General features: G+C 48.8%; 8 protein-coding genes and 1 long non-coding RNA gene across 14 annotated transcripts; 8 read left to right on the plus strand and 1 right to left on the minus strand.

The window, feature by feature from the left end:
• Window positions 1–308: 308 nt before the first annotated feature.
• Window positions 309–2,086, plus strand: Spem2 (SPEM family member 2). Of its 2 annotated transcripts, none has more exons than XM_052194228.1 (3): window positions 309–446; window positions 602–659; window positions 759–2,086. In XM_052194228.1, exons 1-3 carry the CDS (start codon window positions 309–311, stop codon window positions 2,084–2,086), a joined length of 1,524 nt encoding a protein of 507 aa, XP_052050188.1. The 2 variants fall into 2 exon arrangements, with proteins under 2 accessions (XP_052050188.1, XP_052050189.1); XM_052194229.1 differs by having other exon boundaries at window positions 762–2,086.
• A 974-nt stretch (window positions 2,087–3,060) lies between these two features.
• On the plus strand, window positions 3,061–7,251 carry Spem3 (SPEM family member 3). The gene is made up of 3 exons (XM_052193924.1): window positions 3,061–3,198; window positions 3,512–3,569; window positions 3,716–7,251. The coding sequence occupies exons 1-3, from the start codon at window positions 3,061–3,063 to the stop codon at window positions 7,249–7,251; spliced, it is 3,732 nt and encodes a 1,243-aa protein (XP_052049884.1).
• Window positions 7,252–13,414: 6,163 nt separating this feature from the next.
• Window positions 13,415–15,458, plus strand: Tmem102 (transmembrane protein 102). The gene is made up of 2 exons (XM_052195554.1): window positions 13,415–14,043; window positions 14,143–15,458. Exons 1-2 carry the CDS (start codon window positions 13,830–13,832, stop codon window positions 15,456–15,458), a joined length of 1,530 nt encoding a protein of 509 aa, XP_052051514.1. The 5' UTR covers window positions 13,415–13,829.
• Window positions 15,459–16,142: 684 nt separating this feature from the next.
• Window positions 16,143–22,914, plus strand: Fgf11 (fibroblast growth factor 11). Of its 2 annotated transcripts, none has more exons than XM_052196736.1 (5): window positions 16,143–17,636; window positions 19,306–19,416; window positions 19,604–19,707; window positions 20,263–20,461; window positions 20,731–22,914. In XM_052196736.1, the coding sequence occupies exons 1-5, from the start codon at window positions 17,444–17,446 to the stop codon at window positions 20,799–20,801; spliced, it is 678 nt and encodes a 225-aa protein (XP_052052696.1). In that variant the 5' UTR covers window positions 16,143–17,443; the 3' UTR covers window positions 20,802–22,914. The 2 variants fall into 2 exon arrangements, with proteins under 2 accessions (XP_052052696.1, XP_052052697.1); XM_052196737.1 differs by having other exon boundaries at window positions 20,347–20,461.
• Window positions 22,915–23,066: 152 nt separating this feature from the next.
• Window positions 23,067–35,386, plus strand: Chrnb1 (cholinergic receptor nicotinic beta 1 subunit). 2 transcript variants are annotated; one of them, XM_052194213.1, is made up of 11 exons: window positions 23,067–23,172; window positions 23,259–23,398; window positions 23,955–23,999; window positions 24,620–24,729; window positions 24,883–24,991; window positions 25,259–25,406; window positions 25,923–26,132; window positions 32,568–32,791; window positions 33,746–33,918; window positions 34,220–34,367; window positions 34,658–35,386. In XM_052194213.1, the coding sequence occupies exons 1-11, from the start codon at window positions 23,115–23,117 to the stop codon at window positions 34,796–34,798; spliced, it is 1,506 nt and encodes a 501-aa protein (XP_052050173.1). In that variant the 5' UTR covers window positions 23,067–23,114; the 3' UTR covers window positions 34,799–35,386. The 2 variants fall into 2 exon arrangements, with proteins under 2 accessions (XP_052050173.1, XP_052050174.1); XM_052194214.1 differs by lacking the exon at window positions 23,259–23,398 and having other exon boundaries at window positions 23,095–23,172.
• A 2,100-nt stretch (window positions 35,387–37,486) lies between these two features.
• Zbtb4 (zinc finger and BTB domain containing 4) lies at window positions 37,487–59,914 on the minus strand. Of its 3 annotated transcripts, none has more exons than XM_052194210.1 (4): window positions 58,131–59,914; window positions 44,056–44,122; window positions 42,628–43,643; window positions 37,487–41,926 (listed from the first exon to the last, which is right to left on the minus strand). In XM_052194210.1, exons 3-4 carry the CDS (start codon window positions 43,632–43,634, stop codon window positions 39,976–39,978), a joined length of 2,958 nt encoding a protein of 985 aa, XP_052050170.1. In that variant the 5' UTR covers window positions 43,635–43,643; window positions 44,056–44,122; window positions 58,131–59,914; the 3' UTR covers window positions 37,487–39,975. The 3 variants fall into 3 exon arrangements, with proteins under 3 accessions (XP_052050170.1, XP_052050169.1, XP_052050172.1); XM_052194209.1 differs by lacking the exon at window positions 58,131–59,914 and adding an exon at window positions 53,540–53,680; XM_052194212.1 differs by lacking the exon at window positions 58,131–59,914 and adding an exon at window positions 53,000–53,120.
• Window positions 41,910–44,501, plus strand: LOC127693387 (uncharacterized). The gene is made up of 2 exons (XR_007979690.1): window positions 41,910–42,527; window positions 44,129–44,501. It is a non-coding gene; the product is annotated as an uncharacterized LOC127693387 (long non-coding RNA).
• Window positions 57,404–58,958, plus strand: Slc35g6 (solute carrier family 35 member G6). The gene is made up of 2 exons (XM_052194215.1): window positions 57,404–57,472; window positions 57,942–58,958. The coding sequence occupies exons 1-2, from the start codon at window positions 57,404–57,406 to the stop codon at window positions 58,956–58,958; spliced, it is 1,086 nt and encodes a 361-aa protein (XP_052050175.1).
• Window positions 59,915–60,425: 511 nt separating the features above from the next.
• On the plus strand, window positions 60,426–84,460 carry Polr2a (RNA polymerase II subunit A). The gene is made up of 29 exons (XM_052194030.1): window positions 60,426–60,948; window positions 68,837–68,969; window positions 69,397–69,533; window positions 69,631–69,804; window positions 69,942–70,223; window positions 70,487–70,648; window positions 70,773–70,993; window positions 71,212–71,344; window positions 71,804–71,928; window positions 72,041–72,251; window positions 72,612–72,821; window positions 72,900–73,068; window positions 73,203–73,297; window positions 73,426–73,629; window positions 73,965–74,187; window positions 74,323–74,506; window positions 74,865–75,036; window positions 75,131–75,236; window positions 75,665–75,870; window positions 77,786–78,010; window positions 78,139–78,385; window positions 78,802–78,902; window positions 80,849–80,953; window positions 81,036–81,218; window positions 81,410–81,613; window positions 82,124–82,310; window positions 82,439–82,552; window positions 82,658–82,807; window positions 82,893–84,460. Exons 1-29 carry the CDS (start codon window positions 60,856–60,858, stop codon window positions 84,047–84,049), a joined length of 5,913 nt encoding a protein of 1,970 aa, XP_052049990.1. The 5' UTR covers window positions 60,426–60,855; the 3' UTR covers window positions 84,050–84,460.
• Window positions 84,461–104,373: the final 19,913 nt, after the last annotated feature.

Raw genomic sequence — 104,373 nt, forward strand, 5'->3', positions numbered from 1 at the left:
GAATTCTTTATGGATATTTTGACCCTGTGAAGATGGTCTCATGACAGTAGCTACCATACTTTCTGACCAGGAGCCAGATGTGAGGTTAAGACCAAGAAGACTGTCAAGTACCCGAGGGCCATGTTCTATCAAATGGAAGTCAAAAGAGCGAATAAAAGTTCTTCTACCTCTGCATTATGATGCTAACCTCCCTCATTATGACCTGGCTCTCTCCCCCAGAGAGTAAGCATCTCTCCGTAGTGGCATGAAAACAGTGTGGGTTGGGCTGGGTGGGGGGGTGGCCCAGGTGGCCTTAGGACCCCCCCACCATGGAAAACCAGCTGTGGCAGAGCACCCTGGGGTACTGCAATCAATACCAAGAAAACTCCCAGGACGCTGAGGACATACTATTCCTGCTGCTGGGCCTCATTATTCTGGTCAACATCAGCATCAATGTGACAACTATGGTCAGTGATTACTGTGAATCACCCATAGGAATGCAGAAGGCGCTAGAGAAAAGCCAGCTACAAGCTTGCTTCCCTTGGAGAAACGGGTGGGGCTGTTGGGAACGGGGATGGTGTGAGAAAGCTGTTCTTCACTCTCATCTTCCCACCACCTCCAGGTGTGGCATGGGCTCCAGAACGCCATAGACAAGATGATCTGTTGGATGAATCAGAAAAGTAAGTATGCTTACCAGTGTCACACATGCACACCCCGATCCTAAAAAACCAGAAGCACCGTGTTCCTAACCCTGAACTCTCTTGGCTCTTGCCTCTTAGCAGAAGAAGTCCAGGTTACCGAGTGTCCCCCCAAAGAGCCCCAACCAGCTAACATCCAGGATGTCCACATCCACTGTAGCCTGGACCCTGTCCAAGTGAAGATGGCCCAACCCACACAGTGTTCCTCTTCCTCTTCCCACTACTTCCGCAAGCGCTCTAATGACAGGCGCAGCCGCAGGCGCTACCGCTACCAACAGGGCAACCTTCAAATCCGCACAAGCAGCCAGCCACGGGGCTGCCTCAGCCATCAGCAGAGACTTCGGAACAACAGGCAATTCTCCCGTAGCTACCCACCCTTTCGTAAACAACCTCAAAGCCACAAGATGTCACAGATGAGGCCAATGCCCTTTTTTGACCTGGAAGACCGGGATTCCCTTCTGGAGGGCAATCGGTCCTGTCCGCATACCAAGCAACCCCGCAGGAGCTGGGGTGGTTTGTGTAAGCCAGTACGTCTGGCCTCCAATGTGGGGCTGTGGGGTCGCCAGGGTGGGATCCTCGCCAGCCTCCCGTTACCTTCCCTCTACCTGTCGCCAGAACTGCGCCGCTTGCCTAAGCGAGTAGAGGCCAAATCAGAACTGAGGCTACAGGGCTTCGGCGGCCATTATTCCCAGTCTCGGATTTGGGGTAATGTGGAAACTGAGCAGTGGGCCTCGTCACCACCTCCTCCACGCCGGCTGCTTCCTAACCCTTCCTGGGTCACTGTGGGTTATAGCCCTTTCCCTTCAGGGGGCCACATACCTTATGATGCTAGGGATCAGTGGCGGCGTGGCACAGAAGGCTGTGAACCACCACCTGCCTTTGTATCCAGGAACCCCAGGCCAGAGGCCCAAGGCTACCGAGACCACAGCACGTCCCAGGCCCACCGGCAGAGCTTCCCTAGCTATACCCACACGCAACCTAACCACAGTCCACCACAATCCATGGGACACGTGGGTTACAGCTCCCGGGAATCTCACGAAGTCCGCAGGCGGGCCCCTGACTGGATTGAGGTTTTCCCCTCTCGCCATCCTCTCACCACCTCTACCTCCCTCACGGCATTGGGTGAGGCGTCATACCAAAGGGCCCCAACTGCCAGCTCGGGCCTGATGATCCCTCACTCCTCCCAGCGCTTGGCAGAAGTCCAGATTTCTGATCCAACCCCACCTCCAACCACCTTTGTTCCACTCAGTCGGAATCCAGGTGGCAATGCCAGCTACCAGGTGTATGACAGCCTGGAGCTGAAGAGGCAGGTGCAGGAAAACAGAGGACGGGCCAGCTCACTGCCACCACCTTCCACCTCAGCTTCAAGGCCCTCTCTGCACAGAAGCCGGACAGGGAAACTTAACTGAGCACCGGGTGAATGTGAACAGGTGAACAGTGGTGCAAGGCGTGGAGAAAGGAATAAAGAGAAAGAGTCCCGAAAACTGTTGTCTGTTGTTTGGATGCGCTCCTGTCACTGACCTGGGATTCTTGAAATGAGAAACCATTCTTCTCAGCTTGATGCTCCCGTTGCCAGGGGGGACCATGTTCCTGCTAGCAGGACCCGGGTGGTCCTGTATGAAAAGTCTCACCAGCTCTAAACTGCAGATCGGAGGTTTCAGTGCACCCACCTTATCTCCGTTCTTGTTCCCAAAGGGTCTCAGCTCTGCTCAAGAACCTCTGAGGTCAGGGCTTGGAGAGGTGGCTCAGTCATTGAACACTTGCTGCTTTTGCAGAAGACCTGGGTGCAGCTGCCAGCACCCATGTGGTGACTTAGAACCATTTGAAACTCCAGCTCCAGAGGACCTGATGTCCTCTCCTGACCTCCATACGTGGCACACATACATGCAGGCAACATACTCATATACATAAAATAAAATAAATTCAGGGGAAAAAAAAAAAACAAAACAAAAACCAAAAAAACGAGGTCAGAGAGCAGGCAGACAAAAGCCCGAGGCTCAGTGTGGAAGTCTAAGGGTCTAGATCCCAGCCAAGTCTCTGAGGTCAGGGGCTTCCCGGTCTTAGGAGAAATCAAGGGGTGAAAGATTCTGGGTTTTCAACTTCCCAAGTAAGGCGTGTTTGAGTTGAGTGAATCAGAGCATCGTGGGGGCTGGAGGCAGGGGGATGGCTGAAAAAAGCGAGGGGTGCTGGCCTGTAGCCTTAGGTTACTCAGACCTGGTCCCCAGGGCACTTCCTCCTGGGACCACCTTCTCCACAGGCTCATTGTGATCCCAATTGCCTGCTCCATTATGACTCAATCCTCTTCCCCTCCCCCACTAGGGGGCGGGCCTGTTTTCTAGTCTGTGGGGGCCATGGGGCCCAGGTAGGCCTGGGACCCCAGGTCATGGGTGAACGAATCTACCACGGAGCCCATTCCTGTTCTGGCACCAACTTCAGGAAATGCCAGGATTTAGGAGATTCAATTCTTCTGATTCTGGGCACCTTCATCTTGCTCAACGTGGGAATCAATGTGGTGACTCTGGTCAGGGCAGGATCTGGGCACAGGGTAGAGGGGCTCAGGAGTTGTTTGCTTTTTTGTTTTGTTTTGTTTTGATTTTTTTTGAGTCAAAAGTCTCACTAGGAGACTCAGGGCGGGCGAGTCTTAAGATCTCCCTGCCTCAGTCTCCCGAGAGCTGTAATTATAGGCATATGCTACCAGGCTGAGCCTAAGCTCTGGGGTGTAGCTCTGGGGTGGCCAAGGGGCTAAAGCAGGGGGCAGCTGGGATGTGGCAAGATGAACACAGACCTCCAGGGCTCACCCTACCTCTGGGCTCTCCTTTCTCTGCTCCCCTCAGCTCTGGAAGCATCTGAAGGGCTCTTTGAGGATTCTTTTCCATCACTATTTCCCCAAAGGTAAGTGGTCCTCTGGGGATTACTTGTCTCCTTTGTCCCAGTCCCATTCCCACCCTGGCAGCCTGTCCTTTCTCATCCTGCTTACCCTGCAGACAAGCAACCCATTGGTCTAAACTGCCGACCCGTGTGCATGTGTTGTACTGCAGATACCAAGAACCTGTATTCAAGAATCCCTGCCCGATTCCACCACCGTCCCAGTTTCCTACCAGGGCATGTCAATCACCTTGACTCTTGGATACCAGACACAAATGATGAGAACATTTCTAGGTGCTGCTGGATGCCACCCCAGTGTGGGCATGGCAGAGTGCCCACGGAAGCCCCATGGGAACTGTGGAAAGAAGGGCTGGTGGGAGCTGGAGAAGCCCCTCAGGCCACAGCCATGAAGACTCAAGCACCTTCCTTTGCCAGGCCAGAGGTTTCTCCCCAGATTCCAAAGATAAGCAAGCTGAACATGGGTCCACCCTCTTCACCCCAAGCCAACAAGACTAAGGCACCAGTTGACAGTCCATCCCATGCTCCGGCCCAGGCTCTAACTTATACCTCAACCAACACCCATGAGCACCCCTCCACCCAGTCCCAGACTCAGACCTCGGAGCACTCTGAATTCAGGGCACAGGGTGTCAAGCATACCTTAGCCCATGCACCGCCATCCCGTGAATCAGACTTTGTCCCAGCCCTCAGTGAAGTCCCCAAACCAGTCAAGGCTCCATCTCCAACCTCATCCCGTCAACCAGCCCCCACCCCACCCTATCCCCCCATCCAGTCCCCAAATCATAGTCAATCCCATGCCTTGGGTCAGGCCAAGTCCCGTACCCTGCCCTCTAGTCCACTCCAGGTTCCAGCCCCAACCCCAGCCCAGGGTTTAGCCCACAGCCCTAAGCGAAACTCAGTCCGCACATCACGACAACCCCCAACCAAGTCTCCCACATATGCTTCCTACCAATCCCAAGTCCACAATCCAGTCCGAATCCCAGTACAGACCTTGACCCACTCCCAAGGTGATGTCCCTAAAGAAACATCTCAAGTCTTAGCACATGCCCCACGCCATTCTCCAATTCATTTATATGCCCGTACCTCAGTGCCCACCCCAACCTCTGCCCCAGCTCCTGCCCCAACCTTTACCCCAGCCACTTGTGTTCTGGCCCCTGTCCCAACCTGTGCCCCAGCCCCTGCCCTAGCACTGTCCATGACCATGACTACTCCAGCACCTGCTCAAGTTCCGACCACCACCTCTACCCCTATCCTATCTGCTGTTCCTTCTATGGTGGCTACTTTTGGCCCCAACTTTTCCACTGGCCATATGGTCTATGACGCCCGAAGGGTGAAGCAGAACACCTTCCCTAAACCCAGCTCCCAGGACTCGAGGTATTTCAGGAAGGACTTGAACATCCTCTCCAGACCCCAAGAGGTGACGGGCCTGGTGAATTCTGGTTCTGCTGAGCAAACACCAAAGCAGCATGGTGGAGACAGTGCTGAGCCTCCTTCAGGGCCTAGGCTGGGCTACCTGGAGTTGGGGAACATGGAATGGAAGATCTCAGAGAATGCCAAAGATAAGTTCTCCCAGCCCAAGACCTTCCCTTACAGCAACACTCATCCTTGCTGTTCTGAGAGGAAAACTGAGGCAGCCCAGGCTCCGCTGTACCACCAGTACCTGGTCTATGCCCAGGATGCTATGCCCTCGAAACCCTGCCTTCACTCTCCCAGCACTACTCAGAGCACACTGCCCACTGTCCCTCCACCATGTACTCTCTCTCTGCCGCTTGTGTCTCCCAGAACATTTGCTGTGTCTCAGTCTAACCATCAGAAGCTTTCCAATTTGACTCAAGCCCCCTCCTTTCTCTCAACTCCCAATTCTCCTCAGACGGCCTCCTCTTCGCACTTCTCTATCCCTTCTCAGTTCTCCACCATTTCTCAGTCCTTAATCCAACCTCCAAACCCTGAGAATCAAAACCTTAACCAAGGCCCTGGCCTTCAAAAGACTCCATCCCTTGCCAAGGATTCTGGTGTTCCCAAGAATACAGGCCTTACACAAGATATAGGACTCCGGAAAAACCCAAGCCTTAACCCAAATCCAGGACTCCAGAAAAACCCAGGCCTTACCGAAGATCCAGGCATCCACAAGAACCCAAGCCTTACCCCAAATCCAGGATTCCAGAAGAACCCAGGTCTTACCCAAGATCCAGGCCTCCACAAGAACCCAGGGCTTACCCTGACCCCAGGCGTCAACAAGAACTTGGGTTTCTACAAGTTTCCAAACCATACTCAAGATCTTTACCTCTGCATGACTCCAAACAGTTCTCAAGATTCTTGCCTTCAAAAGAATCTAGATATCCCTCAGGATTCTGGCCTAAGGAGTCCAGCTGCCATCCAAGATGCCAGCATTCTTAGCAATCATCCAGCCTTAGGTGCTGCTTCTGGCCAGAGGACTTTGAGCTTTATGCAAGACTCTCTGGTCTACAGGAATGCTCCATTAAACCAAGATACTGTAATCAACAAAAATAAAGACCCCTCCCTAGCGACCAACTATAAGAGGCCAGACCCCTGTCAAGATTCTGGAGGTAATAATGTCACAGAAAATGTACAACATCCAGAAGTCTGCAGGAATGTAGGCCTTACCCAAGACTCTAGACCACAGAAGAACCGGCACCATACAGAAGATTCTGAAGTTAACAAAAGCTCAGAGCTTACCCAGGAATCTGGTCCCCATAAGAGCCTAGGTCTTGCCCAAACTTCTTGCCTCCATAAGAGCTCAGGTCTCACACAAGACTCAGGAGACTACAAGAATCTAGGCCTTATCCAAGATTCTGGAATCTGTAGAGGCCCAGATCTTATCCAAGACTCTGACTCCTACAAGAGTAGTAGCCTTGTCAATGCCACTGAAACCGAAAAAAGATCCGACCTTAACCAAGATGTCAGCATTTACAGTTCAGAACATAGCCAAAGCTCTAACCTTCAGGAAAGCCCAACAACTGAGCAAGATCCCTGTCCTCATCAGGATCCAGCACTTGGCCGGGGCTCCAGCTTCAAGCCTCCAGGCCTTACCCAGCAAGCTAGCCCCTGCAAGGACTCAGGCCTTATCCTAGACCCTGGCCTCGCCAAAAGGCTAAGCTATGTTCCAGAATCTGTGGGTACAGATTCTACCCAAATCTCGGGCTCACTTCAGTCAGTAATGCTAACACCTTCCCCAGTGAAACCCTTTGTATGTAAGATGGCTTCTCAAAAGGACAATACGGAGCAACACTTACCCTGGACCTCTGTCCCCGTCAATCAAAACTCCTGCCCTTCCAAGGCCCAAGTGATCTCTGCGGACCTGAAAACTTTTTCAGAGGTTCCTGTACTGATTGAACTACAGTCCCCCTCCCGGCGGTTAGACAGCCAAGACTGGGTATACCACCCCGTAGATACAGGTCCTCCAGCTTGCCAGAAGTATCGCCAGATGTCGATGCCTCCCAAAATCAACTGGAAGCCCCATTGCCCTGGACCAGGCACCCGGTCAGGTCATGTGGTCTTTGACTCCCGCCAGAAACCATTAGTAACTGGCAGAGAAAAGTGCGAAGCTCTATCTTCCAGGCGCTTCCGTCAAGAGACACCCAGAAACTCTGAGGAGACCCAGAAGGAGTGGGGATATCAAAATGTGCTGAGGACCTTCAACAAAGAGGGGACAAATACGCGTCGGGAATAAAGAGGCGAGAGAAGCATTCTGTGGCTGGTCGAGGCTCTCCACCCCAGCACTACCACCAATATTGACTAGCTCCCCATCTTAAACAGACACAGAATTAACACATTCCTATCGTCCTCCACAACTCCATAGCCAGGCTCAAGAGCTGATTTTCAGGGGGAAAAATACTAACCACTAGCCAAATGTGACTATTAAAATGTCAATTAAAATTTAAAATTCTCACAAGTGTTGTGTTGCACACGTAAATCCCAGCACTTGGCGAGTGGAGGTAGGAGGATCAGGAGTTTGAAGAAATCCTTTGCTACCTAATGAGTCCTAGCCCTCCTCAGGTGGCTCACAGCTGTCTGTAACTTCAGTCCTAGGGGACCTAACGCCATCTTCTGGCCTATGTGAGCACTGCACACATGTAGAAACCACTCACACATAAATAATAAATTAAGCTAGGCATGGTGGTGAATGTCTTCAATCCCAGCACTAAGAAGTCAGAGAGGCAGGTGGATCTCTGTGGGTTTGAGACTAGTCTGGTCTACATAATTTCTAGGATAAGGTTACACAGAGATAGAGCCTATCCCCCCCCAAAAAAAAAGAAAGAAAGAAAGAGAAAAAGAAAAAGAAAAAAAAAGAAAAAGAAAAAGAAAAACTGAGCCCCACCAGTTACTGTTTCTGGTAGGAATCAAAGATCATGTGATCTGTTTGGATACCTGGTTCTGGGAAGTGGGGCCTCTAGGTTGTACGATCAGAGTGTGGGACCTAGGCCAGGCGATTCGTATTTTGAGCCCAGACAGAACTACATGGCAAAAGCCTGTCTCTAAAAGACAAAAATCAACTTTTTTTTTTTTTTTTTGGTTTTTTGAGACAGGGTTTCTCTGTGTAGTCCTGGCTGTCCTGGAACTCACTCTGTAGACAGGCTGGCCTCGAACTCAGAAATCCACCTGCTTCTGCCTCCCAAGTGCTGGGATTAAAGGCGTGTGCCACCACTGCCCAGCTGACAAAATCAACTTAACAGTTGACTTTTTAAAAAAAATTTTATTTTTATATTTATTTATTTTTTATTTTTTCAAGACAGGGTTTCTCTGTGTAGCCCTAAATGTGCTGGAACTTTGTAGATCAGGCTGGCCTCGAACTCAGAAATCCGCCTGCCTCTACCTCCCAAGTGCTGGGATTACAGGCATGTGCCACCATGCCCAGCCTCCTTTTTTTTTTTTTTTTAACAGAAGGAGGGAGTTGAGATTCTCTAATGTTGTAGCTCAGGCTGTCCTATGACGACAAGTCCATCAAAGATCATGTGATCTGTCTGGATACCTGGTCCTGGGCTGTGGGGCCTCTAGGTTGATTTGTGAGGCATACACATCGAGGACACTTTGGCAGGCTGAAGGAACTGTGTTTATAGGTACAGACTGGCCTCACATTAGAGGCAACCCTCTGCTGCCCCAGCTTCTTGATTTAAGGATTATAGGGAAAGAGCCACCACACCTAAGGTATCTCCGCTCATTCTTTTCTTTAAAGACTGGATGTGGTAGTGCATGTTTGCAACCTCAGAATTCGGGAGGTAGAGACAGAAGACGGAGCTCAAGGCCAACCTCGAATACCTAGGAAGGTCAAGGACAGCCTGACCTGTATGATACCCTGTTTTAATACAAAGGAGAGGGGTCTGGTGAGACTGCTCAGAAGGCAGGGATGCTTGCTGCAGCCCTGAGGTGAGTCTGATCTCAGGATTAAGAGGCAATTGCTGCAAGGGGTCCTTTGTGGTCTGGGTATACAGATGTGCATGTGCACGTGCACAAAGTGAAAATATAATTAGAAAAAAAGGAAAGCTGGGTGGTGGCACACCCCTTCAATCCCAGCACTCTGGAGGAAGAGAGAGATCGCCAAATTCAAGGCCAGCCTGATACACATAGAGAAATCCAGGACAGCCAGGACTACACGGAGAAACCCTGTCTTGAAAAGCAAAACAAGCCGGGCGGTGGTGGCGCACGCCTGTAATCCCAGCACTCTGGGAGGCAGAGGCAGGCAGATTTCTGAGTTTACAGAGTGGTTTCAGCCTGGTTTACAGAGTGAGTTCCAGGACAGACAGGGCTACACAGACAGACTCTGTCTCAAAAAAACAAAAAAAAAAGGAAAAAAAAAAAAAAAGGAAAAAAAAAAGAAAAAAGAACGTTCCTGACATTTTCATTAATTTTTTTGCTTTTTTATTGAGACAGGGTTTCTTTGTGTAGCCCTGGCTGTCCTAGACTAGGGTGGCTTCAAACACAGAGATCTGCCTGTCTCTGCCTCCCAAATACTGGGACTAAAGAAAGGCCTGAGCCATCACTGCCTGGGTAGTCCCAGTATTTTCAAGGCTCTCAGAAAAAACAGAGAACATTGTTGATTTTTTAGAGTGGTTCAGACAGATATGTACAAGTACCCTATGCCTGGTACTCCGAACTGTGAGCCCAGCCTTCATGGGCTGCAGAGTGAGTGACTCAGTAGAGAAGGCCGGCTGCCCTTGCAGAGGACCCAGGTTCTGTCCCCAAAACACACACACACACACATACACACACACACATACACACACAAACACACATACACAGACACACACACACACACACACACACACACACCATCATCTAACCACCATCTATAACTCCAATCCTAGGGGATTTGAGGCCATCTCCTGGTTCTAAGACCTCCAGGCACACGTGCAGGCAAAACACTCATACACAAAAATAAACTAAAGGCCGGGAGGTGGTAGTGCACACCTTTAATCCCAGCACTTGGGAGGCAGAGGCAGGTGGATTTCTGAGTTTGAGGCCAGCCTGGTCTACAGAGTGAGTTCCAGGACAGCCAGGGCTACACAGAGAAACCCTGTCTCGGAAAACAAAAAACAATAACAAAAAACAAAACAATAAAAAAAACTGGGAAAAAAAAAACCCCAGAAAAACCTGTCTTCACTTCTCTCGATCTGGCCTGGGGTCACAGATATTTAAACCAGTGTTCCTGCTTCTCTGTCCCCCCTCATGAATGATGGGGTATCCCTTTGGCACTGACTGGAAACCCCTCAGATCTGGGCTTCCCAGGTGAGCTCTGGTTCCAGGAGTTTATCTATTGACTTCACTGTATCCGGATTTTGGGACAGGGTCTCTCTTTAGGCTGGGCTCACCTGGAACTCTGCATCCAAGGTGTGTCTCTGGTTCATTAAAGTAATCATCCTGCCTCAGCTGCCCAAGGGCTAGGATTATGAGTTTGAGCCATCTCACTCCCACAAACCTCTAGTTTTCCACCAGGTCCTTTATCTAGCCTGAGAATGGAAGAGAGATCAGAAGCAGATGGAGTCTATAAAGGCCTGGCCTGGGGATAGGTGGCTGGTCTGGGAGCTCACTTCATGTTTAGGAGCTCACTGTCTATCGTGTTCTCAGTCCCATCAGTGTCTGTGCTATATTCTGACCCCTTATTCTGGTTTCTGGTAGCATAGGTTACTGCACGTAATTTCCTGCCCTAGTTTTTGTGGCCTGACCTAACCTAGCTGGGAGTTTCCTCTGGACTTTCAATTTAGTCCTAATAGCTTCTGTGTACATGTAACTTTGAATTCCCAAGTGGTTTTCCTGTCACGATTCTGCATGTCTGACGTGAGCATCGCTGGCTATTCTTCCTTCTAAGATTCAGATGTCTCTTTCCATGTTAGCTCTGTATTCCTGCCTTAGTATTACGACCATTGACTCCAGGAAGATGCTTTCCAGTCAGTCCCCTGCCTCAACTCTGACCTTGGAAAACTCACATGCACTATTCCTTTTTTAAATTTTTATATTTTATTTTATTTTATTTATTTTATTTTATTTTTAGATGAGGTCTCACTATGCAGCCCTTGCTACCTGGAACTCTTTGTACAGACCAGGCCAGCCTTGAGCTCACAGAGAGTGGCCTGCCTCTGTACCCGAAGCACTAAGATTAAAAGCCATACTCAGCTTTTTCCTTCTTTTAAAAGAGTCAAAGGATTGGAGAGATGGCTCAGCAGTTGAGCACTGGCTGCTCTTCCAGAGGACCTGAGTTCAATTCCCAGCAATTACATGGCGGCTCAAAACCATCTGTAATGGGATCTAATGCCCTCTTCTGGCATACAAGTATATATGAAGATAGAGTACCCATATACATAAAATAAAAGAAATCTTAAAAAATATAAATCAAAGTTGTCCAGTTGTTCTACCTCCTAAGCCCAGTGCAACATTTCCAAGCCATAGCCTCTCTAAAATGATCAGAGGCCTTTAATTCCTGGGAGGCAGAGGCAGGTGGATCTCTGTGAGTTCAAAGCTAGCCTCCCTGATATACATAGTGAGTTGCATGGCTACACTGTGAGGCCCTATCTTAGGTTAGATAAAACTGAAAATGAAGTCAGAATTTCCTTTAAAAAGCCTTATCTAGAGCCGGGTGGTGGTGGTGCATGCCTGTAATCCTAGCATTTGGGAGGCAGAGGCAGGCGGATTTCTGAGTTTGAGGCCAGCCTGGTCTACAGAGTGAGTTCCAGGACAACCAGGGCTACACAGAGAAACCCTGTCTCAGGAAAAAAACAAAAAAACAAAAAACAAAAAAAATCCAAAAACAAAAACAATAAAAAGCCTCATCTAGCCCACAGAGAAGGTGGCTCAAGAATTTTTTCCAGCACTAGAAGCAACTGAGCCGCGCCCCCCCACCCCGCAGGAGGCCCAGAAAAATCTTCAAAGCCAACCACCCCATGGATGCTGAAGTTACTAAGGCCAAGCTTCTGGGGTTCAGCTCTGCTCTCCTGGACAATGTGGATCCCAACCCTGAGAACTTTATGGGTGCTGGAATCATCCAGACAAAAGCTCTGTAGGTGGGGTGTCTGCTTAGGCCGGAGCCCAATGCCCAGGCCCAAATGTACCGCCAAACCCTGCGCACCAGCAAAGAACCTATCTCCCATCACCTGTGTGAGCTGCTGGCCCAGCAGTTCTGAGCCCTGGACTTGCCTTGGGATATGGCCAGTGCCAGGCAGCCCTGGGATGAGGCAGCTGTGGTGGAGGGGGGCAGCGAGGGGACCTCCAGTGGCGACAGCAAAGACCCCAGGGTAGGGGCATGCCTGGGAGCTTCCTCTGGCCTTTTGTATTTTATTTTTGTTCATCTGCTGCTGTTTACATTCTAGGGGGGTCAAGGGAAGCACCCCCCTTCCCTTGTCCCCTGAAGCACAGAGGGGAGAGGGGCCACGGAAGTAGGTATCTCCTCCCTTCCCCACTACTTTTCCCCCCTCCCCTTTCCCCATCCAGGGGCCATGTATTATTGAGAGCGAATAGAGACGCTAATATTACCCCCCCCCCAAAGCCTCATCTGAGAGACCGTGGAGCCTCAAACATGGAATAGAGGTTATATTCATTATTTACTGTTTAGATTCAACCGATTATCCTTCAATTCCAAGGAGTGTTTGTGTCGGACTGATTAGACAGGGTAATATACTGTCTACAGCTGGGAGTAGCAGCTCAAACCTGTAACTTCCCTCATTTCCTCGAACCTGTAACTTCCCTCATCACTGAGGAAGCTGAAGAAGGAAGCTTGCTGTGAGTTCAGGGTCAGTCTATGCTACACGGTGATTCCAGGCCAGCCTGGGCTACATAGCAAGACTTTGTATAAAAGATACTGTATGCAGGGCAGTGGTGGCGCACTCCTGTAATCCCAGAACTCTGGGAGGCAGAGGCAGAGGCAGGTGGATTTCTGAGTTTGAGGCCAGCCTGGTCTACAGAGTGAGTTCCAGGACAGCCAGGGCTATACAGAGAAACCCTATCTCGAAAAACAACAACAACAACAACAAAAAGATACTGTATGCCTTTAATCTCAGGGCTCAGGAGGTGGCGTCAGGCTGAACTGTTTGAGTGGCAGTCTGGTATACATAGCAAGTTCCAAGCCACCCGGAGCTACAGAGGGAGACCCAGTCTCAAATAACTAAATAAACCGAAGTGATCAAAAGGAAGGAAAAAGAAACTACAGCTTCCAGTAGGCACTACTTTGTAACAAAGGAAAGGGAATATAGGTACCACTGCACCTGTATCATGTATACAAACTACAACTCCCAGGGTAGCAACATCTCAGCAGGGTGAGAGGCGTGACTGAACTCTCACAGGAGGCGGGAACCTTTCCGGAGCCACCCAGACAGCTTCCAGAAAAGGGCGTGGCCATGTGACCACCAGGAAGTTACCTGTAGAATCTTTTATGTTGCTCTCTGTCCACCTTGGCAGCCACCCCTTCATTGCAAAGCCGCGGACCAATAAGCCCTTAAAAAGAGGTAAAGAGAGGTGGGCAAAAACTCGTGGCAAAGATTGGCTATTGTATTCCCAGGAGGGACCAAATAGCTTTTTTTTTTTTAACCTGCTGAGTCAGGTGAACCGACTCTCTGTGGGGCAACCTGCTTAGAAAAAAAAACGAAGGAAATGGTCGTTTGCTCATTCTGAAGACTAAACACAGATCATATCATCTGCAAGACCCACTTGTGGGTCACGGTCTGTAACCCTTACTCCGCCTCAGAGGGCGGGGAAAATTGGAGAATTTGGGGGCCCGCAAAAGAAAGGCCTGCCAAGGCTAACTGCAGGAACCGATAGACAACCATGGCTTCCACCGTCTGGGGGGGTGCCCCCTGGTGGGGCCCACCGCCCCCAGCCCCAGCCCGGCCTCTCACAGACATAGACTTCTGCTCCGGCGCCCAGCTGCAGGAGCTCACTCAGCTGATTCAGGAGCTGGGTGTTCAAGAGAGCTGGAGTGAAGGGCCCAGGCCTGGAGCTGATCTTCTCCGAGCCAAGGATTTTGTCTTCTCTCTACTTGGTAAGTAATTATCAACCGTGGGACTTTGCAAACCCCAGCCTCGCCATTTTCTGCCCCGGCTTTGAACCATGAAACCTTCACGACTCTTTCTCTTCTTAGGCCTAGTTCACCGCCAGGACCCTCGTTTTCCACCCCAGGCAGAACTCTTGCTGCTTCGCGGTGGGATTCGCGAAGGTTCCCTAGATTTAGGGCACGCCCCCTTAGGGCCCTACTCCCGGGGACCTCATTATGATGCCGCCTTTACACTCCTTGTGCCTGTGTTTTCTCTGGATGGCACTGGGCCCGAGCTGCTACTGGATCTGGAATCCTGTTCTGCATGGCTCCGCCTTCCAGAACTGATGCGCGGAATTTTGGTCCGGGAGGCCTGGCAGGATTGCCTAGGACCTCCTGTCCCAGGAGAAAGTGATATGACTCACCAAACCCATAGCAAAGAGAGTCCCACCGACCGAGAAAACTCTGTAGATAAGTCACGTGATTATGTCCCTGAACCTGAGCCACACATGTCTTCGCAAAAATCATCTAGTGACCTTTCAGGGTCCCAATCGTCTTATAATGACATCGCCAATCTTGGAACTCCTGAACCTTTGGAAATACCGAGTAGTGACGCCTTGGAAGCCGACGAAAGCCCAGTACCAAAGCCGTCGGAGGCTCCAGAGGCATGGCCCACATTATGCCCGACCCAAGTAACTTCATGGTTCTTTGTTAAGTTGGCTGAGGTTGCTGAGTCCCTGATCCCGGTCCCAGGAGCCCCACGGCTAGTTCATGCAGCTCGCCACGCGGGTGTCACCACGGTCCTCCTGGCAACTCCAGAGCCCCCACGCCACCTCCTGCTCTTCGACTTGGTCCCGGTGGTGACCGTGACGGGCTGGCCCGACAGGGCTCGGAGCCATTCGTGGGCGGGTCCACTGGTCTCTGAATCGGCCTCTTTCTACCTAGTGCCCGGCAGCCTCCCGGAGCAGCAGGGCGCCTCTGGATGGCAGTTGTGCTTCGCCCGCCAGGAGCTGGCGCTCAAAGCGCGCATCCCCGCGCCGCTGCTTCAGGCACACGCGGCGGCCCAGGCGCTGCTGCGCCCACTGGTGGCGGGGACCCGAGCGGCTGCGCCCTACCTCCTGCGGACCTTGCTCTACTGGGCGTGCGAGCGGCTCCCAGCGCTCTACCTGGCGCGGCCCGAAAATGCAGGCGCTTGTTGCCTTGGGCTACTGGATGAGCTGAGCCGAGTGCTAGAGGCCGGGGCGCTGCCTCATTATTTTTTGAGCGGCCGAATGCTCCGCGTGGGAGACGGCTCCGCTGCTCTGCGCGGGGCATTGATCCAGCTCCGCGGGGACCCTGCACAGGCCTTGCGTGAGGCTGTGGAGGAAGCCAAGGTGGCCCGCAAAGGGGGCGGTTTAGCGGGCGTAGGGGGCGGGACCCATTAATAAAAATTCTACTCCTAAGGGAATGGAGAGTGTTTCCTTTGGCAAGAGGGTCATGGAGGAGACTGCTGCCCCCACGCAGACAGACAGTGTATGCTTGGGTCCAAAGTCTCTTTTCTAAAAGGTTTCCCCGGTATTCTGCCCTGCGTGAGGCCCAAGTTCTCTAAATCTAGCTGGCGCCCCTTCTAACCCGGTACTGCCTTCCGGAACCTCTCTCCCCGATTCTTTGAGTCTACAGAGAACGGGAGGAATGTATTTACTGACAAAATGCGGGAAGGAACTGGTTTTTGGAAACCTAGTTCTGATCAGTTTGGTTCATACCAAAGCAGAGATAGTAAGTCCGGATCACAGCCCAGACTGGATGGCACAGCCGCCCGTTTCTCCTCTTTCCCCCCAACTCTCCTCATCCATTTCTGTCCTCACTTCCATCCCAAGCGGTAGTGTTCCTTTTCATTTTCTCTCTGTGGGCTATTCCATCTACCCCCTGTTCCGAGCCCCGCCATATCAGGCTCCCGTGTCTCGTCTTCTCCGAACCCCGAGACTTGCAGGCCTTGTCTCTACTCCGCCAGTCTCGGTGACAGTCCCCACTTAGAGCTTCCATGGAACCCCAGGGTTCCGCCCGCCCAGCTTCTCCGCGTCTCCGCCCCCTGCCCCGCCCCCGGGCCGGCTCGCAGAGGAGGGGGAGCCTCTGTCGCCGCCGCCGCCGCCTCAGCTTCCCACAGCCGCTGCCGCTGCCGCTGCCTCCGCCGCTCTGCCTGGTCCAACCTCCAGGCCCAGTGCTCTGACTTTGCCGAACCGAGGCGCTCTGCAGAGACATCCTTACTCCTTCCTGGGGGTCCGGGACGCTTAGGCCGACGTTGGGGGGAAACCTCCGCTTGCGGGTGACAGGGAGGGAGGAGCCTGGAGCTGGAGCTCGCGGCACCCGTCGCCCGGATCAACAGGACAGGACAGGTTGAGGGGCGTCGGGGAAAGGAAGGGGTGTTATAGCAGTCCCAGGGAGGATGAGAAAGCCCTGGCACAGGAAGCTCTGATGCGCTCTGACTTAAGGGCCTGTTCACGTTTGAGGAGTGCTGACAACGTGGGTGCACTCCTCTCTTGGGGGCCTTGTTAGGTTGGAGGGTGTGGGATCTAAGCAGTGCCAGTTGTTCCTCGGGAAATTTAAGGGGCAACTAGAAAACAAACAGAAACGACTAATGCTCCTTTTTTCGGGGCGACAGAGGGTCCTCCAGACAACCACCTGGTGTCTGCACTAGAAAGGGCTGATTTGGAGGTGACTTCAAAAGGAGCGGAGGGTGGCAAGGTGAGGGCATGGTCTCAGCAGCTGGAACTCTGTGGCACTAGAAATGGGGGTGACAATGAGAAAAAGCATTATCCGGCCAGAGGGTCTGGGAACCCCTGCTCACTGAACCTAGACAGCCTGGGATTAAGTCATATTTGCTGGGGGGGAGCATTTGAAGAAAGCGGGAGAGTCACTCCATTTGGAGTAGAGCAAAGGAAAAAAACAGAGCTGGCCTCCTTGACATTGACAGCAGCCTAGGCTGAGCTAATGTCCACAAAGCTTAGGACCCACACCCTTTGTAAGAGAAGGCTGGGCAGGAGCGGCCCTAAAATAGGGTAGGAGGAAGCCCCGGAATATTGCGAACACATCTTAGAAATATAGGAGGGTCTTTACTTCGGGATAGAGGAGGGACCCTCTATCTCGTACAGAGGCGAGCGACGAGGGAAAGCTTCTTTAGGGGACAAAATTCATGGGTGAGGTCAGCTGAGGAGTGCAAAGGCTGCTGGAGCCGCTGAAGCTAGTCAGGGCCCAAGGGTCGGGGGAGCTGGTGGTGTGCGGGGACAGACTGGGGTCCGGGGTTTATCTTCAGATCCTGTGGGTGGGGCGGTGGGTTGGGTCCTGAGCATGCCCTGGTGAGAGGGCTCCTCTTTGGGGAGCCTAGGGCGCTCCGGGAGCCTGCTGGTTTGGGGGTGTCTCCTCCCGGGGCGCGATGGCGGCGTTGGCCAGTAGCCTGATCCGACAGAAGCGGGAGGTCCGCGAGCCCGGGGGCAGCCGGCCGGTGTCGGCGCAGCGGCGCGTGTGTCCCCGCGGTACCAAGTCACTTTGCCAGAAGCAGCTCCTCATCCTGCTGTCCAAGGTGCGACTGTGCGGGGGGCGGCCCACGCGACAGGACCGCGGCCCAGGTGAGTGTGGCTAGGGCGGGGTCTCCCGGACAGAAGTCCCGCCTGAGGCCAGGGACCCTGAGGAATGAAGCCCGATGAGGAGGGGGGATGTCCCAGAAGTGGAAGAGGTGGGCCAGAACGACAAAATCTACGGGACTATCCTTCAGTTTCTTCCTCTTTGCCTGTAATGCCGAGTCTCCTTGCTTTCGAGGGCAGGGGGAAGGTTTGAGGGGCGAAGTCTGGCGCCCCAAGCTTCTCAGCTCCCGTCGGCCCCCCTTCAACACAGGGCTCCCCACCCCACCCCCACGGTTCTTCGCCTACGTGCGGGTTCTCGCGATTCTTTCCATCCGAAGTGGCGGGGCTTGGGGGGTTCTGGACGCTTGGGTCACCCCGAGGGTTTCTGCAGCCCTGGCTGCCCCGCCCCCGCTCCGGTTCTCCCGCCCCTCCGCGCTTTGGCTCTGTTCCTCCTGGTCGAGCTCGTCTGGCCAGGAGCCAATCTCTCCAGCTCTCCCCCGGGTGTCCTTGCAGCTACCTCGTCCGCCAGCCCCCTCCGTACGCCCTCCTTCTGTGACCTGCGCTTCGAGAAGGGTGCTGGGCACCCCCTCCCATTACTCCTGTGTGACTCGGAAATCCAGTCCTACAGGCTCCGGGGACCCTCTGCCAGTAGAAACTCACTCACACACAGTTCAGGCTGAAGACCTGCACTGGGACTTAGGCGGGGGTCGTACCACTTACAAGGGGGAACTCGGCAGAGAGCAAGCCGCGGGAAAGGAGAGATGTAAGGGTTGGTATGTGATTCCCGTCCAGGTACGACAGTTAGGGAGTCCCTCTGGCCTCGCTCCAGGCCGCGGCCGGTTCCCCTGGGGGTAGCCCCTTGCGCCTCCTCCCCCATCCCCAACAGTAGGTAGTGGTACAGTCCGCAGCCCACCCTCTGAGTGGGACCCAGCCCCCACGTGATGCAGCCCGCCTCTCCTTCTCTGTCCCCTCTTCCTTTTCCTGGATGTGGTTTAAATGTCCCCCATCCCAGGCCAGTTACCTGGCTGAAGGGTAGAGGCTCAGTCTCAGGGAAAACTGGACCTTCGTGAGCCAGTCGACCGACAGACAGACAAATAGACAGACAGATGGGTCAGTGTCAGACAGGCCGGCGCTGTGCCAGAGCAAGGCCCGCGCCAAGCGAGCGGCAGCTGCAGCAGCAGGTGCTGAGTCAGCGTCAGTCAAGCCCAGTCCTACCCCTACTTGTGAGGGGGAGCCCCTTGCCTGTGGTCACCTTGCTGCACACCCCGACATTTGCAAACACAGTGCCCTGCGGCTCTGGTACTGTCCGTGGCCTTCTCTCTCTCTCTCTCTCTCTCTCTCTCTCTCTCTCTCTCTCTCTCTCTCTCTCTCTCTCTCTCTCTCTCTTCTACCTCCTCCCTGGCCCCTCCCCCAACTCTGGTAGGGAGAAGGAATTAAGCCATTTAAATAAATTTCAATAAATTAAGCTGCTGCTCATGATTAGAGAAAGCGGAAGGGACCCACACCCCAGCTTCCTCAGGAATCAAAGAGGTGGAAGGAAGCTTGCTTGGAGGGTAAGGGAGCTGGGGCCCTGAAACCCTCTTCTCTTCATTTCCCCTGTGATCCCGCCAAGTGTAGGAATGTTCCTGGGAACAGAGATGTCATTTTTCAAAGATAAATGTCTCTCTCTCTCCAGAGCCTCAGCTCAAAGGCATCGTCACCAAACTGTTCTGCCGCCAGGGCTTCTACCTCCAGGCAAATCCCGATGGCAGCATCCAGGGCACCCCAGAGGACACCAGCTCCTTCAGTGAGAGGGGACACCAGCTGCAGGGTGGGATGTGGGGACAGGAGATGACAATCCTATCACCAGGCTTTGCGGCCTTCTATTTGTCTTGAGCCCCAAGGGAGGCAGTGGGGCCAGAGTTGGGGGGCAGGGCTCAGATGGAAGGGAGGTACCTGGGTCTTGATGCCTGCTTTCTCCTCCCCTCCCCCAGCCCACTTCAATCTGATTCCTGTGGGGCTCCGTGTGGTCACCATCCAGAGTGCCAAGCTGGGTCACTACGTGGCCATGAATGCTGAGGGGCTGCTGTACAGTTCGGTAAGACAAGGCCGAGTGGCCTGGAGTACTGGGGACACCCTCACTATAAGCATCCTTTGCTACAGACAGGACGGACACCCAGGACTCTGTCCTTCCTGTTTTGGCTGTTCAGGGCTTAGTCCAGAACTCCTCCCCTAGCGTGCACCCATCTCTGCTGGCACTGCCCACCCTCAAGTACCCAGACGCTTTGGATGCCTGACTCGTTCAGCTATTAGGGCCGTACTTCTCAGCCTTCAAACCTCATCTTTCCTCTGGATAAGAGGTTGGGAAGGAAGAAAAAAAATGTTATTTCTAGTGTCCCTATAAATCTAGTTCCTGTCCCCGGGTGGTCCACCGGGTTCTTCCTTATTCTCTCTGTGTTCTGGTTTCTGCATGGACTCAGTAGCTGCGGCCTCCTTTCCAAATAATGTATGGATTATATCTTGGCTGCTGCTTCCCAAGGGCTCCATTCTGCCAGTGATTTCTCTCTCTCTCTCTCTCTCTCTCTCTCTCTCTCTCTGTGTGTGTGTGTGTGTGTGTGTGTCCATGCCTCTTTCTGGATCTGTGTCTCCTCAGCCGCATTTCACAGCAGAGTGTCGCTTTAAGGAGTGCGTCTTTGAGAATTACTATGTCCTGTATGCCTCTGCTCTCTACCGTCAGCGTCGATCTGGCCGGGCCTGGTACCTAGGCCTGGACAAGGAAGGCCGGGTCATGAAGGGAAACCGAGTCAAGAAGACCAAGGCAGCTGCCCACTTTGTGCCCAAGCTCCTGGAGGGTGGGTATGGGCTCAAGAAAAGGTGGGTCATGTGGGAGGGTATTGACCTTGACGTGACTACTCAGTGACACATAGCTCGGGCCGTAAATATTCAACAAGATGATGTCATGGCAGGCCAAGGCAGGAAGACTTTAGCCTTTAGGGGGTTGGGAAGCGCTCTTCCTTTAAATTGGGGTTCTCTAAGGGTGAATAAGAGAAGGGAGGCCCCTCAGAGCACTGGCTCTCTGTGTGCCTAATTCTCCTTGCTTCTCTCTTTCTTCCCTTCACAGTGGCCATGTACCGGGAGCCTTCTCTCCACAGCGTCCCTGAGACCTCCCCTTCTAGTCCCCCTGCCCACTGAGATGTAGTCCCTGGACTGGAGGCTCCCTGCACTTCCAGGGAGCCAGCACCACCACGCCTCGTCTCCTAGCCCTGCTCCAGGCCTTGCTGCTCTCACGCCCCTTGCCACACACATGCCCTGAGCAGCCAGGTCTCACCAGGTGCTGTACCCTGTGGGAGTTTAGGGGCTGTCTGGGACCTCACAGTTGCTGAGCTCTTAGATCCGGGGGCCCAGGGGAGGTCCCAAGATGGGGTGCCTGAGATGATCCTGGCTGATCACGTCTCTTTTTTTTTGTTTTCCACACCAACTCCTGCCCCCTTTTTTCCTAAAAGGCACTGGGGTTCCAACACTGACAAGGCAAGGGAACTAATCCTCTCCACCCTGGCTGAGCCAGTCTCTGAAGTCATGTCCTTCTTTTCCTTGCCACGAAGCCATAGCTTTTGAGGTCGGTCTACCTAGGTTGCCACTCAGGCTTCTCCTCTCTCTGTTCTACCTTCTGTCTTGGTCTGGAAGGTTCTGATATAGCTGCTCACCCCAGCCAGGCAGGGCCATTCCTATGTTCTGTGTTGGAACCCAGGTATGGATCCTTTACATTTCTATCCTTGTCCTAGATGGACACCTCCCACCCCTAGCTTTAAAAAAGAGGCTGAATTTGAGCCTCCTAATGTAGCTATTGGCCTTGGTCTGAATTGGAACCAGTCTCAGGTCACCACAGGTTAAACCTTCTTATCCCAGAGACACCCAATTCTAGAACGTGGTATTCTAAACCTTTCTAGAGCCACACTTCCTCCTGATTCTCAGCTCTAGGACATAGACCATGCCTCTCAGCCCCGTTTTCCAGGATGGGGCTAGGGCCAGCGCAGCCATATTATTGTACTAGAGTAAGTTCTAAACCTACCCTTCCACTTTCTCTATCGATTAAGGAATGAGATATGGGTAGAACTCAGCTATGATTAATTAAGAACTAATTGGCTCTGAGCTGTGCTTGGTAGTACGTGCCTGTAATTCAGCACCCAGGAGGCTGAATCAGAAGGATTTTGAGTTGGAGGTCATCCTGGGCTATAATAGCAAAACCTTGTTGCAAAAGCCAACACACACACACACACACACACACACACACATACACAGGGAGAGAAAGAGACAGACAGAGACTGAGAGAGAGATTTATTACTAATCAATACTGAATGGATCAGGAACCACGTCTTGCTTTTCCTAAATAATTTTCTAAAAATCGTCACTTACTCTTCCATGGTTTCTAGTTTCACCATTCCAACTGGGGTTCTGCTAGGGAAACAAGAGTCTGGGGAAAGGTACAGGAGTTCTGGAAGTCTGTACCCGGCTCCTGGCAGGGAAGCTGGGAAGGAGAAAACAGCCCAGCCCGGTGTGGAGGGAGTGATTGAACCTGCGTCTGAACACTTAGCTACCTCAGCAGGAATTCCTTCCAGATCCCCTTTAAAGCTGAGGTCCTTCATTCTGATATAGTGCGGTGCATCTGTGAGGTAAAGGAGGGGAAGAGAATCAGGAATGAAAGGCTAGCCTGGTCTACACAGTGAGTTCAGGGCCAGCCTAGGCTATGTGAGACCCTGCCTCGAACAACAGGAAGCTGAGGTCTATAACGATAATAACTCTAGGATGAAAAAGGACAGATAGCGACAAAGCCCTGACTCTCCCTCACAGCAAAGAGACCCGCAACTCAGCAATAAGCTCCACTTCTCCGAGCCCTCTACAGGTCAGGCCTAGGAAATGAGCCTCTTGGGCTCCCAGACCTCATACCTATCCCCAGAGCTTCTAACTAAATAGAATTTACTTTACCTTACAGCTTAAACCTCAGGTGGGTTTTAAGTACCCAAAAAGGACCTGAAAACGGGGAAAGTCATGGGGAACCTCTAGCAAAATAGGGGGTAGATTCCGAGTCTAGCAGATGTAGGTGGAAACATCTATGGGGGTCCTAAGGGAGGGGCTAGTGCTCAAAGACAGGTCACTTTTCCTCAGGCCCTTTTACTTCTGGCTTGTTGCAAGAGATGCCCCCCTCCCTCATACAAACCCCGCTCAGGCTCCGCCCATCTCCTGGCACTGCTCTCAGGGGACTGGGTCTCCACTTCATGCTTTCTGTAATTAAAGATGATTTATACAACCGGAGTGTTAGCTGACATTTGTGAGTGGAGGGCGACTACAGTTGCTCCGGGCGGGACCAAGTCCCGAGGGCGGGGCGGGTGGGCTGGCTGCTGGTCCCCCCGACAACAGGTGCACATTCCTGGGCGCCTCGTCACTTCCCCTGGCCCGAGGGCCTCGGCCGCTATCCGGACAAATTCACTGAGCGAAAGAGGCAGGGCCATGGCCTTAGGGGCGCTGCTTCTGCTTCTGGGGGTGCTCGGGACGCCCCTCGCCCCAGGTAAGTCAGTTTGGTTCTCCAAGAGGTAGTGACGAGCCGTGGTCACAGCCAGCTCCCGGAGCGTCACTTAGTGCTTTCCTTGTCAGGCGCCCGCGGGTCGGAAGCCGAAGGCCAACTGATTAAGAAACTTTTCTCGGACTATGATAGCTCGGTGAGGCCGGCGCGGGAGGTGGGAGACCGCGTCGGGGTCAGCATCGGCCTCACCCTGGCGCAACTCATCAGCCTGGTGAGAGCGGCACAGCGGGTGGAGGTCGCAGGGCAAGACCGATTAGGGGCGTGGCTTTAGACGCTGCCCCGAAGACTGACAGCCTGGGGGCGGGTTATGCTAAGAGACGAACAGGCCTTTGGCGATGATTGGGTAAAAAACAGACCAATGAACAAGTTCATGGGCGTGGCTTCTATGGTAGGCACGAGTTAGCAGAATGCTGTTCGACTAACTCGTCTGTGGGCGGGCTTTGAGGCGGAGCTAGGGCAGAAGGACCTGCTACCGGGAGGACCTCGAGGCGGAGTCGTGTAATATTCTAGCAAAGTCCCCAGAGCTTGGTGCGCAAGCAGTCAACATCGTTTAGACGCTGGGCGTGGCCCATGATTTAACCCCTACATAAAAGAAAGGAAAGCTGGGATCAGAGTCTGGTGTTTTGAGATTGGTACTAGATGAAGTTTGCACCCAAGAGGGTGCAACTTAGAAAAAGGGGCTTGAGAGTCCATGCAGAAAGTAACTCCTTGAACCCTCGTTTCCACCCACTTCATTTCACTTCTGCCTTTTAAATTTTCCATTCTAGAACGAGAAGGATGAAGAAATGAGCACAAAGGTGTACTTAGACCTGGTATGGAGACCCCGTGGGTTAGGGAAGGGCACCCCATCTCCTTCATATTAATCTCCTGGAATCCTCAGCCCAGTAAGATTTTTTCAAATAGTAACTCATAACGTACACATATAATAGCTGAAACAGAAGCTAGTTCAATCTCTTCAGTTATTTCTTAAGTTATTCTATTTTTATTTTATGTGAATGGGTGTTTTGCTTACATATGTCTGTGAACCACATCATAACTGGTGTCCGCAGAAGCCAGAAGAGGGTCTCTGATTTCCTGGAACTAGAGTTACAGATGGTTGGGCCTTCCATGTAGGTGCTGGGAATCCAATTTGGGTCCTCTGGAAGAGCAGCCAGTGCCCTTAACTGATGAGGTATCTCTTTAGGCCCCCTCTTCGGTTTGAGAATGATAAAAGAGAGTTCAGTGCAGGGGCGGGGATGGGGGGCGTTGGGGGGAGGAGTCTAGTTGATGTGAATTCCAGACTGTGAAGGCAGAGCCAGAACCTTTTCCCTTGACCGACCGGTCAGCCCTGAGCTGCTTCCCTTTGCACCCTTTTCCTGGCACTCTCTGGGACACCTCAAGCCTCTCTCCCTGGCCTCTAGTCGGAACAGCCCTTTAGCCTCTGCTTCCCTAGGAGTGGACGGACTACAGGCTAAGCTGGGACCCCGCAGAACACAATGGCATCGATTCTCTCCGCATCACTGCTGAGTCCGTTTGGCTCCCTGACGTGGTGCTGTTGAACAAGTAGGGTCCTTCTAAAGCCTGGGGTGGGGGAGGGGTTGAGGCATGAAGGGATTAGGGCAAACCACAGGGAAAAGGGAGGTGAACCATCGGGGAGGGGACAGGGTCTCCGGAGGATAGACCCAGATCCCATATGAAACGATCTCTCCCCTTTAGCAATGACGGAAATTTCGATGTTGCCCTGGACATTAACGTCGTGGTATCTTTTGAGGGCTCTGTGCGCTGGCAACCCCCTGGCCTGTACCGCAGTAGCTGCAGCATACAGGTTTGCAAGCCTCATCTGTTCCCAGGCTGCCTCACTCCCCAGCTACTCCCAATCCTGCACCACAATTCCTCCAGACACAAACTTCTTGTTTGTTTGCCCTGACTTTACACCACCCTGTATACTTTAGTTTTCCACCATCTTCAGAGGTCGTGTCTGCCATTTCTCTGATGATCCCTTCTTCGTAACCCGAGTCCAATGACCTCACAAGCTCCCCTAGTCCTTCCTTGCCAGTTCTTTGGCAGCTCCAGTGTCTTCCCCTCCATCCAGGTCACCTACTTCCCCTTTGACTGGCAGAATTGCACCATGGTGTTTAGTTCCTACAGCTATGACAGCTCTGAGGTCAGCCTGACAACAGGCCTGGGTCCTGAAGGACAGGAGAGGCAGGAAATCTACATTCATGAAGGGACCTTCATTGGTGAGTAGGCCTGGATCTCACACCCAAGGCTGATAGACAGGTTCTGTTATTGATGCTCAGTTACCCTGGTGGGGTCAGCAACGTGGGGATGATGATCAATACAGCAAACATGGGAAAGGAAGCCAAGTGTGCTAAGTCAGACCTTTAATGCTAGCACTTGGAGGGGCAGGGTGAGGCGGGAGTATTGCTGTATATTCAGGGCCAGCCTGGGCTACATTCAGAGGCCCTGATTCTTAAAACAGATAAGCAAAAAAAAAAAAAAACAAAAAAAAACAAACCGATAGCTCTTGAAATGTAAACCTGAATTCAGTACTGGGAATCTACAGTAGAAGGCGAGAACTCCCAAAAGCTGTCTCTTGACCTTTGAATTCACATTGTGGCATACACACACACACACACACACACACACACACACATCAAATATGGAAGTTGAGGCTTGTTTATTAGAGGCAGGCTGTCTAGCAGTGTGCCACCTCAGGCACGCCTGGGTTTACCTCTCCTGTCTCCCTCCTCCAGAGAATGGCCAATGGGAGATTATCCACAAACCCTCTAGGTTAATCCAACTCCCAGGGGATCGGAGAGGAGGGAAGGAAGGACATCGTGAGGAAGTTATCTTCTATCTCATTATCCGGCGGAAGCCTCTCTTTTACCTGGTCAACGTCATTGCCCCGTGTGTCCTCATCACGCTCCTGGCCATCTTTGTTTTCTACCTTCCCCCAGATGCAGGTAAAGGGCGGGCAAGGGCTCCAGGCCCTCGGGGTCCTTAGCCCAGCCTTTTCCTTCTCACCTTTCAGTCCAGGTTAGCTTTTGTTTTCTAAAATTCTTACTTGAGCTGGGTGGGGGTTGTCCAAGCCTTTAATCCTTGTACTTAAAGGCAGAGGCAGGCGGATTTCTGAGTTCGAGGCCAGCCTGGTCTACAGAGTGAGTTCCAGGACAGCCAGGGCTACACAGAGAAACTCTGACTTGAAAAAAAAAAAAGATTTGTGAAATCTTTTGTGTCACAGAGAAAGAGACAGAGAGGACAGAGAGAGAGAAAGAGAGAGAGAGAGAGAGAGAGGAGAGAGAGAGAGAGAGAGAGAGAGAGAGAGAGAGACTGGAGAGTTCCATGCATTCCTGAGCCTCTTGAGGCAGGTAGTAGTACTGGGATCAGAACACAAGTCCTCAGATAGAGCACTAGCCTAGTTTTCTTTTTTGTAGCTGTGATAAAAGACTGGCCAGAACCAACTTATGGGAGGAAAGGGTTTTATTTGGCTTATGAGTTACAGCTCACCATAAGCCAAGGCTGGAACTCAAAAGTAAGAACTGCAAAACAGATCATGAAAGAACCTTGCTTACTGGCTTGCTTCCTCTGGCTTGCACAGCTACGTTCTTTATACAGTCCTGACCCATGTACTCAGGAATGGCCCTGCCCCACAGTGTCCTGGACTCTTCTCTATCCCTTAGCAATTAAGAAACTGTCCCCTACTCGCCCACAGGCGAGTCTGATGAGGTCATTCCTTTTGAAGCCTCCTTTTCCCAGGTTTATGAAATGAACATACAGAAGTTCATCTAGATAAGCAGTAAGTGTCCTTACCTACTGAGCAATCTCTCCAGCCCCCAGGTTGCGTTTTTGTTTGTTTGTTTTGTTTTGTTTTGCCAACTCAAACCACCGTGGATTGGCTAGCAGCCGCCCCAGGGTCTCCCCGTGCACAGTTAGGCACTGCAGGCTCTGCACTGCCTCTGCTCTGCTTCTGGCTTTCCCTCGCTCTGGTAACATTTTCACTCTTCCCTTTAGAGTCCCAGCCTCCCAGTCACAGAGCTCCCACGTCTATGACAAACCAAATTCCAGGCTAAGCCAACTATTTGTATTTCCCATTCTTAGCTAACCACCTTCCTCCTACCTTCCAGACACCAACTGGTGCCTTATCTGGCTGCCTCCATAGGAAATGACAGTTGACTTTTCTCTATAAGGAAGTACAATATAGCAACAGGGTGACCCTGGGCACATTCCATAATGACTATGTATCTGATTTTTCTGATCTGGAAATGGGATAGTCATTTGCATAGAATGATTGTGAAGATTGACCAGGTTAATAAAACTATACCTGCTACCAGGTTAGATCTATGTAAATGTGTTTGCTATGTTTGAACAATTGCTGGAAGGCAATACAGTTGAATTATATGTGTAAATTCTAACCTTTACAATAACCTTTTAGGTACGTGCCAAATTGTCATTTCCTTTTATAGAGAAGGGAACAGAGACTGAGGGAGATAAAGTCATTTGCCCTGGCATCACATTCAGGTCTGCACTTGGGAGGCTGATGCAGGAGCATTGCCAAGAGTTTGAGGCAAATGAGTATGAGCTTAGCTGGAATTTCATAAGAAGACCCTGTCTCAAAAAATTCCCAAAAGACCCAAAACAAAACAAGCAGCCAGGCAGTGGTGGTGCACGCCTTTAACCCCAGCACTTGGGAGGCAGAGGCAGGTGGATTTCTGAATTTGAGGCTAGCCTGGTCTACAGAGTGAGTTCCAGGACAGCCAGTGCTACACAGAGAAACCCTGTCTTGAAAAACCAAAAAAAAAAAAAAAAAAAAAAAAAAAAAAAAAAAGCAAGCAAATATGAAAACAAATAAACAGATCCCAGTATTTTCCTCATCTATGACAGAAAGGAAGAAAGATGCTGTTCAAGAACATATTTCCCTACAAAGTGAGTTCCAGCCAGGGCTACACAGAGAAACCCTGTCTCAGAAAAAAAAACAAAAAAAAGACCATATTTCCAGGTCCTGTAAGATGGCTCAGTAGGCAAGAGTGAGCATGCTTGGGGGCCTGAGTCTTATATGAAACCCTTAAGTTGTTCTTGGACATCTCTAGATGTTCTATGGTACACTCTGTGTACACACACACACACACACACACACACACACACACAGTGTTAAAAAGAAAAAGAACCTACTTACAAATACAATCACTTCTAGAACGGGGCAATCTTGGAGCCTAGTATTACAGGATGAAAATAGAGTGAACTGTATAGCTTATTTCTTTCAGTAGCTTTCATGAGGTTTGTAAGGTCTCTTGTATGACACAGGAAGAATCAGTCACTTTTGTATACTGTTTTATTTTTAGATTCTTCACATTGCTATATTGTTCTTGAAAAAGCTACAGAGATTGGTCTATTCATCTATGCAACTAAGTCTGTGGGAATCTTGTGATATGCTGGCCACTGAAAATGTATCAGGGAATAAAAACAATATAACTGGATTGAGACTATTGCTCAGGGATAGAGCACTAGAGGAGGTCTGTAGAAGTAGTCTACGGTACACCAGGCCCTGGATTTCATCCCTAGCAATGGGGGCTGCAGAGCGGGGCAGAGATGTAGTTTAGCTGGCTTAGTGTTTCCCTTGTATGCATGTATAAAGCCCCAAGTTCACTGTCCAGAACCCACCTATCAACAAATGACAAAAAGTAAATAAAATCCCTGACTTCCTTCTAGTGGGGAAGTCAGTCAATAAACTGATGTCTACCATCATATGTTAGAAAATAACAAGGTTTTTTCTTTTTTTTGCTTGTTTGTTGTTTTATTTTTATTTATTTATTTATTTTCAAGACAGGGTTTTTCTCTGTCACCCTGGCTGTCTGGAACTCACTCTGTAGACCAGCTAGCCTTTAACTCAGAGATCTACCTGCTTCTGAACAAGTTTTAAAGAGGAAAATAAAACATGAAGGGGTTTGGAAAGATTAAAATGCGGGTGGACTTGTATTTTACTAGCACTCAGAGATAAAAGGTCTGAGCGTTTGAGGGTGCACAGGGAGTATCAGGCTACAAAGTGAGATCCTGTCTCACAAGAGAGCTGGGGATGTAGCTGTGGTGTTTGCCTCTCATGCACAAAGCCTTTGACCCTTATCACAGAATAAACCAGACATAGTAGCAAACCCTCTAATCTGAGCGCCAGGGATGGGAGGGAAGACGGGAGGATCAGAAAGTCAAGGTCACACTCTGAGCACAGAGAGCTCAAGGCCAGCCTGAGTGACATCTGGTCTCAGAAATCAAACAGAGCTAGAGAGATGGCTCAGCTGGTTAAGGCACTTGCTGCCAAGTCTGACAACCTCAGTCTGATCCACGGGACCCACGGGACATGGGGAGAGAATGGACTCTTGCAAGCTGTGTGTGCCATGGCACTTGTGCCCCCCCCCCCAAAAAATACAATGTGATCAAAAACATCAAATGAGAACAGGGCCAGGGACTCTGTGGCTTTTTTGGTACAGGGACTAATGTATCCCATGTAACCCCAACTCACTACATAGCTAACCTTTAACTTCTGATCTTCCTGCCTCCCTCTCAGGAGTCCTGGAATCATGGGCAGGCATTACCACACCAGTTTCTGGGATGCTAGGGATTGTACCCAGGGCTCCCTGTATGCCATGGAAGCACTGTGCCAACCAAACTCATCCTCAGCCTTAGAGGCTGCAATTTCAAAACAGCATCCGAGTTTGGTCCCTAGCCCCAAAGAATAAAAAGAGATGAATAAGTAAATAAATAAATAAAAATTGGGCAGGTAAAGCTGGGGATGGTGGCGCACATCTTTAATGCCAGCATTCAGGAGGCAAAGCTCCATGGATTTGAGGCTAGCCCGGACTACCGTAGTAAACTCCAGTAAAGGTCAGGGCTACCTGAGACCACTCACAACTCAAAGTGGGTTGGCAAGATGGCTCAGGAAGGAAAGGTGCTTGCTGCTAAGCCTGATGACCTGAGTTTGATCCCCACATGATGAAAGAGAAATGACTCTTGAAAACTGTCCTCTGGGCATGACTCTTGCTCTACCATATATGAACATGTATGTGCACATTCATATGTGTGCATAAACATATACACAAATTAAATATAGTAAAAAGAATTTAAAACGAGTAAAACTTGATGTTAGCAAATGCCTCAACAAGGAGCGAGTATTTGGCTTTAAGTGGGGAGAGGAGAGCCCTCAGGTTTCTGGTGAAAGAACATGCCAGGTAGGAGAGCTAGCAAGCACAACGGCCCTCCAGTGAGAGGCTGCCACCTACAGTGGCAAAATAGGGAGGTTCAAAATGATAGATAAAAAGGTGGATATGGGGGTACACACCCATAACCCAATAATTGGGAGACCTGGGCAGGACGATCACCTTAAATTTCCGGCCAGTCTGGAAGACATATAGTAAGTCACTTCCAGGTCAACCTGACGACAATGTAAGGCCCTGTCTCAAAGAATATGACAAGCATGGTGGCACAAACTTTAATCCTTCACTAGAGCCCTGAGTTCAAGAGCAGCCTGAGCAAAACAGAAAAGACACCTCGGAACCAAACACAAAGGGAACTTCTTTTAGATCCCACACAGAAGCCAAGTGCGGTGCCAATGCCTTTAATCCCAGTTCCCCCCCACCCCCCACCCCCCCTCCACACATCCTGCCACCTGGCAGAGGCAGGTGGATCCCTGAGCTCAAGGCTAGTCTGGTCTATATAGTGAGCTTCAGGCCAGCCAAAGCTACATAGTATAACCCTGTCTTTAAAGTGTGTGTGTGTGTTGTGTGTGTGTGTACACGCACGTGTAGCAATAGCAGCATGTAGCTCTTGTCTACCACCCCAACACAAGGGGGAGCTGCTGAGTCAGTGGGAATCCCTAGAACTCATCGGCCTGCCTAGCCAGTTAATGAACTCCAGACCCAGTGAGAGACACTGTCTCAAAAAATAAGGTGGAGGGGGAAAGCAGGAGACACATCAACTTCTGTCTCTCTCCCGTGAGAAAGCGCATATGCAGCACACACACATTTAATAACTTTTTTTTTTTTTTTTTGGAGACAGGGTTTCTCTGAGTAGCCCTGGCTGTCCTGGAACTCACTCTGTAGACCAGGCTGGCCTCGAACTCAGAAATCTGCCTGCCTCTGCCTCCCAGAGTGCTAGGATTACAGGTGTGTGTGCCACCACCACCCAGCTAACTTTTGAAAACAAAAGAGAGAAAGCAAACATAATTTTAAAAAGTAAAAGAGAAGGAGGATCAAGTTAGGAAGCCAATGACAGAGACTTATGGACCATTGAAATAGCAGCCTTTCTGTGTGTGTCTGTATGTGTCTGTGTGTGTCTCTCTGTGTGTGTGTGTGTCTGTATATGTGTTTATCTCATTTCCAGAGAGAGTTTCATGGATCCCAGGCTAGCCTTGAACTCAATATGTAGCTGAAGCTAGCTAGCATTGAACTCCTGATCCTCCTGCCTCTACCACCAAAGCGTTAAGATTGGTGTGATGCCATGCTAGGCATAATAATAACATAATGGTACCTATATCCCAACCTCCTTTCAAAAAACAAAAATTCTGGTACTGAGAATTGAATCCAGGGTCTTACGCATGCAAGCAAGGCCAACACTGCACCAGTTCATTTGGATTCCCAGCCTCACCCAGCCCTGTCTGCCTAAGCAGTCCAGGATGACTCTGAATTTATTCTGTAGCCCATAAATTTTGAACTTGCAACCATCCTATCTCGGCCTTAAAAGAAGTTGGGATACAGAAGTGTGCAAGGCCCAGCTAGGAGAGCAGTTTTGATAGTGAGGAAATTTGTTTGTAGACATGTTAAGTTTGTGATATCTGTTAGATATTCAACAGAAAAAAAAAAAAAAGAGTAGACATTTGCATGTAAGCCTGAAGTTCAGAGGAAGTCTGGGCTGAAGGAACAAATATCAGAGTTGCATACAAATGACTTTTCCAAAGGCCTGTGCTTAGGTTGGAGACATGAGTGGTGATTATGCTGTAGAGGTTCCTTTCTGGTAAAGACTAATCCTTCTGGTGGTGTTGGTGCCTCTAATTCCAGAATTTGGGAGGCAGAGGCAGGAGGATCTGACTTTGAGGCCAGCCTAGGCTACAGAGCAAATCCAAGGACAGCCAGGGCTACACAGAAAGTCTTTCTCTCAATAAAATAAAATATATATTAAAAAACAAAGGCGGGGCTGGAGAGATAGCTCAGAGGTTAAGAGCACTGACTGCTGTTCCAGAGGTCCTGAGTTCAATTCCCAGCAATCACATGGTGGCTCACAACCATCTGTAAAGGGATCTGATGCCCTCTTCTGGTGTGTCTGAGGACAGCTACAATGTACTCATATGCCTAAATTAAATAATTAAAAAATTAAAAAAAAAATAAGACTACTGCTCTGCCTTCTCTGTCTCCCAGGAGAGAAGATGGGGCTCTCCATCTTTGCCCTGCTGACCCTCACTGTGTTCTTGCTGCTGCTGGCCGACAAAGTGCCTGAGACGTCCCTGGCAGTGCCCATCATCATCAAGTACCTCATGTTTACCATGATCCTTGTCACCTTCTCCGTTATCCTCAGTGTTGTGGTCCTCAACCTGCACCATCGCTCACCCCACACCCACCAAATGCCCTTTTGGGTCCGCCAGGTAGGAGAGCTCTGTGTCTGGTCTCAATTCCCGACCTGAGTCAGTCAGGTGTGGGAGATGATGAGGCTAGCCCCGGCTACATAGAAAGATCCTCTCTGCAAAGGACAGACTAAGAAGGGAGGAGAGGCACTCTTGCCCTTGGGCTTGTGTCCAGGTGCTGCTCCTGCCTCCCACCAAGCTGGACTTGGCTTTTGGAGCTCAAGGAGAACTGCGGCTGGCACAGTGAAGGGCGGAGCCTGCTGGGAGTGGGGGTGCATCCTCATCTCATAGATCCGACAAGTTCTTCATCCATGTGGTTCATTTGGAGGCCCACGGAAACATTCTCAGCTTTAGATGACATCAGGGTAGAAAGTTTTGGACCCTAAAACTTTCAGGATGCCTCTCAGCCTGTTAAAGACCTTTTTTTTTTTTTTCTTTCTGAGACAGAGTTTCTCTGTGTAGTCTTGGTTGTCCTGGAACTTGCTCTGTAGACCAGGCTGGCCTCAGAGATCCGCATGCCTTTGTCTCCCAAGTTCTGGGATTAAAGTTGTGAGTCACCACTTCTGACCTAAAAGAGCTCTTTTTAAAAGTGTATGTGCATTGTGTGTGTGTGGTGATTATATATATATATTATGTGTATGAATGTTTTGTGTGCATATAAGCACTACTCGTGTGCCTGGGGTCTGGGGCCAGCAGCGCATCAGACTCCCTGGAACTAGACTTACAGATGGTTGTGAGCCACCATGTGGCGCTGGAAACCAGGGTCCTCTGGAAGAGCAGTCAGTGCTCTTGACTGCTAAGCCGTCTGTCCAGCCTTTATTAAGCTGTGCAGTTGAGGTTCTGCCAGTGTGTAGCTCAGGAGTACGATCAGTGCGCATGTACAGGAATGGACGCGTGGAGTGGGAATACTCAGCTGCTTCCTTTGTGGTCTGAAAGCATTAAAGCTCTCTGTAACATATCCCTTCTACTCTATAGATCTTCATTCACAAGCTCCCTCCGTACCTGGGTCTGAAGAGGCCCAAACCCGAGAGAGACCAGCTCCCGGAACCACATCCCTCTCTTCCTCCAACAAGTGGCTGGGGACGAGGGACTGATGAATATTTCATCCGGAAGCCTCCAAGTGATTTTCTTTTCCCCAAACTTAACAGGTAAGACCTACCCTCGTCAATCACTTGGGCAAGGGAGAGCTATAGCTCTCCCTTGGGAGTTGTAGGACCCCTGCGAAAAGGTGACATTTTAAAAAGCCAGAAACTTGCAGAAATCTGGAGAGGTCAGTGCTGCCCGGCAGATACGGAAGGAAGGGCTCTCGCAGGTTTTGAGAAGTATCAGGTGGTTGGAGGAGGCAGCTGGAGCAGGGTGGACAGGTCAACAGAGGTGGGTGGGGGAAGGAACTGCTTGTTCTCTTTGAACCCAGGGTGTGGTCAAACAGACCCCACCCTATGCAAACAGGTTTCAGCCTGAATCATCTGCCCCGGACCTGCGACGATTTATCGACGGTCCAACCCGGGCTGTAGGTCTGCCTCAGGAACTACGCGAGGTCATTTCCTCAATCAACTACATGGCCCGACAGCTGCAGGAACAGGAGGACCACAACGCAGTAAGTCCAAAGAGTCTGGAGCCTGTGGGCTCCGCGACCCCGGCTCCACCCCTAACTTCAAGCTCCGCCCTTAGCAGTCCCTTCCGTTTCTGATTGGAAGCGTGCTTAGTTTTGTCCTCCTTCCTGCTTTCCGACTGGTTCTCTACTCTCCTATCTAGCTGGTGCCTGGCTTTTGTTCTACTTGCCTTTTTCTCACATTCAAAGTAACAAGACTTCGGCAGAAAATGGAAAGGGGTGGGCTTTCCAGGGCTCGGGACCTGGCGCTTATTTTTATTTCTGCCTACCCTTAGCTGAAGGAGGACTGGCAGTTTGTGGCCATGGTTGTGGACCGTCTTTTTCTGTGGACATTCATCGTTTTCACAAGCGTCGGGACCCTAGTCATTTTTCTAGATGCCACGTACCATTTGCCCCCTCCTGAACCTTTTCCTTGAGGACCCTCCGGTCATTTTTGCCAAATGCTTCAGGTACTGTCAAGCTGTGTGGAGCTTGGCTCCTGTAAGAATCTAGTTTCTGGGAAGGCGCTGAAGTGAGACTTGGAGGCTGAGCCGGGTACCTTGGACCCACCCGAAATGTCCTACCTATTTAGAGTTTTGTTCTTCTGTGGCTTTTGCTTTTGTTGTTTTTGGGACAGAGTCTCACTCTGTGGCTCAGGCTAGCCTGGAACGATGAAGTCCAGGCTGGCCTCAAACTCCCAGCAATGTTACTTCCTTAGCCTACCAAATGTTGGAATTACAGACCTGGTAGGCCAGTGCACTTGGATTTTGTTTCTTGAAACTATACAGAATGTTGTGACATTCTTAGATCTCTAGTGAAATAGAATAATAACCAAGTAGTAGATTGTAAGCCTTCTGAGGACAGGAAATCTGTTGGCTACTATAATATCCCCAGCAGTGTGCACAGGCCCTAGCCCATAAGTGCTTAACATTTGTTGAAGAGAGGGGGAAAAATCTGGAAGGAAATATAAAATAATACCGCCTACAATTGCATGTATTAAAATTAAAATGTAGAAAAATGATTAATCATTTTTGTCTATTTTTAACTTTCTATAATTTATTTTTTGCAATGATTACCACCTTTAGAGTGCAAAGAGTTATTTCTAAAAGTCAGCATTTGCAATAAACATTAAAAAAAAAAAAAAAAAAAAGGAGTAGTGGTGAATGCCTGTAATCCCAGAACTTAGAAGACAGAGGCAGGAGGATTGCTATGAGTTCAAGACCAACCTCTGCTACATATTGGGAGATTTCATTCAAGCCAGGCATGGTGTCCCATACTTAGAATCCCAACATTAGAAGGCTGAGGCAGGATTGCTGTGGGTTTCAGCCAGGCTAGGTTATAGAATGAGACCTTGTCTGTCTCACAATCTTATTCAAGTGCTAGCTTTGCCACATAAACCACTAAACTACTCACAATCTAGTATATGCCCATAGAGAATTCCTAACAGTATATATCAAAGCTTTCAAACAGGTGGATTTTTTTTTTTTTTTTTTTTTGGTTTGGGTTTTTATTTTCTTTTTGGCCTATATTTTTGGGCTGTACAGTATTTATTGATTTTAGAGTAGCTGGAATTGAACCCAGAATTGCAAACAGTAGGCAAGCAGTCTACCTCTGAGCTACTTAACAGACCTTATTTTTCTTTCATTTTTGAGTTCATGGTTTTGTTACTGTTGCTTAAGACAGAGTCTTGATAGTATGACCCAGGCTGGCCTTGAACCCTCAGCCACCCTTTTGCCTTACCCTCTCAAATGTTGGGGTCATAGTTTTTTACCACGATGTGCAGCTTTGATTTTTGTTTTGTCTTGAGACAGGGTCTCATACAGTCCAGGTTGGCTGAACTCACTACAGAGCTAAAAACAAATTAAACTCCCGATCCTTCTGACTTTTTCAAGAACTGGGATTATAGACATATGCCACTAGTCTGACCTTCAATTTACTACACAGCTTCAAATTTTCCATCTTCTTGACTTTGAAGTAACTGAGATTATAGGTACATACCCACCATCTTTTTTTTTTTTTTTTTTTTTTTTTTTTTTTTTTGTGACATGGTCTCACTATGTAACCATGGTGAGCCTGGAGCTTGTTGTGTAGACCAGGTTGGCCTCAAACTCCACTTGATTCTGCCTCATGAGTGCTGGGATTAAAGGTGTCTAATTTTAAATTTGAATTAAGGAGAGAGATGATTCCAAGGTTAGGAGCACTGGCTGCTCTTCTTCAGGATTTGATTTCTATGGCCCACACGTACAGCTCCAGCCTCCAGTGGATCCAATGCCCTCATTTTGACCTTCTCTGGCACTGTACACATGTGGTACACAGACCTACATGCAAGCAAAACACTCAAAGAAAAAAAGGTAGTTGAAGTGTAGTTCCTTTAAAATTTGTGTATCTTACAGACATTTGGATTTTTGGCTTCTCTTGAAAACATTTAGAAAGCTATAATGTGACGTGAGACCAGATACTGCTGTTGACAGCAACTTGCCAGGGTTTACCAGTGGCTATCCACCCTGGTCAGGCAGGGTACTCAAACCAGACAAACTCTCATCTACCTGTCCAGCCTTATTCGTGCGCCCAGTTATTCCTCCATAAGGACACCCAGTAGGCAAGATGAAGCCAAGGAGGCAGAAGTGGAGGAAGGAGCTCTTCCAGTGATGATACAGGCTGCACTGGGCTTAAGGCAACGGTTATTCTGAGACAGAGAAATCTTGAACCTAGCACATTACAGATGTGTCTAAAAGTAGGGGCGGGAGGGAGGCACTGAATTTGTAAGAAGGGACCTTGTGAGAAAGGGGCTAGCCTGGAACTCAGTGTGTAGCTGAAGAGGACCCTGAACTCCCACTCCTCTTGCCTTCACTGCCCAAGCACTTGCTCTAAAGGTGCATGCCATCGCATTGGGCTGAGAAACACACCCGCATTCTACCCAAGCCCTCTATGTCCCCAGCTCCAGAGTTAGAGTCGTCATGTAGAGAGGTCAGACAGAAGTGAGCTGGAGCCTCAGGGCTATGCAAGTACAGTGAAGCACCGGGAGTCAAAAGAGCAGGCTACAGGTCTCAGGATCCCTGCGGAGGAAAGAAAACATGCCTGCCCCATCCCACCGGCCACACCAATAACTGCATCTGGCATCCCGCTGTGAGCAGAGTTCGTTTGTCTTGTTGATTTATTGGCCTAGAGAATTGGAAACACACACAAATCTGGAGATAAATATTGGTCAGATTCTCTAAATCTGGGTCCTCACTACATATAGAGCTAGAGTCTGTAAAATTCTAAATCTTGCGTGCTGTGGCACAGAACCAGTGCCTTCCCACTTTCTCCCTTCTTCCCAGGTCACATGGAGAAAGAGGGCACAAACTGACAAGACTTGATCACCTTCAAATGACAAAACTGCAAAACTCCCAAACTTCCAACACCTGAAACTCATGATATTGAGACCTTTCAGCTCAAATACATATTTTTAAGTTTCTGATTTGCCACAACTAGATGTTGCTAAATTCTGAAAGCTAGTCTCTCTTTACCCTTATTAAAAACAAAAATGATAACAAAGAAAATCATTTATAATCTCAATTCTTCCAAAAGGTTGGAATTTTGATCTATTCTGAAATTCAAATTCCCCAGTCCATTTTTTAGCCCTTCTCTCATGACTTCCTCAGAGGAGGGCAGTGAAGGATGGAGGGGAGCCTTGTCTGCCCCGCCTTCAGGCCTTCTTCAGTCTCTCTTGTGGTTCCGCTGTATATATAGATATATTTATATATATAATTTGTGTAGATATATATATGTATTCTTTATTATGTATTTTTTGCAGGTTTTCTAAAGTGCCAGAAACAAGATTTATGGGAATTTTTAGTGATTTTTTTTCTTTTTCTTTTTTTTTTTTCCATTTTTCCCTGTTTGAAACTTTTTCCCCTTTAAAAATTGGAACTTGGTACATTCAGTAGGAAATTCTTCACTCAGGCTGTAGCCAAGACCAAGAAAAGTGCAAACAGACAGAGGAGGGGTGGAGTGACTCCCTCGGTGGTTAACATTCAGGAAGCCTGTCAACGCCCCCCCCCCCCATGTACCTGGAGGCTAAGAGGGGGCAGGAGGATGCTCCTGGCTTTCCCAAACTCACCTCCCTCCAAAAGCCATCATCTTGCCCTCTCCACAGCAGGTCAGAGGGCAGCCATCTTGGCCCCAGAAAACAGTAGCTGAGGGAAAGACTGTCATTTGGTTAAAGAAGTCTTTCTCCCTTTGAAGTCATACTCCTCTAACTCCCATATCAAATTAGCTTCCCCACACTGGCTCTCCCTATGTGAGCTCGTTCTTTGTCGGGGAGGGGAGGTGGGCACATTGGAAATATCCATCTAATCACATATCAGGGAGGCCCCATTTTCAAAGGGAATTAGGAACAAACATTTCTCTATATAGTCCCTACTGGAAGGAAACATAGGACCCCTGACCAGGGTTAACTAGTGCAAATTAGGGATTGGGGACTGTTTAAAGTCCCTGCACCCCATTCCTAGGCTGGGATCTTTGGGTGTGGGGGGACTGAGTCAAAGATGGGGTATAAGGTGCTATTTTGGAGGCAAAGTTGGTGGGGATACCCCAAAGCCCACCAGAAGAGGAAGATGGTTCCCTCAAAACCATCTGGAGTGATTGGTGAAGACAGTGACATCAGAGGAGATGGAATAAAGATAAGGATGGAGGTTATGTTCAAATCCTGGGCTTACCCACACAGCAAACCCCATCGGGTTTTCTGGCTATTTGGTCTAATTAGGAGCAACCATTCTGTATGGAGTGCTTCATACCTGGTGCTCAAATTTGGGTTTGCCCCAAAGAAGCTACATATAAAGGCCAGAAGAGTAATGATCTATTCACCTCTTTTGTCCTGAAAGAATCTGGGGTCACTGGACTTGGGGGTAAAGGTAGGGCCCAAGATTTCCCTGCCCTGTATTGAAAAAGTGCTCAGCCATTGGACACCTCCCGCCTCCTTCTGACCTGAAATGGTTAGGCCATCTCCAAAGTCCAGGAGCATGGGAAGGGCATGGAAGACCCAAAGGCATGGGAGCCGAGGAAGGCGTGGCGTCCTAAACGAAAGAACAAGGACAGAGAAACCCACCCTTGGGAAGAACGGAAGCCAAAGCCATGCTTCCAGGCTGGTAGGTCAGATATCACAATGGTCTGGTCCAGGCCTTGGGCCACAAAGAATGGAATGTGCGAGGAAGCATGGGGGAGGGCTTAGAGACAGCATCAGAATGAGCAGGCATCATTAGGAGAGAGATGTCTTCCCCTAGGCTTACAAGTCAGGGGAGCAGGTTAGACATTCAGAGCTGGTGGGGGCTGTAAGTAGAGACTCAGATAAGTATATTGCTCAGTTGCCCCAAGGGCTGGAGAAGGGAGCTGGCTCTTCCCCTCACAGGGGCCATTCCCTGGAGAAGACTGAGAGGAACCACCAAAAACCCCTTCTCAGGGAATGGGGAAACTACAATCACACAAAGCAGCCTGACTCCTGAGCTCCAGGGGCCCCCAAATCCCTGCACAAGAGTGTGATGGGGCTCCCAAAGAGCAGAGAGGCCAGGGACCTGGGGCAGGGGGGAGAGTCAGGGAGGGTAGCATCTGGTGAGAGGGGATCTGGCCTTAGTGCTCACCCCACATCCCCCTTCTGGGTTCTCTCAACCCCTGTCATTTCCCCTATTCCCTTAGGTGGAACTGTCAGAGGAAGAGGGGGAGGTGGGGTTGATGGAGCAGGTGGTGCTGCCGCCTGAGGATTCACTGCGTAGCCAAAGACCCCTGGGAGGAAGGGAAGAGCCCCACCACCCTTTTCATCAGGTAGGACCATGTTGAGAGCAACTGGGAGCGCAGCCAAGTTGCTGAAGTTGTAAGGGTAGGCAGCAAGGAGCTGGGGGCCATAGACAAGTGGGTAGGGCTCTGGGTAGAAGGTGACTTTGGCAGTCCCCATCCCCTCCATCCGGTCTCCCTCGGAAGCTCCCACTGACCCCTCATTCCCAGGTTTTCCTTTGCTGGCACCAGGCTCCCGGCTGCCTCCTATCAGGGCCAAGGGAAATTCCTGCACAGGTGGGTATACATAGCTGCCCCCACCTGCTACTGGGGGTTCCTCACCCCCAGAGATGACCGGGTCCTGGAGTGAGGCAGACTCGGAAGCTTCAGCAGCAGCAACAGCAGCACTCCCACCGCCTGCCTCCCCACTGGATGAGGACACTTGCATCTCTTGGGGGGCCTCCTCCTTGACATCAGCGGGCCTGGTGCCAATGCTGCCTTTGGAATAGGCAATGACAGGCGTGGGGGTGCCCCCGGGCCGTTCCACAGCGTGCCTCTGCCCATGTCGGTTCAGGGCAGCTGCCGTCTTGCACACCTTGGCACAGTGGGGACAGGTGAAGCGGGTGGAAGACCTCCTCCCAGTCCTGGAGGTGTGGGAGCCCCCACTGTGGGCTTCCTGGTGCTTTCTCAGCTTCCTCAGGGTGGCAAAGGACTGGGCACAGTCCCCACAGCGGTGCCTACGCTCACCACGTCCTCGTCCTCCTGGGCTCTCCACTGATGGGGTTTCCTCCCAGCCCCTTCGTTCGAGCTTTTGCCTCCAGCGTGGTGGTCTTCGTCCTCGGGATAGTCCGCTGACCCCGCCGACCCCGCCGGCAGCGGCTCCAGCTTTCCGCTTAGGCTTGTATGAATAGTAGGGTCTCCAAAGCTGATCTTCCCCTCCAGCCTTCGATTCCTCTTGGTCCTCCTGGTCCTCCTCCTCCTCCTCTTCCTCCTCCTCTTCCTCGCTCTCCTCTACTTCCTCTCCACTCAGCTCTCCAGGACGCAGGTCAGTTTCTGAGATGCGGCGCTTGACAATGGCCTCTTCCCCAATTCGCACAGTGATCTGACACAGTGGAGGTGGAGCCTGAAGCTGAGAAGAGCCTCGGCCTGTCCCCGTGGGGGAACCCCCACTCCCACTCATCCCACCCACGGGTTTGGCTGTGTAAGTCAGAGTCCTCCCAGCCCGCAGATTCCGGCCCTTGGCCTCCTCTGTGGCTGTGGCTGGCCCTGCAGCTGTGGCTGGGCTGACAGCGGTGGAGGCTGGGCTGGTGGGTGTTGCTGCAGGCTCAGGGGGAGGAGGTGGGTACTCTCGTTTCTTGGGGGGTCTTGGGGGAGTCGTGTAAGTGATGACAGAAGCAGCTTGAGACCCTCCTGTGCAGGCTGGGCCGCCCCCGGCTGCACCACTACCACTGCTCCCACGGACAATGACAGAGGGAACCGGATGAGCAAAGGTGATGACAGAGGGGGGAGGGCCAGGCTCTGGGGCGGGCGGGGGTAGGGGGTGGGGGCTGGCTGGCATTGCTGCGAGGGCCGGTGTGTGGAGGCTTGGAGAAAGAGGGGCCTCGGGGGCTCCCTGACTGTAGGTCTTGTAGGGCCGTTTGGCTGCCCGCATTGGGAGCAGGCGGTACAGCTTCAGGGTATTAAGCTTGGGCTTGTAGCCTCCATTAGGTGTCTTCTCACTGGCTAGGAGGCCAGGGCTAATGCCATGGAAGGCTCGCTGGTGGGTCTTCAGGTTATAATAGGTGACAAAGGTTTCCCAGCAGAAGATGCACTGGTACCTGGGCCAGGACAGCAGGGAATAGGGCAGGAACAGAGCCACTTAAGTTAAAGGCCCTGAAGGCAGGGCCTCATCTTGCCCTGTCATCTGCAGCCCTCGAACCTGTAACACCCCAGCGACTTGTTCTTCCTCCCTTCCTGCTGTCTGCCTGCTGTACCCTGCCAGCCTCCGGGGTGGGACTAAGCTCAGCACCCTGCCAGCCTCCGGGGTGGGACTAAGCTCAGCACCCTGCCAGCCTCCGGAGTGGGACTAAGCTCAGCACCCTGACAGCCTCCAGAGTGGGACTAAGCTCAGCATCCTGACTCCTGCTAGCTTCCACTCTCAGCCTCGGCTGTCCTGGGGAACCGGGAATAGCCACATATTTTCGCTCCCGAAATGCCTTCTGTGGTACAAATGACAGGATGGACATGTTAAGAAAACACCCGGTGTTTTTCTGTGTGCCCTACATCCCAGTGGGCAGGCCTGTACCCACAGTCCTCTCCTGTGGGGGCAAATGTCTCTTTCCTTCCTAGCTTTTCCCACAGCACCAAGCCTGGTTGGACAGGCAAGATGCTGGCATCCAGCACTGGGGCTGAAAGGAGGCACGTGCAGTCCTGGAGGAGGTAAGCAGGGACAGGACAAGAGCAGACCCCAGTGTGGACAGCCAGCTTTCTAGAGGCCTCTGCCCATCCCTCCCTCGTCACCTCCACCTCGGTCACTCACCTGCGCTCCCCAGTGTGCCACACCTCGTGCTTGGTGCGGTACTCGGCCAGGGCAAACACCTTCTCACAGTAGCGGCATGGGTACTTCCTCCGCCATGAGTGTACATTGCTGTGCCGCTTCAGGCTGGACAGGGTCACGTAGGAGCGCTCACAGGCCGCACACACATAGAGCACGTGGCCGCCCACAACCTTCACCACATGCTCAGGGCCATCTCTGAAGCCCACTGGTTGTGGCAGGGCTGAGGCGTCCACTCCTGCAGGACCCCCAGGGCCAGAGCCCCCAAGTCCCAGCCCTGCAGACCCCCGAGTGTTGGACCCTCGTCGACACTGAGCCTCGTGGGTCTGCAGCCGCTTGGGATGGATGAAGCTTTTACCACATCGAGGGCAAGGAAAGGGCCGCCGGGGCTGTGAGTCAGGAGTCAGGGCCTCTGCTTTGTCACCCACCCAGTCTCCATCTGTTCTAGGCCCTGGCCCCAAACCATCCTCATTAGGCTCTGAGGTGACCATGGAAGCTGGGGCAGGGGGTACCCAAGTATCACCTCCCTCCCCCAGGCCCTGTAGACGGGAGATACCCAGCCTCCGGCCCAGAGCTCCAATCTCTGCCACAGCTGCCCCATCCCCGCCACCACCAGGGAGTGCAAGCCGGGCACTGTAGATGAAGTTGAGGACATCGGAGAAGGCAGCTGCTGGGACCCCGGGCAGCTCTAGCACCCGGGGAGAAAATGAAGAGTGAGGAGAGGCAGGAGTGGGAGAGGAGGCAGCTGTGGTGGTTGCGGGGCTGGGGGCTGAGCCACCAGTAACTGGTGGGAGGGGCAGTGGGCCTGAAGCTAGAAGAGCTTCTCTGAAGAAGGGACTAGAGGCGGCCAGGACACTGCGGTGAGCGGGGAACTTGGTGTCTCCAGCTATGAGGGTGACGTCACAGAAGAGGCCACGGAGCCGCTGCTCATTGAGCTGATGCAGGACAGCTGGGGCATGGGATGGGTCCGTTACCTCTGCAGGGGGTGGCATGGTGCCAGCCTAGACACAGGGAAAAGAGGCCAGGGAGAGTCTCAGAGGCTGGGCCACAGGGCTCAGGAGCCTCTGAGACCAAGGAGAGAAGCAGAGGACCGCAGTTATAGGCTGCTGGACAGAATCTGGTGGAGGGCCGCATGATTTGGGTCACGGAAGTCATGGGCTAACACTGGGCTGCTTGGAATCCAACCAATGTCCAAGCCCAGTGTGTCTAATATCTGGGTCAGCAGAGGCCAGGGATACCTCAGGCCATAGTGAAGGGCAAGTGGTCATGACCTCCAGATTCCCAGTAAGCAGTAGAAGGGGGTAACTCTCTACACCCCTACACCCAACCATCAGGGTGGGGGGGTGCTGAACAAAATGGCTGCTGCCTTTGCTGCCTTCCCTCCTGGCTGTCGTCTTCCTGGTGCTCTCTCACCTGAGAGCGGAGCCCGCATGGAGCGCTGCAGCGGCTCGGCAAGTCCTTCCAGCCTGGCCTTTTCCTTCTGCAGAGAAACAGAAACTGTGTCAGAAATCAAGAGAAAGGAGAGGGTCCTCCCAAGGAAAGGATTCACGGTGTGGGCATCGGTTCAACCTTCAAAGACACCTCGACCTCGGCTGCTCTGCAAACCCTGCGAACCCTGATCCCTACCGGGAGCCTGTCAGGCTATTTGGCCAAATCCAATCAGACCAAGGAGGCCACAAGATTATCGCTGAGCTTGCCCTGCCAGCACAACACAGGAAGCACAACAAGATGATTTGCATATCCCCAATTCACCTCGGGAGAGCTCACACACACTTCACTCCCGCCGTTCAGGGCAGCCTCAGCCTCTCTCCAATCCCTTTGACCCAGTCTTGGGGCTCAAAGAAATCAAAAGATTTGCACTTTTTTGTTGTTGTTGTTTTAAATCTCAGTGGGCTTATTTACATATCAAAATAGAGGGTTTTTCCCCTTTGGACTAACCTGAGGAGACTTTTGCGCTGGGAGAGTGCTTCCTCACAGACCCTGAACTCTTAGCCTGGGATGTGTATTTGGGGGTGGGAGGGGATTAGGGGATGTTGTTCTAAGTACCAGTTGCCCAGCGACATGCATGCATGCCTGCTTGCTCTAGTCTCTTGGGGGCCCTGGGAAGGTAATCAGACCTAGAGCGAGGGGCTTTGGGTCTCACTCTTGTTCTGAGACCTTTGGCTTCTGGATTTTGTCTTTAAAGCTGGTACAGGGGGAACATGCAACCCACCTCTCCTCTTACTGAGAGGTTCATCCAAGTGGAACAGTAGGCAACCAAAAGGTGAGCTATGACAGTCACAGGTGAGCAAGTCACAGCTGCGCCAGCCACTGCAGAGTCTCAGGTTCCCCCTTTCATTGGAGGATCTGAGTTCCAGAGCCATTCAGGTCCCTTATCCAAAGTCTGGCAGCAATCAGAAGAGATTACACAGGTCCTTCTCATGCCCCCTCAGCGCGCCCAGGAAACCCTGGTCCCTTCCACATGCCATGGGCCACACAAGCACCAGTGTACTACATCCAGAGCTTCTCTCCTCATCTCAACACCCCCAAACGCTCCTTCCTCAGTGATCACCCATATTATCTGGACTAAAGATTATACCTCACCTCGACATGCCCCAGACATGGCTCTGATACCTATTCTGAGGAAAAACCAGTGGTAAACAGGGCAATAGGTGCAACCAAAGTTGTGACCAACATGCTAGGCGCAGAGGAAGAGCCCAAGGGTTGCCCTATTTGCTGCTGCATTGTGGTACAGCAAGAGCCCTGGGGACAGAGATCCTCCTCACCTGTTGTCTGGAGTCATTGTCTCTTACTCCCTGCTGGTTTTTCTGTTTTGTTTTGTCTTGCTATGTCTTATTTTGTTTTTTTTTTAATGTACATTGGTGTTCTGCATGCATATATATCTGGGTTATGTTGTCAGATCCTCTGCAAGTGGAATTACAGGCAGTTGCAAGCTGCCATGTGGTTTCTGGGATCTGAAGCTGGGTCCTCTGGAAGAGCTGACAGTGTTCTTAACCGCGGGGCCATCTCTCCAGCCCCCTTCCTCCCTTCTATGATGGCCTCAGCACTGCATTTGTGTCATTTCATCTTTTCCCTCACCACTTAGCGCGGGTCTCTTCTTTAAGATGATAGAAACTCAGGCTGGAGAGATGGCTCAGTGGTTAAGAGCACTGACTGCTCTTCTAGAGGTCCTGAGTTCAATTCCCAGCAACCACATGGTGGCTCACAATCATCTGTAATAGGATAGGGTGCCCTCTTCCAGTGTGTCTGAAGACAGCTACAGTGTACTCATATATAAACATAAATAAATCTTTTTTTTTTTTAAATAGAAACTCAGACATGCTAGGTACTCAGACATGCTAGGTCAAGGTTGTAAAGCCAGTTAGCAGCTGGGCTGGGATCTAACCCTACGAAGTTTGGGTTCAAAGTCTCCAGTGATTTTAGTACACCATGACAGAAGATGTTAACAGCCCCCTCTGCTAGCCTATCTAGAACTTTGTAAAATTAGGGGGCTCCTTCCTCTAGGAAGCCATGTGAAGATAAGCAAAGTCAGTTTGATTCCAGTCCCCACTCGCCCCTGTAACCAGGACTGCCCATTTTGCACCACATGTTACAAGACAGGTGCCCACAGGTATGCACCTGTGTGAGGACTGCCATGGGGCAAGGCCTGTGGGTACTTCTTAGAACTGCAGAGACCCAAAGCTGGCCTGGCTCTTAGCAAATCACCCAGAATCATTATCACTACAAGCGTTGGAGATACCATTTTATAGACAAAGCATAGCAAAATATGTTATGCACAGTCTCATTTTAACACTCAGGATGAGCACCGCGGAGGAGTTCAACACTGCAAGCTCCTCTTCCGGTCATAGGAATGTGCCGCTATGGCGATCTGACCCTGGCGGTGCTGCTCATTCCACTGGAGTTTAGACCCATTCTACCGCCCCACAACAGGCCAGTGCCCTAAGATGAGTTATGGGCAATGAAGACACCAGCTATGTGATCCTGGAAAAGTTACTTAACCTTTATCTTAGTTTTCTTGTCTGTATGGTGGTGGTGAGAAACAGTTCCCACTAGGCAGGGTGGTTGTAAAGATAAAATGAGCTAATAACCTAGCCAACCAAGGATCACATTATTCCAAAGCACCGGTCCTGCACTGAACACACACAGCACCGGTCCTGCACTGAACACACACAGCACCGGTCCTGCACTGAACACACATAGCACTGGTCCTGCACTGAACACACACAGACTTTATTCTCTCGTCATTGTTCTCTGCACAACACAAGAGAAGAACTATCTAAACAGGTGTGGGGGGCACGTGTATCACCCCAGCACTGAGGAGGAGAGGCAGAAGGGTCACTGGTGTGTCCAGTGCCATCCTGATCTATATACCAAGTATCAGGCCAGCAGAGCCAAGTGGGAGAACCCTGAATCGACACAAACAAATAAAATAAAAAATTCTAAAAGCAGTTTATATGGAATTTATAAGGTATTAAACATTTTAAGTAGAGACGACAAGGTAGACAGCAGGGTGTGTGTAATTTAGATGCAGATACTTAGACATGTTATTTACTTATTTTGAGACAGGGTCTCTTGTAGCCCAGACCTAAACTGATTAAGAATGGTCCTGGACTCCTTCCTGAGCCTATCACCTCCACCTCCTCAGTGTCAGGAGTACAGAAAGACATCACCAGACATGACTTACTAGTATAACTATTATATTTATACCAGTATAGAATTTTGAGATTTATATATACCCATGGGGCATTCTGTATACAAATTCTCATGAATACTAAGGGATGACTGTGCCTAGTCTTGAAATTTTGCCCTGGAAAATGGTAAAGAAAGTGATGAAAAAGAAAAAAAAAAAAGGCAGAATTTGGGCTTCCCGATAAATTTGGTAGAGAGAGAGGGCTCAGCAGTTAAGAGCACTGGCTATGCGCTTTCAGAGGATCCAGGTTCTATTTACAGCACCCAAATGGCAGCTCACAACTGTCCCAGAGGAATCCCATGTCTTCCTCTGACCTTCATTGACAGCAGACTAGTATGTGGTGCATAAACATGCATGCAGGCAAAATATCCATACACATTAAACAAACAAACATTTGAAAGGATCAGTTTAGTGGTTCTGTGAATTTTAAAGTTCCTCTTTGTTTGTCCTTGCTGTTTCTCTTGTAAAGGATCTTAACTACTTTGTGAGTTCTTCTTTTTCTCACCCTTTATCCCTCCCCTCCCTCACCCCATCTCCCACCTCACCCCATATCACTAGATAGGAGAGACAGAAGACAGAGGGAAGAGAAAAAGATAAACATCTCTGAACCTAATTTCTTCCTTCTTGTTTCTTCTTTGAGCATGTCTAACAAACAGTAATCCCCCTATCCCCCTGATCAACCAACAACCACCTCCCCAATCAGCACTCTAGCTAGCATTTATATACCCTCTGAAAATTTCCCAGAATTCCAAACATCACACAACTGCAGCTGAAACTATTTGCAGCTGGCAAAACCATGGCTCTGTCTGAGCACAAGGCAAATCATAATCAGCTGCTGCAAAGCATCCCCAGATCCCCACACCTGGGATTAAAATGAAAACATATTCTTATAATATTTCTGGGGGGGGGCTTTTTGTTTTTTAAATGTTTAAAATTTTACCTAAATTGGTGTTCTGCCTCCATGTGTATCTGTGCCAGGGAATCATAATCCCCTGCAACTGGACTTACAGACAGTTGTGAGTTGCCATGTGGGTGCTGGGATTTGAATCCCAGGTCTATTTGGAAGAGAAGCCAATGCTCTTAGTTGCTAAGCCATCTCTCTCCAGCCCCACTTCTATGCTTTCTCTCTCTCTCTCTCTCTCTCTCTCTCTCTCTCTCTCTCTCTCTCTCTCTCTCTGCGTGTGTGTGTGTGTGTGTGTGACTGAGGATTGAACCCAGGGCCTTGGGCATGCTAAGGAAGCTGTATCCCTGACTTACATTCTCTACTCTTGACTGCCTGAATGACCTCAGAGGTACCACAGAGCAGAGGCTCTGAGCACACATTCCAGAGTGCTTCACGTCTTGCTGTTCCCCTATCTGGAATGTTCTTTCCTCTGGATCACTTCATGCCCCATAGTTCTACCTTCTGTATGTTCTGATGTGCCACCTGGGCTAGGGCTCTTTCCTGGCCCCTTCCCACTTTCGGAAACTTCATAACTCTCCCTGTTTCTGTATTTCCCTTCGTGTCATTTAGTAAAAACACTGCTCATCTATCTCTAGAGCATGGGCTTCAAGGAGGGACAGGGTAGGATGAGTGTATTGTTTGCTCAAGTATCTTGTGTAGTGCATAATGAGAGGCTAAACAATGTAGAGGCTGGAGGTCCAGGCCCCTCCAGGCCTGCCTAGCATGGCCTTGGGTCCCAGCCCAGAACGAGGGAAGATGTAAGAAGCGCCGGACTCCGGTAACTGAAAGGATCTGTGTTGGTGGCATAAGCCTTTAATAGCAGCACTCTGGAGGTTGGGTGCAGAAGATCATAAATTTGAAGTTAGTTTGGGCAATGTGAGACTTTTCTAGAACAAACAGAAAAAGCTATTCTTCCTGGAGTCTTTACTATAAAGAAAGAAGTCATCTTCAGAGCTAAGAATGACAACCATATCTTGACTTTTGGGACACTCAGTCTACCTGGTACATATCTAGAGGCTTGATATAACACTGTCTCGTTTAACTATCCCCTCAAAGCTGCACACAATAGGCCACAGTAGGTTTTTATATTCTTGCAGTTTTACAGAAAAGGAATAAACCTTATTGACGGTAAGAGAGATTATAAGTAACAGCCAAAATTTTAATCCAGGCTTGGATGACCCCAGATGCCGAGTCTTTCCCTCTGCCATACTGCTGGATCCTGCCCTGAGGAGCCTATAGCAGGCCAGCCGGTTACATAAATCACCATGCAAACTCTCACGTGCTAAGTGTTAACTGTGTCACATCTGACTCCACCCTTCCCCTTGTTCCTAAATCCAGCAGTTACCAAGTCCGGCTAAAGCTGCCTGGCGATGCCTTGCAAGCCTTCTCAAGCCCTCTGTGCTGCCAAGCTAGTTCAAGCCCTTGTTAACACTCCCAGGGATCAAGGCACTGGGCGTGCTCTCTGCCTGTAGGTTTCTCTCTTCCACCGAGAGTCCTCAGCACTAACCAAAATTTAATGTGACTCCTGGGTTGGTCTTTGGAAGCTGGGTCTGGTAACTGATGCCTGTAATCCCAGCACTCCGAAGGCTGAGGAGGAAAACAGGAGGAATACAGAGAATTCAAGGCCATCCTGGGCTACAAATTGAGACTCTGTGTTAGAAACACGAAAGCTAGGGTGGGTAAGATAGCCCAAGGGTAAAGGCATTTGCCACATAAGCCTGGAAACCGAGTCCCCAGGAACCACAGGGGAGAAGCAGCTCTTGCAAGCTCTCCTCTGAATTCTACATGGTGGAATGTGCTCACACACAAATAAATGTAATTCAAAAAAAATCGGGGCTGGGGAGACAGCTCCGAGTAACAGCACTTGAATTCAAATCCCCAACACCCGCATATGAAGCTGGAGCACAGCTCGGAACTTGTCACCCCAGGATTGGAGGGCAAAGACAGGTTGAGGGCTCACTGGATGGTCATCGTAGTTAAAATGGCAAGTTCTAGGTTCAGACCCTTTCTCCAGCCAACGAAGCCAAAGGCAATAAAAGATAAACAATGCCTTGCTCTGGCCTCCACATGTGCAGTAGACACTTATAGTGTTCCCTTGGTCAAGTATAACACACACACACACACACACACTTTTAATGACTTTCGTGGCCCAATATCTCTACAAACTGTTGGGACCGAACTTAAATGTTTCTCCTCCTTTGCCTTCTGTCACCCATGGGACAAGGACAATCTCCCCTTCTGATTATTCAGTGTCCCAAAGCCAGCACCCACAAGACAAAGCCACAGATGCTGAGGGTCTCATACCCTGGGCTGGGACTCTCAAGAACACTGCCTTATGAGTACTGATCCTCAAATACAGATTGTCAGTGGGCAGGAGAGACAGCCCAGCAGTTAAGAGCACTTGTTCTTGAGAAGACCCAGGTTCAATTCCCAGCATCCACACGGTAGCTCAAAGCCATCCATAGCTCCAGCTGCAGAGGCTCCAGTAACATCCTCCGACCTCCTCAGGCACCAGGCACACGTGGTGCACAGACAGACACATGGGCAAAATATTTATATACATAATTAAATCTTAAAAAACAAAAATGAAAAAATGTCCTGCTGAGCCAGGTATGATATTTTAAACCTGGAATCCTGGTATTCTGGAAGTTGAGGTAAGAAGCTCGGGAAAAACTAGAGGCTAGTCTGGGCTACAGAGTGTGACCCTGTCTCACAAAATAAAACAGGGACAGGCCTGGAGCGAGCAGGGGCCAGAACAAGAGGGGAAAAGGGAAGTGGGGGGAAATAAGTGATGTTCAAAAAAAAATGGTGGCGTGCGTTGTCATGTGCATGCTGAACGCCCCAGAAAAGCAAAAGGCAGCATGGTACAGACGTCAGGAGCAGAGTCTGGAGTCTGAGCACTGCTCACAACTGACTTGGGCAAAAGGTTTACTATGTCTCTGAGTTTCAGCTGCTTTGCCTGAACGAGTGAGGTAGTCAAAGGCCAGGGTGAGGCCAGTCAGTGGCAATGCGTAGGAGCCTGGGAGCAGAGGCTGTACAGTTAGTGCAAACCGACTGCTCATGACTGCTGTTACCCGTGGACTGGGAGCCGGGAGTCTCTGCAGCACGGCTGACAGGGGCTGGTATGGCACAATCTCTAATTCGTTGCTACATGTCAGGTCTATGTCCCATGTGCTGTTGTAAGTTCGGTAGGTAGGACTCCATCTCACTGAGGTGGACTCGGGCACTCAGAGAATGTTCCAGTGAGGAAGCTGTGGAGGCCCCAGAAGGCTTCAGTTCCAGTGTAAGTCCTGCACCTGTCCTCCAGGCCTCAGGGGCAGGCAGCCTCCCTCGCCCGTTCCAGAGGATATAGCCGGAAAGCCTTCCTGCTCCTCTGTGTACACACAGGCTAGCTGGCACAGTGTGGCACACAGCGGAGCGAGTGCACATGGGCATCTCCCACACGCACCGAAGGGCCCGGGTCCCAAAGATGAGGGAAACCTGTTCCAGAGAATCTGCTTAGTGACAGATTCTGTGCAAAGCCCTTCCGCTGTCCCAGGAGTAAGGTTTCTGTGCGGCACAGACACCCGAAGAGGGTGAGGTCCGAGAAAGGGCGAGGGCAAAGCAGGGGGAGACTGAAAACTCTGTGATCCCTTTTTCCATTTTAGTGACAAAAGTCACACCCGGCCTTTACATAAACATGGCCAAGGAGCCGCTCTGTCTAAGCGCACTTCCCTTGTGGGCGCCAGGACTTTTCCTCCCTATCTTAATGTGCTAGGTGAGGGGCACACAGAGACCCTGCAAAGGGAGAGCAGAGCCACCCAGCAGCACCCATGCCCGCCCCTCTTGCCCTGCCTAATATTTATCTCCCAACTTTCCCATAACATCTCCTGGGCAGCCCTCCACCCGTCCGTCACTCAAGCACACAGAGGGCAGGCACGTACACAAAGCTTTCCACTGGTCTCCTGGGTCTGAGGCCCACATTGCCCTTGTCACGCCACCTCCTCCTAAGTGTTTTCTGACCAGCTTGCCTCCCAGCCCAACAGCCCAGACAGGCTCCCACAAACAACGTCACAAAAGAATCCCGTGGAGAATGTCGCAAACACGCAACCTTTCCCGTGCTTGGCTGCCCATGATTCCATAAACACATCTTGCATGTCCCACCCAGAACCCCTCATCTCACACCAGCAACAGCTGACCCACAGGCTTCAGTTTCTCATGTTCCTGACGATTATTAGGTCTGAGTTCCAGACATGCAGCCCCCATGACATTCACTCATCACAGACACACAAATCCATCCGCCTTTCTGTCCTCTACACAACTGGACCACACCTCATCAGGACTACAGAAATGGAACTCAAGCATGATACCTTCTGATTCAAACGTCCACAACTGACCGCACTCTTCAAATACACCCCACATTCTGGTGCCCGCCATAACACACACACACACACACACACACACACACACATGCAATGCCAGCTATACAGAAAACAAACATTCATAAACATTCATATGTGCAACACAAGACATACGTGAAGGAAAACACATGCTGACAAAAACTATACACAACCTCAGACACCACACTTAAGGTATCTGTCACCTAAAGCCACAGAGCCATATCTTGTAATTCTGTACCAATAAGTACCCCCTCCTGGCTCTCTATCTCTATGTATCAGGGAGGGACCTAGCAGACCCCTCGGTGCCAGACTGGCAAACAGTGTTGCCCAGGAGGAGCAGTTTACCTTGCCCCACAGCACCGTAGGAAGCACAATCTCCAGGACTCACAGCAACAACCCTGCCCCGACGGCGGTTCCGGGCCCCTGCTCGCACTGCGCACCCAGCACACCCCAACTCTGGGGCGCTCAGAGGGCCACCCCTCCCCCTCTCTGCCTGGCTCCTACGCCATCGCCCTCCCAGCAGCTTGCAGCGCTTGCCCGGGATCGCACCCGCCCCACCCCACCCCCAATCTGCCCCACAGAGGGAGGGGGCATTGGGCTGCAGAATTTAACCCTTCATAGGTGGAGTGATTGCGACCCTCTTCACCGCCCCAGGAGACCGAGTCCCCCAGCCGCGGCTCGCTGGACGCCATACCAGGGCGCCCTTAAGTTGCTCCCCAGCGCCGTGCACGTCCGGGGGCGGGGCTTATTACAGCCCCCGACCCATGCGCCCCTAGATCAACCTGGAAGGGGAGCGGTCGTCGGGCGCGGCTCCGGCCCCTGCGGCGCCGGGCAGCGGAGAGGGGGCATCCTCCCTAGCCCTGCCCGGTTGGCCCCGGGGCCCACCTGACTGCGATGGCGCCGCGTCCGCCAGGCCTGGCTCATCACCGTGGCCACCCCCGGCTGCTTGGGTTTCGCCCTTCTCCAGCTCCGGCTCCGGCTCTGGCTCTGTCTTCGGCCCCGGCCCCCCCCAGCGCCCGGCCCCTGCCCAGCCCCACCGCCGCCGCCGCCGCCGCCGCCGCTGACATCATCGGCTCCCCCCCCCCCCCCCGCCGCCCCGGTCCTTTCCCCCCACCCCCACCCCCGGAAACAGTCCTCCCCCCCCCCCCAGCGCTGCCGCTGCTGCCGAGAGGAAGCCAGCAAAGCGCAGCAGACACCGACTCTGAAGTCTGACCAAAGCCCGGTGGATCCCTCACAGGGAAAAGACTCGGGGCCTCCCGCAGGATGCACACCTTGCTGCATTGCCCCAGACCACTCACTCCCTGGGAAAGGGACTCACCCCCACGCCCGCCCTTCCCTCTGCACACCCTTCACTCAGGGGTCACATCGCCTAGAGCACATTGTGTGTGCACATTTATTCACCGCATACACCACACGCCACACACACTTTCTCCGGGGCTGCAAACCTGCAACATGGTGCTTAGGGTTGTAGGCACTGGGTTCGGATGTAGATTGCAGATTCCCATTAAGGCCCAGTGGAAACTATGGATTCCCAGCACCCTGGGTGCACCCACCTTCAGGAATACCGAGGAACTATCACCAGACCCATTGCAAGAAAGACCTCCACTCGGCAGAGTGCATAATCATTAGTGCAGACAGACACAAAGCTCGGAATTTGGTCTCCACCAGTGAAAGCTTCACTTCTGTGTCCTTGCATGTTAATGCAGAGGCCTTGGTGTGGGCTTCCCGGCACAACACTAACCACACACCAGGTGGAAGCATGAGAAATGTGACATGCATGAAAACACTCCCAGAACCTCAATGGGACAATCCTATAGATTGCTCCCTGGTTGCAAAATTAAAAACTCGGTAGAGGCCTGGCATGATGTTGCTGCAAGAGGCAGAAGTAGGTGGATTTATGTGACTTGGAGGCCAACCTGATCTAAGCAGCAAGTTCCAGGACAGCCAGGGCTACATAGTGAGATCCCTGTGTTGGACCCCCGCCCCCCCCCCCAAAAAAAACCCACTTCAGGAGAAAGAGGAGCAGACTCTCCCTGAGGAGCATGGTGGTTCAAGCCTGTACTGCCTGCAATGGCGGGAAGACTGCAAGCTCAAGTCATGGGGGTCTACTAGCGGGTTCCAAGCCGCTCTGCCTATACAAGCCATAAGGCAACAAAGCCACCCCACCCTTTCAAACATCCACGCCCCATGACTACAACCCCAAGCACTTTGGGAGATAGTGGCATGAGGACCAAGATTTCAAGGCCAGATTCCACAGGCCTTTTGAGACCAACCTGGGCAAGACTTCACATAAAGCAAAAATCAAAACAAACAAAAAAAACCCCTAAGGGCTAGGGAAGATACTCAGTAGTTATAAGAGAGAACTGCTCTTGCAGAAGACCCAAGAGTTCGGTTCCCCCAACATCCAAATATGGTCATTCACAACTCCCTGTAACTCCAGCTCCAGGGAATCTGATATCTCTGGCCTCTGCAGGCACCTGCATTCACCCACAAATTCCCACACAGATGTACACGCATAATTAAAAATAAAATAAATTTTGGGGCTGGAGAGATGGTTGAGCTTGCACACTTGCATGAACATAACCACATAAACTCTTCTTTTCTTTTCCATTTTTTTTCACTGTGTAGCCCTGGCTGGCCTGGAATTCACAATATAGATCAGGTTGGCCCAGAACACACAGGGATCCGCTTCTGCCTCCAAAATGTTGGGATTTAGGGTATGACCCACCATACCTGTCCACATACCAATTTTCTTAAAAGAGAAACTGAGGCTCTAAAGATGGTTAAGAGTACTGCTGCTTGTTCAGATTCAACTCTCAGAACCTACAAGGTGGCTTACAAACACCTGTGCTCACTTCAGGAGAGCTGACACCCTCTGCTGACCTCCAAGGGCGCCAGGCACATGCAAGTGGTACACACACACAGGTAGGCAAAACACTCATCCACACAAAATAAGAATAAACAAACGGGCCCGGTGGTGGTGGCACACGCCTGTAATCCCAGCACTCTGGGAGGCAGAGGCAGGCGGATTTCTGAGTTCGAGGCCAGCCTGGTCTACAGAGTGAGTTCCAGGGCTACACAGAGAAACCCTGTCTTGGAAAAACCAAATCCAAAACAAACAAACAAACAAACAAACAAACAAACGGGCTGAAGAGATGGCTCAGTGAATAAGAGCACTGATTGCTCTTCCGAAGGTCCTGCATTCAAATCCCAGCAATCACATGGTGGCTCACAAGATCTGACTCCCTCTTCTGGAGTGTCTGAAGATAGCTACAGTGTACTTACATATAGTAAATAAATAAACCTTTAAAGAATAAACAAACAGAAAAGACAGATAGCTCTCTTGGTAAAGGTTACACAAGCATGAAGACCTGGGTTTGAGCCTCAGAAGTCATGTAAAAACGTCTAGCAGGAGCTGGGAAAATATGCATAAGGCTGTACATAAAGTTTAGATTCTTAAGCCGCACATAAAACCAGACTTTTGTAATCTCAGTGTTTGTAATCCTAGCGCTCTCACAATGATGAGATGGAAGGCAGCGATGGGAGAATGCCAGGAGCTCTCAGCCCAGTTACTCTGGAGTTTACAGAAGCACGGAGCATGCACACCTGTAATCCCAGCACTCGGGAGGCAGAGGCAGGCGGATTTCTGAGTTCGAGGCCAGCCTGGTCTACAGAGTGAGTTCCAGACAACCAGGGTTACACAGTGAAACCCTGTCTTGAAAAACCAAAAAAAAAAAAAAAAAAAAAAAGAAGCACAGAGCAGAAGACTGTCTTAGACATACATTCACCCAGAAAGACAGAGAGAGAGGGGGAAAGGAAAAAAAGAGAGATGGTGAGGAGGAATTAAAGGGGAGGGAGGGAGGGAGAGTGAGAGGGAGGAGAGGAAGGAAGAAAAGCCAAGTAGGGAGGTTGCATGCTTGTAATCACACAGTAGAGGACACAGAGGCAGGGGGATCCCTGGGCTCTCTGGCCAGCCATCTAACCTACTGAGCAACTAAAGACCGTGTCTAAAAAGTGAAAAAAAATTAAAAGGTGGACAGAACATTAAAAGATAAAAAAAGCCTGAAGAAAAATAGCTAATTTTGCTCTCTGGCTTTTACATCATAGGGACATGAACACGCACATACACAGAAACCAAAAAGAAACAATCCTTGGGCTGGAGAGATGGCTCAGCGGTTAAGAGCACTGTCTGCTCTTCCAGAGGTCCTGAGTTCAAGTCCCAGCAACCACATGGTGGCTCACAACCATCCATAATGAGATCTGATGCCCTCTTCTGGTGTGTCTGAAGACAGCTACAGTGTATTTACATATAATAAATAAATAAATAAATAAATAAATAAATAAATAAATAAATAAATAAAAAGAAACAATCCTTGTAAAATGAAGCAAAACATAAACAAAATAAACCAAGAGCAGTTTTATTACAGGGTGAGGGGGAGGGGAGGGGGAGAGAATGAGAATGAACTTGGAGTCATAGCAACGAAGACAGAAAACAAGCCTGGAGTGGCAGTACACACCTATAATCAGCCCGGACAACACAGTGAATTCCAGAATAGCCTGGCCTGTAGAAAGACTCTTGTTACCTTCTCACCCTCAAAACTCACTCCAAACCAAAGAGAAGTCAACCTACCCCCAAAATAAACAACAACAATAACAACAAACCCGAGTTGGAATTAATGAGAAAATAGTCCCTGCCCCCCTCAGGAAGGTTCCATAGAAGAACCTCAGCCCCACTCCAAGCAAGTCACAATGGCTGAAGCTGTGCAGGGGACCAGGCAACCCGACCCAGGAGGAGAGGAGGAAGTCCAAGAAGAGATGGTGAGAATCTGGGGCAAAGGGGAAAAGCGGGGACAGCATTCAGTATCTAGATATTCCTCTGCCCTTCCTCCTCTAAATGTCCCAGTGGTTCTGGAGATACCAACAATTGAAATTCATGATGGTGGACCCAAAAGTTCCTGGAGCCTGTGACATCATATGCATGGATACACATAGCAGCTGAAGCTAACTCTCGTTCCTCAGCCGAGCAGAGCACCCTGGGCCCTCTTTTGTTCCTTCCAGGAATACCTACCCAGAGAAACATGATGCTGCAGGACTGTTCACTATCTGCCTCCCGCTTTAGATACTCAAGGCCCACACTGTACCACCTCATCCATCCTCAGGCCCTTTCTAGCTCCTATGAGTTCCTCTAGTGTCCTGAAGGGTCCGAGATCTCAGCCTGCCACTCACCCTGCCCCAGGTTGCCCAGGCTGTGGTTGCCCTCCTGTCCACACTCCTTTCTCCCTAACAGGCTGCCAGTCATCCCTATTTCAACCTGCCTGACTTCACCCAGCCATCACCGCCCTCCACTCCAGCCAGCCTCCCCTCGAACCACCACCATCGCTGCGGGCCCTCCAATGCCACCAAAGGCCTGTTTGTGGCCCTGCTGGGTGGAGGCCTGTCTGCTGGCTTCGTGGGCCCGTTCTCCCGTATGGCTTACCAGACTTCCCACTTGCCCTCGTTGGAGCTGCTCATCTTCCGATGCCTCTTCCACCTCCCCATTGCCTTGTTACTTAAGCTTCGTGGTGATCCACTGCTGGGACCTCCTGATGTCCGGGTTCGGGCCTTCCTTCATGCCATTCTCAACGTCCTCAGCATTGGCTGTGCCTACAGCGCCGTTCAGGTGGTGCCTGCCGGCAATGCAGTCACTGTTCGCAAAGGTTCTTCCACCGTGTGCTCTGCCCTCCTTGCGCTTTGCCTGGAGAGCCAGGGTCTCAGTGGCTATGCCTGGTGTGGCCTCTTTGGCAGCACCCTTGGGCTAATCATCATTGTGGGACCTGGACTAGGGACATTGCAAGAGGGGACTACCGGCCTCTACACAGCCCTGGGCTATGTCCTGGCTTTCCTGGGAGGTCTAGCACTGTCGCTGGGGCTGCAGATTTACCGCTCTCTACACTTCCCCTCCTGCCTACCCACGGTGGCCTTCCTATTTGGCCTGGTGGGGCTAACGGTCTGTATACCAGGCCTCTTTGTGCTACAGACCCCCGTGCTACCCCAAGACACTCTGAGCTGGAGCTGCATGGTGGCAGTGGGGCTCCTTGCTTTGGTTTCCTTTGTATGTGTAAGCTATGCGGTCACCAAGGCCCACCCTGCCCTGGTATGTGCTGTCCTGCACTCTGAGGTTGTGGTGGCCCTGATGCTGCAGTATTACGTGCTCTATGAGACTGTGGCACCCTCTGACATCATGGGAGCAGGGGTTGTATTGGGCAGCATTGCCATCATTACTGCCCAGAACCTCAGTTGTGATAAGGACGGGCAAGTGGAGTGAGAGCCTGGGGGAGGGTGGGACAGGGGTAAACAGGAGAGACAGGAATAAAAACCATGGGAGAACAAACGCCTGGCAAAGAACTGATGTGGAGGACCAGTGAGATAGCTCCGCGGGTAAAGGCTAACGCTACCAAGCCTGATTTACATGGTACATGGAGAGAACCGACTCCTACAGATTATCCTCTCTATACATGCGCTGTAGCATGCTTACGCACAAAATTAAAAAAAAAAATTAAAACAAAAATACTGGTGTGGAGAGAGATGCCCTAGGATTCAAGGGTGATTTGGGACTAAACGGAGAGGGAAGACCGGAAGTATAACCAGGGTATGGAATTTGGGCTGGGAACAAGGAATAATTAAGCAGTGAGGTCTCAGATCCAAGAGACTAAGAAAGCCTGGTAGTAGGCCTTGGGGATTAATCCCACAGGCGGGAAAGAGCAATGGAGATGAAGAACGGAAGAAGGCAGCTTGTCAGGCAAACAGCCAGCACTGGGGGAAGGGAGTTTCTTTTCCTTTGGACGGTATTTTGCTTTCCTCAGTGGCGGTGCTCCCTGTCCGAGTGGTGATGTAACACTGACATCAAGCATGAATCACTGTGGTTGGCTGAGCAGTTGGCTTTGCTTTAAAAAGAATGGAAACATACTCTTTTTGGAGATTCCCTTGAAACACTCAGCCGCCACCTTACTTCTTAAGTAGTCTAGAAGGTGTAGGATTTCCTAAAAGTTCACATTCTTTGACCCCAAATTCCCCAAGACCTTCATTCTCTGCCCCACCGCTAATCTGCTTTTCTCAGACTGTCGCGGTCGCGTGATCTGCCGCTCCGGGTAGCAGCCATCCTACTTTCAGAACAGGCCTCCAGGATCAGGAAAAGCTTGGGCTGGATCCCCAGCGCCAGGGCTCCGTAAAGCTATTAGAGGACAGGCGGTGCCCCAACATCCTGGGAGGCCTCTCCACGAATATCAGCTACTTCCAATTGATTGGACGCGCCATCTTGTCTGCTTTATGCATATTCAGCGAAGAACTGAATATTCATGACCGAGGGTCGTCCCTTCCTCCCTTCCTCCCTCCCTCCCTCCCCCGGAACACGCTCCGGAGGACCCGGCTGGCCCCGCCTTCATTACCGATGCGTAGAACAAACCATTTTCCCGGAGTGTGTGGGGGATATTAATGAGAGACTTTGGCTGAAAATGAGCCTGAACTCCAGAGCTAAGATGGCCTAACTTTATCCTCCATTCTGTAAGCCGTCAGCTTGAGTGCATGGGAAATCAGCGAGGGGGGCGGCAGGATCAGAAACATTCTCCTCCTCCTGTCGCGTCAGAGAGAACACCCAACCAGGGAGCCGGAGGCCCAGCGTCAACAACTCTGGTGCGCGCGCTCCTTGTAGGCCGGTGCGGGCGGCCCCGTAGCGCAAGGGAGGGCGGGAAAGGAAGGGGCGGGACACAAGGGCGAATCTATAAAGGGCGTCATTCAGCCAGTTCTCTCCTCAGAAGCGCCGAGAGCGCGACCGGGACGGTTGGAGAAGAAGGTGGCTCCCGGAAGGGGGAGAGACAAACTGCCGTAACCTCTGCCGTTCAGGATCCCGGTTACTTATTTATTCGTTACCCCTTTTCTTCTTCCTCCCTCCCAAAAACCTCCTCCTTTCCTCCCTTCTTTTGTTTCCTTTTTGGGAGCCGACGAATCTCCGGAAAGGGAGAAAAAAGGCTTTCTTTCGGCCCTTTTCGTTTCTCTGCCTTCCCCCTCCCCCCCCCCTCCCCGCACCTTTCCCTCCCCCGGCCTTTCCCTCCCTATTCCGGGAGGTCTTTCCTGGTGGCCGCCCGGACGGGTTCTGAGCACTTAGGTGGCGGTGGCGCAGGCTTTTTGTAGCGAGATTTGCGCCTGCGCAGCGCGCCTGCCTAGCCATGCACGGGGGTGGCCCCCCCTCCGGGGACAGCGCATGCCCGCTGCGCACCATCAAGAGAGTGCAGTTCGGAGTCCTGAGTCCGGATGAGTTGGTAAGCTGCTCCGCCCTTTTCTCTCAGACGCCTTAGGCTGATGCTCTGGGAGGATGGGTCAGTGACGCCGCCGATGTGCGGGATCCAACCTTCAGCTTCCCAAAGTTAAATTATGGCAGGACTTAAACAAACGTAATGCTTTGTCTGAGATGAGTGCTTTTCTGGACAGAGATGATTCGATTCCATACTTGAGCATTGCTGTGGTCCAGCGAGACAGTTGAAATTTGTATAGGAAGTGGATCCCCAGTTTTTCTCCTTTCACAAATATTGAACACCCTGCTATGTGACAGTCACCAGGCACTAGGAACACAGCTGCACAATATAACAAAAACTCTACCTTCTAAAACACTGTGGAGAAAACAGCATAAGAACAGAAAGAATGAGCAAAAATAAGTCAAGTGCCTAGATTAAAGGGAAATGAGGTAATGCTGTAAAAGGTCACTGAAATTGAATGGTGTTAGGGTTTGGAAGACTTGCCAGGGGAGGTGACATTACCCGAGTAATGAAACTATTTTTCAGACATCGAAGCTATTTCTTTTTTTAGGTGGAGGAAACAAGTGTTATGGAACCAAGGGAGGAATAAACTTATATTCTAGAAACTGAAAAGCCAGCAGTGTTGGGGCAAGGGTTGATGGGTGAGGAGAGTACCCCGAAGAAGCTTGGGATATTGTAAATTACACTCTATAAAGAGTCAGAGTTTCTATTTTCAGTAGGAAACCACTGGGTAATTATAAACGTGACAGTAGGGTTTTTTTGTTTTTGTGTTGTTTTTGTTGTTGTTTTGAGACAGGGTTTCTCTGTGTAGCCCTGGCTGTCCTGGAACTCACTCTGTAGACCATGCTGTCCTCGAACTTAAATCAGCCTGCCTCTGCCTCCCGAGTGCTGGGATTAAAGGAATGCGTCACCACTGCCTGGCAACAGTAGTTTTTATACACAGGCATGTACAGTAGCTCTGTAAAAAACCATCAAGTTTCTGGACATGCAAGATCTCACAGACCCACACAAAATAAATTCCAGATAATTAAAGTAATAAAGCACTAAGAAAATATAGGCTTTTGGGGGAACTGATAGGACAAACCTTACATTAATAAATAAAGGTAAATTTTCTAGTGAGCCTACAAGAAGCTACGCATTGTACTGAAAGAGTAAGGCAGATGTGAGCCGCTTTATCAGAGGCTCTAGTGACAGAACAAAAATGAATAAATCGGGAAACAATTTGTACTGTGATGGACAGGGTTTGATTTGTTGGATTTGTTTGTTCGTTTTTTGCTTTTTTTCTGTTTTGTTTTTGAAGCAGGGTCTCTATGTAGCATTGTCTATCCTGGAGCTCATAGACCAGGCTGAATTTTTCAGTTTTTGGCTGGGACTGAAAAGTCTGCCTTGTGCATGCTAGGCAGGTACTCTGACCACTTGGCTACATGGATTCGAAGCTCTTGGTATTTTGAAACAGAATCTTCCGGTTCAGTTTAGGCTTCCTTGGAAATGATAATTCTTCTACCTTACCTTTCTGAGTGCTGAGTGCATAAGCATGTACCATCATACCTGGCTTGGGTAGATTTTTTTTCCTTTCACAAATTAAAAATAAAAAAAGGAGGTGGGTCTAGAGATGGCTCAGCAGTTAAGAGCACTGACTGCTCTTCCAGAGGTCCTGAGTTCAATTCCCAGCAACCACATGGTGGCTCACAACCATCTGTAATGGGATCTAAAGTCCTCTTCTGGTGTTTTGGTGTGTCTGAAGACAGCTACAGTGTACTCGTCGTGTGTGTGTGTGTGTGTGTGTGTGTGTGTGTGTGTGTGTGTATATATAAAACATCCTTCATTCTGTAACTCCTACCTTTTGTTTTACTTCAGTAACCTGTCACAGTTGGAGGGGTGCTGACTGGCATGTGATTTTTGATTTGGGTAAATAAGTTTTGACATTATTTGAAAATGACAATTGAAAGTCACCTAAGCTGGGCGGTGGTGGCACACGCCTGTAATCCCAGCACTCTGGGAGGACAGCCTGGTCTACAGAGTGAGTTCCAGGACAGCCAAACTTCTGTCACATTTGAAGCACTGTGTAGCAAAGTCACAGGGGCACAGGGTCTGGAAAAAAGCATAGGTGCTCTGTACTCTGCTAGTTGCACATGGTTCAGTTTCAACATTAGATGGCGCTGGATGCCTATGAATGACATCATGTTTGTGAAGCTGAATTGTTTTTTGTTTGGTTTGGCTTGCCTTTTGGTGTAGGTTTTTTTTAAGTATGGGAAAGGATGGAGGCGCTCCCAGAGATCAGGGGCATCTTATTCCCTGGAGCTATATTCAGGTTGTTTACAAAAAAGTAAAAAATAAAAAGATTTGGTGTGTGTGTGTGTGTGTGTGTGTGTGTGTGTGTGCGCGCGCGCGTGTGTGCATGCCATGTGTACGTGGGGGAGTCTGAAGAGGTGTTAGACACCTGAAGCTAGAGCGTTACAGGCAGTTGTGAGCCACCAGACACGGTGCTGAGAATCCACCTCCAATTATCTATAAGAGCAGTATGTGGGTGTTTTGTTGTTGTTTGGTTGGGGGGGGGGGCTGGTTTAGTTTGGTTTTTTGTTTTGGCTTTTTGTTTTTATTATTTATTTATTTATTTATTTATTTATTTATTTATTTATTTATTTAGATAAAGGTTCTCTGTGTGGCCCTGGCTGTAGTAGAACTTGCTTTGTAGGCCTGGCTGGCCTTTAACTCAGGGATTCGCCACCCCCAGCTCAGGGGTAGCTCTCTAGCTGCTGCTGCTGCTGCTGCTTCTTCTCCTTCTTCTCCTTCTTCTTCTTTTTTTAAGATTTATTTATTTTATGTATGTGAGCACACTGTCACTCTCTTCAGACACCCCAGAAGAGGGCAAGGATCCCATTAAAGATGGTTGTGAGCCACCATGTGGTTGCTGGTAATTGATCTCAGAGCCTCTGGAAGAGCAGTCAGTACTCTTACCCGCTGAGCCATCTCTCCAGCCCCCTCCCCAGCTTTGGTTTTTGAGACATCGTTTAGATCTGAGTTCTGGGGTTACAGGCAAATGTCACTGTACCTGGGTCACAAAAGCTGCAATTTTAGCAGTTGCTAAGGACTAGTAGATTTAGAGCATGAAACAAGGTTGCTATTAGCCAAGGATTGAGAAGTTGGACAGTACCTAAGAGTTAAAAGTAAGAAATGTTGACTATTTGGGGAAAAATAAAACTATTATTATTTCATTATTTATTTAAACAAGATGTCCAAGCTGGCCTTGCATCCTCATTCCTCCCGAGGTGACTAGCACATGTCACCATACCTGGCTTTAGTTTAATGAATTAAAATATTTTTCAGCTTATGTGGTTTTGGTTTTTTTTTCCCAAATGGCTACTGATTGCTAAGACATAAATATTTAAGTTGGGTTTTCTTGCTTAATGGATGGATCTTTTTTGAAGGTGTTGAACAGATAAGAGAAAAAGTTACTTAACAAATATGCAAAATGAGGTGGGGGTTTTTTTGTTTTTGTTTTGTTTTGGCTGCTTGGTCTCACTATATAGTCTTGGCTAATCTAGAACACATTATATAACCCAGGCTTGCCTCAACATGAGCTCTTTTTGCCTGAGTGCTAGGATAACAAGCATGGGCCATTATGCCTGCCTTTTACCTGTTTTTAAAAGATACAGCACTTAGGGCTGGGAAGCTGTGCAAGCATAAAACCTGAGTTTCAGTTCCTAATAGCCATGTAAAAAACCAGGGGTAAAAAAAAAAAAAAAAAACAGGGGTAGAGGTGTGCTCCCATGATCCCAGCAATGAGGAAATAGACAGGAGGATCTCTGGGCTTTGCTGGTTTGTTAGCATAGCCATATTGGTGAGCTCCGGGTTCAGTGAGAGCCTGAATTTTGAGGAATTACGTGGTTAGTTTGGCTAGAAAGATAGGTTTTAAGGGGCTTTCTGTGAGATGTTCAAGTTTTGGAGTAGAAATTGAGTTGCAGAGGGCTCTTTGAATTGGTAAAATGTCTGCTGCTAGGACTAGAGCAATGGCTCAGTGGTTAAGAGCATATACTGGCCTTGCAGAGGGCCTGAGTTTATTCTCAGAATCCACATGAGTGACTCACACTACCTGTAACTCTAGCTCCAAGGGGATCTGATGCCTGACTCCCAGGGTACCTGCACTCATGTATACATACCCACACACAGGACATGCATACTTATAAAACTAAATTGAAAAAAAGAATGTATGTTGCCATGGGGTAAAGAGATAACTCAGTGGTTAAGAACACTGGCTGTTGGACTTTTGCTTAACTCTCAGCACCTACGTGGCAGTTTACAATGCCCTAACTCTGGTTCCATGGAGTCCAGTGCCCTTTTCTGGCCTTCTGGTACCAGGCACACATACAGTATACATGCAAGTAGAACATTCAAAAACGTGAAAATTCATTTTTAAAAAAGTCTGCTAGACGTGATGGCAGTGCTTGTAAATTCAAGACTGTCCTGGTCTACACTGCTAGTTCCTAAACATTTGGGGGCTACACAATGAGACTCTTTAAAAAGAAAAAAAAAATACTGTTATAGGAAATGATTTGAGTTGGGGTGGGGAGCTAGGAAAGTTAATATTGTGGTGTCTATGTGTCTGTGTCTGTCTGTCTGTCTGGGTGAGGGGTCAGGGAGAAACCTGGCATTAAACCCTCACACATGCTAAACACACTGTACCACTAAACTATCCTACTAGTCATGTACCCTTTGAAGTGGGTAGTATGAGTTACACTAATGAATGAAATTATCTTTGTCTTAAAATTAATTACAAATAAGGGTCTGGTTTCCTACAGTCCAACAGTATATTGCTTCTTGGCCTTTTGGCTAAGATCAAGCACAGTCCAGTATATTTAACCATTTCCCGGTATGTATACTAGCCACTGAGGGTAGGGGTGTGTGTGTGTGTGTCTGTGTGTGTGTGTCTGTGTGTGATGGTCTGTGCCTCAAGGATTATTTAGTCAAGTGGGAATAACAGATATATAAGCAAATAGTTAAAGTTGTGCTTAGTAGAACCTTCCTAGTATGGGTAAGACTAGACATAAGGCTAACAGAGTGAGCTAAGACTAAGAAGAAGTGAGCTAAGAAGAGCTAAGAAGAAGTGCACCTGGCACTTCTTCCTGACTGTAGACATTGAGTGACCAGCCACTTCACACTCTTGCCACTGTGTCTTTGTTTCCATGATGGACAGTATTCCCTCAAAGCTTTAAAAAATTAAAAAGAGAAATTGGAAAGGACATCTGAGCTGAGTCTTACAAATTGAGTTTACTTATTCTGTGTGTAACAGGGTGAGACCCAAGGAATTTTGAGATAACTTGCTGTAGTAGAAGTATAAATATGTAAGGTGAAGCCAGGCAGTGGTGGCGCACGCCTGTAATCCCAGCACTTGGGAGGCAGAGGCAGGTGGATTTCTGAGTTCGAGGCCAGCCTGGTCTACAGAGTGAGTTCCAGGACAGCCAGGACTGTACAGAGAAACCCTGTCTCAAACAAACAAACAAACAAACAAAAACAAAAATAATAAATATGTAAGGTGAGAGAATGTACCAAATAAAGCTGTAAAGTGAGGTGAAGGATATAAGGACCAGGACCTTGTGTGGTTTGATATAGGCAGATGAAAGAGAATGAGGAATTATTTGATTATTGAGCTTGTAGAGCAGCTGTTTCATTTTTTTGTTATTATTTGTGTTTTTTTTTTTTTCTGTGACCTTGGGTAATGCACAAAATAAGAGCCAGCCTGTGACACACATGCACACACCAAGAATGTCCTGTAGGCAGTAAGAACCGGTGTTTGGTTAAGGGTTAAAGTAGTGAATAATCCCAAACTACCATTTGTTAAGTCTTTGGTAGAGTAGTCCTTCCATTTATGCAATCATGCCTGCTGCAAGGAGAGCCTCTGGACTAGTCTCTGGATGCTTGGCAATAGAATTAGTCAATTAGAAAGGTGAGGCTTGGTTGACTGAGCAGAGAGATGGAATTTGTAGTGTACTTCCTTAGGCTCCTATGTACAGGGTATACTGGTGGCCAAATTCATGTGTGCTTCTGTGTTTTTGCATTTCATAGTGAACAACATTCTCTTCATGTAGCATGGGACATAGAGAAGCATGTGAGGGCCCAGCCTAGTAATTTAGTCCCACCCAGGCCTGTCTCCTGAGTCATATCATTTTGATAGAATTTATTTGCCTATTTGTGTGGGGTTGAGGTGGGTATTGTTTTGTTTAGACACAACTAGTCATGAAGCTCTAACTGACACGGAACTCAAAAAGTTCTGTCTGCCTCTGCCTCCTGAGTGCTGAAACTAATGGTATGTGTCACCACATACAACCAGTTTTGAGTTTGTAGAATCTCTTCAACTTGTACCTTGCTGATCAGATCCCCGTTATAGGATTGCTGGTTTGACATTGGAAATGCTTTCTTTCCTTAGTTCTTTCTAGTACCTTCCTTAGTGCCAGGTCTTAGACAGTGTAGTTTAGTATTAACAAAAAGATGTTAAGAAAGAACTTGCCATTTATCTGGCAGGCACATGAATGGGATCCAGGGTCCTCAACTTGTTTGAGGTCATAGGTTACATAGGGCTACAGTAGATCATGTCTTCTTTTTTGTTTGTTTGTTTGTATAGCCCAGGCTGTCTTGGAACTTACTCTGTAAACCAGGCTGGCCTTGAACTCAGAAATCCTCCGGCCAAGTTCTGGGATTACAGGCATGTACTACCACTGCCTAGCTAGAACATGTCTTAAAAATAAATGAATGAAGGGCTGGAGAGATGGCTCAGCTGGTAAGAGCACCGACTGTTCTTCCAAAGGTCATGAGTTCAAATCCCAGCATCCACATGGTGGCTCACAACCATCCGTAAAGAGATCTGACACCCTCTTCTCTTGTCTGAGGACAGCTACAGTGTACTTACATATAATAAATAAATATTTAAAAAAAATAAATGAATGAAGGCTGGAGAGATGGCTGAGAGGTTAAGAGCACTGGCTGCCCTTCCAGAGGTCCTGAGTTCAATTCCCACCACCCACATGGTGGCTCACAACCATCTGTAATGGGATCTGATATCCTATTCCGGTGTGTCTGCAGACAGCTACAGGGTGTCCATATAAATAAAGTCTTAAGGAAAAAAAAAAAAGTCGGGTGTGATGGCGCATGCCTGTAATCCCAGCACTCTAGGAGGCAGAGGCAGGCTGATTTCTGAGTTCAAGGCCAGCCTGGTCTACAGAGTGAGTTTCAGGACAGCCAGGACTACACAGAGAAACCCTGACGACTCAAAAGACCAAAAGAGAAAGAAAAGAAAAAAAAAAAAAAAGAATAAATGAGCTGGCCATGGTGGTGCATGCCTTTAATTATCCCAGTATTCTGGAGGCAGAAGATGGCAGATCTCTGAGTTTAGGGGGAGCCAGAACTACTTAGTAAGGTTCTGTCTCAAAAAATTTATATATCATTGTTCCTGCTATAGTATAGCAGAGTAGGATGAGCCTGTGTTTAGTACTAAGAGTGTTGAGTTTTATCTTTGTTGATTACTTGAGACTGAAGGATTGGGCAAATAACTTCATGAGACATCCAAGAGGTAAGGAGGTCAGTGGTTAGGATTAGAGGAACAAATTTTGTCTGTATCTCAGAGTTAACACTCATTGTAGCTTTTATTAACTTTGGCCTCATATTCTTTTGGAATACATGCCAACTCACGCCTCTATCCCTCATATACAGTGGCTGGCTGGAACATGCTTTTGGGATGTGTTATTCAAGTTTAGTATTCTAGAGTTTTGACTGTGCTAACATTCCCATTTTGTACCTGGTTAAACAAGTGGTTTGGAATTTTCTTAGGCCTTATTATAAACTCTTTAGCTCTACACACTAGGAATCCTACTTAGTTGGTACTGGCTTTTCTTTTCTGCAGAAACGGATGTCTGTGACAGAGGGTGGTATCAAATACCCAGAGACAACTGAGGGAGGTCGCCCCAAACTTGGGGGACTAATGGATCCACGGCAGGGGGTGATTGAGCGGACTGGCCGCTGCCAAACATGTGCAGGTAAGTGCTCGTGTTAGAAGAGTTCCTAAGTCCAGGCGGTGGTAGCGCACGCCTATAATCCCAGCACTCTGGGAGGCAGAGGCAGGTGGATTTCTGAGTTTGAGGACAGCCAGGGCTACACAGAGAAACCCTGTCTTGAGAAAACCAAATCCAAAAAAAACCCAAAACAAACAAAAAAAAAGAAGAGGCCCTAAGGATGGATACCTAAAAAAGCCTAGACTCTCATCCCAGTGGTGGTGGCTTATGCCTTTGACCCTAGCGCTTGAAAGCAAAGGGAGGCGAATTTCTGAGTTCTAAGTCAGCCTAGTTACAAAGTTCTAAGGCAACCAGAACTAACTGCACAGAAACCCTGTCTCAGAAACAAAGAACCCTAGTCTTTAAAGTCAGTGGGAACTTTGAAGAAAGTGTCCGCTATGTCTTTTCATAGGAAACATGACCGAGTGTCCTGGCCACTTTGGCCACATCGAACTGGCCAAGCCTGTGTTTCATGTGGGCTTCCTGGTAAAGACAATGAAGGTTTTGCGCTGTGTCTGCTTCTTCTGCTCCAAACTGCTTGTAGACTCTGTGAGTAGAGCATTAGTCCCTGGTCTGGGAGGATGGTTGCTAACTGGGGCAGGGTGAGGGAACAGCTCCAATTGACCCTGCTCTGTTTTTCTCCCAGAACAACCCGAAGATTAAGGACATCCTGGCCAAATCTAAAGGACAGCCCAAGAAACGGCTTACGCATGTCTATGACCTTTGCAAGGGCAAAAACATCTGTGAAGGTGGAGAGGAGATGGACAATAAGTTTGGTGTGGAGCAGCCTGAGGGTGATGAGGATCTGACCAAAGAGAAGGTGACAGGGACTTGCTAAGACTATGGGAAAGTAGCTGTAGAAAATTTGGTGAAATCATACATAACTGTGGAATATATTGCATGGTGTGGCAGGAATGGCCCTGTGCTAGGTTCTAATGGTTCTTCTCCCCTTGGAAGGGCCATGGTGGCTGTGGGCGGTATCAGCCCCGGATCCGGCGCTCTGGCCTAGAGTTGTATGCTGAGTGGAAACATGTTAATGAGGACTCACAGGAGAAGAAGATCTTGCTGAGTCCAGAACGAGTGCATGAAATCTTCAAACGCATCTCAGATGAGGAGTGCTTTGTGTTGGGCATGGAGCCTCGCTATGCCCGGCCTGAGTGGATGATTGTCACAGTGTTGCCTGTGCCTCCTCTCTCTGTGAGACCTGCTGTGGTGATGCAGGGTTCTGCTCGAAACCAGGTAAGCTGCTCTAAGAATCTTAGCTAGGTATCTGGGGAAGGGACATGTGATTAGAGGATGCTTTCTTTCAAATACACTTAGGCGTAGCATGTGTAAAGGGCCAGGTGGACTGACCTGAGTTTGAAGATACTTTGCCACTTGATAGTTGTGTAATTTTTAATGATACTCTTAACATGGTTTCCCAGGGTAGGGTGAAGGGAGTTTGAATGTATCCTTGGCACATGTGTGCTGAGCACCCTGATGATACTGACTTTTGACTTCAGGATGATCTGACTCACAAACTGGCTGACATTGTGAAGATCAACAATCAGCTGCGACGGAACGAACAGAATGGTGCAGCTGCCCATGTCATTGCAGAAGATGTGAAACTTCTCCAGTTCCATGTGGCTACCATGGTGGACAATGAACTGCCTGGCTTACCCCGGGTGTGTCTGCACACTCCTGCCCTTATGGATTGGAGCCAGGGTGGGGGCCAGCATGAGGCAGCAGAACTCTGGAGGAGAGCCCAGTGCTGACTACCTGGGTGCCCCATTCTGTGTTTTCTTACAGGCCATGCAGAAGTCTGGCCGTCCTCTCAAGTCCCTGAAGCAACGGTTGAAGGGCAAAGAAGGACGGGTTCGAGGGAATCTAATGGGCAAGCGAGTGGACTTCTCAGCCCGCACTGTGATCACCCCTGACCCTAACCTATCCATTGACCAAGTTGGTGTGCCCCGCTCCATTGCTGCCAACATGACCTTTGCAGAGATTGTCACACCCTTCAACATTGACAGGTGTGCTGTAGTCCATAACCCTTGGCCATAGTGGCCAAGGTAGGGGTAGACTACATGTTCTCAGATGTGTGCCTTCCTCATCTGGAAGAGGCAGCTTGGAATGAAGCAGGAGGACTCTGAAGTCTGGAGTTTGACATCCACTTAGGGTTTGGGATGAAGGTGGGAATGGATGGTTTTTGCAGAGTATGTTGCTTATTTCATACTTCTTTCCTTTCTAGACTTCAGGAATTAGTACGCAGGGGGAACAGCCAGTATCCAGGAGCCAAGTACATCATCCGAGACAACGGTGATCGAATTGACTTACGTTTCCATCCTAAGCCCAGTGACCTTCACCTGCAGACTGGCTATAAGGCATGTAATAGGCCATGACCATTCTTAGTCACCAAAACAGGAAGCCTCCTATAGGATGGGGGCTGGCCTATTTAAGCTTGTTGAGTGGCTGGTTATTTTAGGGATGTGGCAGTCAGAGTGTTGTGGGGGTTTTGTCTAAGAGGTTTTCATCATATACCCCAGGCTAACCTAGAAGTAGTGGGCTTCAAATTTGTGTTTCTCTTGCCTTAGTTCTAGTGTATACCACTATGACAGTGGGTGTCTTTTGTTTAAGGGGTTCTGCTGAACCAGTTGTACTGCCAGCCTCTGATGTCAGCCTGTGTATGACAGGGGAGAAAACTTCATGCATATTTGTGGTTACTACATTTTATTATCCTTAGTAACCTGATAGTGGACCAGGGCCATGCAAAGAGGATGTTTGAAGGTGAAATAACTTAGTATGCCTCCTTCACTGAGCCCTTCTCTGTACCTCACCTCTAGGTGGAACGGCACATGTGTGATGGCGACATTGTTATCTTCAATCGTCAACCGACTTTGCACAAAATGTCCATGATGGGACATCGGGTCCGCATCCTCCCCTGGTCTACTTTTCGCTTGAATCTTAGGTTAGTTCTCTACCTGAGGGAATCAGCCTGAGATGGGAACAGGCCAGGCAGTTTCATTATATGTCACTGAAGATGTAGTCCCAACTCTGACTTCTTTTCTGTTTGGCTACAGTGTGACCACTCCATACAATGCAGACTTTGATGGAGATGAGATGAATTTGCACCTGCCACAGTCTCTGGAGACACGGGCAGAGATCCAAGAGTTGGCTATGGTGCCTCGAATGATTGTCACCCCCCAGAGCAATCGACCTGTCATGGGTATTGTGCAAGACACACTCACGGCAGTACGCAAATTCACTAAGAGAGATGTCTTCCTGGAGCGGGTGTGTGATCCAAATGAAAACTGGTCTTGGGTGGGCGAAAGGGTCTGAGTATGAAAGATTCAGGGAGGGAGAGCTACAGTGTTTTTTAATTCCATATATTAAATCTTAAAGTAAAGGAGAGAAAGTATGTCCTTGTTAAATTTTTATTTTATCGCTTCTATATTTTTTATTTTCTAATTATTAAAAATAAGACCTTACTGTTACAATATTCTATGTTTAACTAAAAATTGGATCTTTTTGCTTCCAAAATCTGGCTTACTTCATTAGGCAGTGCAGTCTTCCAATTATTCCTGTGACAATGAAACTCACAATTTGATCTTCCTCCCCCTTTACTTTGTTTTCTTGTTGTTTACCTCTCAGGGTGAAGTGATGAACCTCTTAATGTTTCTGTCCACGTGGGATGGGAAGGTCCCACAACCAGCTATCCTCAAGCCCCGACCCCTGTGGACAGGCAAGCAAATCTTCTCCCTCATCATACCTGGTCACATCAATTGTATCCGTACCCACAGCACCCATCCTGATGATGAAGATAGTGGCCCTTACAAGCACATCTCTCCTGGGGACACCAAAGTAAGGCTTGACCCTGAGTATATACAGGATTTGAAAATGGGAATGAGAACAAAAATCTGAATGAGTGTTTGTCCACAGGTGGTAGTGGAAAATGGGGAGCTTATCATGGGCATCCTTTGTAAGAAGTCCCTGGGCACCTCAGCAGGCTCTCTGGTCCACATCTCCTACCTAGAGATGGGTCATGACATCACCCGCCTCTTCTACTCCAACATTCAGACTGTCATTAACAACTGGCTTCTTATCGAAGGTCAGTATAGCCAGCATTTCTAAATCATCTGAATCTTCTTTTCTTCACTTACTATTTATCCTTTATTTGTTCACACTGTCCTGATTGCCTAGAAGTCAAAATGATTGTTGCTAATGTTTTTTGTTTCTCCCTAGGTCATACAATTGGCATTGGGGACTCCATTGCAGATTCCAAGACTTACCAGGACATTCAGAACACTATTAAGAAAGCTAAACAGGATGTAATAGAGGTGAGGGAAGGCTGGGCAGAGAAGAGCTTCTAGGGATTTGAATTTAACTCTGTAAGAGCAAAATAGATAAAAGGGTTCAGAGAGAAAGGGAGAATAGTGACTCAAATGTGTCAATGAAAACTCTCCAGGTCATTGAGAAGGCTCATAACAATGAGCTAGAACCTACCCCAGGAAACACATTGCGACAGACATTCGAGAATCAAGTGAATCGTATTCTTAATGACGCTCGAGACAAAACTGGCTCCTCTGCACAGAAATCCCTCTCTGAATATAACAACTTCAAGTCTATGGTGGTGTCTGGAGCTAAAGGTTCCAAGATCAACATCTCTCAGGTAAGATGCTTCATTTTTCCAGATAAGTGGCCTATACCAGAGTTTGGAAGAAGGATGGTGTATACATGTTTTGGTATGAGGAAAGATGGGAAAAATAGGGTATTTCTCACCACCACCACCGCCACTGACTGCTACATTGTTGTTGCTTGAAACAAGATCCACTCACGGGTGAAAGGCCTTTTTTTTTTAAAAAAAAAACAAAACAGGTTGACTCTGAACTTAGTATCTTTCTGCCTCCTCTTTTTCAACTTTAGGTTTCAGGCATGCACTACTATATCTGTCATAAATTCATACTTTAATGTAAAGGGAAATTATATGCAGCCTTTTCCTCCTAGGTCATTGCTGTTGTCGGGCAGCAGAACGTAGAGGGCAAGCGGATCCCATTTGGATTTAAGCATCGGACTCTTCCTCACTTTATCAAGGATGATTATGGTCCTGAGAGCAGAGGCTTTGTAGAAAATTCATACTTGGCTGGTCTCACACCCACTGAGTTCTTCTTCCATGCCATGGGAGGACGAGAAGGTCTCATTGACACAGCTGTTAAGACTGCTGAGACTGGTGAGGCCTTTTCTGAGCTCTTGAGGTGGGAGTGGGGATACTCGTATAAAGGTTCCCCAAGGTGAATTTTGGTCTCTGCATTTTGAGTTTTGCCATGCTCTTGCCACGGGTCTTTCAGTTAACTCCCTTTCCCAGGGTATATTCAGCGAAGGCTGATAAAATCCATGGAGTCGGTGATGGTGAAATACGATGCGACTGTGAGGAACTCCATCAACCAGGTGGTACAGCTGCGCTATGGCGAGGATGGCCTGGCAGGCGAGAGTGTGGAGTTCCAGAATCTGGCTACACTTAAACCTTCTAATAAAGCTTTTGAGAAGAAGTAAGAAAGCAGGAAAACAAATGATTCACACCCCTGGGTCCTAGTGCCTTTCCTGAGTTATAGTATTTCCTTTAGAAAAGTGACCTAATACATTTCGCAGCCAGTTTTACTTTTAGCACCAGCATTTCTCCACCCATCTGAAATAGATGCTGCATCATAGGAAGAGAGTGGGTATAGAGGCAGGTCTGAAATCTGTCCTTATGGTAGTAAAGGAGCACAGAGGAACCATAGGTACGAGCCTAGGTCCCATTAGCTGTCCCTGTTCCTAGTGGTCTGTTCACATGTAGAAACCTCACAGTATGCATTAGTGCGGTGAAAACAGCCCATTTGTCCTGATTTCACCCCTTGTCACCTCTAGGTTCCGTTTTGATTATACCAATGAGAGAGCCCTGCGGCGCACTCTTCAGGAGGATCTGGTAAAGGATGTGCTGAGCAATGCCCACATACAGAATGAGCTGGAGCGGGAATTTGAACGGATGCGTGAGGATCGGGAAGTGCTCAGGGTCATCTTCCCAACTGGTGACAGCAAGGTACATAGAAATGTGAAGTGCTAGACTAGAGGGGGTCCTACTGTTGAACTGTCATCCTAATGGATAGTCCTCCCATTAATTCCTCCTCCCTCAGGTGGTCCTCCCTTGTAACCTTCTGCGGATGATCTGGAATGCTCAGAAAATCTTCCACATCAACCCTCGCCTTCCCTCTGACCTGCACCCCATCAAAGTGGTAGAGGGTAAGCAAATGAAAGTAAAGTAAAGGACATGACCAGCTAGGTATGATGAATGGTTATTGTAGATAAAGGGAGAGTATAACCAGGGGCAGATATATCTGAGCCAGTCCAGTGGTCATGACCCTGAGCCATGTAAGAAGGGAGAGAGGGGAACCAGGTTCAGCAGCCAACAGTCCCAAAGGGGTGGTAACCTCAGTGTCTGGGTTACTTAGGGAAGAGCCTCCACAGAAAGGGTATGCCAGCCATATCTTGTAACAGGTATGGACTGAGGGATGCTGGGAAAACCTGGAGGCCAGATTTGTTTTGATATGTTAAATAGGCAGCTCAGCCTTTGTAAGTAGTACCTGCTTTGCTGTCTCTGGATTAGACTGGAGGATTAGACTCTACTATGGCTTGGTCTGACCATCTCTTTGCCCCTCCATGGGTCCCAGGAGTCAAAGAATTGAGCAAGAAGTTGGTAATTGTGAATGGAGATGACCCACTAAGTCGGCAGGCACAGGAGAATGCCACATTGCTCTTCAACATCCACCTAAGATCCACACTCTGCTCTCGCCGCATGGCTGAGGAGTTTCGGCTAAGTGGGGAGGCCTTTGACTGGCTGCTTGGGGAGATAGAGTCCAAGTTCAACCAAGCCATTGTGAGTGTTGCCCTTCTCCTTAGCCTTGATTTTTATTCTTTTGTTTGTTGGCTGCTTTGGTTACTAGGAATAGCCCATTTCTCTCCACAGCTCTTGGTATGTTAACTAGGCACTTCAGGCTTTTGTCCCAGGTTTGAGACTTAACTACAAGAAGTACCTACTTTTCTGTCTCCAGACTAGACTCAGGACAAGGCTGCTCTGTATAGCAATGGCATTGTATCATAGCAACATTAAAAGTGAGGGAATTCTTGTCCTGTGTGAGACAAACATGTTCATACAAAGTGATTGTCATGCAGTGCTTACTGAGGAAGTAAGTGCTGTGACTAGGGTGTGAATTGGAGTCTTGTTTTCCTAGAATGTAGGAATAAGTCAAGTAAAAGTAGGAAATAAAAGAGGTAGAAAAGAAATTGTAGGTGCTGGAACATGGTTTCACTGTGACTCCAGGGATCCATTGCACCCTGTGCACACCAGCCCCATATATATTATACACATAAATACATACAGGAAAATATTTAAACACATTAAATAAAACTTCTTTTTTTTTTTTAAGATTTATTTATTTATTATATCTAAGTACACTGTAGCTGTCTTCAGACGCCAAATGAGGGCGTCAGATTTCATTATGGATGGTTGTAAGCCACCATGTGGTTGCCGGGATTTGAACTCAGGACCTTTGGAAGAACAGTCAGTGCTCTTACCCACTGAGCCATCTCTCCAGCCCCTAAATAAAACTTCTAAAACATTTAAATAAATTTTTTGCATACACTGAATCTGAGATACATCTAGTTACATTTAATTAAAAGTTCATTGTGGGACGGGGGAGGGCTGGAGAGATACCTCAGTGGCTGCTCTTCCAGAGGTCCTGAGTTCAATTCCCAACAACCACATGGTGGCTCACAACCATCTGTAATGGGACCTGAAGCCCTCTTCCAGCATGCAGGTATATAAACACACAAAGCATTCACGTACATTAAATCAATCATTTCTTTTAAAAAAGTATATTAATGCCGAGTGGTGGCGCACGCCTTTAATCCAAGCACTTGAGAGGCAGAGGCAGGCGGATTTCTGAGTTCAAGGCCCAGCCTGGTCTACAGAGTGAGTTCCAGGACAGTCAGGGCTACACAGAGAAACCCTGTCTCGGAAAAACCAAAAGAAAAGAAAAGTAAAAAAAAAAGAAAAACTTAACTGAAAAGACAACCCTCTACCACCATCACCCTTCATGTTTAGATTGGAAACTCAAATGTCAAATGTGACTAATCTTCCTCAAAGTGATCTATAGACTTAGCACAGCTGGTGTGATAGTCCAGTAGGTAAAGGTGCTTACCAGGAAGCCTGATGAACCTGAGTTCTGTCTCCAGACCCTCCATGATGGAAGGAGAGCACTGACTATTATGACCTGTCCTCTGACCTCCACACGTGTGCCATGGCATACATGTGCCTACACATGAACACATACAGACATCATGGAGAATGTAGATATGGGCTAGAGAGATGGCTCTGTCTTTAGAACACTGACTAGTTTTCCAGAGGACCTGAGTTTTAATTCCTTGCACCTACATGATGGTTCAGAATTGTAACTCCAGTCACAGGATCTGACACGCTCTTCTGACCTGTGGCCAGCATATACCTGCTGCACAGCATACATACAGGCAAAACATCCATATACATAAATAATATTTTTTTAGAAACAAAAAATGGTTTTAGCATGTTATAGTATCTTTTCTGGGTGTGTAGCATATTCCAAAGTGATGCAAAGTGATAGATTAAAAACTGAAGCCCTTGTAAAAGAAAATAATGTTCTTTCCTTTGCTACACTCATCTTCCCCAAGTCCCTTTCTAAATAACAGATAGGCTCACCCTAACTGCATCCCACGACTTACAAGATAGGCTTTGTCTAATGCCAGTTTTCCCATAGGCCCACCCTGGAGAAATGGTGGGAGCTCTGGCTGCGCAGTCTCTTGGAGAACCTGCCACTCAGATGACCCTGAATACCTTCCACTATGCTGGTGTATCTGCCAAGAATGTGACGCTGGGTGTACCTCGACTTAAGGAGCTTATCAACATTTCCAAGAAGCCAAAGACCCCTTCACTCACTGTCTTCCTGTTAGGTCAATCTGCACGAGATGCTGAAAGGGCCAAGGTAAGAATCAAGGAAATGGACTGCCTAGCAAGAACAGGTTGAATCAAGAGACGATACCTCTGAGGATTTCACTAGGCCAAAAGCCCAGTGACCCCAGTACCATGTCATGAGTCACTGTCTCTTCCTAGGACATTCTTTGCCGCTTGGAACATACAACATTGAGGAAGGTGACTGCCAATACAGCTATCTACTATGACCCCAACCCCCAGAGCACAGTGGTGGCAGAAGATCAGGAGTGGGTGAATGTGTACTATGAGATGCCTGACTTTGATGTAGCCCGAATATCCCCCTGGCTGCTGCGTGTGGAGCTGGACAGAAAGCACATGACTGACCGGAAGCTTACCATGGAACAGATTGCTGAAAAAATCAATGCTGGTAAGGCCGAGTAGACAGCCCGCATGGATGTCCCACCTAGGTTTCTACATCTTTCATGGTTACTTTATTGGAGTCCTTAGAGTCACTAGTAAACACCTCTGCTCTCCAACAGGTCTTTTTCAGGATCAGTAACCTCAGGGCCTCTTGTACTTACTTCCCCTCTCACTGTGTTTAGGGTTTGGTTTGGGTGTGTGCATGTGAACATGCACGTGCACGTCTGGAGGCCAAAGGTTGACACTGGATGTGTCTTCCTTTTTGACACTCTTGACCTCTGGAACCCACTGTGTTGTCTGGGCTGGATGACCAATGAATCTCTAGGATTCATCCACCTGCCTCTGTCTTTTCATGCCCAACACTGAGGTTATAGACAGTCTGTTAAATATGCTTTTTCTCATGGGCATTACTGTTCCTACCAGGTTTTGGCGATGATTTGAATTGTATCTTCAATGATGATAATGCAGAGAAGTTGGTCCTTCGTATCCGCATCATGAACAGTGATGAAAACAAGATGCAAGAGGTAAATGGAGACTGGGGGAAATATAATAGAATCTGATGTAGTGTTGTGATTATAAGTGTGTGCCATCTGCAATTGGATGGTTCTGATCTTAGCTATTTCAAGTCAAGAAGGTGGGGGAATAGAAAGAATTACTTTAGCTAGGCAGTGGTGGCACATGCCTTTAATCCCCACACTTGGGAGGCAAAGGTAGGTGGATTTCTGAGTTCGAGGCCAGCTTGGTCTACAGAGTGAGTTCCAGGACAGCCAGGGCTATATAGAGGAACCCTGTATGGGGGGGGGGGGTTACTTTAGAGTTGCAACTGGGTAGGTAAAGAAGGAAAAGTCAAAATTATAAGCAAAAAGTCTTTGAAACAATAAACAGGCATGCCTGTATCTCAGCGTTTGAGAAGGTCAAAACAGTTACAATAAGTCCACTTAATTAGAACAATCAAGTTTTAATATTTGCCTGACATTTATTTATGAGTACAGCAAGAGTTTTAGGTTTTGTTTTGTTTGGCTCAGGAGAGAGAGCCAGTTGGATCTGTTGAGTTCTAGTCCAACCAGAATTGATCCGTTGTGCTCTTTGAGGTCCGAAGAGACCATTGACCAGCTCGCACTAAAGTTATGGATGAGTGTGAGCCACCATGCAGGTGCTAGGAAGCAAACCCAAATCCTCTGAAAGGGCAACAGATGTCCTTAGTCACTGAGCCATCTCTCTAGCTACTGCAGCGCTCCTCAATGTTAAATCATATTTCTGGTCTTAAACTCTTGATCTTCTGCCATTATCTCCCAATTATTGGGATTATAGGTGTGCTTTATAATACCTGGCATAGAGAAAGTGATTATGAAAATAATAGATCATGCCGGGTGGTGGTGGAGCACGCCTGTAATCCCAGCACTTGGGAGGCAGAGGCAGGCGGATTTCTGAGTTCGAGGACAGCCTGGTCTACAGAATAAGTTCCAGGACAGCCAGCAGGGCTACACAGGGAAACCCTGTCTCGAAAAACCAAAAAAAGAAAAGAGAAAGAAAGAAAGTAATAGATCTTGATAGATTATACTATATTTCTACTACGCACAAGTGGACACTGGGGGCTCTCAAAAAGAACTGTGCAGGCAAAAGTGCTTGCTGCCAATCCTGATGGCCTGAGCTTGAGTCCCAAAACCTATGTGGTTGGAAGAGAGGTCAGCTCTAATTGTGAGTTCTGTGACTTGCGTATTTGTGTGTGTGCATATAGGGTCTTCAGAGATGACTCACTGGTTAAGAATCCTGGCTGCTTTTCCAGAGAACTCAAGTTCAGTAATTCCCAGTATGCTGGTACTGGTTTACAGAGATTCTGATACCCTCTTCTAGCCACTCTTGGGCACTATATACATGTGGTGTACAGTTACATATGCAGACAACACACCCATACACAAATAAAACTCTTTCTTTAAAAAAAAAAAAAAAGTCAACTTTTAATCCCACCACAATTAATTTAATTAAGAATAATTTTTAAAAGTGGAAAATGCATTTTGGTTGTAGGGCGTAGTGCCTCTTCTGTTGTGTGCACAACTTTAGTTCCAATGCTTGGGATGGGGTGCAGGAGAATCAGTCTATCCTCACTACATGAGTTTCTGTTTCAAAACAAAAGTTTTAAGAAGAGGTGGTTCAGCAGTTAAGAATACTCTTTTTTGCTTGTTTGTTAAGACAGTTTCTCTGTGTAGCCCTAGTTGTCCTGGAACTCAGAGAATCCTGCCTGTCTCTGCCTCCCAAGTGCTGGGATTAAAGGCATGTGTCACCGCTGCCCAGCTTAGTAATTAAGTAATTAGTAATTGTTAGTCCTTACAGACATATACACAAACAACACTCATAAAGTAAAAATACATGAATGTCATCAAAGCTAAGAGTCTAGTGAAGCCAAGGAAGCAGATTGTAGTTTGGGGAGGGAATGGAAGAGATCCAAGGCTTACTGACCTCACTCTTGCAGGAGGAAGAGGTGGTGGATAAGATGGATGATGATGTTTTCCTGCGGTGCATTGAGTCCAACATGCTGACAGACATGACCCTGCAGGGTATCGAGCAGATCAGCAAGGTCAGCATCCGTCCTACTCTGGCCAATTGCCCACCTACTGTGCCCCTGCTCAACCTGACTGGCGCTTGCTTTGTCTCTCCAGGTATACATGCACTTACCTCAGACAGACAACAAGAAGAAGATCATCATCACAGAAGATGGAGAGTTCAAGGCCCTGCAAGAATGGATCTTGGAGACAGATGGTGTGAGCCTGATGCGGGTGCTGAGCGAGAAGGATGTAGACCCTGTGCGCACCACATCCAATGATATTGTAGAGATCTTCACGGTGAGAACCCACAGCCTGATGCCTAAAAGTCTCTCTAGGAACTCCCCGCTCAGGGTCAGGCTTTCTGTATGGATTCATATTTATACTTTGTGATGGACTCCCCTGATAGCCTCCTTTCTAATGTGGTAGTGACAGGATCAGGGAGATGAGCAGAGCTAACTTGGATTGACTCTTCTTTTCAACTCTGGCAGGTACTGGGCATTGAGGCTGTGCGGAAGGCCCTGGAGCGAGAACTGTACCATGTCATCTCCTTTGATGGTTCTTACGTCAATTATCGGCATTTGGCTCTCCTATGTGACACTATGACATGCCGTGGCCACTTGATGGCCATCACTCGTCATGGAGTCAACCGCCAGGACACTGGGCCTCTCATGAAATGCTCCTTTGAGGAAACGGTACTCACAACCTCCTCTCACCACCACCAACACACACACACACTCACAGACACGCCTGCGCGCGCACCAACACACTAGTATTTAAAGATAAGACACCACTAGGCCTTTCCTAGCCTTAAACTCAGTAATCCTCAGTAACCCTTGTCCTGCCACTAAAGCTGTCTGAAGGGTAAGCATCAGCCATAATGACAGCTACTAATGACAGTCATTTGTGTGTGAGAGGCAGGGTCTTACTATGTAGACCTAGCTGGAACTCACTGTGGAGACCAGGCTGGCTTTGAACTCACAAAGATCCTTTTGTTTCTATCGCCCAAGTGGGGATTAACAATGCCCAGCTCAGTAAAGGCAATTTCTTTCTAAGTAGAGTGAAAGAAGGGAGCTTGTCTCAGGAGTGAATGCAGGCCATTGGCACTGCCCTCCACTGTCGAATGTTGGTCTGTGGTGATGAGCAACCCACAATGGGTGCTGTTACCCATGGGTAGGGGATTGATGTCTCTTCTGCTTGTTCAGGTGGATGTCCTTATGGAAGCAGCAGCACATGGAGAGAGTGACCCCATGAAGGGAGTCTCTGAGAATATTATGCTGGGCCAGCTTGCTCCAGCTGGTACTGGCTGTTTTGACCTCCTGCTTGATGCTGAGAAATGCAAATATGGCATGGAAATCCCCACCAATATCCCAGGCCTGGGGGCTGCTGGACGTGAGTCTAAGGGCATCAGCTGGGTAGGACTGGCTGGGTCTGTGGGCCATGCTTAAGGGTGGACATGCAAGGGAGCGTCCGTTAGCTCTGAGTGCTGCTCTCATAAATCACTCTGCACTTCTTTGCAGCTACTGGCATGTTCTTTGGCTCTGCACCCAGCCCGATGGGAGGAATATCTCCTGCAATGACACCCTGGAACCAGGGTGCAACTCCAGCCTATGGTGCCTGGTCCCCAAGTGTTGGTGAGTAGCCTAGTCTAGGAAGAGAAGCACTGGACTTCATGGGTTTGGGGGACTGGACAAAGGGGTTTGCTGGAGCTCCCGCTGATCCCCCTGTTCTTCCTTCAGGGAGTGGGATGACCCCAGGAGCAGCAGGCTTCTCTCCCAGTGCTGCATCTGATGCCAGTGGCTTCAGCCCAGGTTACTCCCCTGCATGGTCTCCCACACCAGGCTCTCCAGGCTCTCCTGGACCCTCAAGCCCATACATCCCCTCTCCAGGTGAGCTGCTGTGCCATTTCCTCCTTCCTCCTTGTTTCTGTGACAGGCTCTCCACCACTATCTCCTTTTTTGTCTTTTCCTACAGGTGGCGCTATGTCTCCCAGCTACTCGCCAACATCACCAGCATATGAGCCACGCTCCCCTGGGGGCTATACACCCCAGAGCCCCTCGTACTCCCCAACTTCACCTTCCTACTCCCCAACCTCTCCATCTTACTCTCCAACCAGTCCCAACTACAGCCCTACCTCCCCTAGCTACTCGCCCACCTCCCCTAGCTACTCCCCAACCTCTCCTTCCTATTCCCCCACCTCTCCTTCCTACTCGCCAACCTCTCCTAGCTACTCACCGACGTCTCCAAGCTATTCCCCAACATCACCTAGCTATTCCCCAACTTCTCCCAGCTACTCGCCGACGTCTCCTAGCTATTCCCCGACATCTCCCAGCTACTCACCGACTTCACCAAGCTATTCTCCCACCTCCCCCAGCTACTCACCAACCTCTCCGAGCTACTCACCAACTTCTCCAAGTTATTCACCAACTTCCCCAAGTTACTCACCTACCAGCCCTAACTATTCTCCAACTAGTCCCAACTATACCCCGACATCACCCAGCTACAGTCCCACCTCACCCAGCTACTCACCTACTAGTCCAAACTATACACCTACAAGCCCTAACTACAGCCCAACCTCTCCAAGCTATTCCCCAACCTCACCCAGTTATTCTCCCACTTCACCGAGCTACTCTCCCTCGAGCCCACGATATACACCACAGTCTCCAACCTACACACCAAGCTCACCAAGCTACAGCCCCAGTTCGCCGAGCTACAGCCCCACTTCACCCAAGTACACCCCTACTAGTCCCTCCTACAGTCCCAGCTCACCAGAGTATACCCCAACTTCTCCCAAATATTCGCCTACGAGCCCTAAATATTCTCCCACTTCTCCCAAGTATTCTCCTACCAGCCCTACTTACTCGCCTACCACCCCAAAATACTCACCAACCTCCCCTACGTACTCGCCAACCTCTCCAGTCTACACCCCGACCTCTCCCAAGTACTCTCCTACTAGTCCCACCTACTCACCCACTTCTCCCAAGTACTCGCCCACCAGTCCCACCTACTCACCCACCTCTCCCAAGGGCTCCACCTATTCTCCCACTTCTCCTGGCTACTCCCCCACTAGCCCCACCTACAGCCTCACCAGCCCAGCCATCAGCCCAGATGACAGTGATGAGGAGAACTGAGATGGAGCAGGCCGCAACTGCTGGTTAGGGTCAGACAACCTCAGTGGCCTGTATGTCACTTCCCTCATCTTGCAGGCTGTGACCCTAGCCTGGGTCCCTTGTATATAACTCCTTGTGACGAAACCTTCTGGAAGTTCTGGATCCCAATTTTGATGGGCTTTTTGTCTTGTCCTCTACTCGTGCTGTCTCGGACTCACTGACCCAGCTGCAGGGTTCTGTTACCCTGCCAGTTCCCTGCCTGACTCCACCATGAAGGTCTTTGCTTGCCTGTGACTTGATTGGGATTACAGGCATTTTAACTCAGAAGGCTAGTTCCTGCTTTGGGTCATACATTGATCTGGAAGAACAAAGCTTAAGCTGCCTTTGTTATTTTTTTGAAATTGAAATAAAGTTTACTAATTTTGACCAAAAGTTTGTACGTGTACTACTTAATTGGGGCTCAGAGAAGAATTTCCAAGGTCCTGAGTCTTCTTGAAAAACTACAGAAGAGGCTGGTACAGAAGAAGCAAAAATAATCTGCCTAAATCCTACCATAAGGAAGCATGTCTTTGGGTTTTGTTTGTTTGTTTGTTTGCTTGTTTTGGGGGTGGGTTGTTTTAAAGAAATGGCCTGTGTAGTAGTCCTGGCTGTGTGGGAGTGTCTATACAGACCAGGTGGCCTCCAACTCAGAATGTTCTGCCTCTGCCTCAGATACTAGGATTAAAGGTATGTGTAGTCACACCTACCTAACCTTAAAAAGATTTAAGATTTGTTGTGACATGGGACTGGTGAGATAGCTCAGCAGTTAAGAGCACGACTGCTCTTCCAAAGGTCCTGAGATCAAATCCCAGCTACCACATGGTGGCTCACAACCATCCATAATGAGATCTGACTCCCTCTTCTGGAGTGTCTGAAGACAGCTACAGTGTAGTTACATATAATAAATCTTAAAAAAAAAATTGTTATGTGTATGAGGGCTTTTTGTTTTGAGTTTTTTGGGGTTTTGTTTTGTATGTATAGTGTGCACCACATATACCCAGTGCCCATGGATCAGAAGAGGGAGTTATTAGGTCTCCTGAACTGTAGTTAAGGATAATGGTGAGCCACCATATAGGTGTTGGGAACCAAATCCATGTTCTCTGAAACAAGTGGGGTTTTTTTGTTTGTTCTGTTTTTATTTTAAGACTGGGGTTTCTCAGTGTATCCCTGGCTAGCCTTAAACTCCCCAGTGCTGGGATTAAAGCACTACCACCACCAGCAGCCCAGAACAAGCGTTAGTCTAATTGCTGAGCCATCTCTCCAGCTCCCCATTCCCCATCTTGGTGTTTTTATTCTACACATAAATACCTGCCTCTGGGCTGGAGAGATGGCTCAGGGGTTAAGAGCACTGACTGCTCTTCCAGAGGTCCTGAGTTCAAATCCCAGCAACTACATGGTGGTTCACAACCATCTATAATGAGATCTGATGCCTGATGCCCTCTTCTGGTGTGTCTGAAGACAGCTACAGTGTACTCACATAAAATAATTTTTTTAAAAAAAAGAATACCTGCCTCTATCTCTGGAATGCTGGAATTATAGACACATATGCCACACCACACCTAGCCTTATAACAATATTTTAGAAAAGAGATTTTTGCCAGTAGGGGTAGCACACGAATGTACTCCAGAGGCAGAGGAAGGCAGAGATGAAAATAGCCTGAACTACATAGTGACTTCCGGGACAGCCAGGGCTACAGAACATGTCTCAAAAAACAAAGTTTAATGGATCTAGAGACGTGAATCCTTTGTTAAGAGTGCTTACTACACTTGCATTTTCAAAGTGCAAATTCAATTTCCAGTGTACACCAGGCAGTAGTCAAAACTACCAGAGCTCCGGCTCCAGGGAATCCAGCTCCACCTAGCCTCCAACACTACCTACATTCTGTACACAGACCAGATGTGCATATTAAGTCAAGGGTCTTTTAAAAACAAAACAGTCCGGGCAGTGGTGGCGCACACCTGTAATCCCAGCACTCTGGGAGGCAGAAGCAGGCGGATTTCTGAGTTCAAGGCCAGCCTGGTCTCCAGAGTGAGTTCCAGGACAGCCAGGGCTACACAGAGAAACCCTGTCTCGAAAAATACCAAAAAACCACACACACACACACACAAACCAGGGAGTTATGGCGCTGGAGAAATAATAGCTCAGGGTAAGAGCAATGTATTGCTCTTGAGGGGACCTGGGTACCAGGCACGCAACGTGGTGCACATACATTCATGAAGACAAGACATTCAGAAGTAAATCTATAAAGGTGGTTATTTTTATTTTCTGTGGGTATATGTGTCTCAGTACACTCGTGTTGCCAGCTCTGACTTTCACATGAATGCTGGAGACTGGGCTCAAGTGCTTTTTTTTTTTTTTTTCTTTTTGGTTTTCGAGACAGGGTTTCTCTGTGTAACCCTGGCTGTCCTGGAACTCACTCTGTAGACCAGGCTGGCCTCGAACTCAGTAATCCAACTGCCTCTGCCTCCCAAGTGCCAGGATTAAAATCCATGAGCTACCACTGCCCAGCAAGATTTGTTATATATGTGATTACACTGTCACTGTCTTCAGACACATCAGAAAAGGGCATCAAAACCCATTACAAATGGTCGTGAGCCACCATGTGGTTGCTGGGAATTGAACTCAGGACCTCTGGAAGAGTTCTTAACTCTGAGCCATCTCTCCAGCCCCCTTGAGCTCAAGTCCTAGTGCTTGAGGGGTAGACACTACCAAAAGACCAAAGGAGTCATCTCTCTAGGCTTCCAGTTACCACTTTGATTTCCTGTGTTACTTCATGATGAGAAATTTAACTGACTAGAACAATTCATCTTTGCCTTTGGTCTTTTTCCCTCTATTTTGAGATTGATTGTTTTATGTGTTTGAATGTTTCTCTTGGATAGGAGTACATGTACCATGTGCATGCCTAGTGTCCACAGTGCACAGAGGTCAGAAGAGGCTGTTGAATCCCCTGGAACTAGAGTTAGGAGTATTTTTGAAGCATCATTTGAGTGCTAGAAACAAACTCAGGTTGTCTGGAAGAACACTAGAGCAGTCTGCATCTCTCAAGCCCTATAACAGTTTTTTAAAAAATAAAACTTTTAGGCTAGAGAATTGGCTCAGTGGTTAAGGACCTGGGTTCAATTCCCAGCACCTACATGTGGTTCACAGCACTCTATCTATAACTTCAGTTCCAGGGGATCCACCTTCCTCTGACCTCAGAGGGTATCAGACAAATGTGTGTGGTACACAGGCATACATGCAAACAAAATACCCATACACACAAAATAAAAATTCATTCAAAAATTTAAAAAGTGGAGCTTTCAGGCTGGAGAGATGACTCAGAGTTAAGTTAATGGCACTGTCTGCTCTTCCAGAGGTCCTGAGTTCAATTCCCAGCAACCACATGGTGGCTCACAACCATCTGTAATGGGATCTGGCACCCTCTTCTGGCCTGCAGAATACATGCAGGCAGAATGCTGTGCACATAATAAATCTTTTTTTTTTAAGGGGACCTTTAATCAAGCTTATCTAATCTGCTATGAGATCTTATTACACAGGAACATTCTGTTTTATAAAGCTGGCCATGGTGATTAAGTCTGTAATTCCAGCACTTCAGCAGTCAAGCAATAGGATCGCTACTAGTTTGAGCCCAGCTTGGGCTACATAGTGAAGGCAACCAAACTGAGCTACAGAGTAAGACTCCCAATAAATATAGATAATTTTATGAAACTTTGAGGTTAAACTGGGCTGCTTACACCCTCCTCAAGCTTGGAACCTTCTTGCATGAAGCCCTCAAGCATTAGCACCATGTGCGTCAGCATGTCCAACTTTCATTACTGATTATAGCCTTTAATGGCTGAACCATTTCTCCAGACCCGTATTACTATTATTATATTTTGTTTTGGGGATGTGTGTGTGTGTATGTGTGTGTGTGTGTATACATGTCATGGTGCCAGTGGAGTTCAAAAGACAACTTGTGAGAGTTGGTTCTCTTCCAGCGGTCAAACTCAGCTTCTGCCTCTGTAGCAGATACCTTTATCCACTGAGCCATCTTGCTGCCTGCCCATTTTAAAAATAATTAACTGCTGGGTATGGTGGTACAAACCTTTAATCCTAGAACTCTGGACACAAAGGCAGTCAGATCTCTGTAAGTCTGAGGCCAGCCTAATCCACATAGCAAGTCCAGTCAGGGCTGTGTAGTAAGGCCTTGCCTAACATAAAAAAAAAAAAAATAGCACATGGGCTGGAGAGATGGCTCAGTGAGTAAGAGCACTGACTGCTCTTCCAAAGGTCCTGAGATCAAATCCCAACAACCACATGGTGGCTCACGACCATCTGTAACAAGACCTAACTCCCTCTTCTGGAATGTCTGAAGACAGCTCGCTCTCTCTCTCTCTCTCTCTCTCTCTCTCTCTCTCTCTCTCTCTCTCTTGTGTGTGTGTGTGTGTGTGTGTGTGTGTGTGTATAAAATAAAGGGTTAGAAAGATGATGGTCCTCTACTTAAGAGCACATATGCTGCTGTTCTTCCAGAAGACCTGAGTTCAACTCCCAGCATCTGTGTCAGAAACTCATAATTGAGTTTCTCCAAGTTGTCTGATGCCTCTAAAGTACTTGCATTCAAATGCACAAACCCACACTCAGGCACACACATACACACGATAAAATAAATATTTTGATGCAATAAAAGAGTTGTTAAGAGCACTTGCTGTTCTTGCAGAAGACCCAGGTTTGGTTCCTGGCACTCCCAAGGTGGCTTCTTGTCCTTGACTCCAATTCATGGGATATGGCGCCCTCTTCTGGCAACTGAAGCACCAGGCATGCAGTCAGCATACTTACATACTGGCAGAAAATTCACTATTTTTAAAAAGACTTATTTATTTATTATAAGTAAGTAAGCACACTATAGCTGTCTTCAGACACCCCAGAACAGGGCATCAGATCTCATTACGCATGGTTGTGAGCCACCATGTGGTTGCTGGAATTTGAACTCAAGACCTTCAGAAGAAACCAGGTGATTTCTGAGTTTGAGGCCAGCCTGGTCTACAGAGTGAGCGCCAGGACAGCCAGGGCTATACAGAGAAACCCTGTCTTGAAAAAAAAAACAAATCAACCCCCCCCCCAAAAAAACAGAACTTGTGTTTCTTCCATGTGCTATGGTAAAATACTTGTTAGAGTGGTTATGGCAATTGTAACAAACTGAACGATTGGAAACCAAAAGAGCCAACTATGTATCCCAGGGAAAATTCTAGGCCTGAAACAATATCCAGCAAGAAAAGCTCATTGGAGAGGTTTAAATAGCAAAGAAATCCAGAGGAAAGTCAAGACATTCCGGAGAGAATCTGGATTATTTAAAGGAGCAGGCAGAGTGTGTTGGCCCTCGTGTTCCCTGCTTGCCTCCGACTTGATGGGTAGCCAAGACTTCCTTTGAACCAGCTTCTATCTTCCACCGTGTGTGTGTGTGTGTGTGTGTGTGTGTGTGTGTGTGTGTCACAGGTGTGCACTGCCATGGCAACTGTGACAAGTCGGACATGGGACACATGACTGTAAATGACTGTAATTATAGGTCTTAGGATAAAGGTATGAGTTGGAGAACAGCCTAGATTACATAACAAGTTCTTTCGTCTTGTCTTTCTTTTCTTTCTTTTTTTTTTCAAGATAGGATTTTTTTCTGTGTAGCCCTGGAACTTGATCTGTGCACCAAATTCAACAGAGATCTGACTGTCTCTGCTTCCCAAGTGAAGGGATTAAAGTCCTGAGGCGCCATCTGCCTCAAGACCCTGGCTTAACTGCTTCAGAATGAAACAAGCAAACAAACTGCACCCCACCCCCCATTGATGTGTGCACGCTACACACACACACACACACACACACACACACACACACACACACGCACACATGAACATAAAAGAAAATTTTTTTTTAAAAATCCCAGGAAGTCCAGTATACATGTCATTGATCTCCTAGAAGATCAAGGCAGAAGTCATGTGTGGTAGAGCACAGGCGTCATCACCCCCCCCCAGCACTTTGGAGGTAGGGGCAAGGGCATCAAAGTAATCTCCAGGCCAGCCAGGGCTGTGTGGTGAGGTCCCATCAGTGTTTGCTAAGTAGGTTAAAAGATATACATTTACAAACAACACCGAGATCCTACAGAGTAGGATCTGAACTTCATACAGAGAAAGAGAATGACACCCCAGACACTATGACAGGTTAACTTTGTGTATCATGTATGACTATATTAAGGATGTCCAAACCGCTGGCAACATGTAATTCCTTAGGGTGTCTGAGAGGGCCTCTCTGGAAGAGATCAGCATTAATATAAATAGGCCAAGAAAAGGGGATTCTCTTCACCAGCACTTGATCCGTCCAGAGCAGGGAGACCCCAGTCTTCTTGGCCTTGGACAGCCATCTTCCGCTGACCTTAGCTCCAGGCTCTCGGGTCTTCAGGCCTTGTGGTCAGGTTCACAGGCTTTGGACGCAGACTGGGTGATGCGAACAGCTTTCCGGTTTGCCAGGCTATACTCCACATGCCATGAAACTCGTGGTCTTCATAGTTCTGTGAGCTCCCTGTGCGTTTGCTGCCCCTGACCGACCGCTTCGGCCTCTCTGGGGACCCTGAGTTATTCACAAGCTGTCAAAAAGCAAAGGTAAAAGGAATCCTGAAAGCACCAGAGAAAAATACCAGGAAGAAACACATCAAAAGTCTGACAACACCTCGAGAGAAGCCACAAAGACCACGATTCAGAAGGACATCCTTGAAAATGTTGCAAGAACAATAAACCTGTCACCGCAGAAGCTGAGATGGAGGAAGACATTCATGTGACGGGAGCATAGAGGACTCCAGGTAAAAGCTGAGTGTCTACCAGGAGCGACATTGCTGGGCAGGGAGTGTGGAAAATGAGTCTCCTGTGCTGAAGGAAGAGAGAGCACATCTCGGGCCCTTGGTAGGGCGTGAACTTGGCAACACAGCCTATCTAGGGGGACAGGAGACACTACTGCTTTCCTCTTTAAATTGTTTATTGAATTTTAAAGATAGGGTTTTTCTGTGTAGCCCTGGATGTCCAGGAACTATAGCCCAGGCTAGTCTTTTTTTTTTTTTTTTTTTTTTTTTTTTTTTTTTTTTTTGTATTTTTTTGGTTTTTCGAGACAGGGTTTCTCTGTGTAGCCCTGGCTGTCCTGGAACTCACTCTGGAGACCAGGCTGGCCTCGAACTCAGAAATCTGCCTGCCTCTGCCTCCCAAGTGCTGGGATTAAAGGCGTGTGCCACCACTGTCCGGTTTTTGGGTTTTGTTTATGTTTTTGTTTTTCCAGGCTGGTCTTGAACTCGCAGAGATCCACCTGTCTCTGCCTCCTGAGAGCTGGGGTCAAGGGCATATGCCACCACACTTCGCTTGGCTCTGTTTTTCTTACTTGTGGTTTTGGTCAGATTCTGAATTTCTTCCAAAATTAGTCAAGCACAGGACTGAGAACATTGCTTCTGACCCATTCCCCGATGAGAAAGTTCAATTCCACCTGGGAAAGTTACCCTAGAAAAATAAATGCCCGTCGTGGTAATGGGGGCACCACTACTACTTCTCCTCCTCCTCCATCTTCTTCTTTCTTCTTGGTATTACCATTACCATTATTATTATTAGTTTTTTTTAAGACAGGGTTTTTCTGTGTAGCCCTGGCTGTCCTGGATCTCACTCTGTAGACCAGGCCGGCCTGGAACTCAGAAATCTGCCTGCCTCTGCCTCCCAAGAGCTGGAATTAAAGGCATGCGCCACCACTGCCCAGCAATTTTTATTATTTTAAAATTTTATTTTTATATGCATTTTCCTGTATGTGTCTGTATGTAAGTGTCAGATCTCTGGAACTGAAGTTACAGTCGTCAGCTGCCATGTGGGTGCTGGGAACTGAACCCTGGGTCCTCTGAAAGAGCAGCCGGATCCAGGGAAGATATCCCTTTGTGCTCTTAACCACTGAGCCATCTCTCTGGCCCTAAGATTCGTAATTTTTATGTATATGCGTATATGAATATATTTTCTGAGGCTGGAGAGACAGCTCAGGACTGACTGCTCTTCTGAAGGTCTTTTGTTGTTGTTGTTGTTGTTGTTGTTGTTTTTTCTTTTTCTTTCGAGACAGGGTTTCTCTGTATAGCCCTGGCTGTCCTGGAACTCACTGTGTAGACCAGGCTGGCCTCGAACTCAGAAATCTGCCTGCCTCTGCCTCCAAGAGTGCTGGGATTACAGGCGTGGGATACCACCGACCCGGCGAAACACAAGTTCTTATCGTCCTGTGGCTTCAATTTTTTATCAGCTGAGAATTACATGGCGTTGTTTTGTCTTTTTGGAGAAATGTTGTTAAGTTACTAGCCCAGGGCTGGAGAGATGGCTCAGTGGTTAAGAGCACTGACTGTTCTTCCAGAGTCAATTCCCAGCAACCACATGGTGGCTCACAACCATCTGTAGTAGGATCCAATGTCCTCGTCTGGTGTGTCTGAAGACAATGTACTCATATAAATAAAATAAATAAATCTTTAAAAATAAAAGAAAGTGATTTCTAATTGAGTGGTAGAAAAAGTGACGAATCAGAGAAAGATTTAACAAAATAGGATCTGCCCAACTCTCACAAGAAGAGAAAGGACAGGGAAGCTACTTAAGAGGGAGCCACTCAGAGAGAGGAGGAAGGAGACAGTCTTACCTACCCGGAGAGGTTTACAGAGACAGGCTGAAGAGAGAACAAGCTAGACATAGGTAAAGACAGAAGGAGCCAGAGAAGGAGAAGGAGACAGAAGGACCAGATTGGCAGAAGCAGAGCAATTCAGTCAGAAGCTGAGAGAGAAGACAGTTTGAATCAGTCAGCTTGGAGCCAGTTTGAGTCAGAACAGCTGAATTGAACCAACCAGCCAGAGCTCAGAAAAACTAGAAAGGGTGCACTCATTTAGCAGTAAGTCCCAGAGGCTGCAAGCATTCTAGGCCTAAATTAGATTGTAAGGAAGCTAGAAACTTCCAGGACGAGGTCTAGGTGGGCAGTGAGCCTCAGATAGGACAATTACTTCAGGCAAATAAAGGATAACTTTACACAACACCTTAGCACTATGCTAAAAGGGAGGGTAATTAAAGTCACAAGTCTATAATTTCAGCTAGGCAGGAGGCTAAAGCAGAAAGTTCATGGCCTGTGTGCTTCAACTTCAGAGTGAGTTCAGAGCTAAGTCCAGGGAACGCAAGAGACCTTGTCTCAAATAAAGGGTGCTATTGCTGTGAGAAAACAGGGTGATCAAAAGCAATGTGGGGAGAGGGGTTTCTTCACTCACCATTCTGTAGAACATCATCATCAAAAGCACTGAGGCAGGAACTCAAGCAGGGCAGGAGTCTGGACGCAGGAGCAGAGGCCACGGAGTGTGTGTGTGTGTGGGGGTGCTTACTGCCTTGTCCACCATGGCAGGGTGGGGGGTCTGGGGGGTGCTTACTGCCTTGTCCACCATGGCTTGCTCGGCCTGCTTCCTTATAGAGCCCAGGAGCACCCTGCCAAAGGATGGCCCCACCCACAATGGGCCCCTCCCCCACCAATCACCAATTAAGAAAATGCCCTGCAGGTTTCCCCAATCTTCTGCTCTTTATGGAGGCACTTTCTCTATTGAGGTTCCCTCCTCCGACAACTCCAGCTTGTGTCTGTCAAGTCCACCTAGAACTGACCTGCACACAGGAGCTGGAAACAGTTATTCTGAGTGAGGTAACCCTGACACAGAAGGCAAATGTTAACATTTCTTCTCTCATTTGTGGATGTAGCTTGGAATCTTCCTCGATGCGTGTTTCACTTGAAATACCCATGGGGTGGTGGGGTGGGGGTTAAGGGAGAGGGGACAGAACATATTGATACACAGGTTTAAAGAAGGAAAATGGAACCAGAAGGGTTAAGTCAGAGTGAGAGATAGAAGGTACAGGAAGGAATACATGGAGGGTAACTGACACAAAAGGCCTTCTAAGAGACCACATGTAAACCTACTGTCATATATATACATTTATGTGTGTGTGCATGTAGATATGTATATATGTGTGTATGGATATGCATGTATGTGTGTATATATGTATATATGTGTGTAGGTATATATATGTATATATGCATATATATATGTGTATGTGTGTATGTGTGTGTCATATAAAGTTTTTTTTTAATTATTTTATTTATATGAGTACATTGTAGCTGTTTCTAGACACACCAGAAGAGGGCATCGGATATCTTTATAGATGGTTGTGAGCCACCATGTGGTTGCTGGGAATGGAACTCAGGACCTTTGGAAGAGCAGTCAGTGCTCTTAACCGCTGAGCCATCTCTCCAGCCCCATATAAAGTTTTAATGGAACTATCCTACAACAGGGGAACAATACTCCAACCAGGCACTGAATGCTAGCAAATAAACACCCCAGAACCAGGAATAGGCCACCTCTTTGTGAGTTGTTGGCAAATGGGATTCTATAAACACCCAAGTGTAACAGGCTGTTGCCAGTACTTTCGGTCACCTCCTAGAATGTGATGGTAAGACCCTAGTGGTAAAGATGCTGTATCCTGCTGGGCAGTGGTGGTGCAAGCCTGTAATCCCAGCCTCAAACTCAGAAATCTGCCTGCCTCTGCTTTCCAAGTGTGGGATTAAAGGCGTGTGCCACCACTGCCTGGCTAATAATTAAAATTAAAAAGGTGTAGGTATGTAACTCAGTAGGAGAGTCAGACCCTAACATCACAGATACACAAAGCACAACACACACACACACACATACACACACTTCTCTGTCCAGGGGTCTTGATCTGCGTACATTTTCTCTCAGCAGTGGAGAAATCTAAAACACAACAGTGCACACTGAAGGACTTTCTGTGAAGCTCAGGAGACTCAGGAAACCAAAGCTGCTCCCCCACGTGTGCTGGGGGCTCTAAACTCTCTGACAGGCTCTTCCTCTGTGGTGATACAATGTTATGAAAATATCTCTTTTATGTTAAGAGACAAACTTTTGCTGGACCTCACGGGCAGTTAATAAACCACCTTCAGGTCACCTAAGACTGCTTTCGGGGCTGGAGAGATGGCTCAGCAACCACAGGGTGTGTCTGAAGACAGCTACGGTGTACTCATATACACAAAATAAATACATCTTTAAACAACTGTGAACTCGGCCTGTGAGTTTAGCCTGCCATTCAAGGAACAACGCAACCGTCAACCTCGCTTGCCTTGCGTTTCCCATGTAATCAGGCATTTACAGCCTCAGCTAATGCGTTGCTGAAATGCTAAGCCGTGTGCCCTTCCATGCCCTGACCCAGAACAATGCACATGTGTCATTTTGTGAGGGCAGCAAATACAGGTGTTGAAGCACCCATTTACGGATAGTGGTGGATAAATAACAATGTTTTTGTGCTGCTTGTCATCTGACTCAGTTAAGGTCAGATGGAGTCTCTGTGTATATGTGTGTGTGTGTGTGTAGCCCTGGCTGTCCTAGAACTCACTCTGTAGAGCAGGCTGGCCTAGAACTCAGAAATCCACCAGCCTCTGCCTCCCGAGTGCTGGGATCAAAGGCGTGCGCCACCATCGCCCGGCTGGAGTCTCCCGCTTGATCTTTGGAAAACTCTGTAAAAGATTTCTGTACACTGTCCCATTTCTTCCAGGTGTGAGGCTTTCTGTGCTGCATAATAAAGACAGAGTGACAGACACAGAGTCACACACACACACAGGCACAGATTCACAAGACAACCTCCAGGCTGGCCCAGAGTCAGGTTCATACAACAGAGAACACACAACACAGGGAGCATGAGACAGAGAACTCAAATCTGGATTCCAAGTGGAAGTGTTTTCATTTCTTCCCGTGGTGTATTATTGGTAACTCAGAATTCGTCACGCATCCCTCCCCGATTTAGGGTTGGTCAATTTGAAGAAACACAGGATGGCTGATTGGCCCACAAGTGTCGTGTAAGCATGTTCTGATCTGGACAGAACTTGTTGAGCCGGTCCACAGGCCAGGGCCTGACCCGCAGGGGGAGAAGCCCACAAGGCCTTTGTTTTTAGTTGTCTGGGCATTTCTGTCTCCAATCAGGAGTTTGAGGAAGACTCCAGCCCACTCTGCCCCTGGGTGCCTCTCTCCTGGTTTATCTAAGTCTCGGCCCCTGGATGGGAAGTGAGGCAGAAAATTCACACAGCCTTCAGCCTCAACTGCGATTGGGTCCTAACTTTCTGCTGGTTTGCAGCTGACCATAACTATTAAAATGCTGATTTTAATAAGTCTTAAAAATATTTTATGGGCTGGAGAAATGGCTCAGCGGTTAAGAGCTCTGGCTGCTCTACAAGAGGTCCTGAGTTCAATTCCCAGCAACCACATGCTGGCTCACAACCATCTGTAATGGGATCCGATGCCCTCTTCTGGTGTGTCTGAAAACAGCAATAGTGTATTCACATACATGAAATAAATCTTTTTTTTTTTTTTTTTGGTTTTTGGAGACAGGGTTTCTCTGTGTAGCCCTGGAACTCACTCCGGAGACCAGGCTGGACTCCAACTCAGAAATCCGCCTGCCTCTGCCTCCCAAGTGCTGGGATTAAAGGCGTGCGCCGCCGCCGCCGCCGCCACCACCACCACCACCCAGCTAAATAAATCTTTAAAAAAAATAAATATTTTTTAAAAGACGGAATCTGCATGTGAAGGAATAACCTGTGTCTCCGTCCTCACTTCTCCCCCCCCCCCCCCCCCCCGTTGTTTGAGACAATCTCGTGTAACCAAGAAAGACTGGCCTTGAACTCCTGAGCCTCTAACCTCTCCCTCCCTGGTGCTAGGGCTATAGGCATTGTGCAAGTGTAAGACCCCCAAAAACCGAGGGTACCCCAGGACCCCATGCCCCCGAAGGCGACACCCAAATCACTCTCGAGAAACGGTCTCGATGCAATAGCATGAGGATTTCTTTATTCCAGAATTCTGGGTTCCATAGCCGTGCACCACGCAGGGTCAGAGGACTAAGGACCCCGGGTGCCGAATTGCGACAGCGTTTATAAGTTTACGACAGAGCCCGAGAATCGCAAACCAATCATTTCTTAGCATGGAGAGCCCGCGAAATGTGAGCCAATCGATTTGTACCACTCCATAGTTTTTAGGCCAATCAGTTTAAATTATCGGAGCCCGCGCTCAGTGGACCAATTAGTTTCCTATAATGTCTACAGCTGCGTGAACTCCTGCTTAGGGGTAATGGCATAAGTTTACAGAAGCAAGATAAGCTTAGCCCATTTCCAGTTACCCTATGGGGCCAGGATCACCTATTCAAGGCCTTTCTGCTAGGTCTAAACAAAGGGTGGGCTCTGGAATGTGACCTTTTACCTAGTTTCTAACAAAATGAGATAGCATTTTAAACTCCTGATTTCTTGGGGGCCATTAGAGTTAGGCTGTATTATTTTCTATCCTTTCACAAGCATTGGAGACTATGTGCAAGCACACCCTGCTTTTGGTTGATGTGGGAGTGGAGATTTTAGTTCTTTTTTTTTTTTTTTTGAAATAGAATAGAGTTTATTCAGGGGTTAATAGTTAATGGGGTAGTGGAGGCAGAGAGAGGGAGAGAGTAGAGAAGTGGAGGCCGGCCATGACCACGTGGAGAGCAGGGAGGGGAGGAGAGCCCAAGAGGGGCACAGAGGTGAGAGTGCCAAGAGGCAAGAGCGATGAGAGGGGTTTAGTTTATTTTCGGACAAACCTTTACTAAGTTTCAGGCAGGCCTTGAAGTCTCACTCTGAAGCCGGTACTGGTCCTGAACTTGATGTTCTCTAACATCAGCCTGCAGAGTGACAGGCTACAGGCCTGTGCTGCAAGCCCTAGTTCCTTTTGTTTTTCTTTTCTTTTTTTTTTTTTTTTTGTTTTTGTTTTTGGTTTTTTTCGAGACAGGGTTTCTCTGTGTAGCCCTGGCTATCCTGGAGCTCACTCTGTAGACCAGGCTGGCCTTGAACTCAGAAATCCGCCTGCCTCTGCCTCCCAGAGTGCTGGGATTACAGGCGTGCGCCAACACTGCCTGGCTTCCTTTTGTTTTTCAAGACAAGAGTTTCTCTGTGTAGCCCTGGCTGTCCCGGAACTCACTCTGTAGACCAGGCTAAGTGCTGGGATTAAAGGAGTGTGCCACCGACACCTCCTGGCTTTTTACATTTCTCTCTCTTTTAAATTTAATTTTATTATTTTACATATTTGGATGTTTTGCCTGCATGTATTCCTGTGCACATTTATGCATTTCCTACAGGGGCCAGAAGAGGGTGTCAGATCCTTTGGACTTGGGCGTTACAAATGGTTGTGAATAGCAGCAAAAATGCTGTGAATTGAATCTGGGTCCTTTGGAAGAGCCCCAGTGCTTGTAATGAATGGGCCATGTCTCCGGGGTCCCTGACCCGACTTTTTAGTTTGTCTAGTCCCATTTGAGAAATAACACCAAGTGGAAGCAACAACAACCACCACCATTTCATATCACATTGTGCACGTCTATTCTCCTGAGCCTCTTCAGGCAGTTCTCTGCCTTAGCTTTCCTGAAACGTAGCGGGCTCTGGAGTACGTACGTGGACTGATGATTTCAGCAATTCTGAAAACTACCTTCTTTCCAGTCTATCACCTGCTTTGAATGCCGAGGAGCTGTAGAATCCTCTGTGCCTTTTTTTTTTTTAAAGACAGTTTCTCTTTGTAGCCCTGGATGCCCTGAAACTGGAGATCCTCCCGCCGCCTCTGCCTCCACAATGCTGGGATTAAAGGCGTGGACCACCACTGCCCAACAGTCTGTGCTTCTTAAAATTCCTTTCATTTCCTTCATTTGTCTTGAGTGCATTCTGGACAGCTTTGCCTCTGTCCCTTGAGTCACTAAATTCTTTCACTGGGACTTCAGCTGTTTATCCATTGAGTGAATTTCAGTTCACTTACACACTCATACACATGCACACACAACACGTCCTCATGCACATCCACACATTCAAACCTTTCCCAGAGTCTTAATGTGGTATTAAAACGTGTGTGTGTGTGTGTGTGTGTGTGTGTGTGTATTGTTGACCTGCACGGCCAGGCTCCCCTCCTGCTTTGGGTCTTTGCCTGCCTTGCAGACCTGTGGGTTTAGGCCAGGCAGTATTGTGGGAAGAGACAGCCTGGAGTGGGTCTGTGTCCTGTGTCCTATGTCTTTACTTTGGCTGGAGTTGGGGGCAGCCCTGCCGGGAGCCTTGCGCTGGGTGACAGTGGGGATAGATGTTAGTGAACAGAAAAAATCCTACTCACCGTACATAACGTCAGAATGGGCACGGTGCTTCCCACAGCTGGGAGGTAGAGGTCAGAAGATCAGGAGTTCAAGACCAGCCTCTGATACTTACCAAGTGCAAGGCCAGCCTGGGCCACAGGAGGTAGATCCTGGTTCAGACTAATTTGCTTTTTATGTGTGGTACTTGATTGCACGTAGGTGTGTGTGCCACCACATGTGTGCGGTGCTCCTGGAAGCCACAACAGAGTGTCAGGTTCTGTGGACCTAGAGCTATGGATGGTTGAGACACACCACATGGGTTCTCGGAACCGATCCTGGGTCTGGATTCTCTGCAAGAGCAGCAGCAAGTACTGCAGAGCTGTCTCTCCGGCCCAACTTACAAATCAAAACAACAACAAAACAACTTATGGTGAAAAAGAGTTCAAATTTTTTTTTTTAAAGAATTTGTATTTTGAGAAAGAGTCCCACTACTATGGGCCTTTAAGTTCTGACCTAATGATGTCGGTCTCTCTAGTGACTGGAATTACTGACCTGCACCACTAATCCTGACAACGGGATTACCAGAGGCTCCTTCTGTGGCTGGTCCCCGGTGAAGCGGTGCAGCCTGGCCTTAGTGACTCTGCGCTCCTTCAGCTTGTGCGGGTGCCTTGTTGCCTTGTAGCTTTTGCTTGTGAGCTATTCTTTACCTCTGAACCCTGTCTGTGGGGAATCTTTGATCCTCCACCAGAGTACAAACCTCCAGAGAGAGCGCACCTCACTGCCAACCCCAGGACCCTGTGAATGTGCCTGCCGGTGAGGTTCGCCTGAGACACGGGGTGGGGAGGGCTTACAATGTAGTTTCTCACTTTCCTCCATAGTGAAGACAAGCTCTTCTCCCCTCGCCCACCATTATCTCCTTTGCTGAAATGGGTTTTTGTTGTTTTGCGTTTAGGGTGTTTTGAGATAAAGATTTTCTATGTTCCCTAAATGGGTAGCTTAGTCAGCGTTTCTATTCCTGCACAAACATCATGATCAAGAAGCAAGTTTAGGGGCTGGAGAGATGGCTCAGCAGTTAAGAACACTGACCGCTCTTCCGAAGGTCCTGAGTTCAAATCCCAGCAACCACATGGTGGCTCACAACCATCCATAATGAGATCTGACTCCCTCTTCTGGACTGTCTGAAGACAGCTACAGAGCACTTACATATAATAAATGAATAAATAAACTTTTAAGAAGCAAGTTGGGGAGGAAAGGGTTTATTGAGCTTACACTTCCACACTGCTGTTCATCACCAAAGGAAGTCAGGACTGGAACTCAAGCAGGTCAGGAAGCAGGAGCTGATGCAGAGGCCATGGAGGGATGTTTCTTACTGGCTTGCTTCCCCTGCCTTGCTCAGCCTGCTCTCATATAGAACCCAAGACTACCAGCCCAGAGATGGTACCACCCACAAGGGGCCCTCCCCCCTTGATCACTAATTGAGAAAATGCCCCACAGCTGGATCTCATGGAGGCACTTCGCCAACTGAAGCTCCTTTTTCTGTGATAACTCCAGCCTTTGTCAAGTTAAAACACAAAGCCAGCCAGTGCAGTGGAATTAATACAAGATCTTCCTCCTAAGAACCTGGGGTCATGGGCATGGGCCAGCTCAGCTGAGTCTTTGTTTGGGGGTTTACTTTGTGCCTTTATACTGAAATTGTAGGAGGCCCAGCCACATGCAGCAGTCTCTTCCATCCAGGAGTTTCTGTTTTTCTTTTGTCTTAACAGGAAATCCTGTAGTCCAGGCAGGCCTTAAACTTGCTATGTAGCTGAGGCTGGGATTGAACTCTTGTTTGTTTTTTGAGACAGGGTTTCTCTGTGTAGCCCTGGCTGTCCTCGAACTCAGAAATTCGCCTGCCTCTGCCTCCCAGAGTGCTGGGATTACAGGCGTGCGCCACCACCGCCCGGCTAAGAAACAGATTTCTAAGGAATGCTGGCACCCACAGGTTTTCCTCCTCCTCACCTTCCCTTCTTCTTTTGAAACAAGGTCAATTGTGTAGCTCAGGCTAAACTAGAACAAGCTCTGTAGACCAGATTGACCTTGAACTCACAGATCCACCTAGCTCTGCTTCGGAGTGCGGAGGGATTAAACATCCGCGAGTGCAGGGATTAAACATCACGTGTTGCCACTCAAACAATCTGCATATCGCCCGAGGACCCTCTGACCTTTAGGAGTCCTTCCTAGCCACTTGAAGCAGATCACGTGACTCCTGGTGAGCCGGGGACCCACGTGAAGATCTTGTGAACCTTCAGGCTGGGGCGGCCCCAGAGCAGGTGTGCTGTGTGAGTTTTTCTGCCAGGGCTAGCAAACTCATGAACCTTTAATTTCCTCAGAGCTTTTGAGCCCAACTTCCTCAGATCTACCAGAAGCCTCTTCCCCTTTGTATCCACTTAGGCGATCTTTGAAACTGGCCACCCTTCCTCCATTAAACCTCTCTGGAAACACCTGCTGAGGGCATTTAGCGAGCTGAAGGTTCGAAACTAGTATAGTTGCTGTAAGGTCCAGCAATTACCAAAAAGGAGAAGATCATTTGCAGTGCTGAAGCACAGGTGTGTTTCTTCCAAGCCCAAGAATGAGACAAGTGATTTCCTTCTTCTGACTCCATCCATTACTGTCCTGGGACAGGACACCTTCAGGAAGGGAAACCTAAGGCTGGAGAGATAGCTCAAAGGTTAAGCCACTGACTGCTCTTCCAGAGATCCTGAGTTCAATTCCCGGCAACCACATGGTGGCTCACAACCATCTGTAATGGGATCTGACGCCCTCTTCTGATGTGTCTGAAGACAGTGATGTACTCACATTAAACAAACAAACAGAAGGGAAATTCGACCCTAATGTGTCTTACTTCGAACTTTATGACAGATACAGTAGAGAACAAGTCACAGAAACTTTTAATTTCATTTTTGTTTTTACACAACGTGCATGAGTGTTTTGCCTGCATGTATGTGCACCACACTCATGCAGTACCAGTAGCTGCCAGAAGAGGGAGACACATCCCCAGAGTTGGAGTTACAGATGCTTGCGAGCCGCCGCCATGCTGGTGCTGGAATCCAACCCTGGCCCTCAGCAGGGTCTTAAACGCCGTGCAGGGTCTCCAGCTAATTCGAGTCACATAAGTTTTATGTGCCTCGGCAGCCTGGAAGATCGCCGAAGAACTTACAGACTGTGTGAACACAGAAGATGCCAATGGAAGCTGATTACTGGTGAGTATCACCTGGGCGTAGCCTTCTCACGTCCTTGTGCCCTGTCTGGTCATTCAAAGTCCTCTTGCCACCCGAGGACCCTCCAGGGTGTGAGTCCCTTCCTTGACATTAGAAACAGATCAAGCAACTCCTCTTGGTGTGCCTGGGACCTTCAGCTTTAGGACCCAAAGCACCAAACATCCTACATGGCCTCCCAGATTACTTTTTTTTTTTTTTTTTTTTTTTAATGTATATGAGTACACTGTAGTCTTCAGACACACCAGAAGAGGGCATCAAATCTCATTATGAGATGGTTGTGTGCCACCATGTGGTTGCTGGGATTTGAACTCAAGACCTTCAAAAGATCAGTAAGCTCTTTTTTTTTTTTTATAGCCCAGGCTGTCCGGGAACTCACTCTGTAGATCAGACTTGCCTCTGCCTCCCAAGTGCTGGGATTAAAGGCATGCCACCATTGCCCTGCGAGCAGTAAGCTCTTAACTGCTGAGCAGTCTCTCGAGCCCCCTAGCCTGACTCTCCTAAAACAGCCCGGGGCTAAATTTCAAGGTCAAGCCTCACTTCCTCACCTGCTTCTCATGCATGCAAATTGTGTGTTTCTGAGAACTCTCGTGACTCACCCCCTAGGACTCCAGGGAGGTGTCTACCTCTAGCTTTTGAGGGGAGTGGCTGAAGATATTGGTGTGGGTTTTTGTTTGTTTGTTTGTTTCATTTGGTTTGTTTGTTTGTTTGTTTGCTGTGATCCCAATGCCCAGGTGAAGTGGCAGGATCTGTGCAGAGCTTTGGAGTTAATCAAAGGCTCCTGGGCAGCCATGCCCAGCCACTCGGTTACTAGAGGGAAGATAGGGCCAGAGCAGAGTCCTGACCCTCACATGAGGCAAGAGAGGCAGTCGTGACGTTGTCGCTGGCCTGGGACCGGGCCTGACATCTGCTTTCTCTTCTCATTGTTGCCTATCTTCCCCCCTCCCCCCTCCAGCCTGGAATTCACTATGAAGTGAAGGTTGGCTTTGATTTTAAGGCAATCCTCCTGCCTCCACCTTCCTCTCCCCCTTTCTTCCTTTTTAAAATTTTATTTTACACATATGGGTGTTTGGTCTGCATGTATGTGCACAACGTGTGTCATGGCAAGGAAAGGAAGGGTGTTGGATCACCCTGAAACTGGAGTTATACAGTGTGAGCTGCTACACCAGTGCTAGGAGTCCAGGTCCTCTGGAAGAGCAGTCAGTGCTCCTAACTGCTGAGCCACCTCTCCAGCCCCATTTTTCTTTATTTAAAAAAACAAAAACAAAACAAAGCTGTCTAGATGACACTTCATTTCCAATTCCAGCATTAAAAAACAAAACAAAACAAAAACCAAAAACCTGGAGGATTTCTAGCATCTAGAAATTTCCCATTCTTTATTGTTTGGTGGTGGTGGTGGTGCTTTTTCGAGACAGGGTTTCTCTGTGTAGCCCTGGCTGTCCTGGAACTCACTCTGTAGGCCAGGCTGGCTTTGAACTCAGAAATCTGCCTGCCTCAGCCTCCCAGTGCTGGGATTAAAGGCGTGTGCCACCACTGCCTGCCTCTTGTTTTTATTTTTGTTTTTTAGGGTTTTTTTTTTTTTTGTATTGTTTTGTGTTTTGAGACAGGGTTTCTTCATGCAACAGAGCCCTTGCTGTCCTAGACTTGATCTGTAGGCCAGGCTATCCTCAGACTCAGAGGTCCTCCTGCCCTGTCTCCTGAGTGCTGGGATCAAATGCTGTGCCAGCGCCTCAGGCTCTTGACCCCCACCCAGTCAGCTAACCGTAAAGTACTATACTGTCTTCCACGTGTTTAACCCTGACTTGGGATGAAAGAACATGACTGATTAGATGTGAAGCTGTGACAGTCCAGTCCTGATTCTCTACGCTATTTGTACTACGTTGTC

Source organism: Apodemus sylvaticus, chromosome 10 (genome assembly GCF_947179515.1).
Source record: "Apodemus sylvaticus chromosome 10, mApoSyl1.1, whole genome shotgun sequence".
NCBI lineage: Eukaryota > Metazoa > Chordata > Mammalia > Rodentia > Muridae > Apodemus > Apodemus sylvaticus.

Bases quoted from the DNA above. Each gene is read 5' to 3' on its own strand.
- Spem2 (XM_052194228.1), top strand. From the start codon at position 309: ATGGAAAACCAGCTGTGGCAGAGCACCCTGGGGTACTGCAATCAATAC. The intron at 447-601 runs GTCAGTGATTAC...CACCACCTCCAG, and splicing joins GCATCAATGTGACAACTATG to GTGTGGCATGGGCTCCAGAA. The intron at 660-758 runs GTAAGTATGCTT...CTTGCCTCTTAG, and splicing joins CTGTTGGATGAATCAGAAAA to CAGAAGAAGTCCAGGTTACC.
- Spem3 (XM_052193924.1), top strand. From the start codon at position 3,061: ATGGGTGAACGAATCTACCACGGAGCCCATTCCTGTTCTGGCACCAAC. The intron at 3,199-3,511 runs GTCAGGGCAGGA...TGCTCCCCTCAG, and splicing joins GAATCAATGTGGTGACTCTG to CTCTGGAAGCATCTGAAGGG. The intron at 3,570-3,715 runs GTAAGTGGTCCT...GTTGTACTGCAG, and splicing joins CCATCACTATTTCCCCAAAG to ATACCAAGAACCTGTATTCA.
- Tmem102 (XM_052195554.1), top strand. From the start codon at position 13,830: ATGGCTTCCACCGTCTGGGGGGGTGCCCCCTGGTGGGGCCCACCGCCC. The intron at 14,044-14,142 runs GTAAGTAATTAT...TTCTCTTCTTAG, and splicing joins TTTTGTCTTCTCTCTACTTG to GCCTAGTTCACCGCCAGGAC.
- Fgf11 (XM_052196736.1), top strand. From the start codon at position 17,444: ATGGCGGCGTTGGCCAGTAGCCTGATCCGACAGAAGCGGGAGGTCCGC. The intron at 19,417-19,603 runs GTGAGAGGGGAC...CCCCTCCCCCAG, and splicing joins AGAGGACACCAGCTCCTTCA to CCCACTTCAATCTGATTCCT. The intron at 20,462-20,730 runs GTGGGTATGGGC...TTCCCTTCACAG, and splicing joins TGTGCCCAAGCTCCTGGAGG to TGGCCATGTACCGGGAGCCT.
- Chrnb1 (XM_052194213.1), top strand. From the start codon at position 23,115: ATGGCCTTAGGGGCGCTGCTTCTGCTTCTGGGGGTGCTCGGGACGCCC. The intron at 25,407-25,922 runs GTGAGTAGGCCT...TCCCTCCTCCAG, and splicing joins TCATGAAGGGACCTTCATTG to AGAATGGCCAATGGGAGATT. The intron at 34,368-34,657 runs GTAAGTCCAAAG...GCCTACCCTTAG, and splicing joins AACAGGAGGACCACAACGCA to CTGAAGGAGGACTGGCAGTT.
- Zbtb4 (XM_052194210.1), bottom strand. From the start codon at position 43,634: ATGCCACCCCCTGCAGAGGTAACGGACCCATCCCATGCCCCAGCTGTC. The intron at 41,927-42,627 runs GTGAGTGACCGA...GTCCTGGCCCAG, and splicing joins TGGCACACTGGGGAGCGCAG to GTACCAGTGCATCTTCTGCT.
- Slc35g6 (XM_052194215.1), top strand. From the start codon at position 57,404: ATGGCTGAAGCTGTGCAGGGGACCAGGCAACCCGACCCAGGAGGAGAG. The intron at 57,473-57,941 runs GTGAGAATCTGG...TCTCCCTAACAG, and splicing joins AGGAAGTCCAAGAAGAGATG to GCTGCCAGTCATCCCTATTT.
- Polr2a (XM_052194030.1), top strand. From the start codon at position 60,856: ATGCACGGGGGTGGCCCCCCCTCCGGGGACAGCGCATGCCCGCTGCGC. The intron at 60,949-68,836 runs GTAAGCTGCTCC...TCTTTTCTGCAG, and splicing joins TCCTGAGTCCGGATGAGTTG to AAACGGATGTCTGTGACAGA. The intron at 82,808-82,892 runs GTGAGCTGCTGT...CTTTTCCTACAG, and splicing joins CCCATACATCCCCTCTCCAG to GTGGCGCTATGTCTCCCAGC.